Source organism: Lagopus leucura, unplaced genomic scaffold, assembly GCF_019238085.1.
Source record: "Lagopus leucura isolate 7727_CA_CO unplaced genomic scaffold, USGS_WTPT01 Super-Scaffold_100001, whole genome shotgun sequence".
Taxonomy (NCBI): domain Eukaryota; kingdom Metazoa; phylum Chordata; class Aves; order Galliformes; family Phasianidae; genus Lagopus; species Lagopus leucura.
The window spans coordinates 72,548,182-72,692,360 of NW_024962262.1; the positions used below are offsets into that span (position 1 = coordinate 72,548,182).

Below are 144,179 nucleotides of genomic sequence, written 5' to 3' on the forward strand. Positions count from 1 at the left end.
TTAATACAGCATCACTTTTAGCACTGAAGTGTGCACAGGAGTGAGAGGGGACAGGCTAGAATCATCTTCTTGGCTTCACATGGCTGAGAAAGCTAAACACAGAACTTGGAGTTCTTCATGTCACTTGAGTGCTTCCCTCCTGCCATTTCTGGAGCCCATTCGTGCTCAGGAATGATCTCTGCATGCTGTTGCTAGGACATGGTACCTCCGGACTTGTATTTATTTTTTGAGCTATTTGAAGCTAAGAAAATGTATCTTCTAAATACCAATAACTAAAAAAGGACAAATATTTATACTAAGGCAATAAAATTAAAATAAAGATGACTCCAGAATTCTTGGAATGCTTATTCATTTTCAAATGCCATTCTCAAAAAATTATTTATCAATTTTCACTGCGAATAGCAATAAATAATACTAATTAGTAAGCTCAGGTGATGAAAACCAGCCCTAGCATTTAGACTTCAAAGATTCACAGTATCACCAATGAACAATTCCACAACTCTCTATTCCAGGCCACCTGAAGCCTTATTGCAAGACTGCAGAAAAATGTCTTTCCCTTCCACCTATGCACTACATCCATGTTATTCACTGTAAAGCCTGCTCACCATAGCTGCCCTCCCCAGAGCAGTGGTCACAGCACTGAGCTGATGGAGTTGAGGGAGCATTTGGACACTCAGACATAGGGTTGGAATTTTGGGTGGTGCTGTGTGGAGCCAGGAGCTGGAATTGTGGACCCTTGTTGGTCCCTTCCAGCTCAGGATATTCTGTGAACATATCATCCCATCTCCCCTCCACCTCTGCCACCAACGAAATTGTTTAAGAGTGAATGTAAAAAGTCCCATCATGTAGGATGAGGAAAGAATGGTGGTGTGTCTCTGAGGCTGGTAAGGTCTGCATTTGCCACATCTCAGCTGAATGCTTTGGATTCATACTTTGTAGATTTCCTCTGGGACTGGATATAACATCGATGGCTGAGTCCTGGACCCACTGAAATTGCAGGAATTAACCACTTGTGCTCCTTATCTGTGGGAGTTTTAACCATTTCCCTCAGAGCTGACACATGGCCACATGCATTAGAGGCATTGAACATCCTCAGTTGGAAGGGAACCATAAGGATCATCAAGTCCAGCTCTGGCCTCCACACGGGACCACCTGAAATTCAAACCCTACTTCTGAGAGCATTGTCCAAACTCTCATTGAACTCCAGCAATCAGGGCTGTGCCCACCGCCCTGTGGTGCAGCCCCTGTCCCTGACCCCCAGCTGCCCTCCCCTGACGCAGCTCCATGCCGTTCCCTCGGGCCCTGTCGCTGTCACACGGAGCAGAGCTCAGCGCTGCCCCTCCGCTCCCTGTGGGGAGCTGCAGCCGCCATCAGGCCTCCTCTCAGCTCCTCTGCTCTGCGCTGAGCACAGCGAGCGGCCTCAGCTACTCTTGGTACATTTTTCCCTCAGACCCTTCCCCATTTTTATAGCCCTCTTTGGATGCCCTCTAACAGCTTTATGGCCTGTTTGTACTGCGGTGCCAAGAACTGCACACAGTACCCAAGGTGAGGCCGCACCAGTGCAAGGTGGAGGCAGACAAATCACTTCATTAGTTGAAGTGAATCCACCAGATATTTTTCTACTTCAGATTTTATGTTTTTGTTTTGAAAGATTTTCTCACTTGATATTTTACAAGGCATTGCCTTACTTAAATTCATAAAACAAATTGCTGACAACTTTCAGAGCCTGCACACATTATGAAATGCAGTGTGCTGAGTCGTACGTGTAACTGTAACGGAGACAACTCCAGCCGTTTTGTATTTATTTACAAGCTCTTTATGTTTTCCTTAAGACTGTAATTCCCTTCGGCGTAATGCAGTTAGGCATTACCCTGAGCACTGACCTTCCTCTCTCCTCCCCCGCCCGGTTCCCGCCGAGGCGGGCAGCACCACAACGGCTGCGCTCGGGAAAGCCCGCCCAGGCCGCGCCGAGCCCGACCGTTAGGGCCGCTCCCCGTGCCAGGAAGCGGGGGAGGGGCGGGGAGGGAAGCAGAATCACGAGCTGAGGGATGACGCTACGGAGCCCCGGATGTTGGCGGCGCCAGCTGCCTCAAGCGCCGCGGGCGGAAGCCGGTGACAGGAGTGGGTTTCCTCCCGCAGGGGCCGCTCCCGTCCCGTCAGGGCGCGATGGGCACGGCGCTGGACATCAAGATCAAGCGGGCCAACAAGGTGTACCGCTGCGGGGTGAGTGCTGATGTTGGTACCTGATGGGGAGTAATACCTTCTTAGATACGGTCTTTAGGCAAGAGCAGTTCTACTTTGCTTTTTCCTCTGATTGAATTCTTCTTCTTCTTTTTTTTTTTTTTTTTTTCTCTGAGCGATTACTTAATAATTTTACACTAATGTAGTTGTTGTATGTGGTAAAGTGATTCTGTGTAGTTTAACTTTTGCAGCTACTTGAAAAATGCTGTGACTTTTGCAGTCTTTTTTTTCATTCCCTTTGAGAGCAGTTGGCTTCACTCCTTTACAGCCACCTGAAAAGAGGACGTGCTGACGTGGGGTTGGCCTCTTCTGCCATGTAACAGCAATAGAACGAGAGGGAATGGCCTCAAGTTGTACCAGGGAGGTTTTGGTTGGGTATTAGGAAGAATTTCTCCTCAGCAAGAGCAGTGATGCAGTGGCACAGGCTGCCCAGGGAGGTGGTGCAGTCACCGTCCCTGGAGGTGTTCAGGAGCCGTGTGGATGTGGCACTGAGGGACGTGGGCATGGAGGGGGTGGGCTGCACTCAGTGATCTTAGTGGTCTTTTCTAACCTTAATGGTTCTGTGATAGCAGTTTGTCTCATACAGCATCTAACCATGTTTCGGCTTACTGAATGCTTCTAATACTGGGAAACTGCTTTAAACAGTTTTGAATGGAAGGTTATGGAACATCTGCTCTGCAGTTGTCGAATCATTGAGACAGCAGCATCCATAAAGCTGAGCTGTCATTCTGTGAACAACACATCCCTTTGGGTGTGATGTTTTGGTGGTAAATGCTCTTCTCTGTTTCTCACCTTCTCATTATTTTGCTGATGTATGTTATTTTATTGCTGTGTTTCTTTTCAGTTTCCCTGCTAGGCTTGCTTTTGTATCATACCAAACAGGACTGATCTTAGTACAAGAAAAGGGATATTTCTTCTATCTTCAAGCTGAAATTAAGTAAGATTCTTATCATTAGTAGATCTGTGTGGTATGTTTACTGTCACTCAAACTCCATGTGAGGAGGTTTATAGTTTTAGTTCATTAACGAGGTCTGGAATTCTGAGATTTGAATGATGTGAAACAGCAGTGAGCTGTGTGTTAGGAGTGCAGTATGAATTTTTGATGGTAATTTCGTAGGCATTGGAAGGCATTACAAATCTCTCCTGAATTAGGCATGGAACACGTGCAGCTTTAGGGTTTTTTTTTTAGAAATGTACTGATTGTTGTATGCTTTGCTGACATCAGCTATGCTGATAATACCTTCAGTCTAGGACAACTTTCATCTCAAAAAATGCTTTCATCAATGCTGCTCGGAAATGAGGGGATTCCTGTAGTGAAAACCATAGCTCATCCCAGTATAGACGTCTTGCTACTTATATGAAGGCAGTGGAGATACTGGGGCTTGAATCGATCTTTTGTTTTCCAAGCTCATTTAAAACTGCATTTGGATATGTAAGAAGATGGTAACAGAATCACAGTTTGTAGGCATTAGAAGGGACCTCTGGAGAGTATCAAATCCAGTGATGTTCAAATTGTACAGTGGTTAGGCCTATTAGAAGATAATAGCACAAAGCTTTTGAAATCGTAATTTGCCTGAAACCATGATTATTACAGCATAACTTCACAGTGCAACTCTCTTTCACAGCCATTCGGTGTCTGCTGCCTTTCTTGCAGTGATGGTGTTGCTTGGTGAGCCAGAGGAGGGCAATGGCTAGAATTTGGACGGAGTGACTCTTAAATATATATAAGAATAAAATCTGTTGAATCGGATATCCCTTTTTTGTTTTCTTATGAATGGCTTCTCAAATAGAGTGTAACACAGTGTGTGTAACAATCAGTATCAGAATGGACTTGTGCTGGACGTGTAGGAAAAGGTGACAGCTACATGCCCTAACTTTCAGTTCTATGAAGTTTATGAGATAGCTCTGATTAAAGCATGAAAACATTTGTGTAGGTAAATACTTTTGCACAGTTAAGCAGATGGATAGTTAAGGAACCATTAATGTTCCTGGTGCTTGTTTTTGTGTGCATCATAAAATTGTTTGGTGAGTTTTTTGGTGTTGGTTTTTTTTTTTAGCAGACTGCTTTAAAGACAGTCTGCTTGCACTCCTAAGTAGGTATGAAATATTTGCTCTGAGAGCTGATATGTAGTATTCTGGTGTGTTTAATTTAATACATGCCTCTTGGTGATTTTGTAACTTCTGAGGGTCATTTTGACTTTAACACCCATCTAAATGGTGTAGGCTTATAATAGGGTAGTTACCTTTTCTATCATCTTCTCACTATATGGAAACTGTTGAATCACAGCCTGAACCTCTGATTGATCACCTGAGGCGAGCAATGAGTCAGCCCTGGGAGCACAATTTAGATGAAGGTAATTCACCTTTGCTGTTGGAAGGGGTGGAGCCTGGCTGCACCTCTCCTAGACCCATTTAAGAGCTGGCTACCAGTGGGGAAGGATCTCTTTTTGGAGATCACTCCTTTGGAGTTTCATAGCAAGCCCAGGACAAGGGTAAGCACTCTTATTTATTCTGTTTTTAATATAATAACTGCTTGATCAAACTCTCTTGTTTATTTCATAATTATAACATCTGTATATTCATTGATTATACACCTCACGTTGGTTACGATTTCAACACTAAGCCTTTGAAAGTATGTGACTTTCAAAGCAAGTCTGTAGGTTTTCCCTGATTTCACGCAATCAATGAAGTCATGCCTAATGAGATCTCTTTCTTATTTTAAGAAGCAGTGGGTGGCCTATAGAATGGAGACTGCACAGAGTGGAACAGCTCCAAGAGAGCAGGAAACCGGACAAACCGTTGTTTGTTGTGTGGATGAAGTTGTGTGGATGAAGAGAAGCCTGAGGAATCTCAGCTTGTGCTTCTAGGTCCTCATAGACCAAAGAAGTGGCAATGGCTGCTGATTCTTCCATTTGAGCTCCAGTTTTCTGTTCTGTGACAATGCGTGAAATCTTTCTCATCTCTGGATCTGTTGAGCGTATGCCATTCAGCATCTCAGTCTCCTGAAAGCATTTACTGTATTTCTGTGTTACCTCCAAGAGGGAAGCGGTGAGGGGAAACAGATATGAGAGAGACCCATATTTAACAAGTGCAGAGGTTCTCACAGTAGTAAATTCCATGTTAATGAAGGCCCTGAGGGTGTGAGAGTTTACGTAAAAAAACTTCTAGAGGGAAATGCTTAGAGATAAATGTTTGTGAACTTTAATGTTATTGCACAACTCTTTTCTATTCTTGTTAGGTGAAAATATTGTTCAAAGTATATAAGAGAAGGCTGGTGAGAGAAGAATGTGTGTGTCTGAAATAAATGGTTGGCCAGGAGAATTAATAACATCTGAGTAACTTCTCATTTTTTGCTTTTTATAAGGTTAGAGTGGTATGTGTGGTTTTCTGTAGGCTTTCTCCATAAGGCCAAGACCTCTACATTTCTCCTTAGTGCTGAAATAGCCATATGGTTCAATCTTCAAATTACTGTTCCCTGCTGTCTTGGATTAGGTCAGGTTACTTTTCATCCTGGTACAGTGACCTTGGTTATATTAAATCCAGTTGAGTCTGAGCATTTTTCATCATTACAAAACAGTCTTTCTTGCCAAGTTGAAATCTCTTCTCCTATTTTTTATTTATTTTTATTTTTTAGTGCAAGGCAGTATCTTGGCAATAACTGTTATTTTTAATTCTTCTTTTCTTCTATGTGAATTGTTATTTTTTTTTAACTGGGAGAAAGCAGACATAACATTTATAAAATAGTTGTGCATGGCAACAAATTGCTGCTTTAGAAACGAAAAACTTGCTGTGGTAATTGGTGAGCTGTTTCTATGTTCATTGTTTATGATCATCAGAAACTGGAGAAAATAAGCAAACAAAGACCTTTATTTTTTTCCAGAGTTCAATTTGAATAAACTTGGTTGAAACAAGTGCCTTAAACTGGAGGTAAAGAACAGCACATTCACCATTTCTTGGAGCAAAAAGAGCAATAGTTAGGGGGCAAGAGAGAAGTGATTGGGGATTGAAGAACAAAAAGAAAATAGATCTTAATGGCCAGTTTTGTTATAGCAAAATAAGGCTTACTGCAGCAACTAGGAACAGAAGATCAGTGTTCAGGAGACTTCTCCCTTTTCCCCCTCCTCTCCTTCCCCCCCCCCCCTTTTTTTTTTTTTTTTTTTTTTTTAATTGAAGAGAAAATTTCAAGCCATTGAGGCTAATTTAACAAACTTTGGAATGCTGGAAGAATGAGAGGGGACAGGCACAGCTAATGATGTGTTTTATTTAGCAAACCTAACAGGATGACTGGAATATCTGTGGTAGTTAGCTCAAAATGGATAATTAAAAGAATTGCAGGCTGAAAAGGCTGAAAAATGCAGTATACAAAGAAGAATGCCTTGATTAATGTCAGCAAAAGGCTTTTAATTACAAGTGTCTCCAAAATATACTTAAGCTAGAATTTGCCTACACAGAAGCTTTTTATTGTTTCTGACAAAGCAAACTGCTTAGTAATACTGAACATTGAGGTTGAATGTCTGATGTCCTGTTAGTTGGATATAGCAGGGTTTTCCTATTAAATGCAGTACCTTTCTGTGTAAAGAAGCAGAAGAATGTGAAGTTAAGATCTGCTGGTGGATCAGTTGGGTAGAATAATACATGTGGCAGAAAATGACGAAGAACATTTAGTAAACAGGACTTAAGTGAACTTAATTGGAAGTCTAAAACTGCCAAATTCATGCCCTTAGTCCTGAAATTAAAGGTTTGTGATGTGGAAAGAGGAACCCCAAGAGCAACTAAAGCATTTTGTTGGTAACCAACTGACCATGGACTCCCATTTTGCCAAACCAATGACAAGCTTAATTCATAAAACTTGGAGCTATGAGATACGGTTTAGTGGCTTGTGGTAGCAAGGGTAATGGGTGGACGGTTGGACTAGATGATATTGTAGGTCCTTTCTAATCTTGTGATTCTGTGCTTCTATAAAGATATAGTTAAAATAAACTGGAGCTGGGTAATTGGTAAGCATTTCTGTATGTACTGGCATTCATTACGGTGTCTTCTGTTGCTGTCAACACTTGAAAATGCGTGGTGGCAGATTTCAGGTGGTCCTGAAAGCTTGCCTTATGGTTTGTTTGATTGATTTTGGTGGTGGTGTTTTTTCAAAAGTACCTCTCATTTGAAAATAAAATAGGCTGATATTTCTTATCAGCAAATATTCTTATCTGTCAAATGACTGGCTCCAATCTGAAAGTACATCATATCTAGCTGGAAGCTTTTTGTAGTGCCTTATTCAAGCAAGAAAACCTGACTGTAAGCAGTCAGGTTGGAATTGGTGTGTGTTTTAACACTAGAAGTAATTCTCAGCAAATAATTAATGTGCTTTGATCCTTTGAATCTTTACATCATGTTTAAAGAATCCGATTGGCTGCCTGGTTTAGTCAGAAGTTGCAGCTTGTCTTAGGAGTTTAGAGATGAGGTTCTGTGATCTGTGTTACGCGCTATTGCTTCTTCCTGAACAAAGATCAGCCCTAATTGTCCTCAGCCAAACACAGATAGCTCTGCTCAACGACTGTGGAAATAAGGGATGATGAGGTTGAATTAGGTGAAGCAGATGTTCGTTGTAGTTGAGACTTTTCTGTCAGTTACATGTGCCTGTTTGAGAGGTGAGGAACTGACAGTAGAAGAATAAAGAGCTTATTTGGGGATCGTTAAATTGGAGCAGTTTTCTCACAAGAATGTTTTGTTCCAGTGTAGCATATGCTGCTCTGTCAGCTTCACGGGATGCGATGTCCTTTCTGTGGATAGTTACTCTCCTTAGGAGAACGATTCTTTGTAGAAGAGCATTAGCATTATTCCATTTTGTGAAGTTTTGTCATCGTGTGGGAAAGCCTTGAGGAGTTCCTGGAAAGTGTGAAGGTAGAAAGCGAGCAAAAGCAACTGATGATAAGTTACTCCACTGTAATAAGTGGGGCTTCATTTCACTGGTGACTTTCTCTATGCCTTTGTAGAATCCTTAAGGTTGGAAAAGACAACTGAGATCCCCCAGTCCAAATAGTCAGCCCACGTCCCTCAGTGCCACATCCACACGGCTCCTGAACACCTCCAGGGACGGTGACTGCACCACCTCCCTGGGCAGCCTGTGCCACTGCATCACCGCAGCTCTTGCTGAGAAGAGATGTTTCCTAATACCCAACCTATACCTCCCCTGGTGCAACTTGAGGCCATTCCCTGTCATAATTACTTGGGAGAAGAGGCTGACTCCATTTCACTACAACCTCCTTTCAGATAGTTGTAGAGAATGGTAGGGTATTAAAGATAAATGAATACCTTTTGATACAAATTGAAGACAGTACTAATTACTCTAGTGATGCCAAATAACTTTTTCAAATGTTATATTTTCTTTTGCAAAACTAAGAAGCTTTCTTATAAATGATGTGCTGACTGTAAGTATTTTACCATCTTGATATGTTTATGTTCTTTTGATTTGTACCTCTTGGAAGGACAAGTGTACTGAAAGTTTTGTGTTTAGGAAGAACATGAAAAAGTACAAAGTAGCTCTTCTTAAGAGAGGGAATAGTAGATTTTCGCACCCATTGTAAAATGGAGATAGAACCTGATGGCATATAAACAGTTCAGATAAGCATCTCTTTTGTGATGCTACTCTCTCTCTTGACTAGTGACTTCTTTAAGTTGCTTGTTTAAAAAGTGACTTCAATGTTTTTCTTTTAATCTCCTTTTATTTCTTAGGAGATACTTATTGTTTAAAGAAAGAAATCACATTTAATTTTAATCCATTCTTCTCCCTTCTGCCCTAAATGCATACAACCTTCTTGTGTGAAGCTGTGTAGGTGATAGCTAATAGGTTGTTGCTATATGATAGAAGTCTGTTCTCATTTACTGAAGGACAGCCCTGAATGTATGAAGTGCTTGCTTCTTATAGTTTAGCAGTATTCACTTTTCAAAGCAATAACCTAATTGCTGGTACTAATTAAAGCCTGTTTGCAAAGCAGTACAGTATTTAGGTCAGCTTTTCTTCACTGTCCTTTTGTGCTTGTGCCTTCTGTTCCTGGAGTTTCCCAGTTGCTGCAGGTCCTCTTCTCGGATTTGTAGCATGGCAGCCTTCATTGTGATGCTTGATGCTCTGCTTTAAACTGCCTGACCCATTTTTCTATATTGTTATGCTGTACCAATAGTAAAGACAAAAGGCTGGCAGCATTCAAGTGTACGGAGCTAGACTGGTTCTAACTGGTCGAGCGTGGAGTGGGCAGTCTGAGTTACTGTTTCAATCTGTGGTTTGGTGTGGAGGCTCAGAGCTTTACTATCAATCAGGAGAGAGTTAGTCCTAAGAAATCTCCAAGTTCTCAAATCACTTGCTGCTGTTTCCAGACGTTTGAGTGTTTGGTGTGCAATACTGGATTGAAGTGGACTCTCTATTGTAGGAAATGGGAAGGATAAATGATGGGGTATGTAAAATGAAATGTGTCTTGCTGTCCTGCAGTCAGTTCTTTTTCAGTGTTCAACCTTCTAAATTAGTAAGTAAAAGCTGCCATGTTCTTGTGCAGATACATTCTTAGTGGGATAAGTGACCTGTCTCTTGGTTCACACATCTTACCCTTAGATTCAGGTATGCTTTGAAACTGTTTCCCACATAGTGGGGCATAGGTTTGTGTAGCAGAACATCTGTGGAGTGGTGGGGTTTTTGTTTGTTTTTTGTTGCTGGCTTTTGTTTTTATTAATTAATTTGCTCTGTACAGCTCTTTGGATTAATCTGATCATCAGCACAGGCATCTCTTTCCCAGCTATGCTCTCTCTCCCATTCCTTATGACTGACCATCCTGCTTTTGGTATTTAAATTTTTCCTGAGATTTGGAAATGAAACTTAACTGTTACCAACTGAACTGATGGCTGCTTATGAGGATGTTTTTCATTTGCCAGGAGAGGGAAACCTCAAAGTGTTGGAATGCAATTGAAACTTGGAATAAGTACTTTCAATAAGTACTTCTGTGAGAAGGAGAATGTTTTTAAAGAAAACAAACTGGAGTCTGTTCCTCACATTATTTTGTTATCAGTATTTGTCTCTTCTAACAGGGTTAGACTGTACTTTGGGAACAGCTTTGTTGAGTTGTTGGAAAATGGAGTAGCATGTTGTCTGAGTAACAGCAATACCAGGAATTGCTTTAAACAACTGTTTAGATGTTGTGTTTTCTCCTACTAGGAAACTGTTTCTGGCGTTGTGGTCATAACAAGTAAGGACACAATCCAGCACCAAGGCATCTCATTGACGATGGAAGGATCTGTAAATCTGCAGCTTAGTGCCAAAAGTGTGGGTGTGTTTGAAGCTTTCTACAATTCTGTCAAGGTAAGAACCTGTGCAGGTTGATATCTTCAGCATGAAGCTTTTCTCAATTTTCTTAGATTTTTCTTTATTGGCTCTCAGGAAGTTACAGTACTTCATGGTATGCGAATGATACAAAGCAGAGAAATGCTTAACGTTCTTTCACCATTTTGGAGTGTTTTCTTTAGGGCAGAAATGCAGTAACGTAAATACTAGGGTTACTGGAGGATGCATTGGAGACTCATTCTACGGTGACAAAGTTTAATTGGACTTCTGTCCAGGTCAGTTGTTACACTAACAGTTTCTGCAGAGGCCGTTGAGGTTGTTTGCTACTGAGTACCGTAAAGGTTCCTCGGTGCAGTATGACACTGCAGTCCAGCAGCTTGAACACAGAATCCTGGAAGGCCTCTCTACTGCTCTTCAGGTTTGGAAGAGTGAAGTCTGGAATCTAGCAGGACAAATTATCTTGGGCTGCACACAAATGTGGCTCTATTGATTGAGGGCAAGGTTGCCTATGTCTAGAGTCAGTGTAGCTGTATTTGTGGAACAGTTTGCCAAAGTGTAGGGTCTTTTAAAGTCTCAATTTGTATCATAGTTACTTTGTTTGCAGCATGAGTAATCTGTCTGTGATTGATTGAAAAACAGAAAAGCAGAAGAAGCAATAGAATTTTCTTGTTCCAGCCTGCTAGAGGAAAAATAGAAGTAAAACTGTAGAGAAGTGTAACCTTCAAGCAAAGCTGCAGTGATCATATTTCTTTATAGTTATCTTGTATCCTTTTCCTAGTGTACCCAGCATTCATTGATTAGCTTCCTTCTAATTGAGTAATAAACACTTTATTATGAACTGGAGGAAAAAAAAGTTCCCTTTATGATGTTCCCTACTTAGATGGGCTGAGATCATTTAATCTTTTCTCTTCATCCAGCACTGCTTCTGCTGCTTTGTTTCTGTTCATTCGGGTTGATTCAATTTATTAGATTAGTAGATCAGGAGAGGGCAAGTTTATTTCTGATATGAGTTTAATTGATTTGAATTATCTTACTGATAGGTCAGATGAATGTCTAGTTTAGCACAAAAGAAAGTAATGCTACATGGAGGAGCAAGTTAGGCTGCTTCTTTTAGCACGAGTGAACAGTGAGCTTAGTTCAGTCATTCTTCTTTCTCATGTTAAAAACGCAGGTTGGAATAAACCTAAATAGAGGAGGTTTAGCTTTATCTCATTAAATGTCAGCACAACGATCACTCTTTCAGTTCTTGCAACTGTGACAAATATGTGTAAGTAATGGAACAGTAAGATAATGAGGGATTGCATCTCTTATCAGATAGACACTGAAGCAACTTAAACTGCTTGCAAGAAACTGGAATCTTGAATGAAAATAAGATGCCAGTAGTAATGCTGTGCTGGATTTTCAGTGTACTTCCCTATTGGGCACTTTTGCTCTGTCCTGCTGCTTTTGCTTTGTTCCATTTGTGTGCATATTTCATGATTATCAGGCTTTCCCGGTCCAATGGTAAATTGTAGCTAACCATAATTTCAGAAATAAATCAAAAAGAAACCTTATAAGAAGAGAAACCTTTAGGGTGAGAAGTGATGGATGAGCAGGCAGCAGGGTGGTGGGGAAGGGCTGCCTGCTGAACTGGCACGTGTACTTGTTGATTTCTGCAGCTCATACTACAGGTCATCGTTTGGAAAATGGCACTTTGCTTTCCCAGGTGCTTCAGACTTTGCTGTTCAGTTCTCTAAATGCACGTAGTCGTTACTTTGCTACAACCATTAAATAGATCATACATCATTTTTCCAAATGAAACATTGTTAATATTTCCTTGTAAGACTGGAGAACTGCGTATGAGGAAAAAATAATCTGAATTTTTTGGTGAATTCTTGAAGCCTGTTAGACTTCAGTGATACTGTTGGTTCATTTGACATGATGTAACTGTCACTGTAGTTCAAACTGAACTTTCGTATTTATTTTTGCAGCCTATTCAAATTATTAACAGCACTATTGAAATGGTAAAACCAGGGAAGCTTCCCAGTGGCAAGACAGAAATTCCTTTTGAATTTCCACTGCATGTGAAGGGCAACAAAGTTCTGTATGAGACGTATCATGGTGTCTTTGTTAATATTCAGGTAAGGGAGTCCTACCTGTGAAGAAAATCTGAGCTTTTGTTACCTGTCGTATCTCTTCTTCCATGGAAACAGAGGACAAAGTTTTCTGTCATAGTATCTTTAAGTATATTTGTTTTTGTCAGTTTGAAGGATAAGCAGGAACTTAAAGGTCCTTCTCTTTAAACAAAAACGTGGTGAGCAGCAGTACAGAAATCACTCCTAGCTGGATGTCATTTGGGTGCTCAAGCCATACGAGAGTGTTACTGTGTCAGTGAATTAGTCCCTTGATCTCACTGGCTGTTATGTAACATGCGAGACCATTTCAAAATGGGATGGGCCTGTAAGCACAAAATAGCTTTCATGTGGGGCATCTGAAATCATATACCTTGTATCTCCTTCCCTTCCCACTGTATCATTGGTATATGCATTACCTACTAATCTGCTGTAAGCAGTGCCTTAAATATTAAAATCTGCATTCTGCATATACATATATACCCATACAAAGGACTGAAAGATAACGGATGAAATCTTAAGTTCTTCAATAAGTCTTTCTCGTTGTCATCCCATTCTTGCCAGTATACCCTGCGGTGTGATATGCGACGTTCTCTGCTGGCAAAAGACCTAACCAAGACTTGTGAATTCATTGTTCACTCAGTGGTAAGTGCAGTTTGTATTAACTACACAGTGGGGGGAGGCTGGCTGCGTGTGTGCTTTGTTGGATCTGATTTGGTTTATTTTATTTTTCATTTTAAGTGAAGTTTGGAGGTAAGGTTAAAAGATGAAGTAAAACAATAAGTACTTGTATCTGTGGTATGTATGAGTAAAGGACATACATAACATAAATATCCAGAAGAGCTAACGTGTCAGTTTTTACTGATAGGAGTAAAACACCGTTGGTTTTTGTTTTGCATTTAATGTAGAATTATAAATAGGATTTGCATTGCATTTATTCTGTTATTTAATTTTTAAAAGTGAAACAATGTAGTTAGAAGAACACATATTTATCTAAATGCTGTTTCAGATTATTTGAATGCTTCCTAGCCAAAACTTCCAGGCACCCAAAGGTCTGCCCTAGAGAAGGCAGTTTGTTAGTTGAGAGACAGCACATAATTTCTGTCACTTAGATGCCTAATTGTGACTTAGAGCCCCAGGCCAAAATATCAAAGTTAGGATTGCATCAAATTGGAAGGAAGAAACTTGTCAGCTTAATCACCTTTATTATATAAGCCCGTGGTTGGCAATATGCTAGATATCCAAGTTAATAAATAACCACACTCTCCAGTCAGTGACATGGAGACAGTCTTCTATATTGCTGTGGGCTGAGATTTGACTGTCTCACAATAAATGGTTGACTGCATGTTATTTGGAAGTTCCTATATCAGATTTTTTTCCACATTTCAGTTTGTATTGCCTTACATACACATTCAGAGCCTGTGCTGTCAGTACAGGTTGTGCAGGCCTAGCTAAATACCTCTTCTTTTTCCACATGGAACTTACTAGAACATATTGTTTTGTATCATTCCCTTGAAGTTTTTAACAGTGCAATTATAGTGTTAAGACTCTTATGCTGTAATATGGTGGAAATATGCTGTTTTCATTCTGTACTACCACAGATTTAGCTAGGTGCTAAAAGGAGGTCTTCTGTTGGTAGGATTGTATTATTTTCCAAAATGTATTATACTACTTTTTATTAGTCCATCATTATATTATAAGTAAGCCACAGTTGTCAAAATAGGGAACAAATTATATTGTGCAGTTTCCTGATTTTATTTCATGTTCCTACTGTGGCACGTCTTAGAACACAAGTCAGTAAATCATGACAAATCTTCCAGTTGGGGTGAATTAATGAGGTTTTACTGAACATATAATTCTCTCTGTCAGTGCTCAATGTACCATTTCCCTTAACCTTATTCTTTGCCAGAATTTGTCATTTGTGGGAGAATACAGTCAATCTTTTTGCTATTATCTTCCATCTTGCAGCTGGGCAGCAGAAGCTGTTTTGAATTCTTAGGTAGTGAGAGTAAGTCCTAACTTAGAGTTCAAGTTAAGGCCACCAGTATAGCAGTGCTCTACCAACTCTCAGTCACATGCAATTGGTTCTCTCCTGATTGATGCTGCTGTGCTGATCACTTGTTCTAAATATGTAGAATATGTAGGGAAAAGGCATTCTGTCTCTCTCTGAGATAAGGATGGGGAGAGAGTGTGGCGAATGGTAAATTACATTTGCCTTCCTGATTCAAAGCATGGACTGCATCACAGCTGAGCTCAGGGCCCAGCCAGCCATTTATGTGAAGACTAACTTCCTGGTTTTGTGATAAGTGATCTAAAGAAGTGAACAACTACAAGAATGTGCCCCTAGAATTGTTTTTTCCAATGTGGGAAATTAACCTGGACCACATTTTGCTTATTTTACAGTTAAAGAAGCTGAGAGTCCACACCTGTTACATCAGTGCCAGATTAGATTCCCTCAACTGAGAATCTCTTTTTGATACAAGGATGACTTAATAGGCCTGAGCTGGTCCTGAAAGGGCAGCAGAAAGAGCTCAAAGTGCTCAGAGATAGCAAGAGAAGAGGGAAGGTTCTTTAAACATATAAATAATCTTGCTCCATTACTCCAATTTACCCTGCCCAAATTTACAAAGTAATGATAATTTAAGGAAACATAAAGCATGACATACAAAATGTAATTATTTGTAAATACAGAAATGTGAATTTTTTTTCCTATGGCATTCAGTATGTTTCAGAAGATTGGTAGTGTTCTTTTTTCCAGGGCATTTTGATTAGCCAAACACTTGGTTTATTTGTTTTTAAACTTAAGAATGGAGATTATGTTGTGGCTTATCGCAATGGCAAGTGCAAAATAAACAAAGTTTTGATAGTTTTGTTTCTATAATTCAGATTTGCAATATGCTGAGATCTGTTTAGACAATATCATAATATTACTTACTACCAAATGTAGGAAATTTCAGATCTTTTGTTACACAGATACATACTTCTTGTATGCAGACAATTCTGAAAATTAACACAGCCAATTGTTAATTGATGTTAGTATTTAGAGTGTGTGTTTGTGTGCTGTAAATCAGTTACAGCTTAACTGTTTCATTACTGTTTAGTCACAGAAAGGGAAACTGACGCCGAGCCCAGTAGACTTCACAATTACTCCTGAAACTTTGCAGAATGTTAAAGAGGTAAGTTGTTTGGGTTTTATTTATTTACTTTTAATTTACTACTTGCATGATTCTGAACAAGAGAAGAATGAATAAATGCTTTGCTGTGCATCATTAGCTTTTTTTTTTTTTTTTTTTTTCTTCTTATTTTTTCTCTCTCCTCCCTCCTGTTTTTGTTTTGTAAGGTGATGCTGCCTGTTCTCTCCTGGTACAGATGATTAGTTATGTTTGTTTTCCCTCCATCTTCTTAGAGAGCATCGCTTCCAAAATTTCTCATCAGAGGCCATCTCAGTTCTACAAACTGTGTCATTACGCAGCCACTAACAGGGGAGCTGGTAGTGGAGAGTGCAGAAGCTGCAGTCAAAAGTATTGAGCTGCAGTTAGTGCGTGTGGAAACCTGTGGTAAGTTTCCCAATAGGTGGAACGTGTGTATGCTGCAGTAATTACCACTTAGATGTTCAATATGCAAGACTGTCAGAAATCATACTACTAAAAACACTGGCAAAAAATAATTCTGCATTTCGTGTGGAACAGTTGAAACATTACTTTAAATTCAATCCCTAAGACTTAGTTTTGAAGCACTCATGTGAAAACTCACAAATCAAAGGGCAAAAGGCCATATCCCTGTTCCCTTCCCTTCTTGCTCCTGCCCCCAGTGAATTCATATTTGAATTTTGGCCATTGCTTTGCTTTTCCTTCCGCTCCCTCTGAATTTCTTTTGCTTTCACCAGGGTGTGCGGAAGGTTATGCCAGAGATGCCACAGAGATACAGAATATTCAGATTGCTGATGGGGATGTCTGCAGAGGCCTACCAGTTCCTATATACATGGTGTTTCCCAGGTTGTTCACTTGCCCTACCTTGGAAACAACAAACTTCAAAGTGGGTAAGTGGATAGGATCTTATGCTCTGTTTGCAGCTCCCATTAGAAATAAGCTGCTAATTTCACTTCAGCTTCTGGCAGGTAATAGGATGAATTGCTGTGCAAGAAAGAACAAGGGTGACTATTTCCTTGTAGAGGTTCCATGAACAGGACTGTAGTATGCTGCATTTCATATAGACTGAGAAAGCAGAGACCAAGTGCTTCCAATCAGAAATAGTTAGGATACTGTTATGCAAGTTCTAAGAGAATTACATGACCAGAATAATCAATGAGTAACTTTTTTTTCTGCCAAAAAAATATGGTGTTATTCAACACCTGAATAGTAGCCTGAGAATAAAATGGAAAGATTCCTTCTTTCTATCACTGCTGAGAACCCCTCCTTCCATAGCATTTTTTTTTTTTTTTTTTTTGCTTCCCATTCTCCTGCTGCATAGATGCAGAAGTGAGGCAGATTGTACCTGACTCTATTTTCTAGATCTACACAGGCCACTTCCTCCTAACTGTATCCAAATTCTACCATCTTCATTACAAACATCTAAAATTTAGGATAGTTCTCATTTGTTCAGATAAGTACTTCAGAAATTCTCATTGCTGCCTGTGGTTGTGTGTGTTTTTTTTTTTTTAATTTAATTGCATCACATTGAGGCTGCTAGTACAGTAGTAGCTGTTACTACAGTCTAAGTCCCTATTTCCAAGATCCTTCCCACCTGAAGCTCCTGTTACTTTTCTGCTGTGTATCTTGGACAAATATGCACAGGTAGCTTTTCAACTTTCATTATGTGGTTGTCTGTTCCCCCAAAAGCATTTCTGTACCTGATGTACTGTGATTTTTTTTTTTATTATTTTTTTTTTTCCCTCCACTTCCCCCCGACCCCCCCAACATATTATTCTGGTTTACTTTGGCCATTTCTTACTATTAAATAAGAAATGGCTGCTGTTAATGTCATATCTACTTTTATGAATTTGAAGTCTTAACTGAAGTATGAAAGTGCCCAAAAAAGACAGCTATGTTCAGTGTGATCTCTGCCTGCCTTCATCTGTGAACTCTACTTGTCTTTATATTGTCTCCACTTAGAAGTCTTTACAGACCTGATCCTGATCCTATTTCTGACCAACACAATGTAATATTTGAAGAGTAGATTTTGAGACTTTTTCCATCACTTACATGTTTATGGTTTTTTGGTGTTTAACTTCACTTTCTGTAAGGCCTTAAAATCTTGTTACATTCTGACAGTGTGGGCAGGAATTTGTTCCTTAACTTTTCAACATGATTCTAAAAAAAATACACATATGCTTTGGGATGAGGTTTCTCACACCAAAGTCCATTTTAATCTGTAGTTGTTTGATCTTCTGTGTCATCTATGTTGATCACACACTGGTCAACAGGCATCAATTTTGAGTCACAGAGAAGCAAATCCAGAAGAAACTCAGTTTGTAAGTAGCCAAGGGTCTCAGTGGCCCAAGGTCTTAGATGCCTCTAATTTGGTTCTGTCTGGAATACCTTTTCATCCCTGTATGACTTGGCTGTAGAAACAGCTTGGGAGAGTCCTGTGGTGTGATGCAGCTGAGAGTAGAAAGTGTCTGCTCTGTTTTTACTGTTACAGTTCAGTTGAATGGATTAATTAATGGAACTCTTTCTTTTCCTGTAGAGTTTGAAGTGAACATTGTTGTCCTCCTGCATGATGATCATCTCATCACAGAGAACTTCCCACTGAAGCTCTGCAGGATGTAAATAGCCAGAGGAAGAATCACTTAAGGAGTCACAGGAGAAGGATGAAATCATTCAGAGACAAAATGAGATTTTATCTTATCTTGTTATTTGAAGTGAAAACTTATCACTTCCTTCCTCCTGATGGTGGTTCTTGGGCTCTCAGTTATCCCAAAGCCTTTGCCTGTCTTATGGTAGCCTAGGTGGATTAACTATCTTGAGAGCTCTGTCAAGTGTCTGATTTCAGCAGCTAGATTTTATGTTTTTTTCTCAAACAAATTGTGAATGATTTTTTTGCATATTTTCCCCAGTTATAAAAATATGTGAAGCAAATTCTTCTGTTCAATTCATGATGTAACACTTGTTCCCAAGTCCTTCAAAGACCTCTTAAATGAAGTCAGTTCTGTTAATATGGTTTACTGTATATATATTTGAGGAGGGGACAGGACTGAATAGTGCCTGTGGAAGTATAATAAATGGTGCTACTACAATGCACAATGTCATGAGATGAATAGTGCACGATGACTGAATTAAGAGATGTGAAATGGGTAATGAGGTGAAATAACATCAAATGTATTTTGGTCAAATTAGGAATGAGTCTGCCTCAAAGGAGTGCTTAGAGCTGAAGTTACTGCTTCACAGGTAACTTCTCCTTGGCTATTCCCTGGAATGCCCTTGCTTTACCTTTGCTGTTTGTGTAAAATAGTGCCAAGGAAGGTCAGAAGTTTTTAGCTTCAAACTGCACTTATTCTGGACACTTTAACATCTTTCCTCTTTACTAGACTTGTGCAGCTCAGCTCTGATGTGAAAAAGGAATGACTGACATGACAAACAGCAGCACTGCCTTGTTGCATAGCCCTCTGCTCAGAGTGTAGATGAGACCAAGTACTGAAGAAAGTGGCCAAAAATACTTTTATGCTGTGACACCTTGTGCCTGTAGAAAACTATTCATGATGTGAGCAACTATTCCAAGAGAGATAGGCCATTTGCTGCTTAAACAGGTGGGTTAATATTGCCACTTACTAATATGAAAGTACAAATACAAGCACCTGAAAGGAAATATATATAAATACTTTTGTGAAAGTAAATATACAAATTTACACTAAGAAATATGTTAAGTCTTTGTAATCATAAATCTTAAAAGTTCATAGAAACTGGCAGAGTAGGAACTAGATGGGGGGGAAAAAAAATCCACTCCAGCAAGAAGCAACCTTCCTCAGATGAACAGGTAATGGATTTTGATGTTATCTGAAGTTAACAAAAAAGCTGCAATTTTCTTTTAGTTGTTAATTTTCCACAAAATTTGCATGGGATGGAGGCAGGTTAAGTAGTATATAGGGCGTTACATCAACTGTGATGTATAACAACCTAAAAAGAATTAAAAAGAGAACTGCCAAAACCAACTTCCTGTAGCTTTTTCCAGCAGTATTGCTAAGCAGGAATATGTAGGTCTGAGTTTAGCAGTGGTTTGGTATCAGCTGTACTTCAGGAGTAAGCATTTGATATTTGATATTTAATGTCTTACACTTATTAAAAAAAAAAAACAACAGAACACCTTTGTTCTCTATCCCCTCCCTCTGTTTCCTTTCCCCATGAACTAGAAATGCACACTTTTTTTTTTTTTTAAGATCAGGAACCAGTAAATACAGCATGACTTCTGGAACACAACAGCCCCTGTTCCTAGTCTAGATGCCTTTAGACTGTTTCTAGTCTACAGGAGTGCCACCTGCTGCTCAAACCTAAAGCAGCAGCATCACTTCACACATTCCAAAGTTAAATGAAAAGAAGCACTGGCATTCATCCTGCCCCTGGCTATTGTATCCGCAGCAGAACTCCTTCAACTGCAGTCTAATAGGTTGCCCCTCTGCCTGTACCATGTTGTTCTGGGGTACTGATGGTTGGAATGGTTTGAGAATGGAGGAGAGACATCTGACAAAATCCTGCTTTGAAGTGCTTCTGTTGCTCTATGATTTTCTTGCTCTCTGAAAGGCAGCTCTGACTGGAAGCCAAGGATTAATGTGAGACTCTGCAATAAACTGCTGACAACTGAGAGCTGGATTAGAAACTGGACTCTTCTAGCAGATGGATACTTCTACTGTTATTGTGGAGCATGTACCCAACCTTTCCACATACAAAGAAAAAAATCAACAGCATCCAAACACGACAGGAATAGCTGAGAGCTTATGTGTGCTGTGAGGGACAAGATTAGCTGGCAGCGAGCAAGAACATAACATATGTAAATATCAGTTCAATGTTAAGACCCCACATTAACAGCCAGTGCTGTCAAGCTGTGTTCTGGTTAAGAACACCATCACCTGTGGCATGTGTGGGGGCTGCTCTGCCTGTACTCTCCTCACCCACTGAGAAAAAACAAGCTGACAAGGATGCAAGCAGTGTAACGCAGAGCAGAACAGTACCTCATCCTTCAGGCAGCACGGCACCTCAGCTCTTTGGCAGATAGTACCTTATGCATCAAGAATTCACAATCAACAAACATATTACACAAGAAGAACCACCACAGAGGCTACAGAAGTAATTTTATTTTTGACCCAAGTTTCACTAAACATACTGACTTATCAAAGGATGCTTTGAAACTTCAACTGTATACTTTGACCTGGGGAAACAAATGATCCATTAAGCCATAACCTAAATAGCTGAACACGGCTTGTGCCCAAACAATGGTCAGACTCACCACATTTTGAGGGTGTTTACACCATGCGGCATACCTGGATCTCTGGCTGTCTGAAACAAATTTTACAAGGCAGAAGGCACTCATGGCACACTCAGACTTCTCAAGCAGTAGGACAGCCACTCCTTCAGCTGGTTGTACCATGTACCTCACACTGCTGATAAACTGGCATTTGTGCACAGAACACAACTGCGTTATATTGCTTCACCAAGAATAAAAATCCTTCAGTGCCAATTCAAACAAATCAGCTCATCAAGGAGAGAAATTTAAGGTATTTTTACATTACAGAATTGAATCACAGTATTCTAAAATCGATGTATGAACAGAAGAATACTTAGAGAATATTTAGTGCTTCAAAGTATAGCTAAGAGTTATCATTTAAACAATTTGAATTATCAGTTCCAGATTTACATGGAGAAAAGACTTGCAATTACACGAATGATATTCATAATGATCTAAAGAAACTCAATTGGAATCCTGCAATTGTTTATACAGGGAAGGTGATGGCTTGGTTATTCCAAATTCTGCCAGTCTATTGTTCGGCCCACTTTTATTTATTTTCGGTGTAGTATCAGCTCTAAAGAAAACCCCTTTTTAGAGGTACTGTGCACATACAGAAGCAGCTTTTGAGAAAAACAGATTAAGGACTGAAACTCCCCTAAGCAAGAACCCCACCAGCGTGGTCCTGGCCTCAGAACTACATGAGGTACACGCGCTGAAGGCAGCAACCAGGAGAAGCACTGATTTAAGGAGTACGCTGTCTTCATCCGGTAAGTGCCACAGCAATACCTGTGTCTTACAGCTCAGTGTTAAATACTGCATTAGAACAAATTCTGCTATCATTTCCACTAAAACCAGGGTTCCACCTCTTCTTAGGCATCATGTCTCCATGCCATGTTGGGATGGTTATTTATCTGCAGCCACTCCACATCTTACTGAGTGTCACAAAACAAGGTTTAGGCATGTTTGTTGCGTGCAGGGAGCTCAGGAAAGTCTTCAGGTAACAGAACGTGGATGCGACAGATAGGGCAGGTACTCGAATGTTCCTTAAGCCATTTTCTAATGCACTGCAAGAACAGGAAGATTACGCTGAGGAGACAGTCTCAGTACCCCCTTGTACAACTTGTTATGAAATTTGCAGTTAGAAAACTATTCTCCAGTTCTGATGTTCTGCTCACCAACCTATTCTGCAAGTGACAAAAGAGCAACAAATATGGAAATGGGAAAAGGTCATGGACAGAAGTATTGTGTTATTCCAGTATAATTTTTTGCCTCCTTAATACATGAAGTTACACCTGCAGCTCCTATCAGGTGGCAAAAGCAGCTTTATAGCAGTGGCCCCTTCTCTAAGGATGCTGCAAACAGAAATCCGTAATTTGATTACCAAGACTGGATTATTCTGAATTCAAAGTAAGCTTAAATTCAGTCTGATGAATTACCATTTTAGTTAATATCTAAAACTGGAAACTTTTCAAAACATTAATACTGCATATAGCAAGTCTTGGTGCAAAAAGTACGGAAAGGAAAACAATGTCCTGCCATTCATAATTTCAGATGCTGAAGGATAAAGGGGAGGGAGAAACTTTTAAAAAGTAAAAAAACTGTATAACTGAACAGTTAGTCAACATTCGCATCTAAGCAATACTAAGGTAAGAAAAAAAATGCTTACTTCTCTGTGAAAATGATGCCCACATTCCAGTTCACATGAGTCTCTGCTTAACTCATCATGGCATATGATGCATGGATCATCGCTGGAAGGCTATACATTTAAAAAAAATAATCATTTGAACAGAAAGCGATTAGTAAGTTAGCAACAATTTATCATCAAACTCTCTACTTAAGTTTTTGTCCACAAAATGAAGAAGTCTGACTATTTTTTGTCTAGTAATACTTTGATTATTTCACATCTCATAAAAAAAGACCATGGTAATAACTTGAATTTCACAATGCAGTAGAGAACTTACTATATAGTCTAGTTTTTTCCATTTAGCTTTTGGTGTTGCTCCAGCATTCCCCCACGGCTGGAGATTTGGCTGAGATGGCAGCATGTTTTTACTTGAGGTGCTTTTGTGTGCAGGCCTTGCTTGGGGTGCGCTGGAAACATTTCCTTCTGCAGCTGCTACTTGACTCTGAGTTCCTGTCTGTCCTGCAGAAGCAGATGATGTTGACTTCAGAGGTCTCCCTACAGAAGTTGATGCCTAGACAGGTATTGGATAAGAGTTTTGAGCATGTTCACGGTTCAGAGCTTGACAGCAAGGAAAAATTTGTATTCTCTTTTAGACTGTGCTGCATTATTTCCACTGTCAGAGATACACAGTAGAAATAGCAGCAACTACAACAGACCTCATTTTGCTGGTCCAGAATGAGATCTGTCACTCTGCTTAGAATTTCAGTGGAGCTCAAACTTAATGTATTTCCACTTCTTCCTTGTACATCTTTTATGAACCTCGCAAACTCTGAACTGAAAGAAAAATAACATGATTACTGATGGGTAACACTACAGCTACTATAGGCATATTACAACACTGTAGTTTCCATGTTTGACTCATAGCAGAAGAGCCTGTAAAAAATCCTAACCTCTCAACAGAACTGCAGCAAGCACCTATTTCTAACACCCCTCAGTAACTAGGATCTAGCTACTGTATTCATCAAAATAACACTACTTCTATTTGCTGGCAGCTCTCATTGAGAACATTAAGTCAACACTGTAGGTCAATCATGATAAGGAGTATCTCAGAAAACAAGGGAAAAAACTTTTTTTTTTTGTGTGTGTGTGTGTGTGTGTGAAAATGAAGTATTCAGTAAGAAATCAATTCCTTTTATTCTGTCTATCTCTGTTCTACTATCTTTACAAATGATAGATTAGAATTTCAATTACCAAATAGAGCATTACACGCATTAAAAAAATACCTGCTGTAGCCCGGAAATATAGTTTGTAGATGAGCAATAATATTTTCAGATGTGTTGTTTGAAGAGGGCTTCATCTGTGTAGCTGAATCATCTTGGTGGGTTTGGTTTGGCTGTATGTTCTGAGTATTGATTCCTGAAAACTTTGACATAGAAGTTAGCGAAACTTTATCAGCATATGATCCCGTCCAAGCTTTGGTGTTTGTTTTCACTGATCCATCACTTGCAGAGCAAACCTTAGAATTTGCATTTGCAGGCTTCACTCCAGCCTGGGTATTAAGTGAAGCAGTTGTTGGACCTTGATCTTCAGAGCTTGAAACTGCAGGAAGTAAATTAGGGTGTGCAGATGCAGAAGAGTATGGGACAAGGGCTGGATCACCGACAGCAGGTTTGCTTTGCTTTCTCTACAAAATAAACAGATTCCATAAGAAAAAATAATTGAAATAAACTGAGCAGAGCTCTTGAGCATTTGCAGCATGAACTGCACTACGTTTTGGTGACGATGAGGAACTGAAGATCATATCTGAACTTTTCTGCCTAGGTGAAAATACCATATGAAAGTGCCCTTTATTTTGTACTGCACATAGACAACTGGCTTGAAGCAGGATTAAAAAGAGCAGCATTTATGCATTCAGTGCTACTTTACATATTCTGTATTTACTAAGGAGTGAATGCTGCTGGACAGCTGCGGTTTTTCAAGGATAGTTTGATGTTCGTGAGAGAAACCACTGCTTTAACACAAGTGCCATCAATTTGAAAACACATTTACTGCTTTCACTTGGCAATATAAACAATATATAACCAAGTGCAATATTTATTCACTTATTTACATTAAAAACAAACACATCAGCTAAAGGCACCATGTTGACAATCTTGGAGTTCACATGATCCAGGAAGACTTCTCTTTGAACAACTGTGTTCCATAAATGGAGAGAACTAGTGAGAACTTTTGGTGATACATGGACGGTTGGACTGGATGATCTTGTAGGTCTTTTTCACCCTTGGTGATTCTATGACTACTACTGTTGCTTCAGAACTTGGCTGCCATCTAACAAGCACAAGACCAGGTTGGATGGGGCCACAGGCAGCCTGATCTAGTGTCTGATTTAGTGGTAGGTGACCCTGCTTGTGGCAGGAGGTTGAAACTAGATGATCTTTGAGGTTCCTTCCAACCCCAGCCATTCTGTGATTCCTTAAAATGAGAAGAAACAAATGGGAGTACATTTTGGAACAAAGCAACAGTCTACAAAAAGGCTGATTAAATATTTGCTTGAGAATGTGCTATTTTTTTTTTCGATCTGCATATTACCGACCTCTAGCTTTGCCAACAGAGATGCATAGAGATAACCTGACACCTAAATCACAAGTTCAGCAGGCTAACTTGGACATCCATAAATTTTCACATTCTTTAGTGCATGGCTTTAGATTTAGTTTTGTTGATTCTTATAGATTTGTTTATCAAGCTATGTTTCTTATACCTCTTTATTAAAAAATGAATTACTAATGAATTAATTTATTAAAAAAAGAATTACAGATGGAATTAAGCAGTCAAGGATAGCGACCATTTTATCAAGCCTTTTTCATTTGGATTCAGTTTTGCCTCAAAAGGTCTCCCTGACAGTGAAAGAACCACAGATACATTTTCTAAGAAGTTATTCCTCCATCACTACAGTAAAAGCAGGTGCCAAATGCATAACAAGTGGAACAGAAATCACTCTACTTCCAAACTTCTAAAATGATGGTACCTTAAAGAGGATAACTAAGAACATTTACAAATTCTTAAGAGATCTGTGCCAATAAGGAGAAGAGACCTAAATCTTAGTGGGGAATAAAAGGTAGGCCAGAAAACATAAGAGTATGAGTCCAGAAAAACTGTAGTGACAACCATAGTATACTACAGTTTTGGAACAAAGCCTTGGGTCTAAATTACAGCAAAAACAAAGGAAAGAAAAAAACATGACTTTATGCAGAGAATACATATTTTACAGAAAGTTTCTTTTGTGGCATCTGTGATGCGTTTGAGGATTTCATTTTTGCATGTGCCAGGAATGCATTTCACTTAGCACTTAAATCACAGAATCACAGAACTGTAGGGGTTGGAAGGGACCTCCAGAGATCATCGAGTCCAACCCCCCTGCCAAAGCAGGTTCCCTACAGCAGGTCGCACAGGCAGGCATCCAGGCAGGTCTTGAACATCTCCAGAGAAGGAGACTCCACCACCTCCCTGGGCAGCCTGTTCCAGTGCTCCGTCACCTCACTGTAAAGAAGTTCTTGTGCGCATTTGTGTGGAACTTCCTATGCTGCAGTTAATCCCCATTCCCCATTCTAAAGGATGACTGAACCCTTTTTGCTTTTCTCCAAACTATCCCAAGGTACAGTAACTCATGCATGCTATTTGCCTTCATGCCTGGGCATCAGCTCTGTGCCCAGGTTTCAATTTTGCTTCAGTGAATGGCAGCAGTCAGGCTGCTGGCATCATCTCTGCAGCTAGCTTGACTACTTCGGCATGGTCATGCATCTCCCCAAGCCATGCTGATAAGGAATTAAATGAGTACTGACTTACACTGACTTTGTCCTGGCACCAGAAACTATCACACATTGTTTGGAAGTAACTGACATGATTTGAGCAAAGTATTTGTGGAAGTGCTGACCTGTAAGGAAGTGCTTTTAATAGCATTTATCTGGGATGTAGCCACTGCAGATTAATTTCCATGAATGGCTATACTGCTTTGAATTCAAAGCTATCTATTCAAGTTCTCTATGTTCATGTTCTGTAATGGACAGCCACGCTGACGTTAACTTACAGAATCTCTGAACATACTGCTATCACACATAAGATACATACTAAGACACTGGGAAGAGATGAAAGATCCACAGTTTCTATTTTGGTGAGGCAGTTTCGAACACCATTTTTCACCTTCTCAATTTTTTCTTCATACCCAACCTGAGGAAAAAAAACAAATTCCTCTCCAAATCAGCATTAAATAAAGCTCTTCCAGTAGTTCATACAGTAAAAGGCAGCAGGCCTTTCATGTGGCTACAATAAGGCTGCCATCTCCTACAGCAACATTAATCTCTATGGAAGCACATTAATGTCTGAAAACATTTGTGAATCATCTAGCTTTTAAAACTTAACCTAGATGTTCCATACAACTTCCCTTTAAAAGACAATTTTATCATTTTTTAAAAAGTTGCATGGACTTTAAAGTTCAAAAAATACAATAGAGCTGACAGACTGATCAACCTGGGATTCAGTAATCTTGAATTCTGCCTTTCCGAAACAGAAGATATTCCTTGCAACTTAAGCACATTTTATCATCAGGCCTTATAATCAAAACTTTCTTTCATCATTAAAAGAAACGCAGATTGGCTTGTGGAGAAGCCATTGATATTTTAACAAAGGAATGCAAAATTAAGTTATATATTCTGCTTTAATTTCCAAAATTCAACTTATCCCTAGTTAAGAGAACTTACACTCACCTTTACTTTCTCCATTTGTTTCTTTATATTTGAAATAAATACTTCCCAATAATTAATCTGTGACTTTAAGTCAGGAAGTGATGAAGCTGAGCTGCTGAAATAATGAAAATTTTCAGTTAAACTCCAACGTTCCCATTAATTTGTCTACTTTGCAGACAAGAAGGCTGAGAGGCAACTGCGTTCCTCTCAGCAGCTTCCTGAGGACAGGATGCAGAGAGGGAAGTGCTAGGCTCTTCTCTTTGGTCACTGATGACAGGGAATACGGAATGGCACAAAGCTGCACCATGGGAGGTTCAGAGCGGGCAGTAGGAAAAATTTCTCTACGTGAGGGTGGTTGAACACAGGCACGGGGCATCAGTCACCTCTCTAGGAAGCCTGTCCCAGTCAGTAATCAAGAGGCATTTGGACAATGCCTTCAATAACAAGTTTTAACTCTTGATTAACTCTGACAGCTCTTTGGTCCCCTCCAACCGAACTCAATTATTTTTATGACCATACTCTCACAACTTTAGTCACAGTTAAAGACTTATACCTATTTTAAGCTAACGTCACTTAAATTAATTGCACCAATATCTTATCCAATCTTAGAAGTAGACTTCTCAAATGTAAAATAATATTTTGGGGCAACCTAGACAGGGAGATGGAACAAGTAGTTTTTAAAATATTAATTCCTTCATTCTTGCCAAATGCCCAACTGTTTTGTTTCACCACTTTATTTACACTGCAGCCCTCTTCCCGTGCTACTGGATAGCAGTAACTGGAACATTCCCAGTAGCCTCATCTTCTAAGAGAGAATTAGAAGAGAAGTTTGCTGCTCACATGTTGGTAATTTAAGCCCAAAATAGAAAATCAGCTTCAGGAAAGTTGCATTTAATGACTGCAGATATTTCAGGATAGCATCGCTTTGTGAGCAAAACTGACTTGTCTAGTTAAAACGATCATGATTAAACATCCAGTAATTGCTTTTCTTTAACAAGAAGTAGTACTGAAATTGCTAGTGTAAACTCTCCATACCTGCTTAATGACTTCAACATCTTGAGATTTGCTTCTGCTTTGGAAACTATACCATTCAGTTTGTATAATTCACTTTCTTTCCAGTTTTTGAGTACTGATACCTGTAACAAAATAACAGCTTTTAAAGAAGCACAACAAAAGCATTGCAGACACAATAAATAAAGCCTGGATCCTCTTAAACAACAGTTTGATGATACAGTGTACAACATACACTCACAACAGAACATCAGATTAGAATCAAGGGCATTGGCAGGCCTCTGAGAGGTGAAGTAGGTTATATTCACTTCAACGGACTGCAGAATGCATGCAGAGATGTTCCATCTGCAGCTTAAAAATGCATGTGTTTGTGTACATATATACATTTTAAGTGTTTCAGGCAGCCTTTTAAATGCTGTACTGTGGAAGACCAACGTGGATCAACAATCTAATCTTTGTATAAGATCTCACTGCAGGTACAACAGCCTTCAAACCTTTTCTCTGAAGAAAGAATTGTATGCCATACGGTGTATTAGAAGTCTTTCCCATCTTCAATGCTATTTTGGCAAAAGTACTGATGTTTCTCAGTAAACTCCTCCTTTCAGTGAAATAACCAAACTGCATTCAGACTGTCAGAGTACGAAGTAGCCACAGATTCCCTAAGTGTGACTTATCTTTGCAAAGGAAATCCTATCTTCCTATAATACTCACTAATGAAATGTTTTCACAAGAGGGCTAAGTATGAAACTGAAATATTACTAAATGTTAAGGCAATACCAGAAGCCCCAAATTCTGTACAGTTATAATACTGGCCAATAATAACATACTGATGATCTGCAAAATTCTGCAGGATAACATAATGAACAGCAGTTGTCAATATCTGATTAAAACTTTTAATGTATTCTTATAAAATGTCTTAGGTGCTATTTAAAGGGAAATTCTTAAATAAGACTTCACCAGTCATCTTCCCCATCCATCAGTGCAAATGATCCAGACTGTAAAAGAAGTGTTTCAGGTTTTGTTTTTGTTTGTACCTCTGCTTTAACAGCTCTTTTCTCATGCTCCTTGAAGTCATCTTGACTCTTCTTAATAAGTTCTTCCAGTTTTACTTTCTTATTAGCAAATTTATTACTGCAAAACAAAAAAGGTCAAAAAAAAATGAAGTAACACAGCAGTATCTAAAATTGATGACATTGTAGAGGTTTTCTGTGGCTATTACTTCTCCCTTCCTCAGAACCATTAATCTGCACTTATGTTGTACATGTTGTACCTGGCACATCGTCACATTCTTGCAGCTATACTGCTGGCTCGATAGACATAACTTTGGGATTTCTCAACTAAATTTCACTGTGCAACGTAATCAGGAGCTTGACTACTACAGTCATGTAAGTTTTATTGTTCTGAATCTGTTCACACATATTAAAAATGTATCTATAAATTACACCTCGAATTCCAGCTATATGCAACTTTTATGAAGTGCTCAGGTAACTACGTGTATTTAGAACTACAAATTTCGATATGTAGTATGTATGTAGTGCACCCAAATTCTAAAGGGTTCTAAAATACAGGATCATATTATCATGGAAAATATATGACACAATTTTGGAAAGACAACTTTTAATTATTGTAAAGCCACCATTCCTGGAGGTGTTCAAGAAACGTGGAGATATGATGAGAAATAGAGTCAGTGGGCATGGTAGGGATGGGCTGACGGATGGACAAGGTGACCTCAGAGGTCTTTTCTGACCTTAATAATTCTATGATTCTAAATATCTAAAAGAAAATAATATTTACTCATGGTAAATAGAAGTAAACTAGCTGAGAATAAGAGATATAAGCTGAAGCGCTTATTTTTTTTCTCATCTTTCGCCCAGAGTGAAACAGACAACTCCAATAATGGAAAGTCAACAGAAACACATAAATATTGCTGAGAGGTACAAGAGTTTTACCTGGTCTCAAGATATGTATTCAAACATGTGTTATACTGCTTCTCCTTCTCATCAATGGTCTTTGAATACCTAGAGTAATCAAACATTCATTAAGCTTGTTCTGAAAAACGTTTGCTAGCAAATACATGACCCTCTACAACCAGAGTGACAAATACGCAGCAGTGACAATCTGTACATCTTATATATCAACACTTTAAGAGCACCTAATGTACTCCTAATTAAGAAGCAAGTAACCAATGTAAGTACCAGCTGATAATTATTCAAGAAAGATTTGGCCCAAGCTCTTCATATTAAAGATAATAGTATTCTATGACAGAAGTCTTCAAGTCTGTAAAACTGACAGAGAATATTAAAAACACAGACAGGATTGATAAACTTGCTAATTAAGTCAGCTTCATCAGTTATCTGGCAACTGCTGTAAATGCTTACCTGAATTAGCAAAAAAAAAAAAAAAAAAAAACACCAAAAAAAACCCACCAAAACTAAAGCAGACATTCATATTTCACACACACTGTTACTGTGAAAAAGCTTCTAGCTGGCTATACAGCCAATAATAAAGTTACTTAAACACTTCTGCAGTGCTTAAAATGTTTTGGGAAAAGCTACATCAAATCCTACAGAATAACGGCTGTTTAGCACTGGAATAGGATCCCCAGGGAGGTGGTTGAGTCACCATCTCTGGATGTGTTTAAAAACCATTTGGATGTGGTGCTCGGGGACATGATGTAGTGGAGGGTTGTTAGAGTTAGGGTAGTACGGTTGGGTTGTAGTTGGACCTAACGATCTTTACGGTCAGTTCCAACCTAAGCAAATTTATGATTCTATGTGATCTCTGAGATGTCTGGACTGTGGCTGAACGAAGCTGGTTCACATTCCTTCAGAGCCAGGAGAACTACTTGCCAGGACAATACCTGGGTTTGCTGCACACAGGACTGTGGTAAGATATTACTTATCTAAGTTCCATGGGAGGCTCTGCAGACTTCTGTTACAGGGTGAAGAACAGGTAAAAAACAGAAGAGATACATGCAGCTATGTGGTTCCTGCAGTTTTACTTCAAACTGAGAAAGAAACGATAAGCCTAGAAAGGAAGGAAATGTGCATCCCAAAATAACCTTCAGATACGCCAAGTGGCAGAACAGATAAAGAGAGTCAAAGAAAGACGCAGATCAGAGTTCAGTCGGGTTGACTGAGGAGGAGGATCGAGACATGAAAACTGAAATGAATTGAAAATTTAAGACCAATCATACAGCAAAAGCAGAGCACAGCGAGGAAACAACGTTAAGTCATGAAGGAGAAAAGCAACAAAGCAGTGCAGATCTAAAGGAGGCTGGAAAACTGGAAGATTCTAAGTAGTGAAGAAGTAGTATTTATTAGGTTATTTAGTATTTACTAGGTTAAGTAACTATATTTATATCCAACTGACAGCACCTCTAATCCAAAAGTTGCGTTTAAATTACTTTCAGAACTATATTATTAGAGCAAGAAGTTTGGAGTTTTCATTCTGCATACATCAAAGAATCAGTGGATATGAAATTTATCACAGTCTATTAGAAACAGCCATACGTACTGCTGCTTTTGGGAAAAAAAAAATCAAGCAAAAGGACAATAATGTAATTCTGTGTTCAAAACTGGTACCTATCATTGGTATCCACATGCTTTTTGGCTGTGTTCCTCATTGCTTTTAAGTTCTCTTGACTTTCCTTTTTCTCCTGTTGCCATTTTTTTACTTTTATTTCTAAAGCTTGATGAAGCCACTCCACTTCTTTCTTAAATATCTAAAAGCAGAAAATAAGAAAACATTTCTGCAAATGGTATTCCATTAAAATGCAAATTAGAGCAGATTGCCAACACATGATCAAAAGAAATGCCACTGAAATTTACACTGACACCTTCACTTAATTTACTTTTAGGTCACGTATTTAGCACAAGATTGTCTCCCTCTACTCTACCCTTATGAGGTCCCATGTGGAGTACTGCATCCAGGCCTGACGCTAGCTCAAGAAAGAGCTGGAGTGGGTTAAGAGCAGGACACGAAGATGATCAGAGGGCTGGAGTATCTCTCTTATGGAGAAAGGTTGAAGGCAGCTGTCTTGTGCAGCCTGGAGAAGAGAAGGCTCCAGGGAAATCTTACAACCTTTCAATACACAAACAAGCTGATGATGTCTGGAAACTACTCTTACTCCCAGACATTTTCAAAGAAACAAGTCTGTTAGACTTCCCAACAAATAAAACACTGACCACTGGAAGTCCTTCTCCTCAAGAAGAGGGAAAGTGTCAATAACACAGAGCTTTTTTTATTCTTTAGAGTAAGAACCAGTACCTATCCACTAGATGGATGCAACCAGTTTTCTATGTTCACTTAAGTGTGTTCTTAAGACAATACACAAAGATTTTCAGATCTGCTGAGTAAGACTTCAAAGCCATGAGGACCATCATTCAAGTTTCAAAAAACAGTGTTGACCCATTAGAACCAATACTGTCAGCCACTGCAGTTTATCTTTGCTAACCCCACTGTAGCACAAGTCAAAATGTTACCCCTCTCTCTTGAACAGTCTTCTTTATCAGCTCTTCTAAAACACTGATTTCTTCTGAGCTCCGGTTTTGTAATTGTTCGTATTTTTCCTGTGCTTCTTTAAGTTGTTCTTTTAATACTTGATGCTCTTTTTCCATACGTAGAATATCTCCCTGAAAATAAATTAGTTACAGAAAGTAATTCAGAATCTACTACGCACAGAGCAGCAAACACTCATGACAGTCAGTTAGCTGATATTCAAAACTGTGAGGATTTTTTGGTGTGCTTTTGTTGTTGTTTTGTTTGGGAGTTTTGTGGTGGTTTTGCTTTTGTTTCTTTGGGACAGAGAAATCTGTGTAACAGAAATGAACATCCGTGTCTGAAAAGACTGGAATATGAAGAGCCTGTAGATCATATTTTTTAATTCTGACAGACACGTAAGGTTGCCATTATCATCAGCCTGAGATGTCTCAGTCTAAATCTTCCAATTTAAATCAAACTTCAAGACTTTTTTGAGAGGAAATTTCCCTAGAATATAGTCCAACATCTGATGGCTACAGTACAAAGCTCCAAAGCCTCCTTTTTGTGGGCCTAGGTGAAGTTTGTAAGGACATTACAGATTGCAGCCCAACACAAGCAAAAGAAAATAACCCTGAATCAAAAATAACTTCTAGAACATTGCATTTCCAGAGAACCTTTATCTTCATGCTACTATTGGACACTCCTTTAAACTTCTTCATGAGAAATATGTAGAAATAAATATACAGGTAACTTACTTGTTGCTTCTCAAATGGATGAAAAGGCAAAGTATTAGTTTCCCTATCAGTTACTTCATTATTCACCTAGAACACAAGGAATCATTAACTGATTAGAAACATCTCCTGTTTACACATGCAACTATTATGCCAGCTCTGTTCTGGAGCTTTTATATCTAACCAACAATTCTACGCATCTGACTACATTATGAAATAGGTTTACCTACAATGCAGCAGGAAACTGCGTACATTCCCAAAATGGACTTGAAGCTACAATGAAAACACTTTTTTTCCCTAATGTTTCCCCAGTTTCAATTGACCGAAGCATTATACTGGGGACAATTCTTACAGTCTTCAAACACAGCTGTGCTCCATCTAGGAGCACATTCACTCTATTTGCATTCTTAAGACTGGCAAATCCAGTGTCTGACTGCTCAGGGAGCAGTTGTGTTTTGTTGCTCATGATCTACGACACAAATGCATCTCCTCAAAAGCAACTAAACTCAACGACCTTTGGAATTTGTGCTTGTCTTCTTCTAGCGTTGCTCATTAAGGACTTACTGAAAGAACTGAAGTTTAAAATTTAATCATGCAATATACTGACGATTCAGTTTATGTTACAATATTAATATGCTATTAAAATCATAGCCAAATAATGGCAAATGCTTTGCCACACTGCACTTCCACAAACATATCTCTTGCATTCTGATCTTTCAAACTCTGCTAACCAGAATTCACTGAATTGAAAACTGTTGCTGTCTTCTGCTGACAGTTTGTTAAACGTGCTCAAAAACTAAGAAGAACTTCCAATTTAAAAGCCTTGTTAGCCAAGTAACTGAATTCATTTGCCAAGTCAGCAACTGCTCGGGAAAGATTTCAAGTAAGTAAGTGCAAACAAAACAAGTCTGGGAAAAGAAACAAATAAGGGTAACAATGAAACACATTAACACTTTCATAATTTAGAAAGCAAAAACAAAAAGATGACTGTCTCACAGTTATAAGAAGTTCTTTCCTTAGTAATGAGAAACAAATTAAGATGAGGAACTTCTCTACAATCACTCTTGTAGCATGTTGGATAAGCTACCATAGGAACGGATATAAGAAACTGCCGTACCTGTAACACTGGAAACCTGTCACAAAGTGCACACAAAGTGCATTCTGTAACAAAAAATAAGTACTAGAGAACACTAAATACTATTATACAATACTCCTTGTATTTGGGTAGCTTGAAGTATTATTGAAACACACAACTGACCCTTCAGGAAGTCATAAAGAAATCATCCCAAAAGGAGCTGCACCTTCCACAGCTGCAGAAACATAATGCAAGATTTCAACACCATCTTTTGTTACTTACACTCCTTTTAAAGGAGTGTTCCATTTTAATCTCTTACCTGAACAGCTACCATCCTTGTATGTGGATTGTTTTTCATTACAGGTATACCTCTGCTTTCTTTTTCCTTCTTAATCACCTGTATATCACATTCAGCTTCATTTGTACTATTTGCAACAGCAAAACTGTCTTCATAAAATGTGCTATCGGAGTTTTCCACCAGGCACGGAGGGTCTCTGAACGTTTCTATTTCAGCTGGTATAAAGCTGCTGCTGACATATTTTCTGTCTGAAGTTGCTAATTCATCATTATCCTGATGAGTAACACCATCAGCATAAATATACCCAGGTTGCTTGGCAACATTTGACAGGAGAGGCACTGGAGAAGTCACCGGCGATGTTCTTTCACACTGATAACCCCAGGAAGTCTGTGGCAAAAATCTGCTTTGATTCTGAAAATCTCGATAAAATAAAACTTTTGAAAAATAAGGCATATTTTCAACAGGATCAATATCCTGACTAAGCACTGATTGCCACGAAGTAGGCAAAGAATAGGGCAAATATTGTGGAGTCTCACAGCTTTCTAATGGTATGTCAGTAGATGTTGATATATGAGGTTGCTCAGGATAAAACAGTGGTTTGAATTCCTTAGCAGCTGGATTTAACTGTATCTTGTTCTGGAAAGAATTTTCTTGCGCATCACAGACAATATAATTTCCTTCTTCATTATTTTCAGTCTCATCTCTGTTTTTATTTTCTTTAATAATATCATGCCTTAGGCTAATAAAATTATCCACCATAACGAAACGATGGGATTTCAGAAGAAAAGATTTCAAACCACCCTCATCTTCAACAATCTTTCGAGCTTCTTCAGGGAAATGTTCATATTCCCCAACTAGCAACTTATTATTTAATTCCATCGGGCCATGCTCTTCCAATATCTGAGAGAAATAGCTTTGAAAAAAAAAGTTGTAATTGTTCGTTAACAATTTCTCATACAATTCTCAAGCCCTATTTCACATAGAAAGCAATAAGCCTTCAGCACTACTGAAGAATGACCGTTTGGAAGATGGTGTTCCATCTAAGCATAAAAATTGTCTGTAACACTGGTGCTTCTTCACGTCTTACTCAGACACCTGCAGCCACCTGAGAGCATAGGACATATCTCTATGTACCATCAGGACTAAATTGTGGCCTTTATCCAATTATGTTATTTAATAGGATGTTGCACCTAATACTGCTGCCTCCAAAAACCCTGTTATTTAGGTGAGACGTTATTGCATGAAATCTACATACCAGTTAAATGAGAACTGAAAGGAACAAAGAAAGAAAGTGACAGTCTAAGGAAAATATGTTTGTTGCCATTTGATGACAGACACATAAAATCTGCTGTTAGTAAATTGCATCATGATATACTTTCTATGTTGTTATATGCCATAATTTTCTCATTTAGAAATGACTATGAGTATCAATGAAACGAACAGTTGAATTCCACCTTCAGGTGTCAGAAGTGTTGTCCTGCTCACTGGTTCAAAACTAAACTGCAGCCTGTCATTTGACAGACTTCCTTTATTCTTTACAAGCAGATTCACAAGTTGAAGTTCAAGGCCTCCATTTTTCTGCACTCATCCAAAACTATGGAGTTTTCGTGCTTGTAATCGTCAATCAGTTCTACAGTAGGCACCAAAGATACTTAATTCCAATAGCTTCCATCACTTCTTTCTTGGAATACTGTAACATTAATTCTCTAACATAAAGGTACAGAATTTATATGCATTTAAGCTGAAACAGTAAAACTTTTAAACTGCTAACCACAGAAATGCATACGTACTCATATAAACTTTCACAGGTTTGACTTAGATTAGCATCCAGTCTCTGACAGTTGTTACTGTTTGAAATGTCATATACAGCTTCAAACTCATCTAGTTGCCCCCGAAGATATTCTGGGATTATACATGGTTCATAATATGTAAAACCTCTACAGAGTTCAAAAACAAAAACAGAACAAAACAACTCAATGTCTCTGAAAATAATGACATTCTCCACATGCACTGAGAAGAGCATTAGCATATGGCAGCTACACAGATGCTAAGAAATATCCCAGTAGCAAACGTTTTCTAACAAGTAGGTAACAAGTAGAACATGCACTATTTCCAAAATCATGAACTGGTAAATTTCTTGAATTGAGAATAACCAGTAACTAACAGTAACTAATGGTAATAAAGCTTAGCTGTGTCCTAGCAGCTGCTCTTCATCTGACAAATTTATCAACTACTTTCTTTCTACAGTAAAGTGGAACAGAAAGAAGATAACAAGTTACATGAAAGAACAGCTTTTTGGCCTAGCAGCCTTACTGGAATGGAACCTGCTCATTATTTGATTACCTCTTAGATCACTAACATCTTAAAAACTCTAGTATCCATCATACCTGTCCCAGAAGCAGAAAAGTAATGATCTCTGGAAGCTCAAATGAAGATCATTTCAAGAAATACTGAGATGTGAACCCAGACTTTCTAAGGTGTTTCTAAGCCTGTCTTCTCTGGTACCTGCAAAGTACTTTGGAGCTTGGGCAACAAAAGTAAAGGTGCGTGACGATACTTACAATGCATTTTCTTCTATAAACGTATTTTCTTCTTGTGGTGCTGTACTAACTCCACTGGATAATACTAAAACAGACTAATTAAAAACAGATCATTACTTTTCATATCAGAAAATGATCCAATGTAAAGAGTATGAGTAACTTGCTTACACAGAACCTCCTTCTGTAATTTTATTGTGCTCAGACGTGAGACGCTGAACAGCAAAACACTCAACTACAATTACCTGCATTAAGCCACACTGAAAAACTTCTTTATTTTAAATTATCAGCTTCTTCAGAGCTTTCTCTAGAACATATACTACTGCAATATTCCAGTCCAACCTATCTTTTTTAATTTTTATTTACAGATTTTATCTAAATCCTAGATGTGCTTGATTTTTTGCCGAGTTCTAGTAAGGCACACAGCTTCCTTCTATGGCAGAGTTTTGCCTACTGCAAAAAAAAAAAAAAAAAAAAAAAAAAAAAAAAGCACACAAATTGAATTTTTAGGGATCTCATCCTAGAAAAAACAATTTTTTATCATAATTTTTGTCGTGAAATTTGGGCAAAATTATAAAATGTTGGGGACACAGAGGAAATCAAGATGACTGCAATAAGGCAAGATTCTAGAAAAGCAGGACAAGAGATGCTATGTTTGGGATTCCATCTTACTGCTAGCAAAATCTATAAAATACTGAATGGCGTTTTATCTTAGCACTAAGCACCTGCAACTTCAGTCAGGGTCCATAAAAATGCTCAGAAAGGCAGACAGAAACAAAATGTCAGGTTTATCTCATGAGGACTGGTAAATAGTTCTTTGTCATATTTGCTATTTATCCCTGGCAAACAAAATGGAGCTGAAATATCAATTATGTAGGTGCAGTCTGTGATTTGTATTCACTGATTATTTTTTATTCTCTCCTGTGGGAAGTTAAGATCAAAGTGTGAGGACAGTGGACAGACTGAAGTTAGTAGCACACAGTTAGAACCCAACATCTTCATAAATAACTTCTTTTTTAAGTGCAGAATAATCTTTTACACTGCCCAATTCAACCTGTAACAAAATAACTAGAACAGCATTAACTGAGTCTTAATATATTTCCACTAGAGGAAAAAAAACCACTTCAAGAAGGAGCTTCCATGAGATATTTACAGAAACCACCTCTATAGGTCTGATCTCCAGTAACTCTGAAAGAAAACCATTCATAGTAAGCAGCTATAAAGTTACTGACCCGTGAGTCCTTATAGTTCTTCTTTCTGCTTTTGTTTTTACCTTTGATACCATTTGTCTGAAACAGAAATAAATAAAATTATGTAAAGCAATAATAATAAAATGATGATGCATTTCCAAAATCAGTCCATAAATTTAAAAGTCTCGTATTAAAATTCTGATTCTGGTTTGAGCAGGAAGGCTTCCAAGGTTAAGCATGCATGCCATCTTGTCCCTCCCTCCTATGTTCTCATCTGAACAACACAAAAAGGAACACAGCTTTGCAAAACCTTATTGTTTTGTTCCTTTTCATCATTTTGCTCCTTGAACACTGAACACAATATAGACAGAACAGTGTACTTAGTTTGGATGCTTACTCACTACTTGTATCTGAAATTGCACATTTAGGCAGCTGTGAACCTGTGGCAACACAGATTTTTGTAAGGGACAAAAACAAACAGAGCTGCCAGAAGTTTCTGTCACTTCAAATTCCTATTAGGATAAGGAAGAACTAAAATGCCTCTTCAGTTTTTAATAAGACTTCATTACATATAAACATAACTTTACTAATCATAATTTAATTACAGTATTAGAAATCATTTTAGGACATAAATAGGAATATGAAGTAGAATATAATGTAGCAGGTTTTATTTAATTCTTGAATTTCTAATTCATCCAATGAAAGAGCAAGGGATTTCACATCTCATTATCATTTATACTAATTAATAACTCGTAAAGTTTATTCTGTATCAAAAGCAAATCTTGGTTTTGTAGAGATAAATTTATCTGCAGGCTATAATAGTTCTAATTGAAAGTGCTTCAAATACGTAATTGACTGAAGTGACATATTCCTGCCAGTTAGGAATGCAACTAACATACTACCCAAAAAGTGATTCAGAACAATACACAGAGTTCTGGGTTTAATCTGAAAAGCATCAGTAGAAGCTGTTCACTACAAGTACTAAGTATATCTCACTTCAAATTTACTATGCTTATCAGCAGAATGATCTTCTAATTCCATCCTTACAATTTAATGACATTTGAAAGCAAAGCTGGGTTACACTACCCTCTCATGTGTTGCTTTGGATGTTAAAATACACAGCACAGCTAGCACCTGAAATCTTCATGTTCTAATTAAGCACTCTCAAGGAAAAATGATGCCTCGTGTCAGTCATGGTAAATACGTAGACAGACAAGTCAGTACGACTCTCTGCCTGTAAACTGGGCACACCTTCTTTTTCCTCCCAGTTCCTCTACAGTTCTTCTAGAGAGATCTTTTCAACCTAACACCAAACTGCTGTGAACACCACTCCCATACACCGTATCTGCCCTATCCAAAAGGGGCAGTGTAGCACATTACTGTAGACTCGCTCGTTATCACAGTAACTCCCTCATCTCCATCCTTGAAATGTACACACTCTAAGAGCTCTCCTGTTGGTTTAATCAAAGAGAAAATCCCATACAAATACTTACTCACAGAAGAAAAAAAGAGTATGCAGTGCATTACTAAAGGACAGAAGCTGTTTTAAAAAGCCTCAAAGTGTAAGTCTCTAATCAGGTCTCAAGGATGATGTTAACAAACAAAACAGTGAAGAAATGCAAGAGTCTCATTCATTTTTGCACATTTTTCTCAACACCAAACACATATTTGTTTCTGAGCTCAGATCAGAACCCATACTTAGGTTAACATACCAATATATCTTCATTTCCCTGCTTCTTTAATATGATGGTAGGGTTGTCTGTAAAAGGATAATAAAATCACACTCATAAACTGGAATATTACTATTCAGCGTAATTCACAACTGTGAGCTATGTGATCACAGTAATAATTATTATACTCCATCAAACACCACTGAAGATTTGTTACAGAATCTTTATGCTTAAAATAAAAAACTAATTCTGTATGGGCTGCCTGTACCCATAGACTTGTGTGCTGGCACATGATAGAAACAGCAGAATGTAGCTTACAACAAAATGCCTTGGTTCTTTAAGACCATATAGTATTTTAAGCACTGAACACACAAGTTCATGTATACAAGGTTAGAAATTAAAGACAATTCAGCTTTTACAGAGTATATCAACTGAGGTGTAAAAAGCAGACAAGATCAAATGCTTGTAAGAATGGAGACCTTTGCATACTTACCTGTTTTATTAAAGAATTCATCTAAAGCTTGATGAAGAGATGGAAAATTTTCTCTGTTGTCTTCTAATAGCCATATAAAACAACGAACTTTTTCTAGAGGTGGTTTTAAAAAATAGTCAAGAATTTCTTTGCTTTCAGAACTATTTGACACATAGTCAAATTTACTACCATACTTCTCATTCCAGAGTGCAGATAAAATAGAAAAGTCAAGTTGTTTTAAAAACTGTCCATACTGAAGGATAAAGTTCACTGTAGCTGTAAACCCTAAAAGAGCAGAAAAAAGCCATTGTTTCATTTCAGCCTCAGAGTTTGTTTTGTTTCTAAGTGGGATATTCTTGAAAGAGGAACAGTTTGTTCCTAAAATTAAATATATGGTAGATGAAATGGATTATGTAAAACCTTTTTAATCTTGCAAATGAAAGCTAACACAACAAATTAACTTCATATTAATCATACTCTCTGTCAACAATGAGTGCAATACATCTGAACAAATTCTTTGAAGGACATGGACACACTAGAATACTGAATCCTTATTGAAGTTTTTGGCATCTTAAGTCCATTCTGCAAGTAAACAGAAGCTTTTATCTTCATCCAAGTATAAATTCAACAGCAAACTGCACAGCAAGGCAATACCAAAGAATATGAAAATAAATTCCTTCCAAGTTAAGCAATCAGATAAAGTCAAATGACCAAAAAAAACAAAATCACCATGATACACTTTCCAGATTAAATATATAAATATTCTCATTTAAGCCTATTCAGGAATTTTAGGATGTAAGAAAAATATATATATCTATATATTGTTTCTTTCTCTCAAAGCCTCGCATCATTAAAATGCTTTACTTCTTCTGAAAAGTTCATCTCTGCAGAGATAAGAGGCTGCTGCTCTCACCAACAGCCATATCTACTTCTCCAGAAATCCTGCTAATGATCAAGTAAGAGAACAAGAAGAAAGCTTTACTTCACCCTTCAGAGTTAAGAAAGCCAAACTGGTAAACAGGGAGGTTATTTTTCCACCTGTAGATTGAACAATAATGACCAGGTAAATTCTTGTGCTACTACATAAACACACAGCTTACCCAAATCATTAAGGTGTTTCATCCACCTCTGTAATTTGGGATCCACTTCCTCCAGCTCACTCAGGACACGGATAAAAGCCCTTGTTTTCACTCTGTTTTCTTCCTGAACCAAGTAACTGATGAGCTGTTCCACCACAACATGTGACTTGCTGCTAGTTTTGCAATATGATGTGTAAGCCTCTTCACTGATTACAAACCAGGAAAGTAATTCCTTTAACAGTTTGGAGGCATCACGAACAGCTGTTTTTATCTGCTCTGCATTTTGAATGATACGCTGCAGGACTTGATCACCAGCATAACCTGCATAATCTACAATGGGATTTAAAAACAAACAACAAAAAGGTTTCATGTTTGTTTGTTTTTTTTAAACAGTTGAAAACATCAATTCTAAAGTACAGATAATTTGGACTAAGTGGCTTTTAAGTATTAGCTTTTTTTACCACACTCAAAATAACAAAATATTTAACTTTTTATATAAGCTTACTTTATCATTATCAATGTGACAGTACCTGGTTTTAAATTCAGGAAACGGAACAAAGTAATCCTTAGCACCTCAACTACATTGCAGAGAGAAAAATATTTTTCACTTGCCAATAACAGGAAGTTCAAGCAATTGCCTGCACAAATTCATCTGCACAGGCAGCATGCCAGCCCTGGCACAGGGACAGAACTCCCCCGAGCACCAGTTCCCAGAGCAAAAGCCCATTTCTGAACATCCAAGCATACATTCAATAGTAAACCTTTGCCCTGAGCCTGCCTCTTGTTCTCTGTAGAACAACAGTGGAGACATGATGTGCTCGTATCAAACTACACCTTCATTAGCCTTCAAGACCACACATCTACTGAATGTCACTTTGAGAGCTTAATTGATAGTACCCAGCTTTAAAAGATGTAGGCCTGAAAAGATTTTTACAAAAAAAAAAAAACAAAACAAAACAAAAAAACACACCTTTAAAAACCAAGGCACTACATATTACATTTAGAATAATCGATCATTCTAACAAGGATATAATTTCAAGCATACTAAGCACATTTCTTCATATTCAATTTAAATTTACTCTTTTTCATAGAATCATAGAATTCTTTGAGCTGGAAGAGATCCTTTAAGTCTGTCTGATTCACTCCCCCTGCAATGAGCAGGGACACCCACAGCTCCATCAGGTGCTCAGAGCTCCGTCCAGCCTGACCTTGAGTGTCTCCAGGGATGGGGCATCCATTGCCTCTCCTCCACTGCCTCAGCACTCATATTGTAAAAATCATCTTCCTTATATCCAATCTAAATCTCTCCTCTTTTCATTTGAAAACATTTCTCCTTCTTCTATCACAACAGACCCTGCTAAAAAGCCTGCCTCTTCCTTTCTTACAGCCTTCCTTTAGATACTGAAAAGCCACACTCAGTTCTCCCCATAGCCTTCTCCTCTCCAAGCTGAACACACCCAGCTCTCTCAGCCTGTCCTCATAGGAGAGGTGTTCCATCCCCTGGATCACTTTTGCAGCCCTCCTCTGAATGCACTCCAACAGCTCCATGTCTCTCCTGTGCTGAGAACTCCCCATCCGGATGCAGTTCTCCAGCTGAGGTCTCACCAGTGCAGAGCAGAAGGGCAGGATCAGCAGGATCACCTCCCTCACCCTGCTGGCCACGCTTCTTTGGATACAGCTCAGGATGTGGTTGGCTTTCTGGGCAGTGAGGGCACATTGCTGGCTCACGTCCAGCTTGCCATTCACCAACACTCCCAAGCAGTTTTCATCAGGGCTGTGCCCTATCCTTACATCCTCCATTTTACTGATAAGTGGGGGCTGCCATGACCCATGGGCAAGACCTTGCACTTGGGTTTGTTGAACCTCATGAGATTCTCCTGGGCCCACTGCTGGAGTCTGCCTAGATCTCTCTAGATGGCATCCTGTTCCTCAGGCACATCCACTGCACCACACAGCCTGGTGTCATCCACAAACTTGCTGAGGATGCACTCAATCCCACTATCAGCGACACTGATGAAGATATTTAAGAGCATCAGTCCCACTACTGACTCCAGAGGGACGCCACTTTTCACTGATCTCCACCCAGGCATTGAGCCATGGACCACCACTCTGGGTACAGTCTCCTAAACAGCTCCTTGCCCATTGCACAGTCCATCCGTTGAACCCACATCTCTCCTATCTGGAGAGCAGGATATTACGGGTGACCTTGTCAAAGGCCTTACTAAAGTCCACATAGATGATGTCACTGATTTTTCCTTTGTCCACTGCTGCAGTTATGCCATCATAAAAAAACCACAAGTCTGGTCATGCAGGATCTGCCCTTGGTGAAGCCATGCTAGTTATCCCATGTCACCTTTCTCTCTCTCTCAGGTGCCTCAGCTTAGCTTCCAGGAGGATCTGCTCCTTGGTCTTCCCCAGAACTGAGGTGAGGTTGACAAGGTCGATAGCTCCCCTGGGTCATAGTTTCTACCCTTGTTAAAGACAGGTGTGGTATCTCATTCTTTTTTCCAGTCATCAGGGAGTTCTACCTTTAGTACGAGTACTGTGTTCTTAGAAGTTTTAAGATCACTGAGGTCAAACCATAAACACCCAACTGAATGCTATGCAGCAGATCCAAGGATTAAAAATAAAGATATGCCATAAGAAAGTAGGTATCTAAGCTTTAAAAAACAAAAGAAAACCCACCAGTGATTTGAACATAATTTCAGAAAACCAGAGGAAACAAAAATAGTAATCTACACTGCTAATGGAAGGGCCACTCTCAAGCAAAATGGTTAAAGAAGAAAAAAAACTAACAAGGCAGCAAGTGAGAGGTTTATATGGAGAAAGTGCCAGGATATGAGCCAGCAGCACCTCTGTGATATGCCACTTAACAGGCAGCAGGGCTCTGGAGAACTCTGAGTCTGGTTGAGTATGGGACTAAAATGTATCCTCTGAGAACCTGATGAGATTCCACAAGTTCTTACAGCCTTAACTGTTGCAGAAACAAGAATAAAAATTCCTTAAAAGGACCTTAAATGACCATAGAACAACTTACAGTTACTTAGAAATTAAAACCAAAACTGAAATAAAATTAATCTTAAGTGGAAATTCAAGTCCCTAAGGGAAGATTATGCAGGTCTTCAAGGGTGCTGGTGGGAGAAGTATGCTCAATATTAATAATCTGTTCTTCTGCTATCATTTGATTTAGGACACCCAGAACATTACCTATGGTACCTTCTGCTATCTTAACACAGCAATCTGTACTTCTACATACCACTGCGATTACGGTACTGAGGCTGTTCATTTCGCATCTGATTTTCTTCTATTTTCTGTTTAGAAGAATTCAGTGCATCTTCCCGTGCACGTTTTCTTCGTATTTTTTTTTCTTCTTTCCTTTTTAACTTCCTGAAACTGATAAAAACAATTAAACAGTGAATCTAGTGTTACTTGAGATAAAGATGCCTAACTCCTTTGGTGAGTAAATTTTTTCCATGTCTTACAACAGTTATACACTTCCATTCTACTGCAAAATATGATTTGGAAGAGTATAAATATAGTGAAGCTACTTTTTGTTTAAGTTAGTAAGAGATCACAAACATTCATGAGTCAGATATGCAATCCTCAAAATTCCTGAAGAAATTTTTACTCTCGTTAATAACATCTGAATTAGGAATAAGTACCTGAAATAAACTTTTTTTTTTCCTTAATTTTTACTCAATATTTTGCACCAAACATGAACTTTTGGATTTCCTTGTCAGCTTTATCCCTTGGGCTTGTTAATTATAATTCTACTTGAACAAAAAGCATAAAAACAGTTACTTTAAAGGCATATGCATCAACCTTATTAAATAGCTTTATTATATGCAGTTTTCATTTAGACTTTCTAAGCAACCAGATAAGTTTGCCAGACAGATTTCTCTCCCACACAGTTAAATTCTTGCTGAGTTCTTCCCTTTAGCAACAAAAGAATAGAACACCTGCAACCTCAGACTGAAAATGAAGGTGTTATTCCAACCCAGCTGCACTCAACTTGAAACACTGTTTTTAATCAGAACAGGCAGTCTGCTATGAGGAGTAACAAACACCCACTCAGCATTCCAATTGTTGAGCATCTTACAAATGAAGGACATACACAGAGAGCCTACAAATCACACTCTCCCCAAACAACGTGTTATTTCACCACCCACAGATTTCACAATGAGATGAGGTTTGAGCGAGACAGGCTTGAAGATGATTACAGCCATTTACGCCCAAAAGCTATTGGCTGAAATAGCTGGGAAGTCAGTGGTGCAACGGGCAACGTATCCCTCAGTACAGACCTGTGGCAAATCAGTTTTCTATTAACTCATATCTTTACGTTTGAAAAGAGTCTCCTGTGACCAAAATAAAAATATTGTTTTTAAAATCTAAGACCACTGGAGAGTTACCAATAATTTCTTCAGCCATACCAATCAATTCTCTCCTGTGATCTCACTGTAAAACGAACGCAGAGAGCTACAGGATTATAAGTTAATTTAAATAATTTTATGATTGGATTGTTAGGTACTTTTACTCACCCTTTTAGATGATTTAATTTTCTATTAAAACAAAATCAGTTCATTCAAATACATGTTTTCAGAGGCAAAGGACAAGAACAGCTTTCCAAAGTATTTGTGGTGTTCTAGCAATTCTTTAAAAGGCATGAAGCTCAGTCCTAGAGAAAACTTTTCCTCAAATTGATTCAACCTACTCTTAAATGTTAGAGAGCTTACCTTGAACATTTCTGTTTAATGATGGCTCTTGGTGGTTCCTTGGGTTTAGTGATCTTTTGTTCAAACTACAAAAAAAGTGACATCACATTAATTAAATTTGGGTTACAATGCAGCACTGATTTTTCCTGAAACCCAACAAAATTTGATGCTTTGAAAGCAATAAAAAAAAAAAAAATACTACCACAGTGACTACGCACACTTGAAAACTACTTATGCTTCATGAAGGTCTACATGAAAATATCTTCATCAAACATTACAACTCAGCACACACCAATAGAATAATAGAATCACCAAGGTTGGAAAAGACCTAAAAGATCACCCAGTCCAACCGTTCACCTATTCCCAATAGCTCCCACTAAACCATGTCCCTCAACACAACATCCAGCCTTTCCTTGAACACCCCCAGGCTCGGTGACTCCATCACCTCCCTGGGCAGTCCATTCCAGTGCCTGACCACCCTTTCTGAAAAGTAATACTTCCTCATGTCCAGCCTGAATCTCCCCTGCCGTAGCTTGAAACCATTCCCTCTGGTCCTAATACCAGTAGGTATTGGTATTCTAATAGTAATCCCTCTGGTCCTAATACCCAATAGGTTTTTACATGCAAAAAAGGCAGATGGAAAGGTAGCACAAGAAACACTGGATGCTGTTTATCTGTACTAGCGGACAGGAAGAAAATACAAAATTAGAACCTCTCTTCTTGCTTCTCATACACCAATGCTGGTCAAGGAAGAACCAACCCATCTCCCAAGACACTGCAGGAGATAAGCACATCATCCCAATAGTATTTCATTTAGTAATACTAGCACTAAGCTAAACTAATGGAGTTCCTTCCGTGCTTTCCAGATAAATATAAAACACAGCTCCTCAATGACAGCTGCAACCAAAACAATAAGGTAATGCCCACTGCAGCAGGTTAAGAAGAGAACAGGCAGTTTAAGCTCCCAGCAATGCTCTGTCTGTAGTGAAGATAATACTTACTGATGAGTTTGCATATTACTTGTGAGTTACATTATCATCTTCACTTTATCTCCTTTACCAGAGTAAATATTTTAAAGGTTTTCATATTTTATATAAACTTTTACTTACTTCACATTTCACCAAACCAGAAGAACTGAAAATAACTATTTTTGAAATAAGGCCTGTACAGTCAGGAGTGAAACATAATTCTTGAAGAAAATCCTGCAGAAGAAAAAGATAAAACACAAAAACATGCAAATTCATGCAAATTCTATATTCTCATACAGATTAGAGCTTCTTTATTTGAGGTGAGTGAGATAATTAAAGCTAGCATAGGTTTAGACTCCTACTGGATGAAGAAAGCAAATCACTCTCTCTCAGCTGTCTAGAAAGGAATTCCAACCAAAAGGGCTCTAGACCTGTGGCAAATACCTGCTATTCACAAAGCAAAGGCCCACCTCCAGCTTCAGTTTCAGGAGTCAACTTTAAGGCCATTACTTTATGTACTCATACCCTCCCAGAATTTCCTTTTATTTCAGATTGATTGCCAATATAATCTTCCGTAAAATTACTTCAGATATAATAGATGTCAAATTGCTTCTTCAACAACAAGACCTTAGAAGGAATAAATTTTCTCATGGAAGGACATAACGCCAGAAAAACAGGCTAACCACATCCAGGCCTCTCCTGTAAATGAAAGCAAGCTTTGCCAAGCTTTGCATATTAGGCCACTCAGCAAGAGAATCCTCTTTCCTCTCTTCCTGTCATATGAGTAGAATATGTAGCTGTAGCACCTCACTTATCACAAACAAAAAGAATGTTGTAATACTGACTGGACAAAGAAGAAATAAAATGCTTCTAGTCTAACACAGCTCTTACCTTGTCATTCTTATCACTGTAGTTTGCAGTTTTCAACTTTTTCCAACAGCTGGTATGAAACTCCACTCTACACCGCTGACAGCAAGTAATACGTATAAAACCCTAGCAGTGGAAAATAGTACAAGTTTAGCATCTTTAAAAACACAGAACAGTGCACAACTTAACTGAAGACACGATAAAATGTTGTGTTCATAGCTCTCTAATATGGAAAAGGACTGAAAGCAGGAAGATAGAAAGTTTCATTTCCCAAATCTTCTTGAACTAAGATGTACCTTAAAGTCTGGATCTGTAAAAAATATTTGGATTTTGGAGTTGCCACGGCAATGCTGATAGCGACAAACTGCATCTGGTTCTGGAGGGAACTTGCACTCCTCAATGCAATTCTTTAAGAACAACTGAAAAACACAAAGCAATAGAAGAGAAATTGCACAGAAACCAACAGAAGATCAATTGTTTTCTTCTAAGGAACTTTGCAGTGAAACAGACACCTCTTTTTGAACAGCAGGCAACTGTTGTTCAAAAGAACAAAACAAAAGAACAACTCTCTCATAGTGAAAGCCATGCAAGATTGTCCTTGTACACCAAAATATTGAAGTTCATTTGAACTGCTATCAACTGAGTATACTTCCCTGCATGCAGGTTTATACAAGCTTAACAATTCCAATAGCATGTGAAAACTTATATATTCAATTAGCAAAAAAGATAACCCAGACAACCCCAACATAACATGATGAAAATTGACTGTTTGTTCCTGCTATTTCATACCACCCCTGGGATCTGGGTTATAACATTAAGTACATTCCCAGGAACAGCTCAGACCTGGCTCTGCAATGGAGCTAATGAGGTCTCCCTCAGCAGTGTGTGAGGTACATTACAGTGGCTTTATGCAAAGTATGTACAAGTTCCATGGAGTTGGAACTGGCTTGAAATTAATACAACACTATTAGAAATAAATAAATGCCCAATTACAGCCTCCAGATATTTGTATGACACTCTCCAAGAGTCTCTATAATAATAATCATCAGCAATAATCATAGAAGGAATTTTAAAGCTTTTCAATGCAACACAGTTTTTAATCCTATAACCACAGAGTTTTTTACTCAAACAAGGAATTTTACCATACAGCCCCCAATACAATCAGTTACCAAGAACTACAGAAAGCCTCATTTTTGGAATACATATCACACAATTTTGCTAATTCTAACTTCTAATTTGTTCTCTCTAGCTTTACTCTCATACAGCCTTTATATCTACCCAAAACAAAGTTTAAGATCAGAACTACATTATTACATAAAAATACCCAAGCACAGACTCTTAAACAGAGTTTATGATTTAAATAGCATGCTTTCTAAGAGCCACCGTAAACAGAGCTCTTCTCTACAAACACCAGCCTTTGAGTTGGCAGTGCTCAAGAAAAGAAGTGCTGCACTGGCTTCTCCATGTTGAATCTCTCCCTGCTTCTGTTCACCGCTTTCTTTGGCTTTGACAATGTGAGGTGAGGAACAAAGTAAAGATGACACAGAAGTCACACTACAAAGCTCTGTGTAATACATCCTTTTTGCTTTTTTTTCTGGAAAGACCATTTGAGAGAACAGCACTGTTACTTTTGTTTTTAAACATACCTGTAAATTCTCTGTTCGTGTTTCTTCAATCACCTGAGATGTCGTGGGCCAAGTTAATACTCCAGGTACAATCTTACGATTAATCATGGTTTGTGATTTCATAAACTGATTGAGCGCATCTGAAAATCTGAAATTTAAAACAGGTAAAATGTTCAGATTACCTGCTGTAGGGAACCTGCTTTGGCAAGGGGGATGGTCTCAATGATCTCTAGAGGTCCCTTCCAACCCCTACAATTCTGTGATTCTGTGATCATACATCAATGCCGCTTACATGGCTCATAATTCTTTCATAATTCATTCTATGATTGAAGAAAGAAGCAGCAATAACGATGAGAGCACATAGAATGTAAGAGAATTAAGTTATCTGGGAAAAAAGGCTATTCTGCATAAAAGAGTCATGGCCTGAGGCCGTGGCTGAATAGAGGGTCCCAGAGCCCATCCATGGATATTAGGCAGACTGAGAGCCTGCACTAATGTTCAAGACACCCACGAAGATGGATGTGCTCAACAATCTGGAGAGTGAGGTCATAGGAATTTTCACTAGTGACCTTTGATCTCTACCTGCCAGAGAGGAAGCAGAGGACACTGCTCTCTGTATTACAGTTTTACCTGCCTTCAGACAGTGTTACATGGTTGGTACTCTGACTGTGGTAGCCTCTTGGGCAGTTGTGTTAATGTGTGCACGTGTGTACCTCTTCAAAACAAATGCAGCCTCCCTGCCAGCCAAAACTGCAATGGGAAGGAGCAGTCACATCCACAGGACTTGTCACAGTCACCTCCTGTGCCTTGCAGAAAACTTGGCTACACTGCAGCAGCAGGAAGGAAGAATCCTCTCACAGAGTCCAGCACATCCTGACCAGGTTCATGCAGATATTCCACAAGAGGATTGAATGTTTGACGTTAAACTTACTTATTTGATAAATTTGGCATTGTATTGTCTTTACATAGCAATGACTGGGGCTTTGTCTGGCAGGAAGTGTGTGCAGTGGCATCCAACGTCAATCTGCCATAGGCAATTCATGAGATCTTGATTTAGTGGAGCAATATACTGAAATCATGACACAAGTGTAACACAGTAACCGCAATATGCAGTTGAATCATAGTACAATCATGGTTCCCATTACTAGACTCTCTGTGCTCACTGTCACAATGCCAGGCATTTCCAGTTTCCAGGAAGGAATATGTAGGCTGATGCCAGTTCAAGCCTGCTGCTCTCTTCAGAGCTGGTTAATTGTCCAGTTTTCACACACTGGATCAGGTTGAGCCATCTATACACTCTTCCCTCTACCTAGCTCAGGAATCTCTTTGCTATTTATCTCAGGGAACTTAATGACTCACTGGTACAGCTGTCTTGGCTAAAACCAAGGTTACTCTTCATCCTCCCTGATCATGCAATAAGTTCAGCTTTCTCTCCAATGCCTGCATCCCAAGCTCATCACTTTCTTTGCCTAGGAGCTCATCTCCACTGTGGAGGCGTGCTGGTCAGTCACATCCCCACAGCATGGAGACTGCTGGATTCAACTGCTTCTATTACATTTTATTTTCTATTACATGGTAACATCAACAAAACTGAAGTTGTAACAAATCACCCTGATGTTTGGATTTGTTGATTAACAAAGACTAATTAGGAAAAACCCAAAACAAAAATAAACAACTCACACATGCATTTCCTGAATGAAAAGAGCTTTTGTATCCAATACTGAAGTTTTATTTTACACTGACCGGTTTTGCCTGAGGTATACTTTTCCAATTCCATAGTATGCCAGACAATCAAATCTTTCTTCCTGGTAATGTACAATTATTCTTTTAAACTGGTCTTCAGCCTTCATCAATGCCTTGGAAATAAATTTAAGACAAACATGAGATATTTAGACAGCAACTTCCCGTTTTTTCCTCTTATTTTTCCTGCAGTATGCCCTATTGTTTGATTTGTCCTAAGGGCAAAAAAAGAAATTAAGCAACTTTAGGTTCATGCATAAAGGACTTTAAAAACAAGGGATCTAAAAAGTAACGAGCTTATTGAGCGACAAATGACCAGTTAGTTTTCAACTCACTGAAAGACACTGAATATTTGTAAACAGCACTGTAGGTAAGGGAACTACTTTCTGTTTTGGTGTTTTCAGGAACCAAAAGCATCGTCTCCATCTTTTTTTTTTTTTTTTTTTTTTAAATAAATAAAGAATACTACATAACTACATTACAACAAAGATGAAGAAAAATAACTGACCACTTAACTGATACTTAAGAATCTCACTTGAAACTTTAAAAAGAAATTTTCTTATTTGGTAGTTTAATTTGTCCACAACTATTGAAGACCCAATCCTACAAAACATGACTTTACAACCCATGATAAAAGCTTTCTTCCCAACTCATCTTATGTCTGTTAAGAGCTAAGACAAAAATGGATGACCAACCATCTGAACTAGAACTTCAAATAAAAAGCAAGATAGTGGCTTAATGTCATACCTCAGGCTGTCCTATTCCAAGAAGAGAAGTGGCATGTCCATAGATGATTACAACATAATTAATAATACGAAGATTCAATTGCTGCAAATAGAGTCAGATTATAGAAACAGCACAAAAACACTTGGCTAGTAAAGAGTACATTACTGACCACTGTGAATTGAAGATCTACAGCAGGCGTAGAAAACTATCATAGCTTTCAAGCACATTAATGTTGCATTTGACATAAAGAATGAAGGCTAACTACACCTTTATCTCAGCCATTTGGCAGCCTTAATTATTTCAAAATGATACATCCTGAAGTGTCTGCTTTTAGAAATACTACAGCCTAGTATGTTGACTACATGTAGCACAACGTACCTTGGCTAGATGTCATGTTTAGAATTGTTTCTTTTTATTTGAAAAACAAAAACAGAGGGAAAAAAAAACCACAAACACCTTATCTCAGACTTCTTTTCTACCTAATAAAATAGGTCACAATTCCAGATGGATTGGTGCATTATTTGCCTGGTAATGCAGTTAGTACAGCCTTGCTCTTGGCACTATGATACAGCCGGCTTGAAGTACACATGCAGAGAGATGGTCACATAAAACCTAGCACTACATATCAGGTTTTTTTTTTTTTTTTTTTTTTTTATTGCTTGTTTGATGCTGTCTTTTAAGAAATCCAGGATGACAAATGGCTCAGGGGCAGAACGGCTAGACACACGCACTCAGAAATTCTAATACTTGCATCAAGGAATCACCTGACAAGAACAATATAAATGCTTTTCACTCTATAACACAATCAGTAGAGGTTAAGCTATCAGGGCAATTGTTGCATATTCAACATTTTGACAGATACTTTCAAAATTTCATCTAGAAATGCACACATACACTGAGCATTACAAAGATACATCATATGATCCCATAATTACCCTGTTCTCTATTTCTCTCACTTTTAAGCTCCTTGACACACATACTGCAACGTATAACACGCAGTCAGTGTGATGGGCAACAATTCAATAATAATGATTTATTTTGGTGGAGGGAAAGAATGACAGATGACAAATTCACATACGACAAAGTATTGAAAGCATACAGCTCAATTACCTTAATATATAAATTAATTCCTTTCAATTTACCTTTAATTCTGAAGGATCAATAATATTCAACAATTGTGAGAACATCTGCTCAGCACTGTGACACCTCTGGTCCATCAAGGCTGTATAACCATCATGAATGAGGGATTTAACCACTTCAAGCAACATAGCTGAATCCACCTATAATGTTTAAGAAAGCAGCTACTCAAAATGAAAACAGCATCTTTTCTCCCCTCTTCTTCTTTAGAAACATCAAATTCAAGTAAAGCATTATCTTATTACTTTGTATAGCAAAATGCAGATATGCTTTCCCCCTACTTGTACATTCCTTGTGCACAAATGTATTTCCAAAGAGCTGAGAATTACTTTTCCCACCTTGCTGTTTCTCCATTTAGGCTACAAGTTAATGCTTGAAGGCTTCATATTGCATTAGGTTATCAAAATCATTACAGCTCCCTACTTAAGTCTAGGGAAGCTGCCAGCAGTAAGACTTTAATACAAACAATTGAAGAATTAGAAACTTCTGTTCCCTTCATCTACCTAAACACAAAACATAATGCTAGCTTCAGAAAGCAGATTATCGTGCTAACGTACAAATACTTCTGATCATTTAAGAAGCTTCTCTAGCACAAGCAAAACCAAACAAGAAAAAGTGACTGGTTAACGATTACAATAACTTTGGAATTCCTGTATTCCTGTGAACTGAATTAACATTTTGGCATGCTAAAACTAATGGATGTCCAGAATGTACTTTATGGATCATTCATGATATTTGATCAGGTTTTGTTTTCATCATGATACCGAGCTACAAAGGACAAACACAAGGGCTGCTCTGAAAGCAGTGTCTTTATTATGTTGGCTCACAACATCAGAGGCGAATGTTGGTGCTAAGAGCAGCAGAGGGTGAACTTTCCCATCAATATTCCATTAAATTTTGTTGCCATGTGATAGATGGCAGCAAAGGGGTGCTCTGACAAGATGGCATCTGACATGGAAATGTGTATAAAACAAAGGGGTGTTACTGAACAACTGCATGTAGAAAAAATGGCACCCACTGACATTCATTGATGCTTGCTGAACACTGGAGACCAAAAAGTGGATGTAAGCACAGTGAGGCACTGGGTGGTGTTCCAGCAGTGGCAAGAGAAACAGTGGGTCACCTGCACTGGGACAGATTTTTTATAAGTGCAGCATGGAGGCTCCTGTTCATCAGTGGCAAAAACAAATAGTTAGTGGCAGTGAGTGTGTTGACATAGTATTTTTGTAGCTGAGAATTTGCTCTATCAAGCAGTATTATTGTGCTCTTTGTTGTAGTTTTCATGGAAATAAATGAAGCATTACTTTTGAAGCAACCTATATACAAAAACAGCATGGCCAGGGTTGGAAGGGATCCTCAAGGATCATGAATCTCCAACCCCCAAATTTGAATAAAATAACACTGCTGTCCTGTGCAAGCATGAACACCAGAGAACACCTCCATTCGTATTCCATTCAAACTAAGCTTAATTTTTCTGTAGCAGATTTCTGATTAAGTTCTTTCAGTTGGATGAAAAAAGTTTGATCTAAAGATGAACTAATTGTCCAAATAAACTATGCACTGTAAGTACAGAGTATTTGGTGGTTATCAGATAGATGGATGCATAAATCCCCAATGATCTCAGCATTAAAAACATGCATTTGAAACATAACTAGTAAGGTTATAAGTATTTAGGCATTAAGTAATTCTGAGAGAAGTTATGAAACCACAGAGACTTCTCCTGATGCCAAATAAAAATAATCTTGTTGCATTTTCTTCAGGGTCACACACACAGAAGTTTTATTTTTCTTAGCTAGACAATATTTTGCACAGAGTATTTCAGCATGGACCATGACTAAGACAGCTGCCTTTTTGCCAAATTAAGGCTAGATAGTGGTGGAAAGGGGAAAGGAGAAGTAAAAAGGGCTACCAGCAATGAAACAGCATAAATCAGTGCTATCATGTGATCCTTGTTCCCTGATAAAAATCAGGCTAAATGTGAAATTCTAGGTTTTTGAGTGAACTAGGATTCTGGACATTACTAAAAGGAAAAAAATCATTTACAGTTAAGGTCATATGCTAAGTAATTCCCCAAGTTACCTGGTGCACAGTACAGAAGAGTTTATCTTGGATGGTTTTAGACTCTATCTTCAAATCAAGGTGATCCCTACAAACAACAGGACAAGGGTATTATGAATTTGTAGATTTGTAGATGTACTTTACATGTACCTAAACTCTCGAGAAACAGAAGTGCCTGTACTTTTATCACCAACATCACACAGTAGCCTATATGACAGAGGTTATCACAGCACACTCTGCCACAACAGCAATAAGTAGTACTGGAATTTTACAAAGGATTACAACACTATTCAACCTTATGGCCTGGAATTCACTAGGGCTTCAGGGAAGTAGAGGCTTTCTCCATGATTTTAGTCATATTATTTGATCTTCTCTACCTTATTGAACTGTTTTCATGAAGGATCTATCCGGGTGACTTTCCAACATCAAAGGTTAAAGAACACTTTAGGCCTCTTCCCCTTTTTCTGAGTACAAGATCCTTTATTTAATCACAACATCTACTTAATATCAATTACACATGGCAGTTTGGCAGAGCGCAGGCAAGGAAAACACAGAAGAGAAGAAAGGAGTTCTTTCCAGCTATTTGTTTTCTCATGCTGGAGCACAAAGTCAACGCACAACTGATCAACAGAGAAAGCATAATTCAGAGGCAGAGTACTGCTTGAAACTCTAAATCAAATCCCCAGTGCTAGCATTGCAACTCAGTCCTCAATGTTACTATATTGTCCAATATACATTTAGCTCTGTCCCACATTCAAAAGCATCACTCATCTCCTGGGAAAAATGCTTCAGAGTGTCAAAGGATCCTCAATTATTTTTGAAGCCAAGCAACTTGCTAATTACAAAAGTGGAGATTTGACTGTAACATACCACACACCTCCCTTGTTAGGAAATACTGTATTTTCCCAAGTCTGAAGCTTTACTGTGAGAGAAGCAATTTTGTAGATGGTTCTATTACTTTAAAGAGAACTTGTTCCCATAGCGACTTCTAAAGTTCAAGGCTTATTTCCCCACTAAACTGAAAGAAACAACAACTCAGAGACAACCAAGTTAAATGGAATAAAGGACCTCTGCCACATGAAGGTTTCAACTGCTCTAGCTGTGTGGTATTCAAAAAGAGTAACAGAGGGGGGAAAAAAAAAAAGAATTATACAAACAAAAGAACACAAAAGAATATAAAAATGCAGATTATAAGATGATAGGTTTCATGGTGACACTTCAATTTGGACTACAGGTAATCCAGTTCAGGTCCTTGGTTTCCTAAAGGTTTGCCCCCTCTTCAAGGTAAGAAATCCACACTTTGACAAACAACACTTAATGGAAGCTCAACTTTTCTATGTCAATGTAAACAATTTCTTTTGCTGTATCCCCTATGCGAACACAAAATGAAAATATCAGCTCAAGAAGCTCATAACCAAGAACGTAGTTAGAGCACAATTAGTCTCATCCCACATTTTTCACACTCTTAAATTTTAGAATGTATGGAAGCACATGTTTTACACATAAAGTCTATAGTGCTGTTTACACCAATTGATTTAATACTGGCTCTAAACCATTAAACATATTGATTAACATTCAAGAAAGGTATCCGCATTCTAAAGATTAGGCAGCAATGTACTTCACGCCAAGATGCAAGTTCTGTGAAAGTACTAAAGAACTTCTTTAAGTACAACTTCTTTTCTACTAGCAAACAAACTGACTTACAGTGCTCTCTTCATGGTCAAATCTCTTATTTTGACTAAGTGCAGGAAGAATGAAAAAGGTTTCAAAGATGATTTGGCACACAGAACAAATAGTACAAAGAGACCTTGAAAACAAGATATTGCCTGAGTTACGCTGTGACAAAAGTTTGAATGTAACAATAAGAACAAGATTGCTATTATCTTCTGCTGCAAAGGAAACACACTGTATTGGTAAGCTATGTCACATGTTTTGCTTATGGGAAACTTTTTTTAAAAAAAAACAGCAGCAGAGATTAAGTTTATGCCTTCCTTTTCTAAAGTTCAACTGAGATTCATAAAATATTTAGTTTTCAGATAAGAATTCCATTTCTTCATGAAGTTGGAATATTGGGAACTTCAATCTGCTGTCTTAACCTGAATTATATTCTGAAGAGGATATAAACAATATAAACACACAATAGTGTATATTAGTTTTAATTACAAATTGTTTTATCAGTTTTCAGCTATACTTTATTCAGTTGTCTTCTTTTCATACCAATCCTTTATTACAAAGGTAAGTTGAACTACCAGCTTTAATCACTTTGTCTGACATTCTACTGGACACAGATTTTCAGTATGCAGGCACCACATAGCATTTCTAGAAGTGGAAAAAAACAGCACCCATTGACACTCACTGACACTTGCTGAATGTTGATGGAGACCAAACAGTGGATGTGAGCACAGTAGGGCAGCACGTGGTGCATTTCAGCAGTGGCAACGGCAGCACAAAGGACTAGCCACATTCTGGATGGGCCATGCATAGCTGCCACACCACAAAATGAAAAGCATCTCAGTCAGCTCATCTGTGCAAATTGGCAGATTACAACCAGGGAACTGTCTAAGGAAGTGAAAGTCAACTGCACTGCACTGGGAACAATGGTGGTGACACGGGAATATCACAGTGTGCACCAGGTGAGACCCATGAATGCTCACATGGGAACGGGAAGAACACTGCATGCACATTTTTCAGGATCTACTGAACCTATGAGGCTGAAGGTAACAACTTCCTGAATATCATTACTGGTGATGAGATGTGGTGTCACCAGTATGAGCTGGAGCCAGAACGACAGTCCACTGAGTGGTGACATGTGAATTCCCCACTGAAGAAAAAGTTCAAGATGCAGCCCTCAACAGGTAAGGTGATGTGCCATGTCTTTTGGGATAGGAAAGAGGTGATCTTTCTGGATTTCCTGGAACCCACAGAAACCATCAACTCTGACCACTACACTGCAATGACAACTAGGCTGAAGACTTCAACTTCCAGAGTCAGGCCAAAGAAGAAAATAACCTTTCTCTTGCAATACAGTAATGCTAGGGGCCCCATACCTGTTTGAGGACAGTGGAGCATGTGGCTAGTAGGACTGTCCTACTACACCTACAACATGGATTTGGTGCCTTCTGACTTTCATCTGCTTCAGACAATAAAGATAGGCAACATTTTCCCTAGCAATAACCCTGTCAGAGCAGCTGTGAAGCACTGAGTCACTTTCAGTGGTGAAGATTTTTACGAGCACAGAATGCAGGCTCTCACTCATCACTGATGAGAATGAGTAGCTAATGATAGTGACTTTGCTGAAAAGAGAGTTCTGTAGCTGAGAATTTTCTCTATCAAATAGTGTTATCACATTCTTTGTATCCGTTGTAATTTCCATGGAAACAAATAGGAGGTATTTCTTTTGGAGCAACCTACATATTCACTATAATTTATTTCTACACTAGACTTAAGAGGTAAAATTTGTTCTTTTCCAAGAAAAAGAAAATTAAAAAGCAAAGAACAAGCAGCAAGTTAAAGCTCCTGTAGCCCTTTGATTGCTTTGTGACTCAATGATAAAAAAATAAATAATTTTAGTTCTACTAAATAACTTTAAGAATTCTTACTGTTTCTTCTCAGGTTCACCAGGTTTGTTCTTCGACCTTCCTTTGTATTGGTGACTTTGTCCTGCAATGGGAAAAAAGAAGTAATTCAAACACAATGACCATCATATAAAAAAAAGATAAATCTAAAACTCGTATTATAAATAACAGATCTAAAATATTACAATATTCAGAGCTAGTAGAATTGAGAAGTTCTTCAGTGTTCTTTCAGTGTTACAACATAAGTTTCATATTATTTTTATTACATAGTAAGTATAGAATTTTACTAACCCTACAGAAGGAAATGGATATTTCAAATGAACACAATAATCTTGAGACTGTCTAATGTATGATCTGATTCCAATACTGTAACAGCTACTGATGCAGACTGCAAGCCAAAGAAATCACGTATGTTACACAAAGCCAACACCGATATTTTGAACTACTAGATGATAACTACAACTTATAAAAGGTGATAATGGATCACTTTGGCTGCAAAGTGTCTTCATTTTCAAGCTTAAGTACATAAATTCTACAGAAAGTCTTCTACTTCAGTAAAACATTTCTAGAGAAGCCCAGTACAAGCCACATTAACATCAGAATTCCTAACATATGAGTCACATTGAGATAAACATCCCTGATTGTAACTTACAAATGTTTGACTATGTGAAACCGCTGGGCTACAACAAGAAGAATGAATCTATCATGGTACTGGTTAGTTTCCAGCTCTGAAACTGCATCAAGGACTATGCAAAACTCTCACTTTAGAATTTCCAGTATCTGTAGTTAATTAGTTACCCTGCTCTACAAAGTAAACAAGTCGCTAGGAACAAGGAACAAGAAAAAATGTTTTAACGCTTTAATGCAATTGATCAAAACCAGGAAGTAACTCAACTGTTTTCTATGGAATTACAAAATAACGTAAGAAACTTCAATGTGCATATGCATGCTTGTAACAAAGCCATGAAGTGTTTAATTTTCAACGCTTTCCAGTTAGAACTTTACAAGGCTTTAAAAACTCAACAGCAACAGTGAAAAAATCCAGTTATGTGAAGAGCTCCCTGCTGATAAACAAGCAATTCACAAGCAAGGCAAAAAGTAGGATTTCTGCACCGGCAACCAACAAGCAACTGACAAGTTCAGTTACAGAACTGCAGAGCATCACACATTACATGAGTTCCAAATTATTTACATTAAGATGAAGAGGGCAGGTTTTTTTGCGAGTTAAACCTAATTCATTTTATAAGATGTACAGGAAACCCTTTCTCTATCTTCTCTATAAGAGAAGACTGTTCCAGCTATGCTCTTCTAGTCATCGCCTGATGACTATGGTTTCCTAGCACTGGACTGCTTCACACCGACAACACACATTCCAGCACCTGGATTTAAGCTATCAGAGCACTTGAACCCAAAAATAAAGTATAGCTACCAAATAAATCGAGCAATTGTTCAATTACCACAAAGTTCAAGATGAAAGAGGAGTTAATTTCATACATGAAGCTTCAATAATCACCTAGTCTTTCAAATGTTTATGTTACTCAGAAAAGTCTTCTATGCACTTGCATTTTAAATTTATATAGCAAATACGTATTTTAAAATATTAAAATACATTGATCATAGAAAAACAGATCTATCCATTTGACTGATCTCTCTCAGGACAGCAGAATGTTCAACATGCTCATAGGGTTGACTTTTCACTGAAAACTACTTCATTACAGAAAATCTGAATTAATCCAAACAAAATTCAGATGTCACAAAGACTGAATATGTTCAGAACTATTTAACAAACCATTTATTGAAAGTGACACAGGAGTATGAACAGGTGTCTGCTGAAACTGTTCACACACATTCAAAACTCCAAAGTAACACTAATAGTCATTATGAATTCTAAAGACATTAAATTTAAAGACAATAACAAACAATATTTTCAGAGTTAGACATTTCAAGCATATAATCAGTTAACCATTTGGAGATAAGTATTCTATTCCCTTCTCTTCATTAAATAAGTTTCTATCCATTAAGGAACTGATATCATCCAAAACAAAATCTTAATGAAGATAAAGCAATAAAAACCTTTCCTTGCACAAAATAATTAATCAACCTAATTACTTCATACTAAATGAACTTAACATTAAAAAACAATAAATAAAAGTGATTTTAGGGAAAAATTTCCAAGTTAAGATCATCCCTGAACTATTTTCATTATAATTGAGCATGATTTACTCACTACTTTCATTTCTGAAGACACTACTTTTAGATTTCAAAAAGTACTTTTAATTCAATAGCAAACATAATTCACTTACCCCACCAACATTTTAAAGTATCACTACAGGTAGCGCTGCTCTTCATAGAGATTCTCATTAGGGACAAACAAATATATTTAACAGAACTATACACATGCTCAAAAAAATAGTACATGCAAACAAAAACCGTAACGAAAAAGGACAGTACTGTTAAAACGAGATACAGTGGCATAAAGTTCCTTTACATGAAACCTCCTGCAAGTCACAAGCCTTTCTGCAAACAAAGAATACGAAAAAGAAAGTTGTTCTTCCCCACCCACACTAAACATGTATCAGCTAGTCATTCAATGCATAACTCCTCCTTTCACATCAAAGCCAAAACAAATGTTTCCTTCTACATCAGTACTGACATAATGAGTATCAGGGGGGAGGAGGAAGCAAGAATAGAAAGAATAAGTAGGGAATCATTCACGGGGTTTTTTTTTTTTCCCCCCCGACGACTTCAGCACATTTCATAATCCTACAATCTCTTCAGCTTGGAAGAATTTGCAGTTCTCTCCCTGCATTCACTCTTCCATTATCCCTCTTTCTCCCTTAACCTCTCTAAAATGAGTTATTCTTCTCGTTCACAAAGAAATGAACCCAGGCATTTTACTTGTCAGTTGCTTCAGACTTGTTCAAAAATCCTTGTGGCCACAGTACATCTCATATTTTTCTTGTTAACACTGATACCTGGAAATAAATTCAGGGCCTTCAGCAATTAATTCAAGCTCCTCAGCAAACTGACATTGTTTTTTTCCTCCCTAGATAAATGGGACATCTGGAGCCTAACAGCAGATTCTCAACATTCCACAAGCCTCCAAGAGGTACGCTGTATTATCAACTGAAAGTTGATAGTACAGGCACCCTAACAAGGTTGAACTGCTAATCAGAAACCTAGTTAACAGACATGTTTTTTTTTGTAAATAAGTTCCTGACCATCTATGGGATCTGGCCTACGTAGCACACAAACTTTTGCCTGGATAACACCTCCCCATGCAACCTCAGGACCACCAAAGACCCCCTCACCAAAAATCCATACTAACACAGCACATTTGAAGCATTAATCATAGAATTGTTCAGATTGGAAAAGACCTTGAAGATCACCGAGTCCAACCACGACCTAACCATCCTACCCTAACTCTAACAGCCCTCCGCTAAATCATGTTCCTGAGCACCTCATCCAAATGGTTTTTAAACAATTCCAGGGATGGAGACTCAACCACCTTCCTGGGGAGCCTATTCCAGTGCTTTACAACCCCTTCTGTAAAGAAGTTTTTCCTGATATCCAACCTAAACTTATCCTGGCTCAACTTGAGGCCATTTCTCCTCATCCTGTCACCTTAGATTTTAATATGTAAAGCAATTCTAGGAACAGGTGGGCACCTCATGGAAACTGTATGAATATTCATCTGTTACAATGTATAAAATCTGTGTGCTTTAGATCTTGGGAATGTACGCTATTCTCTCCTTTAATAATGCCACCCACATTATGTTAGATATTTAGAAACTTTCAAATGAGAAAATACAGGTAATGGACATAATCTTCTCTAAGAAAATGGGGTACTGTCTGTGCTTAATCAACACAAACAGAGGATCTTCTGATTCTACTACAGCAAGATGTCCTAGCCAGCAATGTTATCTGATCAATCAAGGACAACTGGCTCCACTTGGAGAATTGGGAATTGGAAAACTTTTCAGCTTGCTCTTACATGACCTCTTACATTGCTGAATACCCACAAAATAACCCCACAGAAGCACAGACAGCCAGGAAAGTAGCCAACAGATGACAGACAGAGTATGGATTGTTTAACCTTACGAAGGTAGTAGGTTTTTCTTCTGTATTAGATATGTATTTGGGAATTCAACTCATAAATGCAGTGCTTGATTTGTGAAAACCTCCAGCAGTGCCCAATCCCCAATAAAAAAGCAGCATCTCCCCTGAGCGTGTGTGGATAGGCTCATTGCACACCAGCTAATAAATCCACTTTCCTGACACAACCACTTAACAACCTTTCAACAAATTAGTCTTGACTTTTTCTTTGAAATCTTTCCACGTTTTCTATTTCATTATAAATTAATTAGTACTTCAAGATATTTGCATACATCCAAAGTCTATAAATCAGGATTATATTTTCCTACTACTGGTTTTTAAATAGTATTTTGGAATATATCTTTATTGGTTTCCTAAGATCAATTTTTGAGATGCTTCATACTTTGGCATCTGTTCAGCTAAGTATTCAAGCATGTGAGGTCTACAGAAGAGCACAACTGAGCACTTCATCAACCTTCAGACTTCTCCCTGGTCAGAACTATAGAAGGACCCACTGCAACAGAGGTCAGTGGAGAGAATACAACACAGACACGCACCTGGGTCCAGTAAGACAAAAAATATTCTACATAAACCTTATAACTAACAATAATTTCTGGATGTCAGACAAGTCTCTTAGGCATTTTCAATTCAAATAGGTTCACCAGATGATAAAAGCAGGCAAAGCTCAGGAGAATTCACTTTGAAGATGAGAGCTGCTCCTGCTTAAAACAAACACGCTCACCACGGGAAGGTAATTCCAGGACTGTGGTATATTTGGGGTTAGGATGTCCTTCTACAAAAGTGTTCTTTTAATTTAAAGAAACACATGAACAATAAAACATACCAGCTTCCTCCTCTTGAAGCTCATAGAAAAACATTCTGTCAAATAGTTTGTAATATCCTGTCTCTCTAACTGCAAGATTATTTTCTTGAAGACGATATGGAGCTTTTAGTAATCATAAACAAATTATGAATACTAAAACAATAACACATCTTTCTCTTAATTTTAATTCCTTTTAGATCCAAAAACAATCTTAAAACAAGGAAAGTTATTTCCAGCCTCTGACTCAGCATTTTACTTTTCAGTTTCACTTAAATTCCCAGATCATCTGTATAAATCAGACTGAAACCACAAAAGAGGAAAGGAAGTAAGACACAGAAATAGGAGTAACTAAGTAAATGCACCTAACAGGAAAATAAAACCAACACAATAGCTTATTGTTGTGAAAATGGCACTATATAAACGTGCTTATTAATAACAACAGCAGTGAAGGAAGAACTGACCCAGACTTGATAAACGATAAAACAAACTCACTTGGTGGAAAGTCCAGAGAACACACTTTGTTTTCTGTCCTGGGCATGTTGGTCACCTAATGCCAAATACAGTAGTTTGGTTTCACAGAGAAAATAATAATTACTCAAGCTTCATAGTCATCTCACTGCATATTAACAGAAACAATCTTTAAATCTAAAAACTGATTTCCTCATTTCAGTACTATGTGGAAATTACAATTACATTACAAATTACAATTTCAACAATGAAATCACAATTATATCATATACTACATCCCCTAAGAAAATTTCAATTAATCAAACCATACTCACACTTTTCTCTAGTTTCATAACAATTCACATTACCTAAAAATGCCAGCTTTTTTGAAGTAACATTCCTAAAGATAAATTCATACAGACCTACATTATGAAGATTCGCATGCACAAAGGCAGATTCAAGCTCTCAGAAGATAGTCAAGAACTTTAAGCACTTCTTGTACGTTCTGGAGCTCACTGTCCTTTCCAGCAAGTTATTCCAACTTACATTTCCTTCCCTTTGCCTTTGTACCTTAGTTTCAGTTTCCTAACTGTCACGTCATCTGCACTCACTGTCCCACCCTCCTATAAAAACTGAGAAGGTTATTTGCTGAGTTTAATCCACAACAACACAGAAAACTTTTGCACTTTAACAGTAAAGTAATATCCTAAAAGGCAGAGTTACAGGCTTTTGTCAGTAGATTCCTTTGGCCACCCTTCTCTACTGAGTATTCTTGTTTGTATCCTGAACAAAACTCAACCCTGATCAGAGAACAAAGTTTAAGTCTCATTTTATCTTTTGTGTCTTCCTTACCAAAAAGTTAGTAAAAATAATCTAGTAGAACAATTCTGCTTGTAAACAGTTATTTAAATTTTAAGAATTAACTTGGACCCAATGATCCTTATGGGTCCCTTCCAATTTGGGCCATCTATGACTCTGAGTTCTGACAGTATATTACGCTTGTTTCAAACACACAAGCCAGAACACATGACTGAGAACCACAAAATCCTAGTTTTAAATATAAATCACAGAATCATAGAACAGTCTAGGTTAAAAGGACCACAATGATCATCTGTTTCAACCTCCTGCTGTATGCAGGGTCACCAACCACCAGACCAGGCTGCCCAGAGCCACATCCAGCCTGGCCTTGAATACCTCCAGGGATGGGGCATCCACAGCCTCCTTGGGCAACCTGTTCCAGTGCCTCACCACCCTCTGTGTGAAAAACTTCCTCCTAATACCTAACCTAAACCTCCCCGTCTCAGTTTAAAACCATCTCCCCTCATCCTATCACTATCCACCCTTGTAAACAGGAGGGGGAACAGCTGTTTATAGGCTCCCTTCAAGTATTGGAAGGCCACAATGAGGTCTCCCGAGAGCCTTCTAGGAGTACTATTGAAACAACACTGTTTTCTGGAGAGAAAGAATTGCTTCACAGAACAACAAAACAGTTGTCTGTAACTCTGCAAATACCTTAGCATTGCAACATCAGTACAAAATGTTCCCCTTTAGGAAGAACCCTGTCTATGATTTAAGTTTTGCAAAAGCATCTTCTACTGAACTCTATTACACCATGAGGCACTAACAGAATCCTCTTGAATTCAGAGCACTCTCAATCTAAGGGCACTCCTCTTGCACTCAGCTGAGAAAGTAAACAATTATTAATATACTATTGGAGGAAAATTTCAGCCACACATTAAATGGCATATTCCAGAATGGAGAAAATTAACATACTGATAGTCTTGGAATTCCATCTGTAGTATATCTTACGGTGGTATCATGTTTTTGATGATAATGGTCACCTTCATGATCGAACTGCATTTCTTTTCTGTCCTTCTCTATTTCTTTGTGCTCTTGAGAAATGATCAAATGAGATCCTGAAGAACTGCTGTCCCTGAAAAGTAAAGAGAGAAAATCCTAATTTTTCCAATATTAATGTTTAAGATATATCACATATATTTGCCGTGAATAAAATAAATAAAAGCCTACCCTCACAGAAGCTCTCATGCCACAAACATACTTAAAGCATTTGATCAAACGTATTTTTTTTAAGCCTTCAAGGTACACAGTATTAGCTTAAGCAAAGATCTCTAACAAAAAAAAAAGTGACACAAGAAAAAAAAAAACACACAATTTTCTGCATCACCAAAAGTAGATCAGCAGAAATCAACAGTCTTTCATAGGCATTTAATGCAAGAGTTAAGGATTATGCTGTAACACAGCTGAATGTACAAATATGGAACCCCTTTTAACTCTTTTGCTTTCCCTGGAGAGTTTAAAACAGAAATGACAAAACCAAGTTCCTATTAATTAAGATTCACGTTTTTTTGTTTGTTTGTTTGTTTGTTTTTTACCATTGCCACAGTGCATTTGCTAGCATTCAGTTCCTCTCCTAACAAGGATTTGAATCAGTTTAATCTCCTCATGAAAATTATACAATGAAGTCAACACAAAACAGAGACGTGATTACAGAAACATTTTCAACAGTGTATGTGAAACAGCATGGACAAAAGATACACAACTGTAACTGTTTCCTGTTATTTCCAACATGACTAGAATTTCATATACTGAAGGAGACTACTTGGCAGTAGAAAACATTAGAAGATAGCTTATTTAGGAACCTAGAAGTCCTCTTTACTACTAGGCCACATTCTGGCTGCAGTTCTGATAAGTCTTATTTCTTTCATTTTTTTCCTTAAACTGTAATATATTAGTAAACATCTATGACATATTACCTAAATATTATACTAAACATTGTTAATTAGAAAAAAAAATAACGAATTTAGCAGTTGCTTACTTTTTCTCAAGAAAATCCTTTGGTTTCTGCTTATATTCTTTAGTACCTACAGAAAGTTTTATAGGAAGGAAAAAAAAAATTAGCTGTTTTCAAAGGAAAGCTACCAATAAATGAGATTTCTTCTTTTCAAGGCAAATCTTGAAATCAGAAAAGGTTACCTTTGATTTCTTCTAATGTCTTCTTTAACTTGTCATTTTGTTGAATAAGATCCTTAAGTCCATCAAGAATATTCTTGCACAGTTCCTGAGCTCTCTCATTAGCTTCTAAAGCCAGTTCATGTTCCCCCAGTAATGACAGTGCCTTACAGAAGTGATAATGACCCTGTGTGGATATCAGTTTAAGTGTTCATTCAAATAAGGATATACTTTATATTTCAAACAGTTGAAGCACACTGGACAGTACAAAGTAAAAATACTGCACACACTAAAAAAAAAAAATCTACTGCACCCCTGAATGACCAATAATCCATCAGGAGGAGTATCTACCCTCTGGCTTCAGACAACAGCAATTTTGTTTTTTCCTTCCAACTTCAACTACTGATTTGCAATTCTGTAACTATCCCTTCTTTAATCTTTTTTAGTCCAAGAATACAAGGAAATACATTTTGCCCATTAAACAGGGTTTTCATTACTCTATGGATGACATGTACTCTTTTTAAAGCACTGATAACATAGCAATGCGTTGTGAAGAAATAAGTGTTTTTTTTCTTTACACATGCAGAACATCATGTAAGTAAGTGTACCAAAACAACATTTTTAACATAAATATGCAAGAAAGCTACGTGCTTGCCTGAATGATGCAAAATTCCCACTCTATTCATTCTACTGTCAGCAAAGCTAAATGCAAATATCACGCAGGTAGATAGGAAGTGTTCGTATCTGTAATTCAGACTCTGGGATCCTATGTTTGGTTTACAATACTAGCAAAAGACAATTTTGAAACACATATGAAACTAACCTTTGGCCAATTAGGCTTCAAAATAGTGGCCCTTTTTCCATCAGCAAGGGCTTTCCTTAGAGAAAAGGAAGCAAAAAGAATAGAGATTTATTATTCAGACTTCAGGAAAATCTACAGACCAGGACTTCAATGTACACAGCACTATAAAAATTTAAGATAAATAAAAGAACAGTTCACCTGCAAAAAGGCAGAGAGAATAGACATAACTGGGAACGCTCCAGGAAGATGACTGAGATTATCTGAGAAGACTACTTCAAGTTAAACAGAAACAAATAAAGCCAGTGGTTTGGCCTGGAGACCTCATTGCCATTAGCTACTCACCAACGTTCAGTTAAAGACATGCCAGACGCAGACAAATAGGACTTCAAGAATAACGAATAGAAAGTACCTAATATCCACTAGAAGTACCATGTATAGTAAAAAAATCAAATGTTATGTGCAGAGAGTTTAGCACAGCACCAGGAAAATAGGCAGAAACTATGAACTGTATGGATGTCAATTTTTACATCCATTGTTATTTCTTTTTCTTGCAACAATTAGGTCAGGATTAATAATAATCAGACCCTTGTGATTTCAGTTTTACTACAACAAAACCTTTATATTTAAAAAAATATATATACATCCACCTTGGTCACAAACAAGATTTTTAGCTTAACAACTGGCTTCATGAACGATAATCCCAGAAATACACTCTTCTCTAAAACGTTTCATAAATCACAGCCTTCACTGGTACTAAGGGTTTTTTTCCCCCCCATTCATATAACCTCCCCACTGTTCCAAACTTTAAATAGCATTAGATATTACCAGTGAATACAACTGACATTACTCTTTTCTCTTAATATCAGTTTCCTGAGGTAGAGACATCACAATTACTATATATACACTTCAGTTTTTTAAGTACTTTCTTTGTCCAATGTTAATTTGCACTTACAAGAGATTTCAGATTATAAACAAGGGTTACTTACTTATACTGCTTCGTGAGAATTAAACAAAGAGCTCGGTTTCCATACAGAAGATGGTTTGTAGGGCTTAAGAAAGAAAACAAAAAGTTTGTAATATATATTACTTTTGGAAACTTTAAGGAAAAGTTGTCCCAGTAACTGTCTGCAAACACCATAGCATAAACACTGCAAAAAATTACATACAAGTTTCCTTCAATAGTCTCAGCAATTTACAAGTAATTAACATTACTATTTTAATTATGTAGCAATTTGTACGATTAGTGAGGTGAAAAGAATAAAAGATAGATTTAGATTCTGCCCCCAATTCTTTGCTGTGACAGATACATCAAAAGACAACTCAAGCCATCCTAAGACACAGCTAGTACACTCCCTCCCATCTCAGCTTTGCTTGGGGAAAAACAAAAAAAAGAAATTGGTGGAGTCATGGAAAAGCTAGCTTGACTGTCACATACATCCCAGTTTGTTTTGCTCTGCAATCCTTAATCTCCAATTAAGTCAAACATTCCACAAACACTTTTGGATCACTGCTTCCAGAACTTTGTTTCATAACCGTATGTCTGACTGGGCCAATCAAAGAGCAGTTCCAAAGAATTAAAGCACTGCTCCCAAAGTACCTACAGAAGAGTGGGTGGGAGGGGGAAACTCGCATATGTAATCCAGCAAGCACTTGAAACAAAGCAAAAGGATGCAGCTAGCTGGGGAAGAAGTGTGATGATGAAGCAGATGAAAATCAGCTCAGTAAGAGAAGAAGGAGAAAGAAAATAAAGTCCAGGAAGGTTGAAATCAGTTTGAATTTGGGTTGCGATGTGACACTATGTACTATGCGATAAAATCTGAACAAAGACAACAGCAAAATGCTAATCCTATCAACCACACACTTATAACACTATGGACAAAATTAAAAAAAATATATCAAATTTTTATGGAATTCAGATTTACTCTACTCATTATTTAGTCATCTAAACATAATGGAAACTCTTGGAAAGAAAAAGTGCAAACAACCACTAGCAAGAAGAAACAGGAAAAGTTGCGTAACACTTTTTTTTTAGTTAGACATCATTTGATTTCTAGAGTGGCTCATGCAAAACTAAACAAAATCTTAATAAATCCCAATAAGCTGAGAGAATATGACACAACACAATCTAGTTAACCAGTTGAGCTCTTACCAAAACTCTATGGCTTTCGTATACGATATTATAGCATGATCAAATTTTCCTTGGGAGAACTCCTCATTTCCTTTCTGTTTCATAGATTCACTCTTCTGTGAAATTAAAAAACAATTCAGAAGCCACTGTAATTAAACTCAGTTGCAATGTGAAGTAAAGAAAACAGCTGGCAATAGACTCCAGTGCTCCAATAGCTCCAATGTACAATGGCAGCGTAAACAACCAACGTTCTGTTTATTAAGTCAGGATCTCACAAGAAAATAATTTATGCCTAGATAATTACTCGTTTAAGCTTTCGAAACTTGAGTCTTTGATCATTTGGCTACTTTTTTTTATGGCCAAAAAAACCCACAACACATGAAAGTGACAAACACGCTGATAGAGTCTCTTACCTTCCTACAGTTTTCACAGGTGACAGCTTTAAATTCTTCAACTAAATTACAATCTTCCAAAGCAACTTTAGTAATATAATGTTTGCCTGTAGACAAAAACAAACAAACAAAAAAAAACCGCAATGAATGAAAAACTAATCTGGACAAAAAGCAGAGTTTGTTTTCTGCTAAGAACTGTGCTCCCTTGTACTCCCTTGTATGGTTGGAAGCAAAACTTGACATACCAAACAAATAATAGAAACAAATGACATGCCAAATGTTTGAAACTAAGGTATCGCTTATTATTGGGTAAGCCTAAAAAATGTTGCAAGCAGTAAAACCTTTAAGGATTCGCCCTCTTTCAAGCAATCAACTGAAATTTTGTTTTATTTTGAAAGAAGTTGGGACTTTAAAGATTCCCGTTAAAAAGAATTCATACCCTGGTACTTAACTATAAAAAGATTTTCTGCTTACATGTAAGTCCAGTTCCCACCACTCACTTACTTACTGTAATAGCTGAATTAGAATGTACATACGCAAAAATTAAGAGCAGAACACAAGCTGCTCAACAGGCAAGAAGAATAGTAGGCTTGGTATCTTCTGCCATTTCAACTTAAGTTCTACCGCTAGTGTTAACAGCCTATGGGATCTCCCATGAGCTTACGTAAGCTGAATTTTGAAAGATGCCCAACATCTGAATTAATACAGACAAAACCCTCTGTCAAACTTTTAACAATAAAACCCTATTAATATTACAGTCACATTCCATCCCTGTGCTAAAGATTGAGAGCCTACAGGCACACAATTAGCTCACAAAGGACTGCAAACTCAGGAACCATTCTGAACACCTGTTCAGAAAGAGCACTGTGTTCAGATGTGCACTGTGAACATACAGAAACTCAAACAAAATTTGACTGCTTTAAATAAACAAAACAAACAAACAAGAACACTTATTCCAGTCACTCTTGCAGACACTTTCAAGCTAATATAAGCATTACTATCCCATTACTTGAATACAGGTAACTTTCCACATGACTGTTTCTTCAGAAGAGTTACTTACATTCACCAAAGAAAGTTTCAAGATAGAGCCAACCAAAATCACCAAGTTTCTCCAGCTTCTGCAGAATATTGACATCACCTGCACATCTGATCCAATCAAGTGCATCCCTAACATCGAAGAAACCCTAGTGCAATTGAAGAAAAGAGGGAAAAAAACAACAAACAAAACAGTAATTGTATACAGAGTCCTAAATAAAAAACAACATACCAGGTAAACAAATAATTCACTGGCAATAGTGAAAGTATTCTGTGTAAACACAAAAAAAGTTTTTTTTATAGCACCTTGCTTGAGGAACTTGATCCCAAGTTGTTAGCCTTTCAAACAGGTTCACAAATATAAATATCCAGGTAACTTAAACACAGCATAATAAAGCATATTCACAAAATGCAGACAGACATATTTTCAACAGGATACAGGGAAGCCATTCAAATCACAAAATTTGATACAGAAATTTTCTTTTTTTCAGTTAAACTACAAAAGACAGCAGAAACTAGGAACTGAAGAGTAAAAGCGATAAGCATAGGGAAACTAAGAACAGCCAGAGAAAGAGAGAAAATGAAAAACTTAACAAGTACGGTTCTATCAAATGCTGAATTTGATCATGAAGATGGATCAGCACACTCCTATACCACAACCTTAGTCAGTCATTCACAGTCCTTCAGTCTTAATCAGTACCACTGTATGAGAATCTCTTAGAATACTTCCCATCTGCCTCCAAAAAAGTGTTTCTGAGGTTTTTACCATTTCAGTAATCAAGCATAGTCCTATCGATAGCCCTGAAGCCTCATCATACAGCATTGCCATTGCTTACAATAGGCCACAGGACTGCAACTTGCCAGGTTTACTACTTGTCTGTTTTAATTTATTTCATCTCTAACAGAAATCTCTTTTGATCAGGTGGCCATGGTTCACTTGGTTCACTTTGGCACAGTACAACAATAGTTTATATACAGACAGTAGTAACAATAAGTGACTTGATAGAGCTAACATAATGATGCAATATTAAGAAATGTAAAAATGAAAGACAAATGTAACAGAACAAAGGCCTCAAAAACTGGAGACATGAAATAGTTGAGAAAAGTAGAGGCATGGGAAAGATATCACAAGCTGACATCAAAGACCCAATGGCAGTAAGCAACTGGTGAACACTCAAAAACAGAAAGCAAGCAAAAAGAAACAAATACATAGAAAAGGACAAGACTAGGGCAAAATGTATGTAATGTACAGAAAACACAGGACGTATAATATAATCAGAAGCAACTTGAACATGCACACCAATAACAATCAAGGTGCAAAAGTGCATTAGCAAACAAAAAACAAACGCAATTCTACAATTAGGAACATCAACAGTATTCTTCACAGCAAAGAACTCTGAGAAGCAATGCTTACACTCCCCACACTAAACTGAAACCATTGACTTTAAGTCCCCAAGGAGCTGTAAATGCTAAGCATAACACCTCAGATAGGGTCAGAGACTAGGAAACATACTTACCACAATATTAATTGTATTACTACTATCATAAGAGTTTCTCCATTTACTTTTCTTTGTTTTCATTCATCATCTGTAATAACCCACTGTATGGGAACTGCTGAGTCACAGCCTGAACCTCTGATTAATCACCTGAGGTGAGCCATGAGTCAGCCAGAGGAGCACAGGTGAAGGCAATTCAGCTGTGCTGCCGGAAGGGGTGGAGCCTGGCTGCACCCCTCCTGGACCTATTTAAGAGCTGGCTACCAGAGGGGAAGGATCTTTTCTGGAGATCCCCTCTTTTGGTATCTTCTAGTGAGCTCAATCCAAGGGTAAGCTCTTCCACTTATTCTCTTTTGTGATTGTTGTCTGCTTTGCCTTACTCTCTTGATTATATTGCAATTATAACATCTTGATATCTATTGATTATACACAATTATATTGTGATTATAACATCTTGGTTATACACCCACTATGAAAGGTTTCCTAACAATTCCTTGTCATTATATGAGAAGTGGGGTTTTTTCCCCTCACTGTCCTATCCCAAGATTTTCAGTGTAACACACAAACACCAGCACAGAAAGAGGACAAGCAAACATACCAGCAGTAGGACATATAAGCCACCCCCAGAATTCCCACCCATTATCATCTTCTTACACAGAATGGCATTTATCTCACAGCTCCTGTCTGTATGAGAACTGCTGAATCACAGCCTGAGGTGAGCCATGAGCCAGCTCCAGGAGCACAGCTGAAGGCATTTCACCTGTGCTACCAGAAGGGGTGGAGCCTGGCTGCACCTCTCCTAGACCCCACTTAAGAGCTGAATACCAGTGGGGAAGGATCTCTTCTGGAGATTGCTCCTCCTGGAGACTTCTCAGTGAGCCCAGGACAAGGGTAAGCTTTCCATCTATTTTTCTTTAGCATGATAACCTGTTTAGCTTAAGTTTGTTGAATATTTCTTAATTACAACATCTGTGTATTCATTGATTATACACTGTCACACACGCATTTTATTTTGTGGCTTAGAGTTACAACAACTGGGATGCATCAACATATAGGTCTGTATATTTAAGTAATCATTTTAATATTTTGTATATTCATACAAATATTTCATTCATATTCACGCATAAAAGAGCATTCCAATTAACAAGAATTCAAGAAACTTACATTTTCTAGCCTGCTGCCAATTCTCAGTATGCCCCCAATAAAATGTGGAACATTCTAGAAGATAGATTAAACAAAAGGAAAAAGTTAACATCTGTTAATTTTAGTTGCCTGCTCAGGTTTGACTCAAGAACATTTTCTGTTCCTCGTTAATGCAGTGCCACTTGGGTAACAGCTCTGATCCATTTCAAAGTTTCAGGAAATATATTTGTATTCAATAGCCAATCCCCAAGTACTGTTGTTGAAAGGTAAATAAATAGTGAAGATGCTATGCTGTCTGGTTAGGATAGCCAGCTGCTTTAGCCATTTCTGTAGTTATCTGCACAAAGTACCAGCTGACACATCATGTGAAAAATATCCAAAACAGCAGCACTTCCTCTCCTGAGATTTGGATACTGGATATACTGTCTTTTACAAGAAGATAGAGGCTGAACAATTAAGAAAAGCAAAGTATAGGTCAAAGGGAGTGGGAATACACACAAAGCCTCTCATAAACACTGAGTGAGAGGCTCCCATGAAGGGAAACAGCACCAAAACCTCATCACATGAGGCAAAGTGGAATAACTGCAGGGACATCCTGAAGTACAAGAAGGTGAAAATAGGGCACTCAAAGAGCATGAAAGGGGGGAGCAGCACAAAGAGCATAAGCAAGTATGAATCCATCAGATGAGTACCTGATAATGTAACAGTAAGGTAGAAGAAAAGTACACTCAGAGTTCAACACAGAACTTCAGTAAATCAGTATTTTTTTTTTAAATGTCGTACTTAAATTCTAAAAACCTACTATCTTTCCTTTATCTGCTGCAAACATTTGTCATTCTCTGTCACTGTCAATGCACGAAATCAACAGTGAATGAAGTCAACAACATCTATTTTAAAAATAATCTGTTGAGCAAGAAAACAGTTTGACAAAAAAATCTGTATATCTGTATATAAAAAAAAACTTATTCATCAGGATAAGGTGCCATTTGTTTTTCCCATGAATGTGACTCTCTCAGCAATGTACAAGGGCCCCAGTCAAACCTATTAAAAGACTCTGCAAGTACCAACTGCAAGAAAAACCATGATCTGAAATTAAGTTTCTAAAAACCTGTACCTTGACTATCAATTTATTCACTCCAGTAAAAGGAAATTTCTAAATTAAAATGCAGCCTCAAGTTATAATACTTACAACCACTTTTTTAGTCAAATCAACAAGGTCTTCCACAAGCTCTAAATCACAGAGTTTCTTCCAATTCCAGTCTAAAATCTGTAAACTGCTGCAAAAAAGTTATCAATTAGAAAAATAACACTGCGTAACACAGTCTTGTCTACTAACAGTTACAGTGATTAGATCTAAGCAAGAATGTGGCTACTAACTCAAATCAAGCATTTCAGAAGGGGAAAAACAAAAAGATACAAAGATTTTGGTACTTCTCAAATATAAGATGTCTGTGTAAGCACATAAATACCCATGTAGATTCCAAACTTCAGAAACCCTTTCTTAATTTCATCTTATGTTCAAGAACAATGCCTTCTGATCTTAAGTAACATAGCTCACCATAAAAACACTCCTACAGATTGTTTTACCACTACTGAGAGCACAACTGTCACATCTGTTATCCTTCACAGATGATGAAAAGAAATGCAAAGGCTGATGACTCATTGTGAGAACTTACCCCCAGTCAGCTACCAAATAATTACTTTCACTTTGGAAGAGAAGAGGCCAAAAGATGCATATTTTAATAACGTTGCAATATTCTCTTAGTTTGTCAACCGGCTGACGGCACCACACTTCACAGGGGTCAACATCTTTAAGAAAACAGGTAAGAACTAGACTATACAATTCAAGCGTTACAAGTAATCAAAGTCCAACTACACATTCAAAAAAATCACCAGTTATTGCCATAATGCACTCCTATGCGCTATTTAACCAGATTGAAACTTCCAATATACCTGATAAATTGAGGTTTTTGGTTTTTTTCTAACTTGAAGGAGGGAATTTATATAGAAATAAGAATACGAACGTGCTGGCAGACCTCACATTCAATGCCCAAGGAATCACATGTTCTAAATTGTATTAACATAAATGTATAAATGAATAAATGCTGCCTGCTTTTAACAAGGAGCCTAACAAGGGCAGTGAGCTGCTTGATGGCTAGAAGAGATACTGTTTCCAAAGAACAACATAAGCCTCTTCTAGCTGTACCTGTTTAGTTATTTTCTATGACAAATTTAATGTATTGTGGCATGTAGCAACTCAGCACTAAAAGAAAAAAAAAAAATAATCAGAAAATCTTTTTTCTCTAGAGTCCATTACATATGTGATATCTGGCTCTTCCAAAAAATAGAACCCATTTCCCTTGGAGGCTGCCTTTAAAAGGCAAGGGTCCTGATTGGACTATTGAGGTGGCATCAAGTAATTCCAGAGCAGAAGCAGTATTATCTGAGTTTGAATAAATGCAAAAATTCATCTCACATAGTGAGATTGGTGATTAAACCTGAAATCCTACATATTAAGCATTATCATTTCTGTAGTGAATCCAGATTTAATAATCTGGCGTACTCTAAAGCCATCTGCTTCTCTGCAGCTGTCCAAAAAATAATTAAGGATTATAGGTAAAGAGTTTTGCAGTTATTAAGAACCATTTGAATGTGTCTTTAGATTTATACAGCTAAGATAGAGTTACAATTAAAACACAGGTAATAAGTATCAACCTTACCTGTCCATCCTTGTAGCATTAACCACCTAAATATATGTCAGTGTTACTCTCTACTCACACTGCTCTCACAAATGCACAGTAGTATACTGCATCAGCACAATAAGATGAGAACTCCTTCAGCATTAATTAAATATAACAATGCTTCTGCTCAGAGAAGAAATTATTTTAGCTTACTCAGACAACTGGAGGGGAAAAAAGTGAAACAGCAATTGAAAGATGCAAGCACAGCACAGACACTGCTTAAGAAAGTTACATAATATTGGTTTAGTTTACATACCAGTTTTAGGTTTATGTGGAGAACGTTGTACAAATACTCCATGACCCTAGAGATAAACATGTTATTTCTTAACATTGCATATCTTGCAAATACATTACTTAAGGAGTTTTGAAGTATTAAACCAGAATATAATCTTTACATCAGAGGAAGTAGAGGAATAGAAGCAATTTTTAAGCTCTCTCACCAATTCCTTTTCTTAATACACTTTTGCTTTCAGAACACAGATACATAGGATCAGTAAAGATGACGATCTGTGGTTATGTTGGCAACCTAAACTAGCTGCCACATCTCTGTTCACTGCAGGGGAGCTGGATTAGAAGGCCCTCAGAGGCCCCTTCCAACGCTAAGGATTCTATGATTATATGTCTTCATAAGTAGCATGATCAAAAAGGAAACAAAACTATGAAGCAAAGCATTTGTACTGAGGAGTCTACTTTAACATTACACACTTTCCAAAGGGATGTTATAGTTCACACTTCTTCATGCCTATTCCCGCAGTCAGCACATCTGTTCATGGCTGATAACACATTAGCTACGGTCCTAAAAGCATCTTAAACATTAGTCTCACTCTCAGTGAACCCCACTAGCACACTCCTATACCTCTTCTCAAAGCACAGAACATAAGGACACCTGGGATATTTGCTTCAAAAGCATCCTGAGTCAAACTAAAATCCCAATGCAGACACGCCAACTAAATCAATCAGTATCAGTAACTAACTAAAATTTAGTTAGCCATTATTAACTCTAGTTAGTTGTTAACTAAAATACTAATGTAGATAACACAGCCAAGAAAACAATTTCTTTGTACCTACTTATTCTGAACAGAAGCTTGTAATAAAATCTTCATAGAACTCATTCAGCGTTCACCATCATCTCACTGTCTTCTACGTCCAATCGGAGATGGGTGAACTTCCCCCGCCTTCCCCCCCCCCCCCCCCATCCCATTTCACAAAGAATAAAACAATACTTGTGTTCCTAATCTGCTCTATTTCTGGAATTCTGTCATCTGTTTTCTGGGAGAAAATAAGGAAACTTACGATCTGCAGTATTTTGCACTAACAAATCCCTCTGACAGACCCTTTTGTATCAAGTCTTTATAATTCACATTTAGCAAAGCCAGAAAGCAAGCCAGTAAGCAAACAAAGATGAACAACAAAAAAAAAGCATTTTTATTAGTTAGCTAACACAACAGTCTAGTCAACTGCACTCCTAAGGAAAATAAAGAGTATCTACATAGCCATGAACTGAAAAGCATACCCACAGATTAATCATTAGGAATGGACAAAAATTTTTTAAGAGTTTAAACAACATACTTTAATGTGCTTAAAGCAGAGTACTCCACACAAGCCTCTCAAGCTGAAAAATAAGTTACTTTCTTCTCTTTTACAAAACCCTACAAAATCTGTTATTTTAATAAACACTGTGTGTGCCATTTGATGCGTACTGTATGTATTATGCCTCTGCATAGCAACGTTATCATTTCAAAGAAACACATACCTATCCCAGAATACAAGTGGAGAAAAATATATAAACATGAAGCGTGTCATTCAGAAAGTTCCTTTCACAGCCCTTTATTGTTTCAGCAGCAGATCTCACAGACACACTAACATATTGTGCAATGACGACTTACTAATTTGACCTGAGGTGATGACAACGAATCACATGGTCTTGCCCAAATTAATAGTCCTGAACTGCTACAGCACTACACATAAATCAAGGCTTACTCTCAAAAATAAAGTTATTGCAGTGTCAACATATTCACCAGACCAGGACACTAACACAGAGAAGAAAAAGATGAACCGGTATTTCAAAATCAATTCATCTTAAAGATGACTGAGAAAGTCTTATTCACTCCACAGGATGGATTCTGCTACAAAACTAAAAACAAACAAATTCATCCTCCTCACCCCTATGTCTCCAAAACCTAGTACTGGACACATCAAGCCCAAGGTGACATTCCCACTAAAGCAAACTTCAGAAACAAGATTCAGCATTTGCGCAGAATCAAGGGCTTTCAACAGCATAGCACATACATCCCTTTAAAGAGCATTTAGAATATTTTACTAACCCAATTTTATTCACTCCACAGCAGAGAAGATATCTTGGATGATATAAACAAATTTAAATGAGACACACTACTACTAATGGTCCCTAGTGCAGGTCATAGAATCATAGAATATCAAGAGTCAGAAGAGATCCATAAAAGATCACAGAGTCCAACTCCAGGCTCCACAGAGGACCACCCAAAACTTAACCCCTATGTCTGAGAGTTTGTCCAGATGCTCCTTGAACTCCCTCAGACTTGGTGCCATCCCTGGTGAGCTTGTTCCAGGGCCACAACACCTCTTCTTAAGTCCCAAACCTGATACAGCTTTACAAATCGGAAAGTTGCTTTATCCATACTTTTTATTTCTCCCCAACAATTGTCACCCAGCTAGTTTGTATCTGGCAACACTTCAGATAAACAATCCATGAACAAAAGCAGCAAAAAAGGTTAACTACCTCAGTATTCTGAAAATTCCTTAAGCATAGCAAGAAGTGGGAAATAAGAGTCAAGGAAAGCATACGTGGAAATATTCTAAGAGAAAAGTGCTACAGTTTGAAAAATAAAAGAAATAACTAAATAAGCAGTGGCCCTATTGAGCAAAAACAACTATATATATACATATATATCTATGTATAAAAACAGAGAATAGACGAACACTATGCAGTCAATTCAGCCTTGAACTCACACTAACTGTTGTGAACAGTTGTGAATGTTTTGTGATTAAAGAGACACTTAGATAAGTCATCCCATACATGGCCTGTATACACAACCAAGGGATTTGTTAAGCAGTCATTATGACCTACCCACCATTGTCTGGGTTTACAACAATTGTATATGCATTCAATAAATGCCTGATAAAGGATATGCTGTCTCTGGTGCCCTACTCAGATTTACCTTACTATTTCTGCAAGAGAGCAGTATACAGAGAGTGGCACAAGAAATTTTTGCTTGAGGGAAACCTAATTGCAGCCTTCCAGTATCTAACTGAAGGCAGCTTATAAGCAGGAGGGAGACTGACTTTTTACATGGTCTGATAGTGATAGGGCAAGGAGGAATAGCTTTGAACTACAGGGGAGAAATTTAGATTAGATGTTAGGATGAAATTCTTTCCCCAGCAGGCAGTGAGGTGCTGGCACAGCTGCCCAGAGAAGCTGTGGTGCCCCATCCCTGGAGGCAGCCTGAGCTGGTGAGGGGCAGCCCTGCCCATGGCAGGGACTGGGGTGGGTGGGATTTGGCCTCCCTTCAAACCCAAGACATTCTACAATTCTATGAAATCCCAATGGAAGATCTCTTTCCAAACCCACTCACCAATTCACAGCAGGATTTATAACCAGCACTGAAAGCGAAGGCCGCAAACTCAGATTCAGACAAAGGCTCACCCATGGCTCGAGATCCTGAAAGAAAACGATTAAGAGAAACAGCGTGAGGAGGGAGCCAAGAGGCAAACAACCCGCGTTAAACAGAACTTATCCAAATTCCTACAAGTGTTTCACGGAATATCTGCTTTATTTCCACACGTCACATCCTCCAGACAGTTTATTTTCAATTCTAACTCGCTGCACCGTTCCCGAGCCCCTCGTACCGCCCTGCCCCGGAGCCCCGCGGTGCGGCACCGCGCTGTTTCCGCACACCTCGAGCTCGGAGCCCCGCAGCCGCCCGGCAACCCCTCTGACAGCCGCCACCCGGAAGCCCCGCAGCTCCCACTGACGTGTCGCAGCCCGGCCCCAAGGCGCCGGCCCCCACCCCGGGCGTCAGCCAGGCGGGGGCTGCGGAGAGATGGCGATAGTCCTTCCCTCCCGCTGCAAGGAAGGAGGCACAGGACTGTGGCGTGAATGGAAGGGCCGCACCTACCGCTGTAATCATTCACCAGCCCTTACCAGAACCAACCGATCAACAGCCCGCCCTCCACAACTCAGCTCAGTGCTGCGCTCGCAGCTCCGTAAAACCTCCAACTGCCGCTCTCTGGCCAGTAGTGCGCATGCACCCGCTAACAGCGCCGTCTCTGATTGCGCATGCGCGGAGGCGGCTTGGTAGGCTCGCGATATCCAGTGTGAAGAGTGAAGCCGGGCGTCGATCCTCTCGCGCCTTCCGGTTTGGGAAGGTAGGGCGGGGGGGTCTGTATGACAGCAGTCGCTCAGGCTGTACACTGCGGTCACGTGTTGCCAGCCGTGTGCGTGTGTGGTGGCGTTGTCCTCTTCGCAGTCGCCATCCTATGGCAGCAGTACTTGGAGTCGTCGCCTGGTAGCCGAGCGGGCGGTTCGGGCTGCCTGATCTCCCGTCCTTGCTCTCTGAGAGCCTTCTGATTTCTTCTTACCGTTGTTGGTTTCTTCCCTGAGTTAGAGGGAAGGATCAGTGAGTATGGTGGAGAACTCTCCAGCCCCGCTGCCTGAAAGGGCAATATACGGATTTGCTCTATTTTTAGGATCTTGGTTTGGCTTTAGTAAGTATGCTGGGTATTGAAATCTGTTGCTTTGCTTATGGGACAAATGTAATTCCGACAAGGCCGTCTCAGAAGGGTGATGTTAGTGTTGAACTGCCCGCAGAGGAGGAGTCAGCGTTACTTCCCAGGCCTGTGGGTTGATATGGTACATTCTGTGATTCTAATGTGTTTTGTCTTTCTTTTACAATTCATGCTGTCTTTCATATTATCGTAGATACAAATTAGTTTAAAACTCCCCTGCGGTCTAGTTTTAGTAAATCTTATATCTGAATCGTATATATTGCCACTGCACGGTAACTATTGTGGAGAGGAGGGGGAATCGTAGACTTGTTTGAGTTGGAAGGAACCCTTAAAGGCCATCTAGTCCAACCCCTTGCAGTGAACAGGGACACCCACAGCTCCATCAGGTGCTCAGACCCCTGTCCAGCCTGACCTTGAGTGTCTGTAGGGATGGGGCATCCACCACCACTCTGGGCAACCTGCTCCAGTGCCTCACCACCCTTACTGTAACGTCCAATCTTTATATCCAATCTAAGTCTCTTTTAGTTTGAAACCTTTTCCCACTGTGCCATCGCAACAGACCCTGCTAAAGCATCTGTCCCCTTCTTTCTTACAGCCTCCATCTGAGACTGAAAGGCCACTCTTAAGTCTCTCCAAAGCCTTCTCCAGGCTGAACAGCCCCAGCTCTCAGGCTGTCTTTGTAGGAGATGCAAAAATCTTCCTCACCTAAACACTGGAGAAAGGAAATAGGTTCAATCTGGTTAACAGTAGGAAAGTGGTCAGGGTTACACAAGCATTTTGCTGCTGTTTTGACAGCTGCCTTAGCATTTCACTGGAGATATCTTACGTGCTAGAGATGCTGGTCTTTTGTAAGCCTTTCGCACCTTTAGGAGAGAAGTAGAAGTAAGTTGGCTTCCATTCTTCCTCAGGAAGCTGCCGCATTAATGTAGCTTCTGTCACTGCTTAGCTGCTAACCTATTTTCATCAAGTTTTGCTGAATTTCACTGGATTTGTTCACTGGATTTGGGAAGTAAAATCTCTCAGCATTGTGAAATTGGTTTTTATCTTACAAGGAGTCAGGAAGTATTTCCAGTATTCGAGAAGCAAATTTGGACAGTACTTTCAGAAACTGACGATAGTTGAGGGTCCTTTTCAACTCAGGATGTTCTGTGTTTTTACCCAGTGTTAAAGCAAATACAAAAGTGTTATTGTATAAGTGGCTATAAAATGTTATCCCTGTATTGTACAAGATTTTTCTGAGATGGTATTTTGCCATATTTTAGTAGAGCTATTTTTGTTTAAATTGTCTAAAGCAAAGTAGTTTCAGTATGTCCCAGTATGAGAGTATTGCTCTAAAATCTTAAGAAGGAGGTCTAAAATGGTATTGTTTGAACTGTTTTCACTCTTCATTCTTCTGTGCAGTGCTGTATCTTATCTGGGCATATGTTCCTGAGACTTGGCTCTTCTCATTGGGACTAACATACTGGCCTCAAAAGTAAGTTCAAGCTTATTTCTTAAGTTCAACCTCAAACTGTTAAGCCTGGGTATGTGTAATGATTTCCAGGTAAGAAATTGTGAAACTGTTTTTAAAATATGTATGGGTTTTTTCTGATTCTAAAGGACTGCAATGTTTGTGAAACATTATTTTATGTGGATAAGCATTTAAGATAAAAATTTCTTGTTGTGTCTTGGGAGGGATGGTAGTATTTTGATGTTTTATGATAAGTTTGAATTTTTGTTTTCAGAGAGTTTGTCGAATAACATACAGTAGACTTTAAACTGTAAATATAAAAAATAAAAACTTTCTGTAAATGAATCTGTTTGGTGGTTTATACCAAAGTGGTTACACTGATTCTGTAGTCAGGTATCTTCTTGGGGGAAGCCATGATCCATACCCAGAAGTGTTGTTTCTTTGCCCATTGGTAAAGTTAGATAAGATAGCCACTACATTAAAACTGTTACATCATTATATATTTGTTACTAGAAAGTACATAAACTTTAAAATCTTTTTCCTCAGGTACTGGGCAGTTGCTTTGCCAGCATATTTATTAGTTGTTGTGGGAATTGGTTATGTATTACTTTTTGGCATTAACATGATGAGTACAGCTCCACTTAACTCCACGCACACTATTACAGGTAATCTTTTTTGTATGGGATTTCTTGTTTATTCTAAGATTTTTATATTTAACTGATAATTTCTGTAAATATACGTATGTAGGCATAAATAATATAATTCAAATTTTAAGCTTTCAAATATTTTAACATGGAGAAAAAGTTCATGGAAATACGTAAGGACCAGGGTGAAAAGATCTCCCACAAGCCTGACTTTTGCTTCTTTGTTACCTTATGGCAGTAATTTCCAAGTGGTAAAGTGTACCATATTAGTAAAGCAGACAACGTTAGAGAAACAGGTCTTAGAATGTATCCAGGCATGTACATATCTCTCATGTCATCCTCTGACTTAGTGGCAACCCAAGAGTTTGTATGGCAGGTGGGATGTGGGTCTTGCTCTGTTTGGAAAATAACTGCTCTCATCTTTGTTTTCTCCAAGGGAAATGTTGAGTGATTTTTGTTCAGTGTGTACCTGTGAACATGTTTATGCTGTTATAGGAGCAGGAGCTGTATGGTGGTGGGAACAAGAAGCTAAGATAAAGGAAGGGTAGCCAGCATCTTAATAGAAATCTAAAATAAAATACTCATGCTACGGAGTGAGCTACTCACTGCAGGGTTTGTTTACTCTTTTTATCTGTGTCTGGTTATGATTTGATGTCATCTACAGCATCTTAAACAAAGTACAGTCCCTGATGGATGTTCCAGCAGGAGAGCAGGGTTGATTTCTTCAGGGCCTCTGTTAACGTATGTCGATGTGAGGTGTTTCTGATTTACCGTCTTATACCTCAGCAAGATGGGGTTTTCAGCATCATTTAGTAGCTAAATTTGTAGTATTTGTATAGCTACATTGCATTATGTAACATTTATTGAAAGCAGGAAAAAAAATATCTTCAATATGTGGAATGTTTTCATTATTTCCTGTAGATAACTATGCTAAGAAGCAACAACAGAAGAAATTTCAAGAAGAAGCAATTCCAGCATTGAGGGATATTCCCATCAGTGAAGTAAACAGAATGTTTTTCCTACCTGAAAAAGGAATTTTCAATAACAGATAGTAGTTACTAAGACCTGTCTGAATATAGGATTATGAGGAACGTTACATAACATCTCGTTGCTGAAAGACACCTTCTTCTCATGGTATAATACAGCATTTTTTGTGTGTGTTTCTAACAAAATTTATGTACATTTCACTGATGTGGCTTGGTAACCTGCATTAATATGAGAATTATGGCACATTAATTAATTTAACCATTTTGTTGATTTTAAAATTACTTTATAATAATTGTAGGTTACTGCTTAAAATTTCCCACTCAGTGTAAAATAAATGTTTGGACCTGGCTTAGTTCTGTTTTTCATTGAGTTCAAGGAAAGCAAATGTGTTTTGTTTGTCAAATGCTTGAGGCTTTTTTTTTTAATGTAAGTTAAAGTGTTTACATTGTAAATGTACAGTTTTAATTTGTAAATATTAATAAACTGTAAATGTTGTTAAGGTTAGCAGTGTTCCTGTGGTTCAGTAAGATTTGTTCTGGGTACAGCGTGTGTATAGTGTTTGGTTTTTCTTTACATAATTATTTACTCATCACATTATAGAGTCATGGAATCCATTTAAGCTGGAAAAGACCTCAAAGGTTAAGTTAACCAAGCTGAGTGTACCACTACATCTGCACATCTTTGAATTCCTCTAGGGGTGGTGATTCAGCTATTTCCCTGGGTGGCCTGTTTAAGTGGTTCAAAGCCCCTTATGTAAGGAAATTTCTCCTAATATCCAACTTAAACCTTCCTTAGCGCAACTTGAGGCCATTTCCTCTTGTGCTGTTGCTTGCTGCCAGGGAGTAGAGACTGATCTTTGCCTTACTAAAAACTCCTTTGACGTAGTCGTAGAGATTAATGATGTCTCCCTTGAACCTCCTTTTCTTTAGGCTAAATAAGCCTGTTTCCCTTAGTCATTCCTCATGAGACTTGTACTGTAGACCTTGTACCAGCTTGTTGCCCTTCTCTGGACACACTTCATCAACTCAACATCTTGTGGTGAGGGGCTCAAAACTGAACACAGTAGTCAAAGTATGGCCTCATCAGAGCTGAGTACGTGGGTGCAAACATTTCCCTAGTCCTGCTGGCCTTGCTTTTTCTGATACAAGCCAGGTTGCCATTGGCCTTCTTGGCCACTTGGGCATGCTGCTGGCTGAAGTTCAGCTGGCTGTTGACCAGCACATCTTGTCCTTTTTCACTAGGCAATTTTCCAGCCATGGTTGTGTTGCTTGGGGTTGTTGTGACCCAAGTATAGGACTCTGTACTTAGCCTTGTTGAACCTCATACTGTTGGTCTCATCCCATTGGTTGTGGCTATCCGGATTCCTCTTCCTACCCTCAAGCAGATCAACTCTCCCACCTAACTTGGTGTGATCTGCAAACTTATTGAGGGTGCAGTCAAACTCCTTGTCCAGATTATTGATCAAGATATTAAAGAGAACGGGCCCCAACGCTAAGCCCTGAGGGTTACCACTTGTGGCTGAATTTAACTCCATTCACCACAACTCCTTGGGCCTGGCCAGCCACCCCATTTTTTACCCAGGAATGTATATTCCTACCCAATCCATGAGCAGCCAATTTCTCCAGGAGAAAGCTGGGAGAGACAATGTCAGAAACTTTACTGAAGTTTGGGTAGACAACATTACCAGGAATAAGGGAAGCTTTTTGCAAAGGTTTTCAGAAACAAGCCTTGAAATGACTTTTGACCATACTGAAATCTAGGTTCAAGAACCCACAAGCCCACCTTTTAGTAATCTGGATTTTAGCACAAAACGCAGTAACTTAGGCAATGGTCTGGATTTTATGGAATTAAATCTTCTTTCATGTATGTGTTACTGAGAAGTAATTTTTATTTGTTCTCTTTCGAGAGACAGAAACCTTGTTGCAAACTTTCAATAGATCTGTCCTAAGTAGTCAATATCATTTGCTTTGGTTATAAAGATCAGTCATTAGATCCTCATCATTTTACAAGTTTATAGAACAACTTCTAAGTAAAAAATAATTTAATATTAAAGTCTCTCTATTTCAATAAAAGAGAGTAAGGAATTTTTGAAAATGTGTGTGTAAAGAAAGACATTCCAGTTCTTCAGAAATCAGCCAAAATAACCATCACTTCCTGTGAGAAGATTTAAGATCTGATAACAATCAATTAATTTGGTATGAATATGAAATTTGTAGTTTCTTGGTCTGCTAGTAACTAAGTCTTTAGTAATTTGCTACTCTTTCCGCCTGTGTTTGAAGGAAAAAGAAAGCATTGTGGATATGAGAAAATATACCTTCTTAGTTAAGGAAGAAAATGCATCTTGACTTTTCACTCTGAAATAGCAGATTTTAGATATATAGTTGTTTGGGAGCATTTCATAATGATGACTGTTTATACCTAATCTTCATGACTGCTAATTAGTAAAATGTTTATTTGCTTAAGAGTTGTAGGCTTCTTGATGTTGCTCTGTTCTTCAGATTGCTCTCAGTTACTATTATTTCCCCATCCCCATTTTTGCCCTTCAATTAATTTTAATTCACATGCTGAAATAGCCACCTATAAGATGAATTCAAGGTTTTATGATCAGCAGACATGAAGATGTATTTACTCTTCTGTCAATTCTCCATTCATGTTGTAGACACTGAATTATTGACTGTAATCTTTTTTTTTTTCCTGTGGAATTTCTGTGTCCCATGTTCCTATTGCTTCTTGAGAAAGCAATTTCGTTTTTAATTCTAAATTGACAACTAGTGAAGGCCACATTTCTGTTACCATTTAATGTACGGATTAATTTAGTCCCCTGTTAAGAATTCTCAAATCCCTTCAGGATAAAGAAAAGCTACTGGAAAATGTCCCCAAGCCCTGAAAGCACACAAATGAACGGACTGTAAACCTTGGACAAAGATTGTATCAGTGATGAATCTGCCATTTCATTTAACTGCTGACCTCACAATTATGGGAAAACTAACAGAGGCACCTAAGTGTGTAGGCAAACTGGGGCCATTTGTTTAAGTAAAACTTGCAGGCATGAAACTCAATCTTTGCTTTTCTGTCATTCCCGTGTAGCAGTGCTTCAAAGGCACTGTAGTGACCTTTTCTTCAACTTACGAATCATAGTTGACTCTTCAAAAATTGCCTCTGTGATCAAAATAAAACTAGGTTACACAGTGTATGTAGAGGATAATAAATGCATTTTCCTGAGGGATATGCCTGTTTTGAATCGGATTCATCATTTCATCATCTGCCTATGGCTGCAATTAAGTGAAAGATACAACTCCATCAGAAAAAGGAAGAGAAGTTCCAGCTTTTGTAAGTGCACAGTACACTTCAGCTACAGTTATTTAGAGGGATTTTATGGATTTGCCTCAAGTTTTAGTGTTCAAAGAAGATCTGAAATGATTGAAATGTGTTGGTAATAGTGCCTTTCTTTACAAAACATACATCTCTAAAGACTTTGGATATCGGGTATCCATTCTTCTCAGACTGACACTAAACCTAAATAAATAAAAGCAAGAGCTAAACTTGCCCCCTCTTTCACCCTTATGACTTTTGATGGCGTCTTTTTCTAGCACAACCGGTAGTAATGTTTCAAGTCAAATCAATTGCTCTATCCTTTCTGACCAAAAAAAAAAAGAAAAGAAAAAAAGAAAGAAAGATGCAACTTCTCATTTTTTTTCTACTTTTTTTATTGTGTTGGAGACTGATGAGAATTTACACATCTTGTATAACCTTCATTTCATAAGACAGGTACCCCTCAGATGGTACCAGAATGTACGTATATGTAAATATGTAATAAAAAAAATCACAAAGGTTGACTGCTTCAAACTCAGAAAGATTGAAAGCCAAAGAAAATAATAGTGCTGTGGTTGCCAGACTTGTGTAATGATGATAAAGCTGTAGAGGGAAGGGTAGTAACAACACTCATAACATTTATGGTGTTGAAGTTGAAAAACGTTGAATAATATTGGGAACAGCCTTTTTTTTTCAATAATTTCCATGCGTTTATCTTGGATTTTGGTCATTTATTGCATTGCACTGTACTGAATACTGAATACTTAATATATGCATACGAAGTGGCAGAGCTAAACTCTCTGTGTAGCCACAGAATTTTTTTTAACACATTTCATTTAACACATTTCAGAAGTATTTTTCCACTTTATCTTAGTCAGCAGTAATGGAAGAGGAAAATGCTCAGTTATGAAGTTCGAAGGCACAAAGCCTTGAAAAGGCACAAAAATGTAGAGTAAAGTATATGAAAAGACAGCACAGTTACGGTTTTTTGTTTGTTTATTGTTGCTACAGATAGAGTGACTGAAATAAGAAAAGGAAACAGAGAGAAACATCCCATCTCATGAGTGGAGGCAAGTACACAAGGAAAGAGAGTGGGGTAAGGTAGTACATTTTATCATTCCCTTATTGTGGGCCTTAAGATGCTGCTGTAAGTTAAATGAGGCAAGCGTCAAGAAGAGAAGCGACCGTGACTGTAGAACAAACCATCCTGTGATAAATGGGAGGGTGGAGGTGACATTAAGGTGACCTAAACAGAATTTGTCTTTTTTTCCTATTCTCCGCTGCTTCTCCTTTCTGGCCCAGAAAAGTGTAACAAACCACTGTCTTGGCTGCACCTGATGTATCAGTCAGTTTGGTAAGAAACTTCAAGATGTTTGCCCTCGTACGGAGCAATGTTTCTCCAGTATGTCAAATCCGTGCTGAAGCTCCCACCTACAGATACTGTGAGAGGCTCAGCAATTTAGTCAAAAAGCCCTTTCAAACACTTAAAAAAAAAAAAAAATCCTTCTAAATATTTTCTTTACCAGGCAGTTTATATGGGCTTCACTTTCTTTTATGGATGTAAATGATAAAGTATTTCTGATTCACAAAGAAAATAGTAAATAAATAATTTCTACATAAACACGCTTTGTTCCATAATGCATCTTTTACTTTGGTGCTTGAGTCTGAGTAGCTAAAATACTTAATGAAATGTTCTGGTTGCTGATGTGCTGTTACATTTCCAGTCAGTTGTAAAATAAATCCAATGGTTGTTTTAATTTTATTTTGTTTTGTTTTGTTTTTGTGTTTCTCGCTCTATTCATGAAATGAACTGTAGTCTGAGGAGGTAGTTTTGGAAACGATCGTCTTGTTCAGACAGTTTCCTTGCAGAAACATTACCAAAGTAGATTTTGTTTCTACTCTGCACAGTTTTGATGCCTGAACTTAATTATGAACTTAGAAGCAGCTGATCTAGTTTAGAAATCATGACTGTGTGGAGTGTCATTAAATGTTAGGCGTTCCAGTGCTTGGGACAGATTTTGTCTCCAGAGCTCGTAAAAACAACTGTTGTGAAGATTACCTCATTTCAGAGGTAGCAATTCAGTGCTGTTGATGATGTTATTCTCTCAGCACAAATACAGTTCAGGGAAAAAAAGAAAGAAAATAGCTTCCATGATAATTTGGCTGAAAAGAAAAATAGCTATTACTGTGTAAAAAAATAACTCTTAAAAAATATTAGATCATATAATAGATATACTCCTCTTAGACATGTGTATCCCTCACAAGTTTGTCTTAAAAGAGTTTGGAGGTAGGATTCAAGACTGTTTGGTGAATACACCTTTTTTGACTTTCCTCAAGAACGCATGCAGTAGAAATAAAATCATAGACCTTGTCTACATATCTGTCCAGCATTCAACTTCCAGTTTTCCGAATTTTAAACAAACAGCGGAAGTCAAAAGGTAGCATTTGCTGGAAACATTACAGTTGTGGAACTACTGTCGAAAGTTCCGTGAAACAAAGATTCAGAGCCAACAAATTAATCTGTAAGGTAGTAGATGGCTAGCCTTGTCTTTGAAGTAGTACGCTCATGATAAAGTCATTATCTGGGGATGCTTTGTTATCTTTTTCCTGGAACTGATGGATGATTCTAAGGTCACTGAAAACTTCGCAAGGTCAAACTGCAGATGAGGTAACAAACTAGAACTGAAAACTGGAAGTTAACTGCAGTTGAGCAGCAGGGTTGCTATAATTGATTCACTTCTAGTCCTTATTTAGTCATTACCAAACAGGTAACAGATCACAGTGCACATTTTAAGTGTGCAAATAAGTTTATGTTGACATTGTAACACGAAGAGATGAAGAGTTATCTGACACACACAAAAAAATAAATTGCTGGCATGATGGGGAAAAGAATAATATAATTTGGCTTCCACAAATAACTGTAGCTAAATATTACTAGTAATGAAAATATTATAGTAGTGTTACCTGAATTTGAAAGTGGAATTTGATGATAAAAGGGAAAGCAAATGGGATGTAATCAGAGTGGTACTGAGAAACTGAATCAGTGCCTGCTGATATAATGCTGTCAGACTGCTGCATATGTGTAAGGTGATTTATTTTCATATTTCCAACTACCTTTGGTAAGATGGTTATCTATCATCCAGTTGCATTTTCCTAATAGCAAGGTTTGTTGTACTCTTCTGAGGAACACATTTCTTTAAAGTTGTCAGTTATTTTTTTGTTTGTTTCAAAGGTATGAATTTGCAACAGCAGTTGCTTGTGTCACTGAAACTACACCTACATCAGATGGGCAAGGATGTGGCCCATTTGAGAATGCTGCATGTGAGACCAAAAGCAAATTTAGTTAACATCCTCTCTTTTTACACTCACTGTTTACTATTTTCATCTGATGGTCAGTCATTCTCTGCTATCTGCAAACCTCTCAGGTAGCCAGAACTAGATTTGTATACTCAGTCACATCTCCCAGGTTGAAAAGTTCTGATCTGCTTTGTTGTTTGCGTAGTCCACATTCTTGTTATCTTTTTTCTTTGTCAAAGGTTCTGTGTCAACACTCCTGAAAAGTAATACATTGAAAACAATGCTCTCATTTTCTCAAAATCTTCTCCAACCAAAAATCATTATGTTCTGGCATACTGCTTGTTTGTTGTCCAGGATGCTTTTGTACAGCCCAGTGTAAGCTGGTTGGCTGCCAGCTGGTGAGGGTGCAGGGCAGGATCACAGAGTTCCACAGAAAGGAAATGAGTGTCTTGAGGATGATAGGCTAATGCTGAGAATAGGATATCAGCTTCACATACAGATCTTCAAAAGCTCTGTCTGTTTGAAAACATGATAACTTCAGTGTGGGCATGTAGTCCCTCCTGTTGATGCAAATGTTTCTGACTCAAAACTTCTTAATGTAGGAAGACTAATCTTGTTTACAACTGAGACTGCCTTCTGTTTATGTCTTTGAGACCTACAGATATTAGATCCTTGTTCCTATCCTGCAACAATCTAAACACCTGCTCTTGCTGGATGACTGTGACTCCAAGAATGTACTAATCTTGCCAGATGGATATGGTCCACTGTTGGGCTTCTTCAGGGCAGAGAGAGAAACTATGTAGGGCAAAGTAACAGGCAGTATGGCCTTACAGAATGTTAAGGATCAGTAAGGAAGAAACCTGAAGAATGTTTCTGTTAGAAGAATGTTTCTGTTAGATTGTTAATTTACATTATGAGTCCTTAGTTGGCGACATCATCTGTGTAATGCAAATAGCTCTTCAGTGTAATGTGTTCGTTAGGGAGCACTGCTCATTGTGGAGATGTGAGATAACTACCTAGCTACTGAACCATTTTCAAAATGGAAGCAGATAGAACACTCAGCACATCCCTCTAGATTCCAGTAAACAACAGTGGAGTTCTGAGCACTTTAGCAATATTGGTTTGTGTGAGAGAAAAACAACAGCATGGATGCACACAGAAGTGTCTTAAAAGGTGAAAAGTGCTCAGGACTCAGAAAGTGAGGGCAGAAACATCAGATGTTCTGACTGAACCCAACTGAGAATAAGAACTGGCAAGGAAGAAGTTGAGGGTCAATGTATAATATATATTATATATATATATGTATAATATATATATATATAATGTATAATATATATTATATATATATATAATATATATAATATAATAATATATATAATATATATATTATATTATACATTATAATATATATATATATTATATATATATATAATATATATATAATATATATATATATTATATATATATATAATATAATTTGGCTAGCATTGGAAGTATGTCATTGTAACTGATCTGCTAAGTGATCTTGGATGTTCTTCTGCTTAAATGAGCTACAAGCCTACGACGTTGAAACTGGACCATACATAATCTTATGATCACTATGACCTTTAGAATGTCTATGTGGCAATTCCATTTGCTGGGGAGGGAATATATTGGAGATGATGAATGAGTGAAGTGTCAGAAAGCTGAATTTTCATTTGTCATATTGGGATTTACAAATTACTCTAGTTATTGTAATTATGTATATTAGAAGTTACTGTTTCCCTGTGTAAATTTAATTAATAGATCCACTCCCTAGTTTGTAAATGGAATTTCTGAAAAAGCAAAAGATCTTCCATTCTAATGTGATGGCTCATTTGGAATCGTTGCTAGACTTGGAATTTATAATACTCCAGCTTTGTTTGACAGTTTATTCTACGAAGAGGAATATCTGACAAGCTTATAATCATCTGGCCTTATCTACACCACCAACAGTAGTTTGTGGTGTCACAAGGCTGTCAAGAACCTTGGATGCTGCTTTTGCCTTTTCTCTGGGAAAAGTATCACAGTTTTAGTTAGAGATAATTCTGAAGCATATTGTGGCCAAACTCCTTATCCTTGCGCTATGTAAAAAAATCCTGGCATAGCAACGCAAGTAATGGCTGACTCCCTGAGCACACATACTATTTATGCAAAAAAAAAAAAGCTTAAACAAAACAGGTTATAACAAGCTCTTACTTCTTTCCTAATGGTTTAACTGTGTAGGAATAGATACATTGACATTGTTAATTACAGCAATGATGCTTTTGAAAATTAGTAATTTAAGTTTTTCTGAATATCAGTGTAAAAGAAATATCAAAATGGTGAGATACACACCAGATAGGAATCTACACTAAGTCAGTTGTAACAGAATTGTAGACTCAAGCACAATAGACTGTAAAAATATGTTTTCAATGTTGTAACAAATAAGACCAAAACAACCATACATAACACATGTTTTAATGTGCCATTAATTGACTTTTCTGACTGATAGAAAGGACTTCTCTATTAGAGTGGGAAAGTCTGAGAAAAACAGGAGACATCACAAGACTGTCATATTTAACTTGTCCTGACAGGGAAGTTGAAATGAATTAGGTTAGTCTGGCATACAGCGTTCAAATCAGAATAAATGTGCTCCACAGAAATGATATGAAATATTCTTTGCATTTGAAATCACTTCTTACTTAAATTCTTAGAAACATCACGGCTCAAAGCCTTTGGTTTATTTTGGAGCTTTGTATTACATTATTTTGCCCTATAACCAGTCCTATTTTCATGCTGCATGTAAAAGAAAGTAACTAAATGCAATGTTCTTCATGTTCTTAATCCAACTGTTGTTTAAACCAACACAATTGAGAACATTATGATCTTTTAGTAAAGTTTCAGGGTTTTATTTAAAAGTCTTTTGAAACACAAAAGGATTTCCTCTGTTTCCAGTTGCATTGACTCATTCTTATTTAGTTAGCTATAAATAGTCTTCATATGAGCTTTGATGTGCTTCTTTCTTCAGTCAGATGTTTGTACAGACATTCTTGACAGTTCCTTTTAATTCCTTTCTTAATTTTTTAATTATGAATTTGGAAAGGCTAGTAATTTTTAGTTGCTAGGCGGAACTGGTTTCTTCCTCATCTTCTTCAGAGTCAGTGTCATCATTGTAGAAGTGAATTGTCGCTTGTACTGGAAAGTTAGCCAGAACCTTCTCTCCAATGTTATTAAGAAACTTTTGGCATTTGGATTTAGGCAGATAAAGTCTGATAAGAAAGCATATTGAAAGAGAAAAATTAAAATCATGAGACAGCTTACCTAGCTTGGCTATTAAAATCTATTTTTTTTCTTTCTCTGAAGGCAGAAAAATCCTGGGGCTCCTTCTCCTTTAAAATAAGAGTTGCTGACTAAAATGTGCTATTAACTTCAAATTACCTCAGTTGCTTTGTTCATATTTTGTAATATATTTATCTAAGGTCCCTCCATGATAAAATGTTGACAGGGCAGTGATGTGTGCTTGAGATTTTTTGTTTTGTCTTAGCACAGTACATGGACGTGTCCTGTGTGACTGCAAGAAGGCTGAAGAACGTTATGTGATTCTGGAATTAAGATTAAGACACCACATTAAGATTGGGGTGGGTTGCCTCTTGCACAGAGATTGATCTTAGTTTTTTTTTAGTGTCTTCAGCTGGAAGAGATTTATTTCAGAATTACTTTTCTTTTTTTTTTTTTTTTTTTTTAAATCTTGAATGAGTATTAATTTACACTTCAGGTTTTCACCTGTTTTTCCACTAAAGCAAAATTTTGTTTGGTCTTTTTACATATGTTCATGAGGTTTGCATGCATATGTGTACACATCTATTCCTTCATTCCACTTATGCCAGTTTTCAACTAATTTAAAATTTGCTTGTAATAAAGAGGGATTTTCCATTAATTTTCCTCTTGTAATTACAAGTTCACATCAGGAATTTCTGTGTCACTAAACCATACAGAATTTAAATGGGAGTGGAAAGACTTGTAATTCCTCCAAGAATAGGAAATAGAGGAAAAGATTACCTGGAATTCAATTTTTATTAAAGAACAAATTTCAGCAGACTCAAGACAAATATGTGTAACAAATCACACGGCATTAGTATCTGTTCATGTTCACTATCTGGCATTTGTAAATTTGGAATAACATGTAAGATATTATATATTATTATTATGTTATTATATATTATATGGAGATACAAATTAGATTAAGTTAGATGTTTTTATAAGGTGACTTTTTTCTCATTTTCATTACTGGAGTATTCTTTCATGTTCTGTTCAGCCTGGGCATTTTTCCTTGTGGGAAGATAAATATCAACAAATTTTGGTGAGTTGTTAAAATGCACCGTGACAAAAAGACACTCCAGAGACAAAGTAATACTTTTCCCTAGAAGAAATATTTTCTTTCAGCATGTTTTCTTCCCTGAATCGAGTGATGGTATTTAACTCACCTCACTGGATGTTGAAACCCCAGGGCTCCTTTTGATCTAAAATTCGTTAGCTGACCATCTGGTTGTGACTGTAAAGAGACACACTTATGATATAGAATAGGTTAAAAATGAAGATTTCACTCTTTTCTTCTACAAACAACTGTAAAATTATGTGACTATGTTTCTTTCTTTGATATTCTGAGTTTTTTTATTCCGTTGTCCAGATATTATTTGTGCCCGTACGCTGCCCATAGCTGTGCATTTAACAGTTTCAACTTGTATATTGTATGAACCATAAAGCTATGAAGTATTGTACATTCTGCTTAAGGCTGTATAGAATATCTGTTTTTAGATTGGTGGTCTAGTAATGCCACCAAACAGAACTTCAGTGATTGAAAGGATTTTCAGACAGTTTAAGAGACTGGGGGGTTTAAGGTATTATAAAATACGCCTCTATCTATACTAGCCAGCAGATTGGAGGTGGAATGTTCAAGTCTAAGCAAGCTTAGTTGTAATCAGAGATCCCATGAGTGCATTAAGAATCCAACAATTAAGTCAAGAGACAACTGGTATCTGGCATTTCTATTTACTGATTTTAAAAGCAAGCATTTTTGATAGAACAAACTAGGCAGCAAAAATGAATTTTAAATTTCAATACAAAATTTGGCAAATACTAATTTCTTTCAAAATAAGTTCACAGTAATAGTAAGAGCCTGCAAATGTTAACATTACCAAATCCTATTAAGACTGCAAACCTGAAAGCATCTCCCAAAGTCACTGATTCCTATAACTTGGTCTTGTGAACATGTGTTCTCTACCATATCTTAAATAAGACATCTATTACTGTTAGCATAAACTTGACTTCGCATAAATAGTAAAATTTTACCCTGTTGTGGTAGAACTGCTAGTGAAAAGAAGAAAAAACAAAGATGACTTATGCCACTGTCAGAACAATTCATTCGTTTTTCTGAGGAAGTAGGTTTCCAAATGAGTATTTTGATGGGCCCCAAAAAACCCTTTGGTTACAGATCATGCAAGGTATCTTACAGAATTTCCTCTGTACCTTTCATGTCGGCCCTTTTCTCCCATGTCTGCCTGTCTTGTAGCCAACATGTTTTCCTCTCAAGCCTGTTAGGCTGATGTTGGTTTTTAAGCAGAGACTCGTTTACTTTTTTTCCACAGCACCTGATAAAATGGACTCCTGATCTGGCTGAAAATTGTAGTGTGATCGTAATATCTATGTTAAATAATAGACACCATATGCAATTTTTCTCCTTTCATACCTATGTTAAAATTAAAATAGTCTTTTTACTTTTATTGAACCGTTTTTCTGCCATTTTCTGTTCAGAACACATATTTTTAAAAATAATATATGCATTAATTGGTATTTACTAAATACATTGTAAGCATATACTTTCCAGGTTGAAATACAGCATCCTATAACGCCAATTAATCGCAAATCTGATTCAGTCAGAAACCTCAGTAATTTGCTGAAGAAGATGCCTGTTGTTTTCCACAGCTGTGGGATGTACCTATGCATTACTGAGCATCTCCTGTGATAATAGGACAACTCTCATCCTTAGCAAATTTACAGATGCTTTTGGGAATGATGCTGTTCCACAGGTTTTCCCCACAGTTCCTGCCAGGAGCATGGTACTCCAGCAGATCTGTACAGCTATAGCCTCCACCTTCAGGAGACAAAAAGTACACGATAAAAAAGGCATTACATGTATTAGAATGTGTTAGAAATTGTGAACATTTTAAGATTTATGCCAAGGAAAGTTGTTGTCCTAACCTGCTGATCCTTTGGCAAAAAAAAAGTTGAAGATGTAGCCGTGAATCTGATGCTGCAAAAACTCATTAGTATGCTCAAAACTAAGCACTAAAGCACCATTTCAATACTTTTATTTTTTTAAGTTTGCAGTACTGGGACCTATGTTGAATGTGCTTATATCTCTCTTCAGTTTTATCCTCTTAACTAATAAATCTTCCTAAATGAATAAGTAAATATAGTTATTAATTGGTGGGCCTTTCGGAGTTGGAGTTTGCCAATAAGAGCTTTTAAATTGATTCTTCTGTTGATTTTCTATCTGCTTTAGCTATAGCAACATCCCCCTCAAAAGAAAAAATCAATCAATACAACTGTGCACCTGAAGATATTTTTTTTAATTTCACCTCAAAATCATTTTCACTCAAAATTTTTTCTCCCCTGTACAAAATCTCACATATGAATTAAGTGTGGAAATTTCAAACAGAGAATATTCTTATTTTTGTAAAGAAATAAAAACTGATGTTAAACTGTCTTAGTAAGCAGTGTTTTCTGCAGCTAATGATTCTAAATCTGGTACAAAATTAGAGATACTTTTACACATTGCCATGCATGGAGCATCATAATTGGAAACATTTGTCAGTGCTGAAGAAAGTACTTTGAAATTGGAAAAGGAAATGATTAAAAGACCGAGCCTCGCTTGCTGTGTTCAGATAGCTTTCATTTCTGCACCTGTTTTCGATAAGGATTCTTTTCTCCAGAATTTAATCTCACCATTTGTTGATTCTCTGTCATTTCACCATCCCTGGCTGTGGGCATCCAGGGCCTCCATAAAACAGGGCTGCTGAAAGATTAAGATAAAATGGCGTTCCCACAATTAATTCTCTGTGGTAATATCCATAGAGTACCCATAAAATAGTTCTTTTGTTACTGTCTGCTGAAGTCTTTTGAAAAAAAAAAAAAAAAGCAACATGACTTTTTTTTTTTCCTCAACACATTTTGATCACAAAATAGATATATCCCAAGTTGCAAAAGACTTGTTTTGATATGATGAGTCTGATTTCTATGGCAATATTGGTCTGTCTTCTGTATATGATCTCATTAAACAAACTAGATAATCACTTGTACATTTATAACTATGGTAATATTTCCTACTAAAATTTCACAGAAGTATTTTCTATTTATGTACCACTGCTGCAAAATGAAAAGTAACTCTTCATCTTTGGCACTATGTCTAATTAATGATTGCTTATGATCACTGAGTGCCTGATCATTTATTGATTAGACAATGTTAAACTATCATGGGAGATTGGATCTAATTACCATTTTTTTAATAGGGGAAATTGAAAAGTTATATCAGATGCAAAAGCTAAATAAGTTTAAAAAAAAAAACAGTTATTGCAAGCTTATTATTCATTTGCTTTTGTTTAGAAATATATTCTGAAATACTTGACTGAAAAGGATAAAATATCAGAAAAATAAAATATCAGTCCCAAATTAAAAGTTAAAAAAAAAGTTTAAAAAGTTTAAAAAAAAGTTAAACTTTTTTTTGCCTGCTGTTTCTGAAGTTAAAAATTGTGTTTCATTTTCTGCACAAATCTAGAATTACTGCATTCAAATGGTACTTACAGTCTGAGCTTCTTGGCAGTCTTTAAAGTGACCATATTCATGTTCTTTCTGGTGGAATCCATTTACTGATATCTATGATATAGCTGGCAGTCTATTTTAAAGGGAATAGCTACGCTTAGAGACTTCTCTCCATAAAGTGGTTTCCTTTTTTAAGGAAATCCTATTTTTTTCAGTAATTCTGGAGTTTGGAAGGAGTCAGGAGTCTGCCTGTCTCTGCCTTACCTCTCTGGCTGCTCTCTTGGATTGAGTGAGTGTTGCTGGGCATCTCTGGAGCACTGACAGATGTGATCCACTGTAGCCTGGAGCAAGAAATCTACAGCTGCACCCTCCATGGTTTTTGATGATCTAAAGCCTACTGTTTCTGTGGCAGGCTGGCTGCTTGTCTTGGCCTCTCAGCCCCTCCTTTATCTTAACTCCCAAAGCATACTTACCTAAAACAAACATGGCCTCAGGTAAAAGGAAAGAAACATCCTTAATGAGTGTTCTTTTGACTCCTTCAAATAGTTCAAAGATGTTGTTCTCATGTGGTCAGACTCCTGGTGAGAGCAATTATAGAGAAACAGACTATTAAACTTAAGATAGCAAATCACATTGAATATTGTGTCCTTTATCTTTCTGTTGCCATTTTATACTCCTTGTATGACTTGGGAAAATGCATCAGAATCCAGTCTTAAAGAAGTGTAATGGAGACTTGAAGAGAATTTTAATCACAGAGTAAATGTTACAGTGAATGAAATCTTTTCCATCTTTTAACTATAAAACACAAAAAGATACCAAAAATCAGTGATGGTGAGAGGACAGGCCTAGTGCCTGCCTCAGACTCTGGGGATAGTTCTTTAATTTGTTTGCTATTTGATGGAAGGAGAAGAAATTTTATGCCAAGAAAGATTACTTCATCTATCAAGAAATAAGGGTTATGAATACCGTTTCTTTGAGGCAAGTTTTATTTCACAATATGCAATATGCTTTAAATCTACAAAGGCTGGGCACAAACTGTCTTAGTCCAAGCTTTCTTCCCAGTGTTTTCATTTGTATTGAAAATTACTAGTTACCCACTGTATTGTACAGGAGCAATTTATTACTTGATATGTAACATTATCTGTTCTCATTGTTAAGGTTCATTGCAACAGTTATTTGTTTTCTTTATTTTGCAACTACTGCAGAGATGCAAGTGGATTGTAAGAGCCTTTTGCTGAATTATTTTTCCTGTGGTGCTGCTTACACATTGGCAACAAAAAGAACAGATTGATCTACCAAGCATAATTGCTTTATGCTGTCAACTTTCTTTCCAGACTGAGAAAAATGATTTTGTTTACTGAACATGGAATATCCATTGATTATTTGATACAAATTAGGTCCCTTCTAGCCGACTGAGCTGGAGAAGCCACCAAAATGGTCATTTTGTGTGGACACTGAAAATTCTTTGTAGGAGACAGGTTCTTATTACATAAACCTTCATGGCCCTTTCTCAAGCTCTGATACAGCTGAGGGTAGCACATGTTCAGTCAACATGAAAGGGCAGGACTCACAAATGAGGACCACTGGATATGCTTTCTTGAAAGACTTCATTTTCCACTGAAATGGTTCTGTATTAGAAGGCATAACTTGGCACATGGGATTTTTGCTTCTAATTAAATATCCTTTGTCCATCAGGGAAGAGATTAAGTCATATTTGAAAGACTAATTTTCTTACATTGATGCAAGTTGTACAGTTGTTATTAGCTACTTGACTGATAAAAATAATAGCATTGCAGTTGTACTTTTGTTTTTGAAGTAGCCTTGAGTAACATTTTCTGTGATTTGATTTATTGAACTCCAACTTTTGCATTAATTTTCTGCACTTTTGTAACAGCCATTCCTGCTGTGACTACTAGATACAGTTTAAACTCAAAGATCAAATCACTTAAACTCTCTTGTGGAAAGCACTGAAAATATGGATTAGGAAATTCTCAGTCAACACCTACTCTGTCCTGTGTTTAAATGCTTTGTAGAATTTGTAAATCTATAACTAAGTAAAAAAAGACGCAAAGAAGAAAACATATGTATAATCTTTATAAGTTTTAACATTTATGTATCAAAATCAGTACAATTATTGGAATAAGCAATGTGGTGAGTAATGTTCAAATAACAAATTGTATGTTAAATAGTAACATGGTTACTAAGAAAAAAATGGCGAACTTTATAAGTAACCTAAATTATAACTGACTATCTTGCTAAATTACTGTCTTAAATATACATATATAATTGCATCAACTTAGTTTTGTTAGATCAAATTTAGCTTGATAGTCAAAAAGGAAGTGTTCATTACACAACTGATGCTTACAGTCCCAATCTTGCAATCGGATCCACATGTGAGGATAATTGATTTGTAGTTCTAGACAGAAGCTGCCAACAAGGGTATTAGCGCAGAACTGGAGCCTGAGCTACTAAAATACAGATCTCTGTAATATACAAAGTTATCAAATAAATCTGTTGATAAAGCCCTGCAAGACCAAGTCTGCTACAAATTAAAAAACAAACAAGAAAAACTTTTGTTAATGAAACTGTAATATAAACTAATGTAACTCTTGGTAACATTGTAGAAAAATATAAGTTAATATTTTGCTGGAGATTTGCTGGACAAAAAGCTGGACATGAGCCAGCAGAGAGAGCTGCTCAGAAGGCCAACAGTATCCTGGGCTACACCAAAAGAGGGGTGGGCAGAAAGGAGAGGGAGGTGATTGACCCCCTCTGCTCTGCCCTCATGAGGCCCCATCTTGAGTACTGCGTCTAGACGGGGGCCCCCCACACAAGAAGTATGGGGAGCTGTTGGAGCAGATCCAGAGGAGGGCACAAAGATGAACAGAAGGCTGGTGCACCTCTCCTTTGAAGACAGGTTGAGGGAGCTGGGCTTGTTTTGTCTGGAGAAGGACGCGGGGAGATCTCATTGCGGCCTCCCCAACACTTGAAGGGAGCTTATAAACAGGGGGGAGACTGACTTTTTACATGGTCTGATAGTGGTAGGACAAGGAGGAATGGCTTTAAACTAAAAGGGGGAAATTTAAGTTAGATATTAGGAGGAAATTATTTCCCCAGCAGGCAGTGAGGTGCTGGCACAGCTGCCCAGAGAAGCTGTGGTGCCCCATCCCTGGAGGTGCTCAAGGCCAGGTTGGATGGGGCCCTGAGCAGCAGAGTTGGTGGGGGGCAGCCCTGCCCATGGCAGGGGTTGGGGTGGATGGGCTTTGGGCTCCCCTCCAGCTTAAGCCCTATCACTGCACTGCCTTATAAGATCTCGCTCTAGATTTCCTGTAGGCCTCCTTTAGGTACTGAAAGGAACAACTGTATCTTGAAATATACTTAAATTCAATTCGAGGAGCTGTATTTGGCAAAGGAAAGAAAATACTGATACTGTTATCTCTTTTTCCCAGAAGCAGGGATTATTTTTCACACTTCTAATACTTACTGAGAGTAACTTTGGTAGATCTGATCTGATTTTAAAGAAATTTGGGACAGCATATCAAGAGAGAAATGGACCATAAGATAAATATTTTGTGTTTTTGTGGGAAACTCGTTTTACTCAGTTATTATTTTTTTTTTAAATGAAAGCACATATGCATTTGCAAGAATAAATAATATGCAGAATGAATTGCTGCAGACAGGAGACAGGATAACTCTACAGCATTTACAGATTTATATATTAGCTGGTGTTAAACATATCATAAAAACATTTGGAGCCATTAATAGCATACAAAGCTCCTCAGAAATGAATTGAAAGTCATTCATGAAGCACATCAGAGCTATTTTCATAATACTCATTTTAAAGTGGGGGGGGGAAGGCTTCTTAACATTTTATGTTCCATGGCAGTGCAGGCTTCCTGTTCTGAGTCATATGGGAGAGCCTAGATGGACTTAACCCCTCCAGACTGAAGCTGGTCTTTCTGTCACATTTGGAAGGGGTTATTTCCTCCCTGTCTGCAGGCAGAAATTAGAAATTTAGCTTATTGCCTTTATTCAGAATTTACCTCATTTTCTTTGTAAACCATTTCACATCTCTGCGTGTCTGTTTTCTACATCTTGCAACATCTTTCTGTGAACTGTGCTCAGTGAAAGGGTAGATAACAGCAGGACAAGGGTAAATGGTTATAAGTCGAGGAAGGGAAGATTTAGATTGGATGTCAGGGGGAAGTTCTTTACTATGAGAGTGGTGAGGTGCTGGCACAGGCTGCCCAGAGAGGTTGTGGATGCCACATCCTTGGAGGTGCTCAAGGCCAGGTTGCATGGGGCCTTGGGCAGCCTGGTTTAGTATTAAATGGGGTCCCTGCATGTGGCAGAGGAGTTGGAGATTCATGATCCTTGAGGTCCCTTCCAACCTGGGCCATTCTGCGATTCTGTGTGGAAAAAAAAGGCAAGTGTTAAGTCTGAGAGCTAATATTACGCACTGTTCCTTTTCAAGGTTTCCTTCCACTCTCCTTTATGGGGAAACTGACATGCTTATTTTAGGATATCTATTTTAGTAAATATCCTAGCATGTTCATGGCCTTGATTTCATAACAATACAAAAATGTTTCCCAATATAAAATACTTAACATTTTAACCAGAGCTTTTCACGATTAAGTCTAAGCTACACTACGATCAAAATCTGAATACCTACAGCAACTTTATGGCTTCAAATTATTCTCATTGAGAATATTCCAACATTTCACTGTCTTCAAATAGTGACTGCATGTATATTTCTCTGCTTTAGGTTCTCTTGGGTAACAAAATTTTTACTCAGTTTTCTCATGCACTCATGAAATTTTCCTGAGCAAAGGATCCCAAACAAATAGAGAAATAAATAAAAATCTAGTTGATCATATTCAGTACTGTCATTGAATACAGAGGGATTAAACGAAATATGTTGCTCATCGTGCAAAGGTTATATAAACAGTTGTGTTTTGCAGTGTGCTCTGAAGGTCAGCAATGTGGGTACTAGTGAACTATTACAGAGAAAGTGAATTCCAAAGCTAAGAGCTTTCTTTTGAGGCTGTGTATACTTTGCTTGTTTTCCTTCTTTTGATGTGCCTGTCTAAGTATTTTGACTTCCCCTGTAAGATAAAGCCACATAAAGAAACAGCGTATAATGGAAAATTGTGACTACTAGAGACTTTGTTGCCCTGTCTATAGAATATATACAGGGAATATAGCAGCAGAGCCACCACGCTGATACTTTTTCGGCTTGAAATGAAGGGAGGGAGCTGTTTAAATTGTTTGATCATTCAACTGAAACTGTTAACCGTTTCAGGCATGCTCTGTGGAAATCAAAATTATGTCAGAGATTTCTGCTATTTTGGATAAGCTTTCACTATGCGTGCAGATTTAAAAAAAGAAAAAGGTTGTCATGGTGCTATAGTTCTCATGGTGTTTTTGATTTTTTTTTTTTTTCTCCCATGCCAAAATGCACAGGTCCATTGTGTTCCTTGTTTATCAAAAATGCCACTGTGATGTTGATAGTGACCCTTTTAGAACACTGTGGTTTTAGAATAGCTATTTTAGTAAATTTGAGTGCATACCAGGCCTTGAGTTCAGAATAGTAAAAAAGAATGTAGCTTCGTGTTCTGTTAAGGAAATGCTTGTTACGTATCATCCAGGTGCATTCACATTGGTGCCATTATTTCTATTAGCCTTTTTACATTTTCTTCTCTTTTTCCCCTCTCCCTTTTTACTCATGCACTGAATACCCACTGGGATCAAGCTGATCATAGAATCACAGAACATCCTGAGTTGGAAGGAACTTATAAGGATAAGTGACTCCAAATCCTCACTCCAAATATCAGCACACAAAAATCACATAATATGTCTCAGAGCGTTGTCCAGACACTTCTTTAACTCTGGCAAGTGCCATGCCCACCGCCCTGTAGTGCAGCCCCTTTCCCTGACCCCCAGCTGCCCTCCTCTGACGCAGCTCCATGCCGTTCCCTCGGGCCCTGTCGCTGTCACACAGAGCAGAGCTCAGCGCTGCCCCTCCGCTCCCTGTGAGGAGCTGCAGCCGCCATCAGGCCTCCCCTCAGCTTCTCTGATCTGGGCTGAGCACAGCGAGGGGTCTCAGCCGCTCCTCATACATTTTTCCCTCTACAAAATTCACCATCTCAGTAACTTTCATGCCTGTGCCAGAGGAGCAGCAGATACCTTGTGTAAGTTGTTTTGGCTTCCTGTGTAGTGGCAAGCTGTGTCTGTAGCACATGGCACATGCACATGGTGTCATTTTATTCCCCAACACACTCTTCTTCATCAGTTCAACAACAGGCCCCTTGGGATACTGATTTCATGTTTCTCATTTGGTGATATGGTCAAATCAGATGAAAACAAGTGTGTCACCTTGTTGCTGCTGTACTCTTTGGTGGCTGTCCTGTTGCACAGATGGGACCTGAGGTCCATCGCTCCACCTTATCACAGATAGGAACATGAGACATGCAGGGCTGCATAGCGGAGCTCATAACCTGCAATGCTACACTGCTAAGTAGAATCATACAATCACAGAATCTTTAGTTCTTTACTATGAGTGGTGAGGTGCTGGAACAGGCTGCCTAGAGAGGCTGTGGATGCCCCGTCCCTATAGGCCAGGTTCAAGGCCAGGTTGGATGGGGCCCTGGGCAGCCTGGTGTAGTATTAAATGGAGAGGTTGGTGGCCCTGCATATGGCAAGTGGGGTTAGAATTTGATGATCCTTGAGATCCCTTCCAACCCTGGCCATTCTGTGATTCTGTGAATCACAGGGTAGCTGGGGTCAGAAGAGACCTCAAGGATAACCTTTTTTTTTATTATTGATTTTTTTTCCTTGCCATGTTGTTCTAAGCACAATCTCGCATACTCCGTGGCATGAAAAACCGCTCCCACCCAACAGCACGCGCTAACAGACCGCGAAGCGCCTCAGCCGGCCGCGAGGACAGACCGCTATAGCCTCGCTCACCTCCTCCCGCCGCCGGCAACCAATCAGAATGGTCTATGGCAACCAATCAGATCGGCCGACGGCTCGCCCAGCCGGTTCGCCCCTTTCTGTCTGGCGGACGGGGCTCGGGGGGAGAGCAAGGCGGTAGGAGGGCGGGGCGGGAGGCGGGGCGGAGGCTCCGCTAGGCGCTCGCCGGCCGGTGGAGGCGGGGCTGGGCGGGGGGACGCCCGCCATGCTGATCACGCTCTGCTACCTCTACCTATGGGCGCGCTGGGGGCCTTGCTCGGCCGCACTCATCCGCCGCACCGTGCGCCGCCTACACCGCTCCCGTTGCTCCTTCACCTTCTGCTGCTCCGCCGGCCCTGCGGCGCCTCCGACTTATCTTCCGCTCAGGCCGGCACCGCCCGAAGAGCGAGTCTGCCTCAGGATAGGAAACAAAGTCTTCTTCACGGACGAGACGCAGGTACGTGCGAGGGAGGGAGAAACGAGGGACGGCGGCCTCCTCCGTTAACGCGATCCCGAAGGAGGAGCGAGCGTCCGCTCCCCTGGCTGTGCCGCGCTGTCCTCGCCCGTCAGTGGCCGAGCCTCGCCAGTACGGCTTTTATTATGGAAAACTGCCTGCTTCTCTGGACTCTGAACGTTACCTCGGGTGAGGAAAACGCGATGCGAAAAACGCCATCGCGTTGGTACAGATGGGCAGCGGTGGAAGAGAAGCACGCAGTACCTGGAGGAGTTCCGCTTAGTTTCAGTTTTACTTTAGGATACGGTAAGCTCGCTGTCAGCCTTGCAGGCTCAGAAATGGAACTCCTTGGGCACCGCTCCTCCCTACGGGTCACCTGATTTATTTGAATTAAGATTGGGATTATCTGTAACTAAATGCCTGAGTAAGGCTGAGGGCAGGTATCATCTTGCCCGTGTCCCCTGCCCCCCGTTTTTTTTCCCCCCGATTTTCAGAATTGTTCATGTGCTTGTGAAAGTTATTTCAGTTACTACACATTTTACATAAGTGAGTATTACAGAAATCATAGAAACACTAGGGTTTGAAAAGGACCACGATGATCATCTAGTTTCAACCCCCCTGCCACAGACAGGATCGCCAACCACTGTATATTTATGATACGTGTTGTTGGCTAAGGCTTTTCCAGAGGCAGGAAAGCTGATTTTTGGGTGGCCCTGTGCAGAGCCTAGAGTTGCACTTAATGACCCTTGTGGCTTCATTCCAACTCGAGATAATTCTATGAAGTTAAGTGCTCTGCAAGGCCGGTTTCAGTGCAGTGCAAGCAAAGGTGCAAATGGAATGGATTCAAAAGGAGTTTCTTGCAATCCAATGATTGAACTATTTCATACTTAGAAGAGATGGTGGCAGCATCTCTCACAGGGCAGTTAAGCAGTTGTTAAGTCCTTGAGAACAAAATCAAGTATTTTTTCCATGTCTTCAGAGAAGTTCTATGTAAATGGCAGAGTCCTGTGCTGTAATGAACATAAAGAGCAGAGTTCTGTGTAAGCAGTGGAAAGTTCTGTGTAAATGTGAAATATGAAATCATATTTCAACAAGTTCATGCTTTGCTCCATTTCCGCTCATGTCTAATATAGCTTCTCCCAGTCCTTGCATACTAAGCACATTTCTTTTTGTCTGCTACGCTCTAAATGCAAACTGACTTCATAAGCTTGTCAGTTTCTGTTTGTGCAAGTTAGGAAAATCTCAAAGGAATTGCATTTTGGCTTGATGTTTGACATAAAGTCAATGCTCTTATTCACAGTGTATTTGTCTCTTAAAAAAGTGCTTTGGAAGTTATGAGCTGTATTTGCTGGATTGCCTGTGCAAAAGGCCTGCCGCCCTACACCCTGTTCCTGTGAAACATGAGGGTTCTGACTTAACTGTATTACAGACAGAGGCAGTATTGCTGTGGAATGCTGCATCATCCATTGAACACTGGAAGAAAAAAAAAAAACAAAAAAAAAAAAAAACTATCATGCTTTTGCCCTCTAGAAAGCTAGCTGAGCTACACTGGTTTCTAAATAGCAACCTAATAAGTTTCTTTCTTCCCCCTCCTCCGCCCAGTTAATCAAACTGAACATCTAAGGTAATACAAAACTTCAATAGTTTGGCTCACTTTCCTGGGGAAGGTAGAAGTGTTTATTTTTGCAGCTTCCATGCTCAGAAAAGCTGGTTGGATGGCAAGCTAGCCAGATTGTCCTCTTGAAGTTAAGTTATACAAAGAAATCTTAATACTGCAGTGTTTCTATTTACATGTGGAATCATATCTATGTGTGGTATGTTCTATGGAAATTTTCTCACGCTTCTACATAGAGTTACTAAAGGAATACAAAGCTGTGTTTCTAGTATAGTGGTACTAAAATAGCTATTTCTTTTACTATTTACAACTTTTAAAATATGGTGGGAAAAATAATGTCAGTACAGTATCGTACAATTAACAAATGTACAGTTAGAAGAGTGACATGGTTAGGATGGTATTTTACAGGTTTATAGTTAAGAAGATTATTGTGGTAGAGAGACAACATAAAATGAAATGCTCACCCATGTCTTCAGCTCACAGTATAAAATTCCACAAGGAGGAATCTCCAGAAGAGATCCTTTCCCAATGACAGTCAGCCCTTTAATGGGGTCTAGGAGAGGTGCAGCCAGGCTCCACTCCTTCTGGTCACACAGCTGAATTGCCTTCACCTGTGCTCCCAGGGCTGACTCAGTTCTTGCCTCAGGTGATCAATCAGTGGTTCAGGCCATGACTCAATAGTTCCCATACACATACCTACATTTCGTACTGATTTTTAGGAGGCTGTACACCTCCACAAAAATAAAACTATTTATACATAACAGGCTTTACAAAAGAATTCTTAGAACTATAAGTTAGCTATCCTGAATATTAGACCCATGTAATATACAGTCTTTAGGTTATTTATGGCTCATAGTCTGATGGATCTTTTGGCAGATGGATGTAGAGACAGTGTGTTCTACTTATCTGGGGGACTGTGTTTCTTGGACAACTGTTACCTAACTGTAATGATTGCCATCTGAACGCTAGCCAGGTAATGGCACTGTGCTGACTGAGTGTGTGTGCTGTGTTATGACTGCCTACTCAGTCTCTATGAAAGCTCAAAGCAGTGCTCTTCTGCCATCAGGAACCAGCACTGAGATGGGAGAAGGAGGCAGGGCAGCCTGCAGTGTGAGAGAGGAGGATTGGATTGAATGAAACATACTGCCAATGGCAGAGTCCAATGGCAAGTGACCCAAGAAGGTCTCAGTGCCAATAGCACAGCTGTCTTCAGTGGCCCACTCAGCTGTATGCTTCTACTTTAAGGTTGAATGCTAGCATCTGAGTTGTCTTGAAAGCTGATCCATTTTTGTAGATGATCCATTTTTATTGTACTTTTAATATGTCCCTTCTTAATGGTTCAGGATGATTTCCCTTTTTTGCTTATGGAAGTTCTCTTCCTTGCGAAACTGTGGAGACTGTTCATGTAAAGCTGAAGAGTTAGATTTGAATTTGGCCTGGGGAAAATTCAAAAAAGAATTATTAAATCAGATGTTCCATTTAGAGACTTTCCCTTTCCTGTTTCTTTCAGCTCCTCGATGATTTAAACAGATGGAGTCTACTTCTCATTTCTCCTCTTATTTATCCTGATAAGTTACTAGAAGCGGAACATATAGCTTTTGTAACAGAAAGTGTTTCAGCTCAGGCAGATAACTTGCAGAAATTATCTGTGTCTTCAAAAGAGGTAAGCACTTCTCTTTGTTTTATGTAAAGAAAGTAGTAGTGCAAAGTCTAGCATTGATATGCACATAGAATTAAGCATAACTCTAAATGCTTGAAGGAATAAATCAATCACAGATTTTATACACTTATAATGTTATTGGGAATAAAAATGTAATCTAGTCATTAAACAATCACTTTTAATACTCAAGTTCTATTTTTTACTTCAAATAAATGTATCAACATTTGATATTAAATACATTTTGATAATTTTTTCAAAGTCTATTGAAGTGAGGCCACAGTCAAATTCTTAATTTCTTTGCTTTTCTATAAAATGCAGTTGGGAAATGGTAATGATTCTTGTTTGAAATTCACAAATAACGTTTGACCTGTAATTCATAATACTGAAAAACGTTGTTGAGTTACAGAATGGACCTCATTGCTCACTGACGCAAGGAGAGAAGAGATAGAAAGCCATGCATGCATTACTGGGTGATTGCTGGAATAGCATAGAATTGACAGAGTCCTCCACTAAACAGCTTACGCCACAAGCTAGGACTGCTACCCGGAGGGGCTAATTAGGTGTCCTCCCGAATTGTCCCTACTTAGCACTCCACAGAATCATCTGTCATTCTTACTTTCTGGCATCAGGTTACCAGGTTGTTAAAGATGCGGTTGCATCTGTAAGTAATTATGGTTCATCAGTTACCTTGGATGAGAAGCATGCATTTTCCAAGCAACTTGTTCTGAGAGGTGATATGGGAGACCTCTGCTGCAGTGAACACAGAGAGCAAAGTGTCTGGTGACTTACCTGCCCTGGTAAGAATGCAGGAACAGAAGGACAGGCTGTGAATGGGAATGATTCTGGATGACTGCAACCTGATTTTAGTACCCTCTGTAGGCCTTTGAATTGAGAACAAAGCATGCTAATGGAATCATAGAGTCACAGAATGGCCTGGGTTGACAAGGACCACAATGATCATCCAGTTTCAACCCCCTGCTGTGTGCAGGGTCACCAACCACCAGACCAGGCTGCCCAGAGCCACATCCAGCCTGGCCTTGAATGCCTCCAGGGATGGGGCATCCATAGCCTCCTTGGGCAACCTGTTCTAGTGCCTCACCACCCTCTGCGTGAAAAACTTCCTCGTAGTATCTAACCTAAACCTCCTCTGTCTCAGTTTAAAACCATTCCCCCTTGTCCTATCACTATCCACCCTCATAAGCAGTCAGACTGTGAGGACTGGAGGTACTAGAAGTTTGTTCTGAACTGAAACCTTTCTTGCTGAAGCCTATTGACCCTCGTCCCAGCTGGCCTCATAGCAGTAGCCACACTAGCTGGTTTGTAGATGGCTTTTTTTTTTTTTTTTTTTGGTCTTTGATGTAAGTTAGTGGAAGCCATCCAGGGGGTTCTGCTTGTAGGAAATAAATTAGAGAGGATACCTGTTGTTTTGCTTCTACCTTGTCTCAGTGTGCACCTGGACAGTACTGGCCCATCTCAGGCAGAGGGATAAGGGAAATTTATATCACAGGTCCACAAAAGCAACATCTGGATTGAAGCACTGATTTGCTGTTCTTTTGAGGTTTTTCATTAGGCAGAGTTGTGGGTTGTTGTTTTGTGTGTGTGTGTTTTAATCTTGCTGATTTGTCTGTTTGCATTTTCTTTAGAATGAAAAAAGGGATTCTTCTACAGACATTAACAATTAATTTATCAAACTGAAAAACAATAATCCAGATAAAAGACTGAAATTTAAGTGGAAAAGGACTGATGTTTTATTTTGTTTGTTTATTATTTTTCTGTGTAAGTGTAACTTCCAGAAGTGATTTTGGCTGCTACCTCTGGCAGCTAACTTTCAACATAGGCAGGGACTATAAGAATAGATTATTCCTGTGGCCTACAAGAATGTCTTGACAGAAAGATGTTTTTTGAACAGCTGTCAGTGATCTGTCACTGGTTTCTGCTGAAACTGAGATGGATGCATAAAGCAGGAGTATAAATAGTTTGTAAGAGCTAGCCTTTTGTTCTGTATTATGACAGAATTTTGATGAGAATTTCTAATCACAGCAGGAAAGCCTGGCTGGTTTGAAACAGTTCTCTTAGGGCATTTGTCCTGTTCTGGATTGTTGCATTAGCAGAATTTCAGGTCATATGTCTTGGCAGTAGCCTAACTTTGAGAGGTTCTTTTGTTTATTCACTTTATTCATACTAGACAGCAGTAACTAGTTTTTACTTATTAGTATGCCTAACGTTCTACTTGGTGCCATGAAGAAAAAGTATCAATATATTCTCGCAATTTACAGGTGATGTGGATGTTAGCTGCTTGTGTGTGTTCTCTGGGTAAGAAAGGATGTCTTTAAAATGTTATTATTCTTAACTTCCACCATAGGGAATAGCCCAGAGTCACATGATGAAGAGAGGGGCTGTGGAAGAGTTGGCTTGAATGGCATGCAAAGGAGGAGAAGAGATTAAAGTTTTTGTAGACACGAAAGCAGTGTACTCTAAGAATTCTTAGGTACCTTGTGTGTCTAGACTGGTTGCCCTTTTGTTGAATTTCTGGGTAAAGAGACGTGGCAGCAGCACAGCACTGGAAGAAAAAGCTGATCAGGAGTAGTGGGTGATGTGCATATATTTGGGTTTAACAAACCTTCTCTGAGAGGAGAAGTCCAAGTGTTCCCATTATGCTTTTCTAGGGACCAGGATTCTCGATGTACCAAGCAACTTAAACCTTGTATACTTACTTAATGCTTCTGATAAAATAGTTTTGTTATTTTTGACACTTGAATTTGCCAGTTGTGCTGGTCTGCTTTTGTAATATCCCTGTGGCTCTGCCTGTTGTTGTGATATTTTTCCATACCAGAATCTTTAGAAAAGGCAGTTCTCAACTCTGCAGTTGATCTTGCAAAAACATAATACTGTTGGTATATTTTATATTTTTCTGTAGCCTTTTCAAACTGAAAAACATGCATGTGGTTTATTCTTAGATTGTGAAGTGGTCTGACTATTGTTCACCGTTGGCCTATAAACCTGGGGAACCATATAAGTTAATTGCTGAAGCAAGTGTAGATAATTTCAGTAACCTTGGAATAGCATTCATGGAAGACAGGCTTCAAATGGATAACGGAATGGTTCCATGCAAGATTGTTTGTGAGTATTTTCACATATTTGTTTTTAATGATAAAATGTGTTTGTTTTAGAGCTGTGTATATGATCTTAATATCTACATAAATAAGCATTTGGCCTTATGGCATTGGAGATGGATTCAATCAGTTTTTGCTTATTTTGACTTGTGGTAAGGAGGTTGCTCTGGAAGTATTGCCTCCTACTTACTTCCATGGAAACTATAACAGATACAAACAGCACAATAACACTATTTGATAGAGCAGATTCTCAGCTACAAAACATTATTTCTCAACACACCACCATTATCTATACATTTTCATCAGCAATCAACAAAAACCTGCATTACATGCTCATAAAAATTAGCTCCAGTGGAGATGACTTGTTGCTCTTGCCACTTGTGAAACGCACCACTGCGCTCACATCCACTGTTTGGTGTCCATCAACATTCAGAAAGCATTAGTGAATGTCAGTGGGTGCCAATTTTTTCCACACAGAGGGACTGTCATGGCAACAAAATGTAATGGAATATTGGTTGGAAGGTTCAACATTTACTGCCATACAACCAATATCCACCTCTGAGATTGTGTGCCAACATAATAAAGTAGAAGCCATTACTTTAGGAGTGGCCCTTGTATTTCTGTGACTCAGAAACTGAAAGAAATAAGTTACCATATGAAGAATAATTTTTCTCTCCTCTTTCTCTGTTAGTTGGCTCTACAAGTTTTGCTCACAGTAGGTATCTTTTTTTGCCCTTCTTTCTTTTCATTTGAACTTACCAGGAAATTTTTATCTTTGCAAAGCTTTTATTTTACTGCCTTTGACAGTGCCAGAGACATGGTTCAGTATTTCCATCTTATCCACTATCATGACTTTAATAGCTTATTTCAAAACCTATTCGCAACCTATTTCAAAACCTTTCATTTCAAAATAGTAATTTTCCATTCTGCCCTCCTTAACAGATCAGCATTTTTCCAAAAGCATTTCCCTTGCTTTATTTTTGTCCATGTTCAAAAACTGACAAACTGATACTTTTATGAGAACTTCTTTACCTACTTCTCATTTACTGTTGTTCTGTTACGAGCACATCTGTATTGTGTACAGTTCTCAGGTTTTGTTTTTCTCCATATATCTGTGCACTGCTAATGAGTGTTAGTGGTTTTTTTAAATGTTCCCTGTAAATAACAAGTGCTACACTCTCATCCATACTTTCTTGAAACAAATAGTCACTACAGTCAATGACTTGTTTTATGAGTATAAATTTATTCTATTCAAGGGAGTGGTTTTGATGTGTCAGATAAAATTTGTAGTATTCTGAACTTGTGCTGAAATTAAGCCTTGATTCTGCTGATACAGTGATATTCATCATAGATCTTCTGATAAAAAATTTTAAAACTCCTCATTTTTTTAACTCTTCCAGCTGTCCATTTACAAGAAAATACTCTGAAGGAGTTAAAACAGGTGACACCATCTATGAAAAAAAGTGCAAGCATTACACAGATGAATGAAGTAACTCCTGCTACTTTTGGAACTACTATTAAAACACAATGTGGAATAGCTGAGTCTGCAGGACAAGGTGATCCAGAGGCAAAAGAAGAGAAATCTAAGCTAGGAAAAGAAAATGAGCACAAAGATGAATCCAACAGTCTATGTGACAAAGAGACGGGTTTTGGAGAGCATCATCACTTGCATCTTTCCAGCTGTCATGAATGTCTACAGCTTGAAAACAGCACTATCGAATCAGTCAGGTTTGCCTCTGTGGAAGCCATTCCAGAACTTCCTGATGATTGCAATAGCAAACTGGAAGAGAATGGTGATTGTCTAACAACAGGAATAAAGAGAGTAAACCTTGCCGGAAAGCCCCCTAATATATTGATTTATGTTGGCTCTGAAACTGCAAAAGTGGGCTTTGAGCAAGTAAAATCAGTCATTCAGGAATGTGTTGATACAGACAGCTACACCATCTACCAGTTGCATGAGGAACAAGTTCTGAAAGCTCCGTGGATTGATAATTCAGTGCTGTTGATCATTGCCACAGAAAAGCCTATTTCTGAGAAGAACCAAAAACAGTTTATGAGGTTTTTATCTAAAGGTGGAAAGATTCTAGGGTTGTCTTCCTCTTTTGCATTTGATGGTTTACAAATAAAGAGGAAAGACAAACTGAAGAGAACTGTTCATGAATTAGTGGTCACTAAAATGGACAGTACTGAAATGAAGTTAAATCTTTTGATCACTGGCTGTATTTTTGATGTAGCGATGAAGGAAGGGAGCAGCAAAGTGAAGCCATTGAGTTGCTTAAATAATGCTGATAAAGATGTAGTTATTGTTCATCTGCCTTATGGAGACAATGGAGGAGAAGCCATTCTTTCTCAGGTACTGTGTATTGAAAAGCATTAATTCACTCATTGGTACATGGTGCTGTGTTTTAAAGAAGTTCATTTATTGATCTGGCATGCTCTTTGGAATGTTTGTCGAGGGGCAGATGTGGATGTATGTCTCAGTGAATGTACAAGGGCTCTGAATACAGAGTGGTGTTCACTTTATCCTCAGGAAAGCTAAAGAATGAAAGAAAAATGTCACTGCTGTTGCAGGTCCTTGTTTTCACCATGTCGGTCATGTACAATTTCTGTGGATGGTAGAGGAGACAACAGATATGCCTAGTAAGAAAGCCACTTCAAAGGCAGAGCTATAAATTTCTGCTGCTAGAAGATTCACTGTATTACAACTGTGCACTTTGCAGACTTTGGGATATGGGAACAGGAAAAGCAGAATTACTGATGAATTCTGGGTAAAAGCTGATACTGACAAAATAAAAGCTTTCATACAAAAATAGGAAATATGATGAAGAAGAGAGTCAGAAGAGGAAGTAAAATAAAATGTTCAAGAAGCTTAAAAGGAAAATTCTTTAAAGTTCTAGGAATAAGGTAGCCAGATCTCTTTGGAAAGAGTACATGAGAAAGGTCCCAGACTGTTGTTGCAAACTGTGTATACAACAAACTGCCACATAATTTCTTTCATGAACAAAAGAAGAGAGGAGAGCTGTGGTCAGCTGAAAACAATTTTTATTTTTTTTTCTTCCCCTGAGTCTTCCTTCAGTATTTAAACTTTTAACTATGTAACATTTTGCATCTTAGAAGTAGAGAGGGAGAGAATCAGGGAGGAAAAAATTAAAACTCATGAGTTGAGATAAAGGTAGTTAAATAGGACAAAAAGGAAGGGAAAATAATGATGATTAAGGAGTACACAGAGCAAGTGGAGCTTAGTGCAGTGCTCACCACCCACTGACAAGTAAGTGCACAGCCACTCCTCAAGCAGTGGTTGCTACTATTCTTCTCTTCCCACCTTTATATTTCAGCATGACACCATGTGCTATGGGACATCCCTTTGGCCATTTTAGGTCAGCTTTCTGGCTGTGTTCCCTCCCTGCTGCCTGTAGAACCCCAGCTCCTCACTAGCAGGGCAGCGTGAGGAGCTGAAATATCCTTGGCTGTGTGTAAGCACTCCTCAGCAAGAACTACAACATCAGTGTGTGACCAGTGTTATTTTCATCTAAAATCCAAATGCAGCACCATACCAGCTACTAGGATGAAAGTTAACTCTGTCACAACTGGAAGCAGGATATTCTCCTCAGTTTTGGAAATTGGTATATATAGTAACATGTTTATAACTCTGGTGGAAGTTTTGCTACCTGTGTGATCCATCTGTACTTGGAGTGGAAAATTGGTTAGATACCATTGCTATTCATTTCTGCAAGTTCCATGGTAAAACCTGCTTTGCTGTACCATTTAAATGAAGTCTTCTCCTGTAATACAACTTACTGCTGCAAAAGTTTTCCCCAGGAAAAAAAAAAAAAAAAAAAAAAGGTGTTGCAGTATAGCTTCAAAAATCAGATTAAAAGGATTAGAGTGTTACTTTATAATTTCAAATGACTTCCAGTTTGGATTTGTAAAACCTCACTGTTTTCTTTTCAGGGGGCTGACAGTGACATCAGCCATTCTATAACACTCTATAACAGAGACTTGTTGTTTCCCTTTTTTCTGTACTCTTCTGTTGACCGTTTGTTCTTCACACCCTGCCTACCTTCAGCAAATTTCTCAGAATTTCAGAGAAACAGGTCATCAATAAAAGCTGAAGAACATAATTAAAATGTGCAAAATGGGAGAAACTAGCACAATGGCTTTTGATTTTCATCAAATGTATGTGCATGAAGCAGTGTACAAAAACTTCTAAATATTTTGAAACAAACAAACAAATGAAAGCAGGCCTTGAAGGTATTTCATTTCTTCTTTTAAACAACTGCTTGAGCCCTGAGATTTTTTTATCTATGAAATCCTGTCCTGGGGTTCTGAGGTATTGTTCAGAGATATTTCTTTAGCTATGCTTTTAGCTACTTAATATGTGTGATGCAGTAAGGATACGTTCTGGCAGACTTCTGTTGATCTTGTGCAACCTCTGATAAAGGTCTTTCAATATTAATGTAATTCTGCTTTTGCGCAAGCCAGAATGTGAGCAATATTACTGTTGATTCTAAGATCCCTCTTGCAAGAGTTTAAATTAATGAATATCTGCAAGTTTGAACTTCAGAAGAAGAAGATGAGTTTATTATGTAGATTTTAGAGAAAATTGTAGTATATCAGCAACTGTGATCCCTGAATGTTAAGATATAGCTACTCCCTAGTTTTTAGTAGGTGATTATACCCAAAATGTAGGTATGATAAATTTGTGAGAAATTTATAAGTTACACTAGTTATGCAATCACAGTTAGGATGGAGTTTGTTGAGCGCATCTCTCTGCCAATATAAAATGTGTAATCCTGCAAAACAGTTTTTAAAATTCTCTTTGCATGTATCCTGCCAGGTACATTTGGAACTGGATACTAATTCTGTGGATATCCAAACTGAAGAGGATTTTAATTTGCTTAAGATGAGCAATTCCAAGAGATACGAAGTTCTCCAGGACATTCTGATATCACTCGGCCTGAGTTGTGAATTAAGTGAAGTTCCTACGTTGACACCTATTTACCTTCTCTCTTCTGATGAGGTACGGCCTCTGCTTACATTTCAGTTGGCTGACAGTTATACAAGGCAAATTCAGTGTTCACTTTGAATATGGCTTGTTAATATGGTGGATTTTTTGGGGGGGAGCTTTATTGTGAATGAATGAAAACCTTAATTTCTACTCTATTGTTATGTTATTACCTGTTTATGGTAGTTTTGAATTTAATAATGGAGGAATATTTACTATATATTTTAAGAGTTGTGCTTATTTACATGCTTCTGAGTATCAAACATAAGTCTGTGATAATCTACAGAGAGAACTAATTCAAACAATGGGAATTGTTTTTATTTAAAACTAGGTGGAAATTTCTGTATAAGTTGGGAACAAAAGATCAAATCTCATAAAGTTGTGTGACAGGTAGATCAGTAGCAGGTCCAGACAAACTCATAATTGTGTAAGCCAATTCTTTTTCATTTCTCTTCATTTAATTCCATTTGCATCTATGAATCTGAAAGTGTTCAGCTTCGTGACAGTGCACACTGATGTGCAGGAGCAGGCTTTGCCTCTGAAGACCAATGCAAAGAAGGCATTGAGTACTTCAGCTTTTTCTAACAGTACCTGCCACTAGGTTCTTCCCCATGCATCAGTGCACAAAGGTTTTTCTTGAATAACTTGTTTGAAATGAGAAAATCATTGTAATCCCTTCTTGCTACTGCTACTGTCCAGCACTAAATTAACTCTAGGTGGATATTTAACTTCCTGAGTTTTATCTGTAGTACCCTAGTTATGTTTTTATATACTTCTTGCATTGCTTGTCCTTGTTTCTAATATTAATATGTTCTTTTTCTGCATGTTAGCTCATTGAAAAACTCTCTATTTAACCAATCAGGCCTTGTCTTCCTGCATAACAGTGTTTCATAGCGAAGTTCTTCATAAATATACTTTAAAAACCAGTTGTATTGCCTGCGTATCTTTTCTTATGTGGTTTCTTTCCAAGCAATCCTAACAAGCAATTCCTTGAATAAGCTGGAATCTACTTTCTCAAGATGTAACTCTCCCATTTACCTTCCTAGCCTTTCTCCAGATCATATATCCTCGTTGTTGCTGCAGTCAATGCAGCTGTCTGTGACCAGACTTGAAACAAGCACTTGTGTCTCTCTGTCTGCAGTAAACTCAAAAGCATTAGTTTTATGTCTGTGTTAAAAATTAAAACTCATTTAGCCTTTCTGACTAATGTTCAATATGCTTTATACAGAAGACTTAGAATTTATGTAACTAATTTTGTGTGTGTGTGTTCTTTTCCTTTACTGTTTTTTGTGATTGATTATCTTTCCTATGCACTTGCAATTTTCAAGCAGTCTTGCTGTGATCAAAATAAGTTAGCAAATTTCTATCCAAACTTGCCATCTAGTGGCACGTTACAGGTTGCAGTCCATTAAAGGTTTTCTTAAATACTTACTGTATAGTTAGACCTCACACCAAAATTGTTTTGTAAATGTTGTTTCTCCATAGAGTATTTTATTTTTGCTTTGGCCATAACATGTTTTCCAGAATACTATGTGAGAGAAAGTTGCAACTTGTGTGTAAGAGCTGCAGCTACTAATGAAGAAACAGCACAGTAAAATAAGTAAGAAAGACGCAATAGTTGAGCTTTCTAACAAGTTACTTATGTTATAACATGACATCTGTAGAAAAATAAGTTTCTCACTTTCCTATATACAGTGAAATGCATCTATAATTTCAGGAATACTTAAACAAGATTTAGGTTACAGCGTATGTTAGGAGTATTGGAAAGGGAGGTGGAAGAGCTGCCTCGAAAGCTTTGTAATTTTTGAACTTTGATCTATTTTTTATGTCACTATTGGAAGTATTTCCCATTTGGGTCTAGGATGTATTGGAGTGTATATGCCTTTCCTGAGAGATTAACCAAGTTATGCTTACTGGCAACAAGTGATTTTTCAATTTTTTTTTTTTAAACATTTTTCTGTATTAAGAAATGCTGTGATAAGTCAACTGATGATCAAGCAAGCTCATAATGTCTTGTTAGCAGTTGCCAGTAGCAGATACTTAGGCAAAAATGGAAGAAAGGCACATGTGGTGCTCCTCCTTTCTAGGAGCTGGCAGTTCATTGATTCATTTTCTTTCAGGCTGAGGGTTGCATCTGTTCCACTCCATTTTAAAAATCACTAACTTCCACAGATTTTTCAAATTCTATTAAGAAGCTGTAAGTTCATTTTGCTTATATGTGAGAAATATTTTATTCTGCTCCTTATTTTCTAGTGCATTAAGAAAAAGAAAATATTTTTGTCCTTGTTTTTAGTTCTTTGAATTTTAATTATTATTCTACTTAGCTATTTTTTTTCCTTTCAGATCTATAAGCTTCAATTTACTGTATGTCTGTTTCTGTTCTGTGTGATTTATTTGATTTGCCTTAGCCATTCCCTTAGCTCTTTATCACTTCATGACTTCCATCAGACCTAGTTCCTTCTACTCTGTGGACTTGAAATAAAACTTAGTCTACATTATTGAATGAGCAAGTATCTTCTGTATATTCCTCAGCCCCAGATGTCTGATCAATCTCTTTTTACATTATCAGTGCAATTGTTGTTAACTTATAGTTCTTTCTGCTTACTGTCTAGGTCTTAGGAGAGCTACAGTTCAGTATATGAAGAAATGAGCAAATGTATAATTATCTAACACATAAGCAACCTCCATTTAAAATTAATTTTCTTCAAAAAAAGAATTAGAAAGACAGACGTTAATATTTTTTGCCTTTGGCATATGAAACAAAAATCTATTTTGAGATGGAATGCCGAAGATTTGGGAAGAAATATTTAAACTTTTGACCCTAGTTACACTGAAAATTACATAATTTTATGTAAAGGTCAAGCGTTTAAAATAAGTGATATATTGGCTTCTTAAGGTTTTGCAGCTAGATTTGTGCTGCTGATGTTCTGGAACAGGCAGAGATCTCCAGCTTTTCTGTAGTGAAGCTGGAGACAAGATGAGTAATGAGGCTGTAGTAATTGAGCAGTGAATCTCATTTACTCTTAGCAGTTGAGTAACTGATTCTAAACAATGAAAGTTAAATCACATTGTTACCACTGTTGGGGCAACATATTTAGGTTAATTGTCAATAGGAAGTTAAAATATCAGACTGAGATGTCAAACTAGAAAATGTAACTTGTTCAATTTTTGTTTATGTGGTACTTTTCAAATAATATCACTGCTGTGATTAATTTCCATATCTCAGGTATTCTCAGTTTTATTCTTATTTTCTTCATCATTGCTTTTGTATACCTGACTTTTTCTAAAAATGGCCACAGTTTGATATTGAAATTCTGGTAATATTGTGGCTTTGAATTCAAATAAAAGATCTTTTAAAAAAACTTTTTAATAAAATAATTACATTTTTACTTACATACATCATACATTTTAGATATGGTTCATGACAATTTCTCTTAAAACTCAGGGCAGCCCAGGCAAGCCAAAAGGTTGGACATTAATACCTCTATCTCTAATACCTGAATAATGGATGATATTGTCTGTCTGGTTAGAGGTCTATGTCTTACCATGTGGAATTATGCTAGTCAGATCCTCAGCTCATGCTGGCTTCTATTGGTGGTGAAAGATTGCTGTGACAGCTTCTATGTTTTATTCATGATCTCCTTTCTTGTAACTACAGTGTAAGATAATGGGCCTGGAAAGAAACAACACTCAAGGCTACACTTTCATCACAGAGTTTTTTACACCATGACAAGTACAGTTTACTTCCAGTTGGACGTTTTAGAATTCAGTTAGCTGGGGAAAAACATTTTATTGATACAGTGCTGCAAGAACAATGAAGGCAGTGTTTGAAAGGCAGATTACTTGTTAGGTAAAAGTTAAGTTAAATCTATACAACTTGTTGGTCTTAGAAGTTGTTCTAGTGACAAGTATGACTATTGAAATACAGCACTTTTCCACTTTCTTTGATCTGATATAACACAGTTATGCAAATTGTAGACTTGTGCAGTGCTTTAAAAACAAAATTTTGCATCACTGTAGTGCTAATAAAATCTAAGTGTTCAAACAAATGGTGATCACTGTATGCCTGTTATCTGGCCCCCATATGTTCAGTGGTAGCTTTGAGCATAGAGATCTGATTATTTCTGCAGCTTTGCCTTGAAACACTCATATATTTACTCTTTCACATTACCATTTTAAAGGATATTTTTCAGAAATACAGGCTAGGATTGTATTTTATTGCTCTACGATTCAGCATAGCATATTCTTGGCTTCGTGGAAACTGGAAACAAGAATTCACTCCTCGGAGAATGAGAGATATTTGACAGAATAGTGATTATCTCCATTAGGAAATACGTTATTCCCACACATTTTCTGGTCTGAAGCTTCTCAGACTTGATTAGTGACTCAGGCTGTGTTAGGCTGAGTCAGTTTTTTTCATTATCTTCCAAATGGATGGCAGCCAAATTATGAAATACAAGCAGTCTTCATTGCTTTGGCTGAGCTAGTAGCCATCTTTTAAACAGTATGCTCTTCTGGAATAACAAACAGGCAGTACAAAGATATTGACTGAAGTTTGAATTTGGGGGCATTAACTTTTGTTTATTGGGGACAGAGAATAATTTAAAAGTCCAAATGCACATCTGTTGCACTTTAGACTTGCTTTTAGAGGACATTTTGAGATCCAGAATACCATGCTCAAACAGATAACAAACTATAAAGGTGATTGTGTATTTGAATAACTGGGATACATTGCAGCAGAATCAGTTGGACCAAGTCTACATTTTGAGCTGCTGTTCTAAGCTCCAATTCTGTGATGCCATCGGCTGTTTCAAAATTCCAAGTCCATTATGTCAGCAAGGAGAGTATGAAGTTACTTTATCCTGAACAAATCTTTCTTTGAGGATGGGAAACTTGATCTCTTAGCTAGCACTATAGTGAACATAGATTTCAGGGTACATTTTAAGTCAATTTTTCTGAGATATTTCCATATGTATTAGTGCCTATTGTAGAACTTGAGATCCAACTGCAAAACTGCTATTTAATAAAATATATTACCAGTGTTAAAAGTCAGAAAAAGTTATGCTAAAGTTCAAAAGCCTGATTATTTTTGCTATCTGATAAATTCGTGCTTTAAGGTGTATCATCTACAAAATAGGAGACTTGCTTATTCTTTTGTATCATCCACGAAGTGTTAAGCATTGTTCTTGCCTTTTAGCCTGTAGGACAAAAAACAGGAGCCTTTTGGAAATATTTTTTTCCAGAAAGGCAATTTGCTTCTTGCTTTAGCTCAGGAGAGACCTGAGAGCTGAGAAAACCAGTGAAAGAAGTGCATGCTGTTTTGAGCTATCTTTTGATCCCTGATGAATAGTTTGTGTCCAAAATTTTTTACTTCTGTTTATGTATTATTATCATTTCAGTTGAACTCCGCCTTACTGACAAAGTCTTTGTATGAAAGCTTTGAGATTTTGTCAATTGGTTGGAAGGCAAATATCTTTTAGTGAAGCTGATTCAGGCAAAAACAAACCTGTAACATAGATGCAACAATGTAAGTGAAGGCGTTCCTGTCAAACACCCTACTTTGTGTTGATTTTCTATCGTTCTGAATGGGATGTCCCTTGAAGAGGAGACAGCTATTTGACAGTCAGTAGTTGAGCAGCAGTAAAGGTGATGAGGATACAAGGGGACTGTCGTGTGCTTTGGCACTTCAAAGCTCAGTTGGACAGAGGAAGATAGAAAACCATTCATCTGAAAGCTATTTCTACACTGAGGTAATAAGCCTCTGCAGATTCCTGTTTTACAGAATGGCTGAAGTTGGAAGGGACCTTTTGTTGGTCACCCAGTCCAACCTTCTGCTTAAGCAGGACAGCTTAGAGAATGTTGCCCAAGACCATATCCAAGCTGCTTTTGAAGATGGTAGGTAGATGTGGAGTAAGTATTGTGTATCTTTCTCTGCTCTCATCTCTCCTCTGTTATTCTATTTACACTATTAAACTATTTACATAGTTTCCTCTTACATGTCTGTCCATTCTGCCTAAATGTAACTCTGTCTGAAACATACTCCTTGTTCTTATCTCCTCCCAGCTGGCAAGCCTGGCTCTATTAACAAGGCAGTAACTTGTGAGGGACGGTATTGCTGTGAAGGGAGGAAGGGGTTGTCATGGGGAAGCTGAGATAGGGGAACTTGGAAATATGGCAGTAGATGAGGTAGAATGATACCAGTTCTAGGTATAATTAGAATAGGTCATTTTATGGGTTGTAGCAATGACTTGAAGGCTTGCTGAGCTATCATCTCCCTTGCTGAAAGAGAAGGGAGAAAGCAAGAGAAGTATTTGAAATAATAATATAAACTGTATGTAGGGGATGTGGACAAAAAGATGGTGAAGGGTATAATGCTTAAACTTTTGATACAATTAGAAGAAACTAGGCTTTCCTGGTTCTCTGTTCAGAGGCTGTATATTTAGCCTGTCATATAATGCAGAAGAACTAATAACCTATAAATGGATTTTCGGTAACTTTTGGGAAAAAAAATTAAGTATCTAACAAATTGCTTTTTATAGATGCTAACTCTGTTAGTAGAAGCTCTTACTGACAGCTGAGTTTGCTTCTACTGGCTCTATAATTATCAGAAGGCTAAATTATTTATCAATTAATTGTTCACACTTGCATGTTTCTTCATACTTCTGTTTGTATTTCTTGAGTGAAGAACAACTGGTGTACAGCAGGTACTTCCAGTGAATTCACTGGGAAATAGACTGTCCAGCATTGTGAGACTTCAGTATTGATCAACTATAATAGTGCTAGCATTACATTAAAATCAACAAGAATCCCTATTCCTCTAAGAAGCTGGAAGCAGTTGAAGCTTTTTATGCAGCTCTTTGAGTGAGGAACTCAACCGCTAGGGGTCACTTATTAGCTGAATTTAGAGAAAAGCCAAAAATATGGAAGGGATGGAAAAGATTTTATGCACAGTGCGTTGTGTATAGATTTGCATTAAAATTTCTGTGTGCATTTGCAGCAACTGGCCTATATAGTATTTCCTCAATTTTAAAACTGTATTGTAAATGTTACAAGATCAATGGTATGTAGTGTCAAAATACGGTAAAACATTTACAATTAAGAAATCTTGATGAAAGATGAGGGAGACTCTGAAAGTGGAACCAAGTAATTCCAGGTGGTTGCTTCCTAAAGTTATCCTTCACTTTTCTGCTATTACACTCCAGGGAATACTTAACATGTATTGGTAGGAGGGAAAAAAAGAAATGTGGCAAATGTTCCCTCTCTTGTATATTTCTTTTGTTAAGAAAGTGTTTTGTTTTTTTATCTTTTGTGGTAGCAGCAAAGTGCTGTTTATGTTAAACAACAGTGAATAGCAAACTTAAGTTGCTTTACAGTTTGTAAACAACTTTTGTCTGTGTATTGGGTTGATAAATGTTTTGGATGATCATTTATAAAACACAAGAAGCTTGGAGAAATGAAAGGAAATACCTAGCTTGTAGTAATATCCATAAAAAGGGTCTTTATGGTGCTGTGAGAACTAAAATTTAGTGCCTTTGTACTGGGGAGCATTTAATCTTATTGTAGAACCAGTTCTGATATGAAATAGATGTGTGCTCACATCTAAAAGAAGTGCAATTTATTGAAATTTTATTCTGTCATGTGTCAGAGCTTGCTTTGTTCAAATCAATATGCATGATACTTCACTACCATTTTCTTCAGTAGATATGAACATTCTGTACTGTATAGAGTAGAAGATATAAGCTATTCTGAAACTATAATGATGTGTGATATATTTAAAGCTTTTTAGAGCTGTGTTCATCTTTTCTGTTAACTTCTCATCCTTGAATGTATAGTCAATAGCATTTTGATTGAATACTCTTTCTTGAATGCAGGTCATTCAGTGTAGAGTGGTGCTAGCCAGTGTGTGAGGCTGAATTTTCTTGGTTTCAGTTTATCTTGGAGTTTGCAATAAGAATCTAAGTAAAAAATGCTGAAATCTACAGCGGCAAATTAAACCATAGCTGTGTTGGCTGTGTGTCTAGTACAGGCACACGTTATAACATAATGCGAAGGCTTCAATTAAAGTGGCTGGTTTTGGGTTTTGTGTCAGCACTCTGTAAATTGTGACCGTTGAACTGTTTGGAGTCAGAGTTCATCTGCCTTGGAGCAGATGGGTGATTTTAGATAGCAAGAATCCATAACTTGTGACAAACGCTCTGGAGATCCATGGCAATTTGGCATCGACTTGTTTACTATGACCTCACTGGTAAAGATCTTAGTTCTAAGTTCTAAGTGGAGTATTTCCAAACTTAAAAAACTTGAGATTCTCTGACTGTTGGTGGGGCCTGTAGCTAATTTGTGTGAGACTGGGAAAATGAGAACAGGCTTGGCATCAGCTGGAGTCCTGTGAGATGCTATCATGTTACCATTGCTCAGAAATGATGATACATTTCCACAATGGGAAATCATCATAGTGGTTATTTAACAACTTAATTAGGGCTCCTTTTGTATATTTATTTTAAAACAAAATATAGCTAGATGATATAAGATCATGTATTTTAATTAGAGGTAAAAGTTGAATAAGCGAGAGAAAATATGAGTCAACAAGACAAACTGCAAACTTTATCTTATTTAAACAGTGTATTTTCCACACTGAGGTCTTCTGTATATATTTCTTTAACTGTTAGCAACTCTTTGACAATTCAGCTGCTCGATAACATTGGTGATATCTTATGAAGAAGTTCATTATCATGAGAAAAAGAAGCACTCGCAACAAAAAGCTTTTTAGTTAAGTTTATTGAGCTGATTTTACTCTGGAAAATTAAGATAGGAATTTATTTAACATTACCATTGAGTTAGAAGACATTCCAGTATTCTCAGAGTTTGATGTACAAATGTATCTACTGGAGAATATGGAGAATGCAAAAGATATTTCAAGTGTTACTTCCATCAGTAGTTGAAAGCAAGAGATTGACTTACAAATGCATTCATTTTTTGACAGTTCATTTTAAGAAGTGGCTTGAGGTTTCTGCCATGTTGAGGAAATCCTGAAATTCCAGGTGCTGTGGGAGTGGAATTTGGCATGTGACTATCTGGCTGACTTTATGCAGTTTTTGTAGTGAAGAGCTGATTAAACAACAGCTGCTAGCTTAATTCAGACATTTGCTTTACTTTCTACTACAACTTTTTTTATAAAAGATTATTTTATTTGGGTTCAAGTCAGTGACAAGTGAAACATATTTCAAATTTATAAATCATTTTACTCAATTACTTGACAGTAGTGTTGTAGTGGTGACATTAATTACAGAGGATTTACAAAAGCAATGAAGCAAGATTTCACAATTATTTGAAGAAATTAAGTCAAGGTTAAAAAGATTATAAGAATAAATTTTGTTTTCTCAATAATGTACGTTTCTTTTGCCTATAAAAGTATCCTATTTAAAGATGCTGCATTGTCACGTCTATCGAGCAAACCTTTATTCTAACAGTTAGGTTATACAGAGCAGTGTTTTGCAGGATTGCATGATTTAATACTAAGAATTTTAGTCAGTCACTGTTCTTTATCTGCGCCAATAGCAAAGAATCAGCAGTGCTGCTGAAGTTTGATACCTAAGTACGATACTAAGTCTGTTAACGATTACATCTTATTTTAGTAGCCATACTGGCAACTTCAGGTTTCAGAAATGAAGTCCTCTGTCTTTAACCCTTTATAAATGGATGATATAATAGAAATTATGAAAAAGACACTGACCTAGAGAAAAAGACTTGAGAAAAGTGGAGATGGGAGTTTTTCATCTAGCGTTTAAATTGGAGCATTCTTCTTGACTGATGAGGATAAGAACTTTTTTGAGAGAGAAAAACTTCAAGAAGAGCTAGCTGGTCTTACTGGATGAAAGAGAAAACAAATGCTGTGTGGGTGGAGAGAGGGGAATGGGGCAACAGCTGAAGAGGCAGAGGTAAGAAGCAAATCTTAGCCACACAGAAAACAACTTCTATTGCTGCATATTCTAGCATTCTCTACAGCTGCTAGTTATAATGCATGTCTAAAAAATATTGGTTATCAAATCTGTGCTACTTCTGGGCAGATCGTTCCATTAGAATGTAAGGTACAGATCAACTTTTGCTTTTTACAGCTTTGTAGAGCCTCATTTTTGTTTTCTACTGTGTATTACTTACCCATTGCATGGCAAATTGCATTGGACTTGCTTCATGAATATTATGAATACTAGTTCGGAAAATATTGTAAAATATCCTCTCAATTTGTGAAAACTGACTGCCTGTGTAATTCAAAGCTCAGCCTTAGCAGGATCAATATTCTAGAAGCTAGTATGATGTGCTCCCACTTGTTTTAACGAGGATAAGAATCTCCTGCAATTTAAGGTGATAATTTATAGTTTTTTCATGGCAAGAATTAAGATTTGAAGGCAGAACAATAGATCTTTATAACTTAAGTCTTCAGAAATGGGTAACAAATTGCAGATCTCAAAACATTAGCCCGACAAAATATCTAGGTTTTTATTCCATTCAGTAAAAGACTTTCTATAGAGTGAATATTATGTTCTAACTACTTCAGAGAGGGTAAATAAAGATAACGTGATTTTTATTTGCAAAGAGTGAAATGTGCAGTTAGATGTTAGGTTGCAAAGTGTGCTACTGAGTAGTATGTGAAAGTTTCCTTTTCCCTGCTTTGTCATTTTGCTTTTGTTATTTTTTTTAGATCTTACATTTAAAAAAAAAGCAGTTGGTTATAATTTCTTTCTTAGTTACCTTTCAGTGGATAAAGTTGGCAATGTTCTCAGTGGAAAAATGTAATCATAAAAATTATTTGAAAGGAAGAACATTATTCATACTAACATACAAACATACTGCCATCTCCTCCACTTTAAAGAACGGGACTTAGATGTACTCCTTGTAATGCACAGAAACAGCTTTTAGTAATTGGAAAGCATCTTGAGATCCTCGTAATTTTAAGATATAGAGGAAATGATTTTGAGGGATTATGTTTCATCTTTTCCATGTAGCCAAAACCAACAACAACAAAAAAAGGTATTTCTGAAATTCTTTTGTTTCAAAGGAAAAAAATTGCTATTTGCTGCATAATCTTGAAGATATAAACAAAAAATTACATACGGCATGCTTTGACATTTTGAATTGTTATATGAAATAAGCAATTATCCATGCATTTTTCTGATCTGGAAGGTAGATAATCTTTTCTTTCCAAAACTGAACTGTTAATATTACAATTAGGTCATACACCATAGCCTACCTGACAGGAACAGCAGCTGCAGAGGTGGAAGTTGCCTAATTAGTGTTTCCTCTTGTTTTTTTTCTTAACTGCATTTTAAATGTTGATTTATTATCTGCTTTTTCATCACTAATATATTGTAGTACAGTAGCTTAAAGCAAATACGTACTCTTTTTCACTTATTATAGAGAGGGGGGCAGCGTCCCAAAGTTAACATAAGCAGTATGGGCTGCAAATTAGTGTAAGTATTCATGCTGCTTGTTTGAGTTGTGGGGTTTTGATAGGAATACCTGAAAATATTTCAAGTTTTGTCTTTAAAATACTTGTTTTAAAGAAATATATTTGACATCAGGCGTACTCTGAACAGGTGATGAAAGATGCTTTGTCTTTCATACGAGAATAGATAATTGGATTTGAGACATGCGCAACCTCTTTGACTCAAGAAGTCCTTATTATGTGGATTGGTAGAAGAGAATATTACCTTTTGCCTACCATATTCTTTTCTTGTGTGTCTGATGCTGGCCGCTGTTGGAGAAAAGGTAAAGATTTTAAGAGGATCTGACTGCTGCTCTGTCCTTAAATTTGTATTATTTCAGCGGCAGCAGCAGCTTTTTACAAAAGCTGCTCCTTTCTTTGAAGTCATTGGTTATTTTTGCATTTGAAGAGGAAGTTCATCAGCTTTAGTAATTATGGGGAGATTTTCCTTCTATCTGTTTGAGCCATATGCAGCATCTGGGAGGCAACATTAGTTCGGTATTTCCACCTAGTGGTATGGATGGTATAGCTAGCAACAACAGGGATATGCTTTTGTTATCTCTGTGGCAAGCATTTCCTTTTGGAGTTGGGAGTGTATTTCAGTTTTTTCTAAATATTTTCTAGCTTCTTCTCTCTTATTTGCTCTACTCTGTCTAATGATACTCTTCTCACCATTTAGCAGTCCAGCTGTAACAAGTTAAGACACCGCTGAGCTGTAATAAACCTTACAATAATTATTGCTATCCCTATTGCTCCGTACAAAAAAAAATTCTCATGTACTAAGAGAAGTCTCTTTGTCTTTGGAGCATATTTTAATTTACTGGTAGAATGTTACTTTTGCAGTGACTATCACATTCCCCATTTGAGCAATAATGTTAGATAGACAAACTGAAAGTACACATCAGACTTCCAACTATTAAATTATGATCACTTTACTCATTCTCTTGTTTCTCTATCTGTTTGTTTCAAGGAACTAGGACCCAAATTGTCTCTATTTAACTAATTAATCATTAGATGTCACAGACTGAGCATACAGATTTTCACTGTAGCTTGAATTCATTAGCTTTCATGGAACTATTCTGAATTTTTATTCAGCTATTTATTTTTCATTTTATTATTTGAGATCATTCCTGAGATTTTTTATTTCAGTATGATTTGTTAACCATCTGATTTGGGAGTATTAATCAAGAGTCTTCAACACAGGTTCGTATTTAGTCAGTTAGAAGTTCATCTTTGGAGTAGATATCTGCAGGGCTATTTTGTAGTGTTTTAAAGCTTTTACTTCATGCTGTTGAGATTCTTGATTTTTTTTAGAAGTGTTGTCTGGGTGGGTAGTTGTAGTTTTTTGTTTTCGTTTCTCTACAGCTCTTGTCTATTTTTCTCCTCTTAGTATTACTACAGGCTCTGAATTTCAGCTTTACTGTTTTCACGGTCAGCCAGAATGTCTGGAAGGCTTGACACAACCATGTGGATTGGGAGCTGGAATTGTCTTTCACTCACAGGCTGCTCAGCCAGAATGAAAAATCATATTCACCTGTATTGTTACTCCACGTAAAAACTTTCACACCTTGTCAGAATGTTTAACCTCACTACTGCACTGCAGTCACTACCTTTCCAGTAGCGTATATTATAGCCCATACGCAGCAAGCATTTACTACTTAAATAAATTTACCAAGTTTTACCAGAAGGTTGTTTTTTTGTTTATTGTCTCCACTCCCCTATTCCCCCGCCCTCCTTCTTTGATGGCATTTCCTTACCAGGGTTAATACTACATTTTAATGGAGAAAGTCTGAAAAATGAATTATTTTTCAGGTGTGCTATTCAGTGGAGTCCTCAGGCAAGAGCCTGTTTCTGTGCATTGTGATTAGCTTGTATTAATAATGGTCTCCTTAAACTGTATTCAACATAGAATGTTATCATTTATGTTGATGAATTTTACCTCAGAAAGATTTATTTGACAGATTGTGTCTTCCCTCAACTGTTATAACACTGATAAAAAATAAATATTCATAAGCACATAAACAGATTGTTATCCTCAGAGGCAAGTCAAGGGAATCAAAAGTTGTTCAGAGAATATAATGTGCCATCATTGTAAATGCCTCTGAATGCTTGTATTTCCCTCCATTGATCATTTCTCTTACACTGCCTCTTTCTTGAGTCTTTTCTTGTTTGCTTCTTTGAGCGCTGTGTTTCCCAAGTTGCTGTTAAAAAAAATCCCCATATTTCAATCGTGAGTTCTGATTTCCATTGCATTCTCTATGGTATGATAACTTCTGCATGTCATTTTGGTCTATTGGAGTAGAGCTAATGGTGTGTATGACTTGATTAAAGCAAGCTCAGTCTTGCAGTGGCTGAAGGATTTGTCATCATAAATGTTCATCCTTATCCTCATGAGGGCTAAGTGTGATGTATGCCCGCCTTTAAGTGACAAATTGCATTTTGTTGCTTTTTTTTTCTTCCCAGTTTACCTCTGATAATTGCAGGAATGCTTTCAGGTGGCTGCTGTCTGGGGAGGCTGGTTCTGAGGCTAGTTTCAGAAGCTACCTGGATATCACGAACGTTATAGTTACAGGAGGGTGTACTGTGTGCTTGGGGTTACTATTTTGATATTTTTTTCTCTGAGGGTAAAAAAGTTTCTTATTCTGAACAAGGTTTCAGTCCTGGCAGAAGAATATGAGCGTTAGATATGGAAGAAGAAGTGCTATGTGTTTAAAAGCAGCAACAACAAAAAACAAAACACATACCAGCAAATGTGCATGTAAAAGCAATTTGTATTTACCACTTTTACAGCTAAACACTATGGTACGTGTGCATGAATACTGTATTTTTCACATAATTTTGAAGAATGTATGAATTTATAAAGAAAAATATATGAATTTGCAAGTTGAGCATTGTTGAGACATTCTTCACTCAATTTGATACCTAAATTTTATATTGTTATGTATGACATATTTGTGAAGCATGAAGCCTAAGTTTTTTTGTTAGACCTCACTCACTGAAAAAAACATGTTAGTTTATTAGTATTATTTTAATTAATCCCATGCTGTCGTGTTCATGTTTTTTTAGGATCCTGGATTAGGAAGGAGATCTTAGTTGCAATGAAATTCAGTAGTTGTTATTTTAATGCTATTGTTCTCCCCTTAAAGTATGTATACTATAAATAGCATGCTATGCATATTCTTGCCTTTATAGCACATAATTCCCAAGAAAATCTACTTTCCTAGGATCCTTCTTTTATAATATTTTATTTATTTGTTCATTTATAAACTGTAATGCCAACCCCAAATAAGTTTTAGGAAGAGAAGCAAAACATGCAATCAATACAAATTGAACATTAGCTCTACAACTTTAGAGATGTAACTGTCTTGTAATCTCTTTGAGTTGCAGTACATTTGAAAGTATGTTGTGGTCTCACCCCAATGCTTAATTTCTTTACCTCAGCCCCCTCCTGCAGTTTTACAGAACTAGGATTTTTTTAAGAAGAGGCAAAACCTAGATGCAGCAGAAAGTTTGTCATTCTGGTCTAATGCATAATTGCAGTGCTCAGAAGAGAATCCTTGGCTCTTATGCTACTGTTTCATATTCACGAACACTAGATTCACTCACATTTTATACACATAAATCTGCTGAAAGGCAAAGCAAACCTGATGGAAAACCTTAAACTAGGAATGGCGCATTATCAGCGCTAAGAAAAAATATTTTCTTAGGTTTTATTTACTTAATTCATTCTACTACGGATTCCAAGGTTTTCAGCAAACAATTGTATCCTCAGTTAGGAAAAGAAAAAGTTTTGGTACCAAATAAAAATACTATTATGCGATAGCTGTTTAACAGAGCCAGTCTTACCAGCTGAATATATTGCATCTAATTTATTGCCCTATTAGCTGAGAACAAAATTCTTCTGTATTTTTTCTAGTCAATGCAGAATACTTTTGAGAGTAATTTAAAATAAATGCATGTAACATTTAGGGTTATACTGTAATTTATTCTTCTAAATGTGACTTTGATCCTATTTTAAAAACAGAACAAAATACGACTTCAGGCTAATATGCATAATGCTCAGATTTTAGTGCCAAAATGGAGTGTCTTTCCACTTCTGCATGGTTTCTCTGTAGTTATTTTTAGCATGGTTGTACGTATGCTCAACGTACTATACACTGTTTTTTTTTGTTTTTTTTTGTTTTTTTTTAAAAAAAAGGAAACCAAAACAGTTTTGTTATGAAGTAGGTGTCACAAAGAAGTAAATGGGCAAAACATAATTTATCACGCCCTTTTTCTGGTAAGATAAATCAACACCTACTAGTCCTCTGATTTATCAGACCTTTCATTGCAATACTTGCTTTTGTGAAGTGTTATGTAGTGATATTATGTCAAAGGTAGACCTTGTTCTTATTGATCCTTTACCCTCAAAGTCAACTTTATGGAATGTTGCAGCAAATGTGCCCCAATTACTGTGTTATATTCTGAAAGCAGTTCACATTACATACACATTCATATGCAGTTCAATTTCTGAGGTTAAACAACTATGTTACTACTAAATGAGATTTGCACTGTAATTTTTGGTATCTTTTAAAAATGATCTTTAAAACTTAATTATGGATATTAGAAAATTATGCAAGATTTGAAGGTCTTTTGATGCATATGTTCTTTGTTTCTCTTTTTTTTTTTGGTGCATGTTTGTGTGCTTAAATGTAGTACAACGATAGCAAGCAATTACAATTTTGCTTGGCTTAAAACATGACTAAATTCAATTCTCTAGTGATTTTTGACAGAGTTGTGAATTCTAAGTGAGATTTTAACATCCAAATATGTGCTATTGCATTCAAAAGTTTTCTAATAATATTTGAAACTGATTTGGCAAGTGTTAGGAAAAGGATTTAGTACTTCAAAAGTTCAGTATGTCGTCTTTCTTTGCTACCTGTATCATAAAATTTAGATTTTTTTTTTTTTTTAAAAAAACTGATACTGACCCTCTTTCCCCCCCCCCCCCAAAATATTGATGTTGCATTTGTAATATACTAGGGGAATACTGATCTTGTTGCTGTTGCATATGGATACTGAGCAAAGTTATCATTCCATGTTAAGAAATGTTTTTAAAAAGTTTTAATAAAAACATTCTGAAATATTTTAACCTTAAAACACAAACTGAGTTTTAAGTAACTTCTGTTTTTATTGGAAACCTTCAACAGGTTTCAAAATCAGCACAAGCCAGAGTAAGTTAGTTCAACATTATAAAATACTGCTTCATCAAATTAGGAATTTTAGATTAAGTAGGCTTTTAGCCTTTTCAGAATGGAAGGTCATTTCCTTTCATATGTAATGTGCTTTTCTCATATGTATGGATGGCAACAAGTTTTGCTGGTTTTGTTGTTGTTTTTCCTGTTTTAAGATACACATTCAGTTCTGGATAACGTTTTCCCTTTGACCCAACCACTTTCTCTCAATAAACAGTTTGCTGATGAGAGCAGCTGCTGGGGAGATAGCTTCCAGACTGTTCTGTTGCAGCTGAGTAAGAAAGTAAAAGCCAAAATGCACCTTACCGTGTTGTACTGCTGTCCTCTAGGATTCTCTGCTCTGTTTCTGTTTTGTTGAGGGTAGAGCAATGGGCCTTCTGTAGTCGGTATTCTCTTGCAGCTGTGAAGGCTGTTACTTTGCGAGGGACCACAAAGGACAGTACTTTGATATCTATACTGAGAAATCAAGATAAAAGTTTTCTCTTGAGGTTAATGTGTATTCTCTCTTTTTTGTATCTCTAGCTAATTGTTCCATGCTTTTTTGTAAATTCTAAATACCTTTTTGCATACAACACCATACAATGTTGTGACTGCCTTGTTTCTTTATTTCTTTTGCATGCAGAAATGTCAGTATCTGCCTTCTAGCAGCTTACTACCTAGAAGCATAACTATGTTAAAAACCAGAAATGCTGATGTAGGGAACGTTGATTACTTATTATCTTGTTTCTAGCCTTATCAATAGTGTTCTCTTCTATACAAAAGGTAACATCTGGTATGTTTTTGTTAGTTGGTGACTTCTGAGCAGACCTGCAGCCCATTCTTAATATTTACTGCTGCACTTTGAGCAAACTAATTTTCTGTCTACATGCAGTGATCTTTTAGGCTAAATTTAGTTTTGGGCACAGCCTTATGAGCATTTGTCAAAACATATAGACTAAGAATGGGGTCAAAATCAAAATGAGTTTTTGTTCAAAGCAGTGCAACTGTGATTTTAAAAGTGTCTCTTAAAAGCCTTGCACAACTCAAAGCAATTTATTAAGTCTTCATCTGTCTTGGACCAGGTGTTCCACGCTTCAGTACCTGACTACTTCTACTCCTTGTGCTGCTGAGATGATATACTGTGTATATGTATTCCTTCTACAAAGTAATAATCACTTTTTGAAGCACAGAGAAGAGTAGAAAAGACAAGGTTTCTGATTTTTCTTTGTTTTTTCTTTGGAGGTGATGACACTTTTCTGTGCCTCTTCAAAGTATATAGCAAAGTAAAGTAACTACCCGAACCACTAGAAACTCCTTGTTGTGAATTATAAGGTTACCAATCCCTGCCATCTTTCTGAATGCACTTCCAAATTCTACACACTGGACTCATGTTTTACATAGTATCTGGATTTAGGAAATATGAGACGATTACTAATAAACTGAAGCACATTTCCTAGCTAAGTAGTATCCTGAGAATGCACAGCAATATCATTCAGGTAACTACAGAAGTACATGAGAACATGAAATGAGAGGGCACCTTGACACTACAATAAAATCTTTATGAAGTTATTCGGGGATGGGAGAAGGAGAACATGGAGAACTGGGGACTTCTCTTTTTAAAATTTTGTATTATGATCTAAACATGGAACTGCAAAAATAATAGCCCTCTACCTGCAGGAGAGACTAAAGTGAACAAATTCTCCCCTGATTTGGCCTATATTACTGAACCCATTGTAAATTATGTTTTCCTATTTAAAAATGCTAAACAAATGAAAGTGTTAGAAGCAATCTGGGGATGAATTAAAATCAGCCAGCATGGCAGTGGTTGGAAACAGTCTAGCTTGTTCCATTTATATCTATTCTCTTGAACAAGGACTGAACTTTGTAGTGAATTATGAGCAGTTAGTATTAGGAGAAATGTTTTTCATGTGCTTTCTGAAAATTGATTCAATTGAGTACTTCATATATTTCAAATCAGATTTTGAATGTTTGTATTCTAAATACCCTTTGTGCTTTGCAGTTCTGTGTATTCTTTTTGTTTCTGCTATTACAAAATCTATCAAGCTCAAAGCTACTTAAATGTGAAAGAACAACTATTCAGGACGCCAAGTGTTGACATGTAGTTAGTAACATTTATTAAGTATTAATGACATCTGACAGTCTAATGGAATATCATAGCCTGATTGTCTGATTGGGGAGAGAGTGAGAGAGACAGACTGGCTTTGGCACGCAAATACAAATCTGCTATTTACAGCTTTCCCAATTCCTGGTGAACAAGTGGAAGATATTTGCTATGGTTTAATTGTCAGTGCTGCTGGGCGGGAAGAGTGCCCCTTCTCTCATCTTTGTGAGTGTTTACAGCAGGCCTGTTCTTGGTCCTCTTTCGGTTCCTCTGTCTAGCTCATGACCGCTAAGATAATACCTTTTTCTTTCCCTGTCTGAGCTATCTAGAAGTTATTATTTCTTTAGTCATTCTTTCCCTAAATATAGATGAAAAAAGATAAAGTAATACTTTCTAGTGGGTAGATGTGATGCTAAATTTAGTATCCATATGCTGTCTTACAAAACTTCAGTAAAAGTTAATATGCACATACTGGAGTATGAAAGCAATAAGGATATTATATTTATCGCATTCTGCATCAACAGTTTATGTACAGTAGATTTTCTTGGTGCAATTTGATATGTTTATTTTTAACATTTTTCTCTATGAACGAAGTACAAGCATGATTTTAACATGGGTTTATGGTTGCACTATGAAACTGTCATCTGCTTCAGATCTCAATATATGCCATTATTACAGGAAGTAAAAACATAGCCAACATCAGAAAAGCATTTTTTTTGTGCCTCATTAGTCAGAAATATCTGCCAAAACCTTGCCCTCTTGTGCTAATGACTGACTTTTCTTACTGCTGGCCTCCTAAGTTGCTGGCATTATGGGCTGAGGTTGCCACTCTAGGTGTGCTTTTCACTGGCGCCAGCCTACTGCTCACTACCACGTTGGACTTGAGTTTGTTTCTATTGGATGCTAGAGATGCTATGGAAGCTCTCTAGTGGCTAGTTTAACACCAGTTTAACACCTTTAAACTTGTATGCCTGCTAAGCAGAGCTGTATAATACAAGGAAGATATACTTTTTGTGTATCTGTGTGTGTGTTTATTTTTATATTCTAAATTGGGAATCAGATTCCAAATTCTGTGCACTTTATGAAAATGTGTTCTTTTCCATCAGTGCTGTTATATAAGAATTCATATGAAACATGTATGTATTTAAGATCATATCTGAAGCAAGTAATGCTTCATTTCATTCATTTGAAAACAGCCAATTCGGAAAAACAGCAGGTTAGCCACGTGAAGGTGTTATTCCCATTAAGTTACTTATGCTCAAAGTGGGCCATTCATGTTCTTCTCTGAAAGACTAGCACTTTATATCTGTGCACTATTAATTTCCTTGGAGATAGTAAACGGACAAGCTTATGTGATTTAATTATCTCATCAATTAATAATTCATCAATCAGTGCATCAGCTACAAAGTTTTTAAAAATGCATTAAGGCAAAAATAGAGGCAGATCATTGGAAATTAATAGATGTTAGGAAAAGGAAGAAGAAAAATAGTTAAAAGTCCCAGGTGAAGCGTTAACTTCAGAACATTTCTGAAGCTGAATGTTTCCACTCTAGAAAATGAAAACTTGGCCATTCTTAACACAACACACAATAGCTAAAATAGTTTATTATGCTGGAGTCACAATATTGTGTCACAGGTAGAACGTCGCTGGTTAAATTTGTCTGATTTTTCCTCCCAAGAAAGTAGAGTGCTAAGTGATGTATAATGTTTGTTCATTTTATGGCATTTTATTTTTAGCTTTCATTCAGTTTCGCCTTCATGTTTTTAATAAAAACCAAATGAATTTAGGCTGTGACTGAAGCTTTGTTTCAACAAAGAATTCCATTGATACTGAATTTAAGATTTATTGTCAAAAAGTTTGGTAAAAAAGACCAGCTCCCAAATATGCCCAATGTGCGCGGGGGGGGGGGTGATGCATATATGTGTGTCTGTGTACATATTTATATACATAAGTAAGGAAATGCATAGAATAAAATGTATAAATAGAATATAAGATTAAAACCTTGGAACTGGGATTATGTTTTACCATTTAAATCGAAAATTTATGTGCTTTGTGTGTAAGTCTCATTAGCTGATATAGCCCAGGTGCAGATAAAATCATCTCCATCAGGAACTATAATTTTCTGGTATTTTATACTACAACAGAGAAGGGTGCATGTGCAGCTGGTTTGTTTGTTTGTTTGTTCTTTTAATCTGGTGTCTGCCTCATTTCTTCTTATTGTTCAATCTCGACTGCTAAGTAAGCATTAGGAGAAAGGGAAGCTAATGATTACGAAAAAAGACTTTTATACAGCAAAAGAATACTGTTATATAGCAGTTCCTTCACACACCTGACCAAACTCTTAAAATCATAGAAGGCAGATGTTAAATGATTTTAAAAATAGAGCTTTTACTCTTCCTTCTTAATGATGCAATTACCACTTATACTTTAGTTCAATAACTTACAATGCCAGACCTCCAACCCTTGATGCAGTGAACCCAATAAAATTCTCTGCTGGTGGAGGAGCATACGAAGCATGCAGTGGCTTTACTCTATTTCTATGGATTTTGTGAATTGCCATCCACTCTATTTCCCTATGTGCTTCAGAACAACTTTTCATTTCATGACATTTTCAGTTTGTCAGTCAAAACTCAGCTTGTTCATACATTTGTCCCTCAGTACCAGGTCAGTGATGCTGTCACCACTTTGAAATGCTGCTTCTTTCCATGCCCATGTCCTTTGGAATTCAGGTTTCACTTTGGAGTGCGTAGGAAAAACTTGTTAATGAGAACTGGTGAGTGGTTCCTGTTAGTATAATGCTTTCTGCTTTTGATAATTGCTTTTTACAATGCATTGAAAACATACTGTGCTTTTGTCATTTGAAATATGAGTAGAAAATTTTTCTTGTTATAGATGTAAAGTTCATAGTTGAGTCTAACTGTGAAACTGATTTAACCTCTTGCCATCTGGTCATTCAGCTGAGATGTCAAATTTCATTCTTCGTTTAAGAAAGAAAATGTCAGTATCTTTTGTTTAAAGAATGTACATAGCAAATTGGTTTGAAAATAGAACAGTTTCAGACATAGGGAATTAAACTTGTCTTGACTTTTATTCTCCCTGCCAAAAATGATGCAGTAATGATGGATAACAATTTTAAACATATTTATGTCATCCTAAAACATGTAGTTTCTCTATTTGTTAAGTACATTGCTAATAATTTGCATAGTAGTGATTTTAGCATGATTGTATTTGTATGTAGCTGCAGATGTCGTGAGTGCCTGGATACGTGACAGCTACAGCCTTTTTTGCATGCATACTCATATAAGATTTGTATTTGTGTGCTTTAGGATCTTGATAATGAGCTGTAGGTCAGAGCAAGCAGTGGCCAGAATCTCTGATATTCTCTTACCTTGTGTCTGTTGAGTGCCTTGCTTGACACACCTGATGTGGTCCCAGGAGTACATAGGGCCAGGCAGTGTTTGGAACCAACACTTACTTTTAAGTGGCCACCAGAGGTTGCTGCAGAACGATGGACACAGCTGGGAATGGGTTTGCTTTCTGCCTACATCCCATAAATGGTGTTAGGTTCCTCGTTTTGAATTCAAACCTGAATCCTGAGCTTAGCAACAAATTGCACAGTTCTGGTTCTGACGTGATTGTTTTTTTCCAATGGAGTTGAAGCAAAGGTTAGCCCTGACTCCTTGTATATGTTTATGTCATTACATAAAAATGTATTTCTCTGTGTGCTGGTTTAATAGTGGGGACCAAAAACATTGGTTCAGCATCCTTGTTGCTGTAGCTGACTATATGAAGAAATTTCTTATGACGAAAATTAATTTTTCTGGTGTGGATTTGGGTAGGGCTTGAAAGTTTGCTTGCTAAAAAATGTGAAAATGTCTGTTGGTTTTATTTGTTTGCTTTAGAAAATTCTAAAAATGCTGTTTTTGATTACGTAGTATTTGTGTTTATATTTTTCATCAATTCAGTAAGCATGTATACATTGTGGGAAACATTTTCTTCACAATTACATGAATGTAACAAATCTTAAATGTCTCAATATGCATAAGAAGCAAGAAGATGAAATCAAGAAGTGTGGGAGGAAAGATCGCTTGGAAGAGTATGCTCAAGAGGATAAATGTTAGGAACAGTGTGGCTTATTTGTAATAATGTAACCTCACACATGAATATATGCTATTTCAGGCTTTTCTGAGAATATGTTGAGGCAAAAGTACACAGGAGTTTTTGATGCGTAGTTTCAAACACTTTTATTGTTTGCTTGGAAAGTGACAACATTTTAAGCACCCTTACTTTTTAATGTCTGTTTCTGTGAGTCTGTAAATCCATCTTTATGTAAGTTAAAATGATAATTTTGTGCCGAGGAATTGCATCCAGGCAATCATGCTACATGAAATTCTGTGTTCAGAAAGCAAAGGGAAAATGCACTGCAAGATGAAGCACAATGTCCTTACACTCCGTCACAAAAATTAGAGCTGTATTATTTTCTAAATATCAGCTGCAGCTAGTGAGTTATTGTGTGTGTAAAACAAGAAGTCTGAGAAGAGTTTAGCAGCAGTTTGCTCAGCCTATGGTATTAGTGAGTGAAGATACAAGTGGTTCATGCAGATCAAATCAAAGTGTTCGTTAAACCATTTATGCTACATCATCATGTATGATGTAAAAAAAAAAAAAGTGAAGAAAAAATATCTTAAAACATATTTTATCCAAGTTAAATGGAACTTTAGAAAATGGAGAATTGAGAGGTAGTTTATCTGTAACTAAAACGTAGCTAGAGCTACTCTTAGTCTAATCTTATTAGCTAGCTCTTGATTGCATTTAGAAAAAGAATGTTCATTTCTTTCATTTCTTCACGTTATGGTTACTACAGGACTGCAAAACAATAAGTCAGCTGAAGTTCTCCTTCCAAAAATGCCACACCAGAAGCAGTGTCCACATGAAACTTGAGAAAGTGTAGTTTCTGAGGATGGAAAATCCATACAAAGGTGTTAAAAACAGAACCACTTTTCTTATTCCTTTTTAAGACACAACAGTGGGATTTGGAAAATTGGGGTAATTCCTTGGATAGATAACTATTTATAGGTAGCTTGCTTTTAATTGCAGTTTGTAGGTTTTAAAGAATGGGACTGGAGCTCAGGGACATCTTTTTCAAAAGCGAGAGAGCTAGGCTTCAGAACTAGCTTAGAAAACCCACAGCACTGTGGTTCCCAGATACTGCTATAATGAGAAGTAGGGGCACAAACTTAGTCAGAAACTATGCATCTAAGAGAAGATTTTGAATTAGAAGTCAAATGTCTTAGAAAATTTGAAAGTAAGAATCACTGATACGTTACCTAGGGTAGAATAGAATACACTTTTTTTTTTTTTTTTGTGGTTTTCATTTATCATCTTCTGAAAGGGAGAATACAGTTATGAGGGCCACATTTTAGAATTTTGCTCCCGGGTCCAATTTAATGGTTGTGCTCATGTTTTAGTATTCTGAGGAATCATTTGTCCATACATTTCAGTATCTTGTTATGTTTCCTATATTTCTGCCTCACAATGCTATATATAGATATACATAAAGTATCCATCACCTTAATCAGTGAATAAATAGCTTTTACTCCGTTTCCTGGTTTACATTCAATAGATTGTGTATTAGCTTATAATTTTTTTACTATTAGCTCAATTTTATTGGTTTTTTTTGTTTGTTCTTTCCTTTTTTTTTTTTTTTTAATTAGCTTCCATCTAATTCAGTTTAAGTTATTTGTGAAAGTGTACATGTGAGGAAAAGATGACACTGTCTCTAGGGGAAGCAGAGCTCTTAAAAATGTAAGCTATATACTTTCCAAAAAGAAGTCGCCGCATGCGTTCTTGTGGACTGTTAACTCTTAACAGCTTCTATGGGAAGGGTAAACTTTTCATGCCCAATGTCCTGAACTCATATTAGATACCTCCAGTAAGAGGGCGTCACCAGCCAGATAATGATTGCACTAATTCGTTTCTTCATTTCTTATTCAGTAAAATGTATTTCTAAATAACATAAAATAAAGGTGAAATAAATGTTTTGGTTTGTATATATATAAAATTATATGAACATACAGCAAATTTATACTTCCTGTTTAAAATACCTTTCAAAGATATGTCACAGCCAGTGGCATAGCTAGAAGACAAGGGAGCAAGCATACTTACACATGTTTTGTACACTGGTATAATCATTTCTTAGTTGTTTGCTTCTTTGTGTTACACGCTTCTGCTTTAGCTGGCTACTTAACAGCCACATTGGTGTGAAGTTATAGTTGTGAAGCTTCTGTTAAGCTGATGGTCACAGACCCTGTTACAGAAAAACAGTAAGCCTTAGCCTGCAATTGAGCATGACCTCAAGTTTAGGAAGACTGTACCAACTAGTCAGGAGAGGCTAAAGTAGGACAACTGATGGAAGCTGATCTTCAAAGAGGAAATAGAGTTAATTTATCCTATTTTGGAATAGGAGGTGACTACATGAATGTGAATGTTCTCAGAAGAATGTTTATATATCTTCCTATATTCTGGTCTGTATTTCTTGGTCTTATTTTATTTCCCTTGCCCACAGGAAATCCATCTTACATTTTTAAAATGGCTTGAGGAGAATGTAAATGCTGAAGGATTAATAGAATCCAGCAAAGTGTCTCTTAAATTTGTTTCGTCTTGTGAATCGGAAGTGGAGATAACTCCATCTCTCATGTCAGTTGTCACCGAGATGGGAAACTTCTCATCAGAACATTTCAGCCTGGAGACATATCAGCAGAATCTACAAACAAAGAAACTTGGAAAGATTGTTTTATTT

General features: G+C 37.6%; 5 protein-coding genes and 1 long non-coding RNA gene across 17 annotated transcripts in view; 3 read left to right on the forward strand and 3 right to left on the reverse strand.

Moving 5' to 3' along the window:
• The first annotated feature begins 2,071 nt into the window (after positions 1–2,071).
• On the forward strand, positions 2,072–19,819 carry VPS26C (VPS26 endosomal protein sorting factor C). 2 transcript variants are annotated; one of them, XM_042868291.1, is made up of 8 exons: positions 2,072–2,223; positions 10,436–10,579; positions 12,532–12,681; positions 13,237–13,317; positions 15,774–15,848; positions 16,079–16,229; positions 16,559–16,711; positions 18,358–19,819. In XM_042868291.1, exons 1-8 carry the CDS (start codon positions 2,167–2,169, stop codon positions 18,438–18,440), a joined length of 894 nt encoding a protein of 297 aa, XP_042724225.1. In that variant the 5' UTR covers positions 2,072–2,166; the 3' UTR covers positions 18,441–19,819. The 2 variants fall into 2 exon arrangements, with proteins under 2 accessions (XP_042724225.1, XP_042724226.1); XM_042868292.1 differs by lacking the exon at positions 2,072–2,223 and adding an exon at positions 4,698–4,733.
• Positions 19,820–20,941: 1,122 nt separating this feature from the next.
• Positions 20,942–81,781, reverse strand: TTC3 (tetratricopeptide repeat domain 3). 10 transcript variants are annotated; one of them, XM_042866738.1, is made up of 47 exons: positions 81,677–81,763; positions 81,108–81,193; positions 77,753–77,798; positions 76,432–76,564; positions 75,945–76,032; positions 74,777–74,830; positions 72,142–72,265; positions 71,103–71,188; positions 70,711–70,805; positions 69,548–69,610; positions 68,583–68,637; positions 67,784–67,946; positions 67,626–67,671; positions 66,563–66,722; positions 64,835–64,889; positions 59,449–59,509; positions 55,871–55,937; positions 53,797–53,934; positions 52,676–52,756; positions 51,932–52,044; positions 50,210–50,336; positions 48,860–48,982; positions 48,588–48,689; positions 47,838–47,930; positions 46,750–46,814; positions 45,273–45,409; positions 42,038–42,346; positions 40,959–41,222; positions 40,508–40,554; positions 38,838–38,894; positions 37,630–37,703; positions 36,859–37,005; positions 35,090–35,981; positions 33,720–33,785; positions 32,967–33,116; positions 32,067–32,206; positions 30,432–30,500; positions 29,517–29,613; positions 28,507–28,607; positions 27,493–27,586; positions 26,858–26,956; positions 24,249–24,416; positions 24,016–24,155; positions 23,449–23,566; positions 23,070–23,303; positions 22,775–22,864; positions 20,942–22,172 (listed from the first exon to the last, which is right to left on the reverse strand). In XM_042866738.1, exons 2-47 carry the CDS (start codon positions 81,180–81,182, stop codon positions 22,062–22,064), a joined length of 5,817 nt encoding a protein of 1,938 aa, XP_042722672.1. In that variant the 5' UTR covers positions 81,183–81,193; positions 81,677–81,763; the 3' UTR covers positions 20,942–22,061. The 10 variants fall into 10 exon arrangements, with proteins under 10 accessions (XP_042722672.1, XP_042722669.1, XP_042722670.1 ...); XM_042866735.1 differs by having other exon boundaries at positions 24,016–24,416; positions 75,945–76,029; XM_042866736.1 differs by having other exon boundaries at positions 24,016–24,416; positions 27,493–27,583.
• A 128-nt stretch (positions 81,782–81,909) lies between these two features.
• LOC122177687 (phosphatidylinositol glycan anchor biosynthesis class P) lies at positions 81,910–85,836 on the forward strand. Its single transcript, XM_042867326.1, has 4 exons — positions 81,910–82,239; positions 83,662–83,734; positions 84,257–84,375; positions 85,276–85,836. Exons 1-4 carry the CDS (start codon positions 82,158–82,160, stop codon positions 85,404–85,406), a joined length of 405 nt encoding a protein of 134 aa, XP_042723260.1. The 5' UTR covers positions 81,910–82,157; the 3' UTR covers positions 85,407–85,836.
• Positions 85,837–95,071: 9,235 nt separating this feature from the next.
• Positions 95,072–100,142, reverse strand: RIPPLY3 (ripply transcriptional repressor 3). The gene is made up of 4 exons (XM_042868548.1): positions 100,033–100,142; positions 98,956–99,025; positions 96,435–96,502; positions 95,072–95,219 (listed from the first exon to the last, which is right to left on the reverse strand). Exons 1-4 carry the CDS (start codon positions 100,140–100,142, stop codon positions 95,072–95,074), a joined length of 396 nt encoding a protein of 131 aa, XP_042724482.1.
• A 6,792-nt stretch (positions 100,143–106,934) lies between these two features.
• The window catches only part of HLCS (holocarboxylase synthetase), a 115,763-nt gene continuing 78,518 nt past the window's right edge, over positions 106,935–144,179 (forward strand). Inside the window, exons 1-6 of one of the 2 annotated variants that reach the window (XM_042867988.1) lie at positions 106,935–107,176; positions 110,299–110,451; positions 113,406–113,568; positions 114,962–115,914; positions 118,399–118,581; positions 143,946–144,179. The exon at positions 143,946–144,179 is cut by the window's right edge and continues 38 nt beyond it. In XM_042867988.1, the coding sequence (XP_042723922.1) occupies positions 106,946–107,176; positions 110,299–110,451; positions 113,406–113,568; positions 114,962–115,914; positions 118,399–118,581; positions 143,946–144,179 (1,917 nt within the window). In that variant the 5' untranslated portion in view covers positions 106,935–106,945. Of the gene's footprint in view, positions 107,177–109,708; positions 109,762–110,298; positions 110,452–113,405; positions 113,569–114,961; positions 115,915–118,398; positions 118,582–143,945 lie in introns of those variants that run through there. The other variant, XM_042867989.1, reaches the window with a different exon arrangement.
• On the reverse strand, positions 107,944–109,288 carry LOC122178069. The gene is made up of 3 exons (XR_006178228.1): positions 109,253–109,288; positions 108,593–108,646; positions 107,944–108,183 (listed from the first exon to the last, which is right to left on the reverse strand). It is a non-coding gene; the product is annotated as an uncharacterized LOC122178069 (long non-coding RNA).

What these genes read in the sequence shown, in the direction of transcription:
- RIPPLY3 (XM_042868548.1), bottom strand. Translation starts at nt 100,142, where the DNA reads ATGGAGGGTGCAGCTGTAGATTTCTTGCTCCAGGCTACAGTGGATCAC. An exon ending in TGACAGAGAATCAACAAATG is followed by an intron (nt 96,503 to 98,955) that starts GTGAGATTAAAT and finishes GTCTCTTTACAG; the next exon opens with TCACAACCAGATGGTCAGCT. An exon ending in GGGTTTCAACATCCAGTGAG is followed by an intron (nt 95,220 to 96,434) that starts GTGAGTTAAATA and finishes CTTTCTTATCAG; the next exon opens with ACTTTATCTGCCTAAATCCA.
- LOC122177687 (XM_042867326.1), top strand. Translation starts at nt 82,158, where the DNA reads ATGGTGGAGAACTCTCCAGCCCCGCTGCCTGAAAGGGCAATATACGGA. An exon ending in AGGATCTTGGTTTGGCTTTA is followed by an intron (nt 82,240 to 83,661) that starts GTAAGTATGCTG and finishes TCTTCTGTGCAG; the next exon opens with TGCTGTATCTTATCTGGGCA. An exon ending in CTCCACGCACACTATTACAG is followed by an intron (nt 84,376 to 85,275) that starts GTAATCTTTTTT and finishes TATTTCCTGTAG; the next exon opens with ATAACTATGCTAAGAAGCAA.
- TTC3 (XM_042866733.1), bottom strand. Translation starts at nt 81,182, where the DNA reads ATGGGTGAGCCTTTGTCTGAATCTGAGTTTGCGGCCTTCGCTTTCAGT. An exon ending in TATTTGGTAGCTGACTGGGG is followed by an intron (nt 76,033 to 76,431) that starts GTAAGTTCTCAC and finishes ACTTTTTTGCAG; the next exon opens with CAGTTTACAGATTTTAGACT. An exon ending in GTATACCTCAGGCAAAACCG is followed by an intron (nt 50,337 to 51,931) that starts GTCAGTGTAAAA and finishes TTTAAATTTCAG; the next exon opens with ATTTTCAGATGCGCTCAATC.
- VPS26C (XM_042868291.1), top strand. Translation starts at nt 2,167, where the DNA reads ATGGGCACGGCGCTGGACATCAAGATCAAGCGGGCCAACAAGGTGTAC. An exon ending in CTTTGCAGAATGTTAAAGAG is followed by an intron (nt 15,849 to 16,078) that starts GTAAGTTGTTTG and finishes CCATCTTCTTAG; the next exon opens with AGAGCATCGCTTCCAAAATT. An exon ending in AACAACAAACTTCAAAGTGG is followed by an intron (nt 16,712 to 18,357) that starts GTAAGTGGATAG and finishes CTTTTCCTGTAG; the next exon opens with AGTTTGAAGTGAACATTGTT.